At 35.7% G+C, this 144,179-nt stretch overlaps 1 pseudogene; it reads left to right on the top strand.

The window, feature by feature from the left end:
- Positions 1-76,603: 76,603 nt before the first annotated feature.
- On the top strand, positions 76,604-77,857 carry LOC136317181 (NF-kappa-B-activating protein pseudogene; annotated as a pseudogene).
- Positions 77,858-144,179: the final 66,322 nt, after the last annotated feature.

Consider the following 144,179-nt stretch of genomic DNA (forward strand, 5'->3'; position numbering starts at 1 on the left):
TTTAGAAGATTTCTTTCTGCTTCTAGTAGATCTTCTTGGAAACATACCAGGATTCTCTTTACATAGCTGTTTAACCCGTCCTTCAGCTGATATGCATTTTGGCTGCTAACATTCATAGCTGGCCCCTCTTCAGAAAATTGCCTTCATCTTGCCCTGTTTCTCAATACCGCCACCAATCCCAGGAGTGGCCGTTAGACAATCATTGACTGATATGGTTGTATAGACAGCAGTACTTACTGTGTGGGCACTCCATGCTCCAGAACTCCCTGTAGGGTCAGGCTCAATCTCTACTATAGGTTAGATGACATTCTTGCTTGACTTTTTTGCTTGATGTATCTGCTTCCTTCACTTCCTTCATCCTGAGAGCACTCCCTCAGTAAATTACTTGTTTAAGAATCCCCATCTCAGTCTCTGCCTTCAGGGAAACCAACTTGGCACTCCTGAAATTAAATATTAAATTACTTCTCACTTGAGGTTGGCTTTTTTCTTTTCCCCATGGTTTATTGCAAAGATGAAGATATGGAATTACTATGACTTTACTACCTATCTAGGGGAAGGATAATAGTAAATTAGAATTGATACATCACAGTGTCTGCTGTTGTAATTTAAATCATTTGATCTAACCATCATTAATTTACAAAAATGATTCAGGATAGTGACCTTAAATACTACCTTTTTGATCTGGACCCAAGAAGAAGAGGAAGAATGAGGGAGGAAGGGAAACCAACTACTATCATGGCGTTGAGGGGCAAGGCAGTTGTAGATAGAAAGCAATAAATGTATGACCCAGGAATCCAATAGCTAGTAGTTGGGAAACACTATTTGGGATCCTCCAGAGTGTAAAATTACAGAGATCCCTGTCTCCTGGAAGACAGAATCAAATTGATCTGAATGTCTAATTGTTGGTTTTTCATTAAAAATTAAGATAAAACAAAACAGACTCAGAAAGAGTGATCAAACTGATGGTTCCCAGAGGGGAGGGGGTGAGGGGATGGGTGAAAAAGCTGAAGGGGGCCCTGGCCGGTTGGCTCAGTGGTAGAGCATCGGCCTGGCATGCAGGAGTCCCGGGTTCGATTCCCAGCCAGGGCAAACATGGGAGGCGCCCATCTGCTTCTCCACCCCTCCCCCTCTCCTTCCTCTCTGTCTCTCTCTTCCCCTCCCACAGCTAAGGCTCCACTGGCGCAAGGATGGCCCGGGCGCTGGGGATAGCTCTATGGCCTCTGCCTCAGGTGCTGGACTGGCTCTGGTCACAACAGAGTGACGCCCCAGATGGGCAGAACATCGCCCCCTGGTGGGCATGCCAGGTGGATCCCTTTTGGGCACATGCAGGAGTCTGTCTGACTGCCTCCCCGTTTCCAGCTTCAGAAAAATACAAAAAAAAAAAAAAAAAAAAAAGCCCTGGCCGGTTGGCTCAGTGGTAGAGCGTCAGCCTGGTGTGCAGAAGTCCTGGGTTTGATTCCCGGCCCGGGCACACAGGAGAAGCACCCATCTGCTTCTCCACCCTTCCCCCTCTCCTTCCTCTCTGTCTCTCTCTTCCCCTCCCGCAGCCGAGGCTCCATTGGAGCAAAGATGGCCCGGGCGCTGGGGATGGCTCCTTGGCCTCTGCCCCAGGCGCTAGAGTGGCTCTGGTCACAACAGAGCGACGCCCTGGAGGGGCAGAGCGTCGCCCCCTGGTGGGCGTGCCGGGTGGATTCTGGTCGGGCGCATGTGGGAGTCTGTCTGACTGTCTCTCCCCGTTTCCAGCTTCAGAAAAAAAAAAAGAAAAAGAAAAAGCTGAAGGGGAATATAGTTAATAATACTGTGTGGTAAGTTTGCAAGGTGACAGATAGTTACTAAACTTAGTGTGATAACCACATTGTAAGGTGTCTAAATGTTGAATCATTATATTGCCCACCTAAATCTAATAGTGTATGCCAACTATACTTAAATTTTTAAAAACATTTTTAAATTAAGTCATGAAAGAGAAAGCATTTGACTGAAATGGTATGTGCTCCCTTGTTTAAACATAATCTCCGGGTTACTGTATCATTCTAGGATGAGCCCTTCTGTTACTGATTATGTGATCAATTTCTCAAATATGGGGAAGTGATTGGAAATGAATTTTTAGGTTTTCTTTTTTCTTTTTGTATTTTTCTGAAGATAGAAACGGGGAGAGACAGTCAGACAGAGTCCCGCATGCGCCCGACCGGGATCCACCCGGCACGCCCACCAGGGGCGATGCTCTGCCCACCAGGGGGCGATGCTCTGCCCCTCCGGGGCGTCGCTCTGCCGCGACCAGAGCCACTCTAGCGCCTGGGGCAGAGGCCAAGGAGCTATCCCCAGCGCCCGGGCCATCTTTGCTCCAATGGAGCCTCGGCTGCGGGAGGGGAAGAGAGAGACAGAGAGGAAGGAGAGGGGGAGGGGTGGAGAAGCAGATGGGTGCTTCTCCTGTGTGCCCGGGCCGGGAATCAAACCCAGGACTTCTGCACACCAGGCTGACACTCTACCACTGAGCCAACCGGCCAGGGCTTTTTTTTTTTTTTTGTATTTTTCTGAAGCTGGAAACGGGGAGGCAGTCAGACAGACTCCTGCATGTGCCCAACCGGGATCCACCTGGCATGCCCACCAGGGGGCGATGTTCTGCCCATCTGGGGCGTCACTCTGTTGTGACCAGAGCCAGTCCAGCGCCTGAGGCAGAGGCCATAGAGCTATCCTCAGCGCCCGGGCCATCTTTGCTCCAATGGAGCCTCCGCTGCAGGAGGGGAAGAGAGAGACAGAGAGGAAGAGGGGGGGGGAATTTTTAGTTTTTAATGCTGCTAATCTCCCCTCCCTGCCCTTAAATGTTTTTTTTTCTTTTTGAAATAAATTTATTTTAGTGACATTGGTTAGTAACATCATATACATTTCAGGTGTACAACTTTATAATGTGTATACTCTATTGTGTGCTCAGCGCCCAAAGTCAAGTCTGCTCTGTCACCTTTTATTTTATACACTTTACCATCTTCGTCCTGCCATCGGCCCTCTATCACCGCTGGGAACAACTATACTCTTGTCTGTGAATTTTGATTGTTTGTTCATTTGTTGCTTTTTGTTTTATACCCCACATATGACTAAAATGGTATGGTTCTTTTCCTTTACTGTCTGACTTATTTCACTTGCTATAATACTCTCAAGATGGCCTGACCTGTGGTGGCGCAGTGGGATAAAGCGTCGACCTGGAACACTGAGGTCGCCGGTTCGAAACCTTGGGCTTGCCTGGTCAAGGCACATATGGGAGTTGATGTTTCCTGCTCCTCCCCCTTCTCTCTCTCTCTCTGTCTCTCTCTCTCACTCCTTTCTCTCTAAAAAAAAAAAATCAATAAATACTCTCAAGATCACCATACCACCCTAAACGGACCCAATCACGTTTGATCTTGATTTTCTTTTCATAGAGCCACTTAAGATATCCAGTGTTGTTCTGCCAATATAAAGAAATACTCCTACCAGAAATAACAGGACCACCCTGCTCAGACTTTGAGCCTCCTCTTCCAGTATTTTATGACATAAACACCCACTGTGTTAGTAGTTCACCTTCCTCGCATATATTTACCAACGCCTTCTTTCTGCTCTCAGTACTTCGTTCTGTTCAGTTTGGGAATTACATTATCCCTCCTGGCAGGGTACTTCTGCAATTTGCTTTCCAGATGATTAATATTTCTTGGTAGAATCTTGTGATTAGTTGCATTTTTAACCCACCTTGGCCAGTAGTCCTGCCTAGACATAACCTTCCACCACAGACTCTTACTCCTACAGAAAAAAAAAAAATCTCACTAATTAAAAAAAGAGTTAACTGAAAAAAATGCCAAAATGAAATCACCAAAGTTTTGCATAATGCATCCTCAATTACCCTTTATTGAATAATCTGATATTTTTGATATTAGTAATTTGTTCTTAGAGGATTTTTTTTCCAGTTTCTTGTAAGAGGTAATAAAAATTCTGCTTCTGGGAAAACCGTTAATATTATAGACAAAGAGTCTGAGGTCCACAAATGTTAGTAGTTTGTATTCACTCTTATTATTTATAAATATGATTCTTCAATTTGAAAGTATTTGCATAGTATTATATTGTGTAGTGTTCCTATGATACTGTGATTCATATATTATTTCAATTGTTTTATTTTTGGTATGCATTTAAGTTTTTTCCAGGTTTTCATCTAAAAAAATGCTGTTAAGATTATTTATATGAATATTTCTGATTGAGTAAGCAAGAGTTTCTCTTGGTTTTCTGAGACTGGAATTGATGCAAGATAGAATACGTGCACTTTCAGTTACACTTTATAAAGTCAATTCATTTCCAAAGTGATTGCACTATGTTATGCCCTCACCTCAGTAAATAATGATTCTAGTTACTTCAAATTTCCATATAATATGCTTTATATCTTAATTTTTCCCCAGGATTTTGGCTATGAAATGGCATTTCATTGTGGCTTTAATTTATATTTTCTTGATTAGGAATGAAACTGATTATTTATATGTTCAATCATTACTTGAGTTTATTTTTCTGCAAAGTCACTATTCAAGTATATTGTCCATTTTTTCTATTGAATTATTTGTATTTTTCTATTGCTACCTCAGCAAAAGACATAAAACATGAAAGAATATGTTGTGTATGATTATATTTACATAAAAAGAAAACCAAGCAAATCTAATTTATATTGTCTATGCATGCCTGAATAAGTTAATACTAGAAGTAAAAGTAAGAGAAGTATTAGCCCCAAAACCAGGTTAGTGTTGACATTTAAGGGGAAGAAATTGGTTAGGATTCAGGAGTATGTAGGCAGTTGCTGACAATGTACTAGTTTGTGACTAGGCATTGGTTACATTGTTCTGCACTTCATTAATAGTTGTTTAACTGTGAATATAGTGGATGTATGCCCTATTCTGAATGTAAATGTGAAAGTTGAAAATGTTACATTTTCCATCTGCTTGCTACTATTTATGAGAAGTGTAACTGATTTTTATAAGTTGATTTTTAATCAAGCAACCTTAAAAAAACTTTCTTATATGTAATTAAATAATTTGTAGATGGCAAAGTTTTAAAAGACAATGCTATGATCTGAAAAAGGCAGTCTTGTTTCTCCTTTTCCAATTATTTGATTTACTTTTCTTGGCTTATTATTATGGCTTTTAACTTCAGTATAATGTTACATAGAAGTCATATCATGTTCCTGAACTAAAAGGAAACATTCTTTATATTTTTCCAATAATTGTGGTACTGCTTTTCATCAAACTAAAGAAATTTCTTTCTATTACTTTTTTAAAAAATTATTCTTAAGTTAAAAATTGATATTAAATTTTATTAAAGATGTTTTCCTCACCTATTTACCTCTTAGTCTAATATTATATCATTCTCTTTGAGTTCAAATGAATATTTTAAGTCTTTTTATATCTCCTTATCTTCCTCATATTTAATAATTTATTTTATTTTTAAATCTATCATACTTATTTTTATGTTTTTTCCTAGTAATTTAAATATATGGAATATCTGCAAGCCTGATTGAATTGTCTGATGCTTTTGCTGGCTTTAAAAAAATTATTCTTCTTCTTATTGTTATTATAGTAGTAAGTAAGAGGTGAGGAGGCAAAGAGACAGACTCCCACACGTGCCCCAACAGGGATTCACCCACAAGCCCCCTGCCTGGCAATGCTCTGCCCATCTGGAGCTGCTGCTCTGTGGCTCGGCAACTGAGCTATTTTAGTGCCTGAGGTAAGGCCATGGAGCTATGCTCAGTGCCCGGGGCCAACACGCTCAAATCAATTGAGCCAAGCCTTGGCTGAGGAAGAGAAGAGAGAGAAAAAGAGAGAAGGGAGAGGGGTAGAGGGAGGGGTGGATAAGCAGATGGTGGATTCTCTTGTGTGCCCTGACTGGGAATCAAACCTGGAACACCCACATGCTGGGCCAATGCTCTACTACTGAGTCAACCACTCAGAGCCTGCTGGCTTTCATATATAATACTTTATTTCATTTCTTTTTTTGTAATTTTTTTCTTTTATTTATTTATTTTTTGTATTTTTCTGAAGCTAGAAACTGGGAGAGACAGACAGACTCCCACATGCGCCCGACCGGGATCCACCTGGCACGCCCACCAGGGGCGATGCTCTGCCCACCAGGGGGCGATGCTCTGCCCCTCCGGGGTGTCGCTCTGCCGCGACCAGAGCCACTCTAGCGCCTGGGGCAGAGGCCAAGGAGCCATCCCCAGCGCCCGGGCCATCTTTGCTCCAATGGAGCCTTGGCTGCGGGAGGGGAAGAGAGAGACAGAGAGGAAGGAGGGGGGGGAGGGGTGGAGAAGCAGATGAGCACTTCTCCTGTGTGCTCTGGCCAGGAATCGAACCCAGGACTTCTGCACGCCAGGCTGACGCTCTATCACTGAGCCAACCAGCCAGGACCTTTTTGTAATTTTTAAATTTGAGTTCATAATTTTGGAAACTTTACATCTTGGAATCCTTTGAATCCTAGGTTTCATATGAACCATCTCCAGGAAGTATTTTCATTTTCTTCTGCAGGCTATCAAGAGGTTTTATCAACTCTGGACACATTCAACTAAATTTTTGGCTAAAAACTTTTCAGACTAGTTAGTCATATAATAGGAATTTAGATTGTAAATACATATAAGGGAGATAAATTTCCAAAAAGGACTTAATTTTTATACCTGCATTCAATGCCAAAATTCAATTGGACATTTTTCCTTGCATTATTTTGGAGGCAAGGAGGGAGGCGGACCTGCTTCTAGTGTATTTTTAATTTGAAGATATAGTTCTTGGGACTCCAGCTTTGTATTTGGGGGGTATTTCCTATGAGACCCCAACTTGGGTGATTCCTGAGCTTTGCCTATTCTCCTTGGGATCTTGATAGGGCCTGAAAACCAAAGGTTAAGTTCAACTTTTTATCATGTTATTAAATTGAATGTTATTCCTCCAATTATTTTTCTTCTGGATTTCATTTATTTTATTGGCCTCTGAGTGTTTCTTTACCAATTTTTCAACTCTTGGATGCCATGAAAATATTTTTAAATATATTGTCCAGCATTTTCTTTCTTCTTCTTTTTTTCTCATTGACAGGGTTGTTCAGATTACTTCATCTGCTAGAATGCCAGAGGCAGTACCTTAAATTTTATTATTTCTGACCTGTCTTTCAACTTTGTGGTTGATGCTGTTCACTATATTAAAGACTTGTGATTGGTAAGGGCTATATTTCTAAAAAGAAACAATTTGTGAGAGCAAGCAATATAATTGTCCACTCATGAGAGGTATTTGGGCCACATGTTCCCATCACTTATGCATCTTTGCCTTAGGCTGTTCCATTTAACACACAGGGGATTTTTAGTTAAATGGTAACTTCAGTGTAAGGACAGCCTCATTCTCTAACCAGGTCCTAGAATGCAATAACAATGCTTTGATAATTGTTAAAACTTATTTATTTTAAAAGAAGATAACTTTCTAAAATAATGTCATAATTAATATGGTATAAGAGTAATTAAACCTCTAAAATATAAACCTCTTAAAAATTAAATATCTCTTTATCTGTTAAATATACAGGAATTTTTGGGCTGAACTATGATCTTTTTAATAACATTTGTGTGTATTCTTTTTATTTTCTTATTTTATTTTATTTTTAAATATATATTTTATTATTTTTAATTAATTTTAATGGGGTGACATTGATAAATCAGGGTACATATGTTCAGAGAAAACATCTCCAGGTTATTTTGACATTTGATTATGTTGTATATCCATCACCCAAAGTCAAATTGTCTTCCGTCACCTTCTGTCTGGTTTTCTTTGTGCCCCTCCCCTCCTCCCTCCTTCTCCTTCCTCCCCACCCCCCCATAACCACCACACTCTTGTCCGTGTCTCTGAGTCTCTTTTTTTATGTCCCACCTATGTGTGGAATCATATAGTTCTTAATTTTTTCTGATTTACTTATTTCACTCAGTATAATGTTATCAAGGTCCATGGGTGTATTCCTAAATCATGTTCTTGGTTATCTGTAATTATTATTCTTGCAATGATAAAGTTACCAAACTCACAGAATGGTAAGAATTTCATGAGTAGATGTATGTGAAAGTCTTTTTGCACATCATAAAGCAATATAAGGCTACCAAATCTATTTTATGAAATTAAATTTACTTCATCTGAATTATTGTAGAATTTAAAAAAAATAATGTGTGGATATAAGTTTATTTTTCTATCTAAATTACAACCTTAATAATGGAAGAACCTCGGATTGGATCAAATGAAGTCTTTAGAACTTAGCACCATTCCTGGCACACAGTAAACATTTGATCACAAAGAATGTTTACTTGATAATAAATGTTTAATAGATGATAAATGATAAATATTTTAATGAGGTATTTTTTGATACCTCTTCTGTTATAAAAACTTTCAGTCTTAAGGGATGTTTATTTTGACTAGTGAATTTTCATCCTTCTTCTTCCATATGAAAATAATGGGCCTTTGTGGAGATAAGGGCAATGTTAAGATAATTTTCCCATGTGAAATGGGAGAGTTTGAGTATTAATGGGAAATCCTATGAGGTCTGATATTAAATTAAGGACAGACTTTTGATTTCTACACTGGAATGCTAACTTGGTTACCTTATAGCATAGCAAATGCATTCTAAGACACGGAGGCAAACGTAGGCAAATTGCAAAATTTGAAAACATGCAAAATTTCTTTTGCAATATTTATTTAAATTACTTTTTAAAACAAACTATAAAAGACCCTACATCTGCAAATAATCCTATTTGAATTGTTTTTCAGAGGTATAACCCATTCTCCCCTTCTCTTACTGTGAAAAGTTACTTCCTTTGGGTATGATCAATTTGGGGCATTTTTTTCTGAGTTCCAAGGTCACAACTGGAGGGCCCAATAAAATAATACATGAAATTGTGTTAACGTATCTATGGAGGAGTAATTATAGCCAGGTATATTTATTATGTTATTCTGAATTATATATAAATATAACAAAATGCAGCAGAAAAATGAATTTATTATTAGACATTTCAAGCTTGATTTCAAAGAGGGTAGTGCCTAAAACCTCAGAGCAAGCAGAGATCTTGAGTTCAGAAGGTTGTAAACATCTTCAGTTTTTAACTTTCCAATGGGCTTTTGGATATGTGTAGGATAATTAAGCGAGCACCAATTATAAATACAGCAACATTGTTTCTTTATCTTTAACGTCTTTAAACATTAACTAAGTAGAATAATACTATGAACAACATTAGTGTTTAATAAATAGTTAATAAATACTAAATGATTGAGAATTGTATGTATTTCAAACTTAATATTTTACTTGTGGATATAAAAAGGGAGACATTTAATCTTTCTGTTACAAATATTTCTTCACTTACAAGTTATATCCTTTTAATATTTAGTCCAAATTTATTGGTGTTGTCAAACACACTTCCAGTCACATTTTGTTAACTAGAAACATTGCTTTTTAAGATTGTCTCCATTTTCTATACTTTCACATTAAAAGCAAGAAGTAGAAAAGCAAACGTTAAATTTAAGGACACATTCTAAATGTCCCTGCAGAGGTAACATTTTGTTGTCAACTTAGATCATGAAGTAAGTGGATGAAAATCAAAATGCACTCATAAGAGATAGTCTTTTGAGACTCCAATTGATGTCAATATCACCCAAAAGGAGTGCACAGGCAGGTTATCTGTGTGAACTATTGTGGGGATGTAGATCCAGGGATTTTATTCTTTTGCTGCCAAATTCCCTTTAGGCAGTGAATCAAGAGAGTATAAAGTGAAAAATCTGCAGATAAGGGATTTTGAGTACTTATAAATAATTCATCCATCCCTTCTGGCATTTAAATGACTATAAAAAGTTACTGACCTATGGGCATGTCATGCTTTTTCTTTTCATGTCAGCTTCTTGGTTTCTACTTAGTTTCCTTTTACTACTACTACTTTTACTTTTGAAATGTAAGAACATAAGAAATTATTATTTTAATACACTTTCTGTAGTCACAAACCATGCTTGGTAACAAATCATTTAAACCTTTATGTTCTAAATAGAACAATCACATAAGAACAGAAATCACTACATCATGATTTGATTGGAAATTGTGTATTCTGTGCATGTTTCACAACATTTCCAGAATTCATACATTAGCAAAATTCAATTTAAACATGGTTTGGTCAGAAATTCATAGATACACTTCTTTCTTTTTTGTTGTCCGTTACATTTGGCTTCCCCCAAAATGCAGACATTCCTTGGAAGAAATTGATATCACAAATTTAGAAAAGCAAATAAGACTAGGGATGGCAAATGGATAGTGTAAATCCAACTGTCTACTTCCTCATACCAGTAACACTTATCATTGACTAAACCATCTACTTTTTACCTTTTCCTTATCAAGATGTGGCACCTCTAAGCAGCATTCTGGAGAGGCAGTAGCTGTCCAATAGAAATAGAAAACATTCTAATATCATTGACCATCGCTGATTGGAAAAAAGATTTTTGGAGAAAAAGACTCAGTTCAATTTATTCCACATTTTACAGATATGGTTGTATTAAGAGATGGATATTCAATATGAGGATTGAGGGAATGCATGGATTATTAATTAATTAATTAATTCATTATTTATTGAGTGCTGAATATACAGCAAGCATTGAACTCGAGCCTGAATATACAAAGATAAATTAAGGCAAGACCCTAACCCTCAGTCTGTTAGAGAGTCATACAAATAAATCCTTTTAGTACCAAGCACTAAACCATTAAAATAATGTAGAAAATGCTACAGGCACAGAGAGAATAAGATAAGAACTGTCTGTTATTGCCTAAATAAGACTTTTACTGAGGAAGAAATAACACTTGTATAGGTTTTAAAAGATGAATAAGACGTTAAAAAAATGGGTTGGAGAGATGGGCAAGAACAACACCACTCCAGGGAGAAATAATGACAGGAAAAAAGGAAGATTATGATGAGGCACATCTTTATTAGAAAAAGGTGAATCATTTGGTAAGGATGAACATCAGAAAAGGAGAAAAAATAATGACTACAAGCTATAAAAGAGTTTGAGTTCTGGCGTGAATGTGAAGAAAAAGGTATACTTATGTACTGTTGGAATTGGAAATTGCCACAACCACTATGAAAAACAGTATGGAAGTTCCTAAAAAATTAAAAATAGAAATACAATATGATCTAGCAATTCCATCTCTGGGATTATGCCCAAAGGAAACAAAAACACTAACTTGAAAAGATAAAAGCACCCCATGTTCATAGCAACATTATTTAAAATAGCCAAGACATGGAAACAACCTAAGTATTCATAGACAGATGAATAGATAAAGGAATGGTGGTATGTATATACAATGGAATATTATTCAGTCATAAGAAATAAGAAAATCCTACGTTTGTGACAATGCAGATAGACCTTAAAGGCATTATACTAAGTGAAAAATAATAAGTCAGACAGACAAGGACAGATACAGAATGATCTCGCTTATATGTGGAATCTAAAAACAAACACAAAATTTAAAAAGAGATCAGATTTATGGTTAACAGAGGCAGATGTTGCTGGGAGGGAGAATTTGGAGGAGGATGATCAAATGGTACAAATATTTCAAGTTATAAGATAGATAAGTACTAGGGGTGTAGCGTACAACAACGTGAAACTCGATGACTATATTTAACACTGCTGTAAGTGGGAAGAAACTTTTGACCTGCTATTGAGACTTCTTGTATAACTCTAAAAATCAACACAGTATGACATTGGCAGAGATAGACACATCAATAAGAACCCAGAAAATATCCTCTCATAGGTATGACCAACTGACTTTTGACAAAAGTGCAATAGGAATTTAATGGATGAAGGATAGCCTTTTCAACAAATTCTGGTACATTTGGACATCCATAGGCCAAACAAAGAATAACCCTGACCCAAACCTTAATTAAAAATTAGTTCAGCCTGACCTGTGGTGGCACAGTGGGATAAAGCGTCGACCTGGAACTCTGAGGTTGCCGGTTCGAAACCTTGGGCTTGCCCGGTCAAGGCACATATGGGAGTTGATGCTTCCTGCTCCTCCCCTTTCTGTCTCTCTCTCTCTCTCTCTCTCTCTCTCTCTCTCCCACCCCCTCTAAAAATCAATCAATAAATAAATAAAAAATAAAAATTAGAAAAATACCCCCCCAAAAAAAAATTAAAAAAAAAATTAGTTCAAATTGATTTTAAAAATCAGAAATGTAAAATATAAAACTTTAACTTTTAGAATAAAATAGAGGCAAAACTCTTTTTGATCTTGGCTAGATAACAAATTCTCAGACTTGACACCAAATACACTATCAATAAAAGTAAAATTGATAAATTGAGCCTCACCAAAATTAAAAACATTTGTTCTGTGAAAGACCCTGTTAAGAACATGAAAACAAGCTATACAGGGGAAGAAAATATTTCCAAGCCAGATATCTGACAAAGAACAAGAATTTGGAATATGTGAAAAATTCTCAAAATTATTGGTTTAAAATATGTAAATTAGGGACTAAAAAAAAAGACATAAAGAGACATTTCACCAAAGAGAAAATGGATATAGAGGTGTCAAAAACACCTGTTCAACATCATGGTCATTAGGAAATGCAGACTAAAGTCATAATGATATTTCACTACAAACTATCAGAATGGTTAAATTTTTTTAAAAAGTGACAACACCAAATTTTGACAAATATACTGAGAAACTGAATTACTTATGCATTACTAGTTGAAATGTAAAATGGTACAGCCCCTCTGAAGACAGTTTGGTAATATCTTTTAAAATTAAACACACAACAAACAGTCATGTGACACAGCAGTTCAGGGGCATTTAGCCCAGAGAAGTAAATACTTATATCCACACAAAAATTTGTATACAAGTGTTTATAGAAGCTGTTTTAATAATAGCCAGAAATTTGAAATAAGCCAAAAACTTTCAGGGAGTGAATTGTTAAACAAATTATGATAACTCTATACGATGAACTTACCACTCAGTGATTAGAAGAAACAAGCAATAGTTTGAAAACTTTTATCCTTAAGATTACATAATATAATTGTTCATTTACATCTCATTCTTGAATTGACAGAATTAATAAATAGAGAACTCATTACTTGTTGCCAGGGACTAGAGAAACGTGGATTGGGGGGCAGGGAAGGATGCATGGGAACAAAAAGACAACACGAGGGATACTTGAGATAATGAAAATAGTCTGTATTTTGACTGTATCAGTGACAATGTCCTGATTGTGATTTTTGTACTACAGATTTGCAAGATGTCACCATTGAGTGAAACTGGGTCAAGAATACAAGGAATCTCTTTATATTATTTATTACAATTGCCTATGAATCTATAATTGTATCAAAATAAAAAGGTTAACTTAAAGAAAGCCAAAAAATTATATTGATTAATTTTTTGTCCTGAAAAGATAATAAGAAAATCCAAAACAGTCTTTTAGGGAGGGCAAAAGACTTTTTACATAACAATGTAAAAAAAACAACCTACAACAGATTTTTCATCTGCAAAATAATGTGTAAGAAACAATGAATCTAGTAATAAATACATTAAGCAAATATAAAACCGTCATGACTAAAGTAAACACAGCTCTCTGAGGATTGTATAGATCTTGTTTTTTGTTTGTTTGTTTGTAAAAGAGACAGAGAGAGTTACAGAGAGGGACAGATAGGGACAGACAGAGAGGAAGGGAGAGAGATGAGAAGCATCAATTCTTCGTTGTGGCACCTTAGTTGTTCATTGATTGCTCTCTCATATGTGCCTTGACTGGGGGGCTACAGCAGAGTGATTGACCCCTTGCTCAAGCCAGCGACCTTGGGCTCAAGCTGGTGAGCTTGCTTAAACCAGATGAGCCTGTGCTCAAGCTGGCGACTTCAGGGTCTCGAACCTGGGTCCTCCATGTCCCAGCCCGACACTCTATCCACTCTGCCATCCCCTGGTCAGGCTAGGTCTTGTTGAAAATATAAGTTGTGCTATTAAATAATAAATATTTTAATCAAACTCTTGGTTTTGGAAAATAAAAACCGGCTTACACACACAGCCTTACATACATCATTTAAGGTATATGCAGTTTCTTAAAAATAATGATTTTGCCCAGAATCACTTAAAATTTTATCCTGTCCTTTGCCTCAAAGAATACCTTACCTAATCTTAAGAAATCAATAAAAGTAGCTACAATAACATTTTACTAAAATTCTTAACACCTTTGAATCAAATACATATACCACTAGATAACTATTTCATCAAAAAGTAAATCAAAAGGGAAATTACTTATTCCCTATAAAACAGTGTAAAAGAGAATAGTTCATACCAAAATATAGGGGTAGAAAAAAGTAGGTTTACAGTTGTGAGTACAAGAAGCAGAGTTTATTCTTGTATTATTGTTATAGCATTATTGTCCATATGAACAGCTGTAAACTTACTTTATATGGATAAGAGCATAAGCTGCATTTATACATTGTCTTTACTGTTAAAGAAGAATGTTCAAAAATAAAAGAATGAATAAAATAACCATGTTAATAAAAATCATAAGAAATTAGAAAAACAAACACAATATTTATGAGGAATTTACTAGTAACAAGGAAGAATTAAAATGCAGGTTTTTAAACAATTAAAAAGACAGAGTGAAAGATAACTGGAAAGACTGCTAATTTTCTTTCAATGCCCATTGACCTCTTTTATTATTATTATTATTACTATTATTATTATTATTCATTTTTTAAGTAATAGAATCCTTAATGGCTGCCTGGTTTAAAGGTTAAAATTTCAGTAAAGTCCTCTATTCTGGCTGGCATGCAGATGTGATGGTTAGAGCTCAGCAGCTACATTAGACTATGACTTGGATAGCAAACATTGAGTTTGATGTAGTTACAAGATAGAGCTGGAATATCTGAAGGTTTTGAAGCCCTATTTATTTCCAGAATCTGTTTTTGTATGTGAAAAATAACCTTCTATATAAGTGGTATTTCTAAGGGGTAGATTTAGCAGAATATTTTACCAGAAAAGGGGGGTGTGAAGAACCTTTATCAAGGAGGAGATTAAGGACATTTCCTTCCTTCCTATCAGAGTCTGGGGTTCCCAATTGCCACAAGGAGCTGCTATTAAGCTAAGAGACAAGAATTTCTTATTACTTAGAGCCCAGTAAATGAAAGACTAGAGTATTAAGGCTTAAATATTTGTCTAGATACAGAAGTGGCTGATAGTACATAGGGAAGAAATCAATTATGTGTTAAAGTAAAGATTTTTACCATTAAAAAAAATCCCAAAGAAAACACAAGCACAAAATGCAAGCTAGGACTCCAAAATCCCGGAACTTGAACACATAAAGCAATTGCCAGGCCTCTGAAGCTGAACCAGCACGAAACTAGTTGCAAAAACCTCTGCCACTATACTTCAAGTGTGGCCATGGAAGATAATAGAAAAGAAAACAAAAAGCTTCCTAAAGGGTGAAAATAGGCACCACAGAGGAAAATAAAGAAAAAAAATCCTCCCCAAAGACACAACCAGAAAGACTTCTAATGACTGCATTGCTTTATTTAATATGGAATTTTCACAGTTCCTGCCCTGGTGGGTTTAATAATGGCTATGAATCAGTGACTGCTGTGTGTTTTTCCTATATTCCATTCTTTGAATGGAAACTTCATTTAAATTGTTGTATTAGTATGCCATCAAATAATATTAAATAATCAGAGGTCATAAAACATGTGTGGAAAATTAGTAGTATATATGAATCTGAAGGAGAAGATGGATATCGCCCACAGAGCTCAGATCCTGAGATAGATACAGTAACTCTGTGGTACATTGGCATGCTTTCTCTTGGTAATAAATTGATATAATTTTATATAAGAGAAAGTTGTTCATGGATAGTTGGGTACCAAGTCTACTAGCTGTTCCCCCAATAAACTCCTTCTCAATATTCAATGTTATAATATAACTCCTAATGTTTAGTGGGGTTCATAGCTCCTCAGAATAAAGACTACATTTCCCAGATTGCTTAGCAGCCAAGTGTGTCTATGTAACTAAGTTCTGATCAATGAGATATAAATAGAAATGGTTTGTTCCATTTCGGACAGGATCATGCACTGTTCCAATTAGAAACAGAGAGACCCTGACCAGGCAGCGGCACAGTGGATAGAGCATCGGACTTTGACACAGAGGACCCAGGGTTCGAAACCCTGAGGTCACCAGTTTGAGCATAGGCTCACCTGTTTTGAGCAAGGCTCAGCAGCTTGAGCCCAAGGTTGCTGGCTTGAAACCCAAGGTTGCTGGCTCGAGCAAGGGGTCCCTCGGTCTGCTGTATCTCCCCAGTCAAGGCACATATGAGAAAGCAATCAATGAACAACTAAGGTGCTGCAACTATGAATTGATGTTTCTCATCTCTCTCCCTACCTGTCTGTCCTTATCTGTCCCTCTCTCTGTCTCTGTCACAAAAAGCAAACAAACAAAAAGAAAAACAGGGAGAAGAATGTTCACCCCTTCTTACTCTTGGATGGAATGTGGATGTGATGATTGAGCCAACATATCCATCTTAAAATTTGTGAAGTGTTAGTGGTTATGGGGCAGGAAGATAGAGGGTGCTGGATCCATGGAGCTGCCAACCAGCCTTGGAGTTCTTCCTTCATCTATGCTTTTGTAATACAACAAAGAAATAGAGTTCTATCTTTTGAAATGATAACATTCATTCAAATATCCCTTGATTTTTTTCCTTCTTTGAAGCATTTCATTCCTTTCTGGGTTACTGTACTTCCACATGGAATCATTTTTCTTTTTCTGAAGAATATAATTTAACATATATTTTAATGACTCCATACTCTGCTCCCAAAGTTTTATATTGCTTATGAAAGCAAATTTATATTACTTTGCCTTTTTGGAGGAAATATTTACAGGGCATATAATTTTTTAGTTCTTCTCTTTCAAGTCTTAATGAAGCTTACTCACGTCTGTCTCCACTACCGTATTTCTGCTTTGGTTGACAAGTAAGCTGTTAGTGTTGTAGATACACCTCTGAAAGTTTTTCCCTCCAGTTTTCCCTTTAAGATTTACTATAATGCACAGAGATAGTAATGTTTGTATTTTTTCCTACTTTGGATTTATGAATATTTTGTATTGTAAGATTTGTTGTCTTTAGTAAGTTTGGAAACATTTTTTGCCAGTAGCTTTTCAAATATTGCTTCTACCTTATTTTATTACAATTCTTTTTTGGAACTCCAAATATATATGTATTCAGATGTGTGACTCTATATCTATATATTGTAATCCAATTTATTTTATATGCTTTCCTCTCTCTACTTGAGTCAAAATATTTTTCTATTAGTTTGCCTTCATTTCACTATATTCTTTCTTCTGTATCTAATCTACACTTTTTTTTTTCTTGGACACAGTTTACTTTTTTAATTGAATTTATTGGGGTGACACTCACTATACAGGTTTCAGATGTCCAATCTACAACACATCTCTAAACACAATATTGTATGTTTACCCGACCATGTCAAGCCTTGTCTATCACCATCTATTTCCTCTATACCCTCCTACACCTTCCTCATCCTGAGAAATCACTGCATAGTTGTCCATGTCCATGAGGGGTTTTTTTTTTGTCCTTTTTTGATCAATCCCTCCAACCCTCTCACCCAAATCTCCCCACCATGGTGGCTGTCAGCCTGCTCTCTATATATGAATCTGCCTGTATTTTGCTTGTTAGTTCATTAAATTTTACATATGAGTGAAATCGTATAGTACTTGCATTTTTCTGGCTATTTCACTTAGCATAGTGCTCTCCAGGCCTATATACTGACACAAAGGGTAAGATTTCCTTCTTTTTAATGGCCATGTAGTATTCCACTGTGTAAATGTACCATAGCTTTTTAAATCCACTTATCTACTGATGGGTACTTGGGCTATTCGCAAACCTTGGCTATTGTAATTAACACTGCAATGAACATAGGTGCCCATATAATCTTTATAAATAGCATTTCAGGATTCTTAGGATGTATTCCAAGAAGTGAAATCATGGTGTCAAAAGTCAGTTTCATTTTTTTTTTTTGTATTTTTCTGAAGTTGGAAACGGGGAGGCAGTCAGACAGACTCCCACATACGCCCAACTGGGATCCACCCGGCATGCCCACCAGGGGGCGATGCTCAGCCCATCTAGGGTGTTGCTCCGCTGCAAACAGAGACATTCTAGCGCCTGAAGCAGAGGCCACAGAGCCATCCTCAGCACCCTGGCCAACTTTGCTCCAATGGAGCCTTGGCTGCAGAAGGGGAAGAGAGAGACAGAGAGGAAGGAGAGGGGGAGGGATGGAGAAGCAGATGGGTGCTTCTCCTGTGTGCCCTGGCCAGGAATCAAACCCGGGACTCCTGCATGCCAGGCTGATGCTTTACCACTGAGCCAACTGGCCAGGGCATCTGTTTCATTTTTAAGGTAACTCCATACTGTTTTCCACAGTGGCTGTATCAACCTGCATTCCCACCAACAGTGTGTGAAGGCCCCTTTTCTCCACATCCTCACCAGCACTTGCTGCTTGTTGATTTATTGATGATAGCCATTCTGACAGCTGTGAGGTGATGTATCTCACTGTGGTTTTAATGTGCATCTCTTTGATGATTGTGCATTTTTTCATATGTCTATTGACCATCTGTATGTCCTCTTTAAAAAAAGGTCTATTCAGATGCTTTGCTGATTTTTAAATTTGATTGTTTTTGGGGTGTTGAGTTTTATAAGTTCTTTATACATTTTGAATATTAATCCCTTATCACATGTACCAGAGAATATGTTCTCCCTCTCAGAGGGTTGTCTTTTTAATTTGTTGAACATTTTCTTTGCAGTGCAAAATCATTTTTTAGTTTGACTAGTCCCATTTGTTTGAATTCCCTGTGAGGTGAGGCTATCAGTTTTGTCCTGCAGTTGGAGAAAGCAATGGCCTATTTTCTCTGTTGAGATACCACTGTAAGCAAGGCTGTTGGAGGGGCTATGCAGCTTCTCACATGCTCTTGTTAGATTTCTTGGTCAGGTAAACTAAACGCTGTGTTCAGCAATGAATGCAGTAGTTTTCCTGCCTGAGAGAAGCTGAAAAAATAGCTCTAAAAGCGTTAAAGTTCTTTTTTTTTTGTCTTAACACAAGCTGACCTGCACCCCATGTCTCCTTACCAAATAGCTCTGTTGGGTTTGCTCTGCCCTTCTCTTGGCTCAAGTAATGCTGGGCTGCACAGTTTCCAAGTGTTCTCACCAGCCCTTCTGGTCAGATGGGGCTGCTAGCCACAGCATGTTGGGCTATGTCTCCATTTCTTTGCCTGGATGGGAAAGGAAGTGGCCATGGTAATCAACTCTTAGTTTCCCAAACAGGCTTTCTGATTGAAGGAGGCCAGGTGCTCCACTCAGACTTGGCAATGAATTAATCTCCTACTGTGCATAGCAGGGGAGCTCCCCATGCCTGCTACTGGCTCTGCTCAGGATGTGATCAGCTCTGCCCAACCCACTCTCAACTGGACTGTTGTTAGGTGACACAGCTTCCAAGTGTTCCTTCCAGCTCCTCTGGTCAAATGTGGAGAACTCTCCATAGTAGGTGGGGCTGTAACTCAGCCCCTTGCCTGGGTGTGGGCAAACCAGGCACTAAGGCTGGCAGAAATCCTCATTTGAGGATGCGAGTCAAGCAGATCTGTACCCCAGAAAGTTTTCTATTCAGAATGCAACACTCACTTGGTTCTGTAGATGAGTAAATCTGCTGGTTGAGATTTCTTCTTGGGCGCTTCAGGTTTGAACTTGGTCTGTCAAGATCCAAGCTCTGATGTTGCAAGTCTCTCCCCATTTCTCTATCTCAGTCCGATTCCCAGTGGTTGAGCTGTGGAGATACCCTTGCAGTTTCCATGGGGTGAGACCACAGTAGGGGCTTCCAACAATGAGGTAACCTACAGTTCGGGGGTGTGCTGGTTCTCCCCATCCCCCCCCCCTTCTCTTTTTCCTATTGGAAGAACTAGAGCCTCAGGGAACACCTCTCTGCAAAGTGCTGCAATGGCCAGGGGGAGGGGCAATGTGGTCAATGTGTAGCTATTCTTTTACCCTTTTACTGCAGTCTGTCTTGGATTTGTGGTGCAGGTGGTGCTTTGGCCTCACTCCCTTGTTCTAGGATCCTTTCAGTGGTATTTTATTCCTGAATAGTTTTTTTGTGTGTATGTGAAGGGGAGCTAATTATGTAATAACCTATGTTGCCATCTTGGTAATGTCATTCTCTCCATGTCTTTAAATTACTTGATAGCTCATTTCTTCTTATTGATGAATAGTAACTATTCAGTTGCATGACATACATGTCTGATAATTTTGACCAAAAGCTATACATAATATATAACAAATCCTAGAAGCCCTAGATGTTGTTATTTTTCTACTGGGATTATTTAATTTTCTGTCAAAAAGGTAGATTTGGGTGTATTACTATGATATAGTAGATCTGAGATTACTTGAGTCTTGATTTCATATTCTGGAAGACTTAGTCTTCTGTAATAAGATAAATTCCAATTTGTGTCTTTACTATATATAGTAGGTAAACATCTCATAAGCCTAATTAATACACATATTATATATAGAAAAGGAAACTTATCAGTTGTCCTGGCGAGCTCTAAATAATTATAGGGAAACATTATCTAAAACTAATCATTTGACTACCAAAATAAGGTGGATTGTTTTTTAACAGATTATAAATTATCAAAATTGTTTAAGCCTATTGTCATAGAAGACCTTGAAGGTTTATTAGAAATATATTATTTTAAAGAATGCTATGCATCATTTCACTTAACAAAAATAGATATGAAAAATAGATTATTCAGATATCATTAAAAATTGTATAGCAAAGAACGGTTGGAAATCTTCCTGTTTTATGAAGCAAGGGTAATTTTTTCACAAAAAATTAATCAAATATTATCAGTAAAAATTATAATAGTTTTTTACTAGTTTCATTTATACATCTGGATACAAACATTATATTTAAAAATTTAGAAGACACTGGGAAACTTTTAATAATTTTGCTAAAAAATATCTTAAAATTAAAACTTAATACCTAAGAAAAATATATTTTAAACATACAAAATTAGAAACATTTTTCAACATAGGCAGGGACATCAAGTTTACCATTGATAATTCTCATAAAATGTCAGTACTATATTGCTGCAATGACTAAGAATAAATTTAATGGACTTTATCATTTAAAAAAAGTGTGTGGCGAATCATTATATGACTCACTAAAAGGTGAATGTAAACAACCACCTTTTAATATATAGAAAATTACATCTAATAATTAATTTGTCCCTTTGGATTTTCTAACAATGAAGAAGCTACATATTTGCTTCTGAATTCTGATAAAAGTTGATGATCTTAATTTAACAATTCAGAAGCTTATGGCCTTGCGTGCACTTCAGTTAATCTGTTTTATGCACACTGATTCAGCAGTTGAAATAACTGGTATTTAACTTGGTAATGATTTGACCTTCACTATCAGGTATTTCCCATGAAGCATTTCCATTTATGAAAATCATTTTTTCTCCTCAGTTGATGAAAGCCAGTTAGAAGCTTGTAGCCTCCAACGCTATCCTATAAATCAAATGTAAGGGTGCAAATAATGAGATTCTTAAGGAATACTACTTTATAATTTAAAGTTGGCTGCTGTGGTAAATGGAAAAATGACTCCTAAAGACATCAAGTCTTAATTTCTGGGACCAATAAATATAGAAAATGAGTCTTTGTCTATGTGATTAAGTTAAGGTTATTGACATGGGGATATGATCCTTGTTTACCAAATAGAACCTAAATGCAATCAAAAGTTAGAGGAGGGGGAAGGAAGTGAGAGGAGGAGAGTAAAGGGGGACAAACATATGGTGATGAAAAATGATTTGACTTTGAGTGATGGGCATATGACACAATCAACCATTCAAATGCTGTAGAGGTGTTCACCTGAAACCTATGTACTCTTATTGATCAATGTCATTCCATTAAATTTAATTCTAAATTAAAAAGTATCCTTATAAGGAAAGACAAAGGAGGATTTGACACAGAAGAGAAGATAGCATTGTGACTCAGGAAGCAGAGGTTTGAGTGTGATGTAGCTGCAAGCCCAGAAACACCCAATGAATTCCAACAGCCATGAGAAGCAGAATAGGCAAGGGATAGATTCTTCTCCAGAGCCTTCAGAGTGAGTGTGACCCTATCAACATCTTGAATACTTCCTGAAAATGGTGATTTCAGACTTGTAGCCTCCAGAACTTTGGAAGGATAAATTTCTGTTGTTTTAAGCCACTAAATTCGTGGTAATTTATTATGGCAGTCGTAGAAAATTAATACCATTAATGTAAATTTTCATGCATCCACAAAAAAACTTAGCAGGTACACTTATTCTACAAAATCAATGACAAATTCTGAAAATAAAATAAAATATAAAGATGTTTAAGATGTGTTGCTTTCTTAGAAATGGCAATACACTTTTAAGATTTATTTTTTTAAATTGTTTATTTTTAAGTTATACAACATGATGATGTCATATACATAGTGGCATGATTATTTTAGTCAAGCTAATTAACAAACTATCTCAAGTATTTACCTCTTTTTAAATTATGAGACCACCTGCCTGATCAGGCGGTGGAGCAGTGGATAGTGTCGAACTAGGATGCAGAGGACCCAGGTTCGAGACCCCGAGGTCGCCAGCTTGAGCGCAGGCTCATCGGGTTTGAGCAAAGCTCACCAGCTTAGACCCAAGGTCTCTGGCTTGAGCAAGGGGTTACTCCATCTGCTGAAGGCCCATGGTCAAGGCACATATGAGAAAGCAATCAATAAACAACTAAGTGTCACAACGAAAAACTGATGATTAATACTTCTCATCTCTCTCTGTTCCTGTCTGTGTCCCTATCTATCCCTCTCTCTGACTCTCTCTCTGTCTCTGTATAAATAAATAAATAAATAAATAAATAAATAAATAAATAAATAATGAGACCACCTGAAATCTTCTCTCAGCAAAATTCCAGTATTCAGTACAGTATTAACTGCAATCACCATGCTATACATTAGTTCTCTGGAATTATTTATCTTATATAACAACAGCTTTGTACCCTATGACCAACATCTCCTCATTCACCCCACTCTCTACCTCCCACCCCTGGTTACCATCACTCTACTCTCTGTTTCTATGTATTCAACTTTTGTTAGTTTCCACACGTAAGTGAGAGCAGTTGTTTTTTTTGTTTAACATTGTTTTGGACTTATTTCACATAGCATAAGATCCTCCCGTTCCATTTATGTTGTTGAAAATGGTAGGATAGCTTTCTTTTTAAAGTCTGAATAACATTGCATTATATATATCACTATATAAATTATAATCTCCTTGCCAATTCATCTAGTTATATACACAGGTTGTGTACATATCCTTGTTTAGGTTTGTGAATAATGCCACACTGGTGTGTGGAAACTGATGTCCATTACTCATGATTGTTCCACCCTGGGGTCCAAGGAAGAAAGGATGATAATGAGGTAGTACTCCCATAAAAGTAGCAGTAGGGGCCCTGGCTGCTTGGCTTAGTGGTAGAGCGTAGGCCTGGCGTGCAGGAGTCCCGGGTTCGATTCCTGGCCAGGGCACACAGGAGAGGCGCCCATCTGCTTCTCCACCCATCCACCTCTCCTTCCTCTCTGTCTCTCTCTTCCCCTCCTGCAGCCGAGGCTCCATTGGAGCAAAAGATGGCCCGGGCGCTGGGGATGGCTCCTTGGCCTCTGCCCCAGGCGCTAGAGTGGCTCTGGTCACAACAGAGCGACGCCCCGGATGGGCAGAGCATCACCCCCTGGTGGGCGTGCCGGGTGGATCCTGGTCGGGCGCATGCGGGAGTCTGTCTGACTGCCTCTTATTTCCAGCTTCAGAAAAATACAAAAAAAAAAAAAGGTAGCAGTAGGGTCTTATATTGTTTGGGAAATATCACAATTATGAAGGAGAAGACATAAACGAATACAGAGTATAGATGGATCACAGGATGAATGGCAAATCCCACATTTATATTATATGAAAAATTTTATATATTTTGTGGAAAGGCCCAATCCATGTCCCTGGTAACAAGAATAGGTATCAAGGCAGATAAGAATATTAGAAATAAGAATTCAAAGAAAGAAGCAATATTACCTTTCAAAAATATAAAATAATAGGCACTCTGTACATATTAAAGTAATCAACACTACTATAACTTGTTGTCAGTTTTGTGGTCTGTGTAAGAAAAAATCTGTCCAATTCCTCCATCTTCATAGCAACAGTATATATACAACACTCAGTCATTACTATTTCTCTGTTTATCATCACCACAATATTTTTTTTAGTATCTGTCTACTTCGAAATAACTGAATTTTCATGGAGATTTTATAAAAGATATTTAAACATATAAATTATTATGGTACTATTATTTTTTTACTTTACAGAGTGAAAGACTTCTACCAATGCATCTCTATTCCTATGCCAATCTCCCCTTCTTTTCTAAATTTCTACTATGGATTTGATAAAAATCAATGACAGAAACTTTACCATGTAAACTTCATCATTGTTAATATTCCAGTCCTGATTGAATCATTTAGAGGGAGCCGCAGGCTCGAATTTACCAACTGCTTCACATGTTATATAATCTTAACCAGGTTTAAGAGCTTTTGAGCCAATGAGTTTTTGAATCTTTGTACTAGCCAGCACAAATGTCATATTAAAGTTTCAAGTGTAAGAAATTAGATGCTTCCTTATAGATCTAAGAGCACACTAATATCTTAGTTTTTGTTGCTGACGAATAAATGATGCCCAAAATATAGTCACTTAAAAACGACATTTATTATCCCTTATTTCTGTGCATTAGGAATCCAGATCCTCTTGCTCAGCTGTAGTTAAGGTTTCTGCTAGTACCTTAACCATCTCAGGATACAAAGAAGGAATTAATTACCCTCTTCTAAGCTTCCTCAGTATTGTTGGCAAGATTCATTGCCTTGCAGGGTGTTGAGCTGAGATTCTCAATTCCTTGCTGTAATTTGGGCAGAGGTTACCCTCAGTTTATTGTCATTGTCACAAAGACCTTTCCATAAGACAGCTCATAACATGCAGATTGCTGTATCAAAATGAGCAAGTGAGAGTAAGAGAATGCCAGCAAGACAGAAGTCACAGTCTCATAACCTAATCGCAGAAGTGACATACCATCACTTTTGTTGTACTCTTGTTAGAAGTGAATCACTAGGCTCAGCTCACACCCAAGGGGTATGAATTAGACAAGGGCATAGACAGTAGGAAGTGGGAGTGTCCATCAAGCACCATTTTATCTGGCAGTCTACCACAGATACCACTTCCTATTATTTAGTGGAATAACAATGTAGGTAGGCCCATTTATTGGAATATGATTAAACTCAAAGTACTTTTTTTTAATGATTCAGTTGCAATGTAGTTGTTTGTGTGGCTATATGTATTGACATTACTCTGATTTAAAAGAAATGCTTTTTGGTATTTCAGTACATATCATCACAAGAAAAGTAGTGGACTTACCTAATCTAGCAAACAATACTTCTCTACCTCACTTTCAACAAATGTTTCATTAACTTTATTCTCATATTACAGATTCTACTGGTGAACCATGTCATACCAAACTTGATATAACCCATGATACAAACATACTATATATTATAATTTTAAGTTTGTTTTAAATTGAGACTATACATACAATTTCTAATAACCTTCCAAAGCAAATATATATATATATTTATTTATATTTATATATTTATATTTATCAGCATAACCAAGACTACAAGGACACTATCTAAATTTGCAAAACACTTCACCATGTCCCTAAACAACTCTCTTGCTTTACTTTTCTAGATAACATTTTGTGCCATTTGATATATAAAATGTTTTACGTTTGAAGTTATTCATTGTTTTCCCCCATAGAATGTAAATTGCATGAAGGGGAAATTATACTACTGGTATCTTTAACGCTAAAGAAAGGTTGGGCACACAATAGGGACTGAAGAAATAACTGTTGACTAAATGAACTGATGTATGTCCACATATGCCTTGACTCCTTTATAGTTTGAGTCCCCAAGATACTGTAATTCTTCTCGGCTTCCTCCAGTTCTATACCAGCCTCTGAGAATATGTTGGGAAATTATTTATTTCTATAGTTTATAACCAACAGTGTAATGTTCTTTCCAGGAATTTTAATATTTCCCATTAAAGGATCATCTGTCTCCATTTCCCACTTTCAAAATAAAAATATAATTATTCCTTTTGCAAATGTTTTAGCCACATCCTAAACTTTCTGTACTAAAGCCAGATAGAAATATAAATAAACTACAAACAAAAAACCAAGTAAATAGTTTTATTAAATTTAAGGAATAGGTATTTTTAATATTCACAGTATTCTATATTTTAAGACTATGTTTGTGCAAGTTTTATCTTCCTAAATGTATATATCTATTTTTAAAACATATGTGATAGTTCATGAATAGAAAGCAAAGAGATTGTCAACAGGGTTAAAATTATAAAATTAAGAGACCTAATTCTTTTAATTCACATAATTTTTTCAGTCTCTTTATAAAGTTATTTTCATTTAGCACAACATTTTACCTCTTGAAATTGTTTCTCACTTTTGTCTCCTTTACCTTTTTATTGAGCTAGAACTGACATATAACTTTATATTGGTTTCAGGTGAACAACATAATGATTTGATGTTTCTATACATTGAGAAATGATCAGCACCATAAGTCTAGTTAATATCCATCACCATACATACAATTTCTTTCTTCTGCTGAGGACATTTAGATTCTATTTTCTCAGGAACATTCAAATATGCAATATAGTACTATGAATTATAGTCACTGTGCTCTATATATTACATCCTCATGACTTATAACTTGATGTTTGTAATTTTTGACATCCTTCATCCATTTTACCCAGCCTCACCTCTGGCAGCCACCAATTTCTTCTGAGTATTGGTGAGCTTGGTATTTGTTTTAGATTCTCAGATTAATGGAATTATATTGCATTTGTCCTTCTCTAAACATTTCACTTAGCATAATGCCCTCAAGGTCCACTGTATTGTCACAAATGGTAAGATTTTATTCTTTTTTATGGCTGAATAAAATTCCATTGTGTATATGTACCACATTTTCTTTATTCATCCACTTATGGATACATAGGTTGCTTCCATATCTTGGCTATTGTAAATAACGTTGCAGTGAACATGGAGGTACAGATATCTTTGTAAGTTAGTGTTTTCATTTTCTTAGAATAAATACCCACTAGTAGAATTGCTGGGTCATAAGGCAGTTCCATTTTAAATCATTTTGGTGGAATTTCTATACTGTTTTCCACAGTGGCTCCACCAATCTGCATTCTAACTAGCAGTGCACAAGGGCTCCCTTTTCTCCACATCCTCACCAACACTTGTTATCTCTTGGCATGTTAACAATAGCCATTCTAACAGGTGTGAAATGATATCTCACTGTGGTTTTGCTTTGTATTTCCCAAGTTAGTGATGCTAAACATCTTCTCATGTACCTGGTGGCCACCTGTATGTGTTCTTGGGAAAAATTCATGGTGTTAACTCTCTTGCCTACAGACCGTCTCTCTCAATCACTTCCCATTGCTCTGACTGACTAGAGGAATAATATATTGATATTTCCCTATACAATTATTTTCCTTTATACCAAATTAAATGTTTTATTAAATGAGTGAAGCCAACAAATTAGAAAACATAATTCGTAACAATCGCAATAATCATGAATTGCTGACTACTGTTTCTACCTCACACTTATTTATATATTTCATTAGAATATGCCTTTATACCTCAATCCATAACTTGGAATAAAAGGATATTTTGAGGAAATACTTATAACTTCACAATTACTTAGCATCAAACAATGTTTTAGTAACTTACAGCTCACCTGAGCTTTGGTGTAGAGGGTTTATTATCAGTGGTCAATCGTGTAGGCATCAGTGCTGGCACAGCTGACCGTAGCTATTCAAACTCTATATTCCTAGAGAAAAAATAGATGTTTATCATAAATCACACTGTAGCCATAAATTACTAGGTCAAATTAGTACAGATAGAACATTCTGAGAGCTCAGAGCTCAGCTCCCAGGAGCTGACCAAGGACCAGTCCTGGAAACAGGCCTCTCTCAGGAATGTACAGATCTTGATGGATATGACCTACTGAGTTAGCCCATTCCTATACAAGAACACATTGAGTGACCACTGGTTTCAAAAACAGCTTTGTGTGGCCCTGGCCGGTTGGCTCAGTGGTAGAGTGTCAGCCTGGTGTGCAGAAGTCCCGGGTTCGATTCCCGGCCAGGGCACACAGGAGAAGCATCCATCTGCTTCTCCACCCCTCCCCCTCTCCTTCCTTTCTGTCTCTCTCTTCCCCTCCTGCAGCCGAGGCTCCATTGGAGCAAAAGATGGCCCGGGCGCTAGGGATGGCTCCATGGCCTCTGCCTCAGGCCCTAGAATGGCTCTGGTTGCAACAGAGCGACACCCCGGATGGGCAGAGCATCGCCCCCTGGTGGGTGTGCTGGGTGGATCCCGGTCAGGCACATGCGGGAGTCTGTCTGACTGCCTCCCCATTTTCAGCTTCAGAAAAATACAAAAAAAAAAAAAAAAAACCCAACCAAACAAAAAAAAAAAAACAGCTTTGTGAAGAAGAATGCCATAAATATTTAGCTCATTTATTCTTCTGATTATTATTTTCATTTTTCTCTAACATCAAAAAGCAAGAAGAGCCTAACCTGTCGTGGTGCAGTGGATAAAGTGTCAACCTGAAAATGCTGAGGTCGCTGGTTCGAAACCCTGGGCTTGCCTGGTCAAGGCACATATGGGAGTTGATGCTTCCTGCTCCTTCCGCCTCTCTCTCTCTCTCTCTCTCTCTCTCTATCACTCTCTCTCTCCTCTCTAAAATGAATAAATAAAAAAGTAGGGGAATGAGAAAATAAATACATTGAATTTAAAAAGAAATAAAGATAAGAAAAAAGCAAAAAGAGAAAAGGGGAAAGGGTATCATCATTCAACCCTACGAAGCCCTATCACTGTCATTTTTCTATAGAGGAATAGTTAACTAATCTTCTTTAAAACTGAGAAGAGAAATTACTTCCTCTCCCTGAGAAGAGTAACCATTTGTCAATTAAGTTGTATTATCACTAATGTAATTATATTTGTACTTTTAATAACCACTCTGTTATGAGATGACACATTAAATTGTTTCTGTTGTTAGTAATAGTATAAATACTAGAAATAATTTTGTGAAAAAAATAGTTCACTTAGAAGCCAGGGCTTGAAACAACTATTCATAAAACTCATTGCTTTATTTTTATTATAATTTTATTTTTTTAATGGGGCGACATCAATAAATCAGGATACATATATTCAAAGATCAACAAATCCAGGTTATCTTGTCTTTCAATTATGTTGCATACCCATCACCCAAAGTCAGATTGTCCTCTGTCACCTTCTATCTAGTTTTCTTTGTGCCCCTCCCCCTCCCCCTTTCCGTCTCCCTTTCCCTTCTCCCCCCGTAACCACCACACTCTTATCAATTTCTCTTAGTTTCACTTTTATGTCCCACCTACGTATGGAATAATGCAGTTCCTGTTTTTTTCTGATTTACTTATTTCACTTCGTATAATGTTATCAAAATCCCACCATTTTGCTGTAAATGATCTGATGTCATCATTTCTTATGGCTGAGTAGTATTCCATAGTGTATATGTGCCACATCTTCTTTATCCAGTTGTCTATTGACGGGCTTTTTGGTTGTTTCCATGTCTTGGCCACTGTGAACAATGCTGCAATGAACATGGGGCTGCATGTGTCTTTACGTATCAATGTTTCTGAGTTTTTGGGGTATATACCCAGTAGAGGGATTGCTGGGTCATAAGGTAGTTCTATTTTCAGTTTTTTGAGGAACCACCATACTTCCTTCCATAATGGTTGTACTACTTTACATTCCCACCAACAGTGTATGAGGGTTCCTTTTTCTCCACAGCCTCTCCAACATTTGCTATTACCTGTCTTGTTAATAATAGCTAATCTAACAGGTGTGAGGTGATATCTCATTGCAGTTTTGATTTGCATTTCTCTAATAACTAAAGAAGATGAGCATCTTTTCATATATCTGTTGGCCATTTGTACTTCCTCCTGGGAGAAGTGTCTGTTCATGTCCTCTTCCCATTTTTTTATTGGATTGTTTGTTTGTTTGTTGTTGAGTTTTATGAGTTCTTTGTATATTTTGGACATTAGGCCCTTATCTGAGCTGTTGTTTGAAAATATCATTTCCCATTTAGTTGGCTTTCTGTTTATTTTGTTATCAGTTTCTCTTGCTGAGCAAAAACTTCTTAGTCTGATGTAGTCCCATTCATTAATTTTTGCCTTCACTTCTCTTGCCATTGGAGTCAAATTCATAAAATGCTCTTTAAAATCCAGGTCCATGAGTTTAGTACCTATGTCTTCTTCTATGTACTTTATCGTTTCAGGTCTTATAAAACTCATTGCTTTTAATTGCATTTTAAGATAATTTTCCTTTATGTTTGTGTGTCATTTCTTTGACAACAGAATTCAAACATCACAAAGAGTCAAAATTTTAAGAAGTAAAAATACTGCCTTTGCCTCTCATCTCACTTTCTAGTATTGACACTTGTATCAGTTAGAGATGGTTTACCTAATAATAACAATAACAACCAAAAACCCCTCTACAATAGCTTAGATATCCAGAGATTTAATTATTTTTCATAGCAAACAACACAGAGGTGGGTATCCCAGTTTTGTTGCTCTAGGATACCATGAGACACTCAAGCATATTCTTTTCTCACTCCGTTGAGTTGGTTCTAATCCTCATACTTACTATCTCCTAGTCACCAAATGACTGATGCACCTCCTGACTTCACAGTGGCATTCCAGGCAGGGTATAAGAAGAAGAGGGGGCAGTAATGGTAGACTTCTGATTATAGATCATTAGTTATTATGGTTTTACATGCTCAACCTTAGCTGTAAGGGAGTCTGGGAAATCACGTTTTTATCTTTTACAGCCTTTATAGAAGAGTCAGGTAGGAGAGAGCAGAGTAGAAAATGAGGTGAGATAAGCCAATATGCAATCACAACTCTGCACTATATACTCATATGTACAGTATACCTTATTCAGATGATAGCATATAATGTATATATAAATATATATTATATAATTATATATTATATATTATATATAATATATAATTTATATTTATATATATAAAACTTTATAACTTGGTTTGTACCCTTAAATATTTATTAAACATCTTTTCTTATTGACCACAAGCAGATTTTTTTCATACTTTGTAAAGGTGTACATTATATGGTTATGTCATTATTTTAACCATGTTCTGATTGACGGGCACTTATATAGGTAGATGTCAGTACTGTTATCAGTGCGCTTCAGTGAACATCCTAGAATATCTATCCTTTTGCACTTGTGTGAGCATATCTTCAGGATAAATTCCTTGAAGTGTAATTGCTGGATTATACAGTTATGCACATTTAAATCTTCATAATAGGGATTTAAAAAGAGATAAAAAGTGGTTTTGCAATTGTAATGGGAGGTAATAAGTCCAATTTTATATTAAACACAAACGACAGTTTCTCACAAAAAATTCCATATCTTCTAATATAACCTTGCAGGGTGAAAAATGAAATGCAAGTTTCAAAAGGGTAGTCTATAAAATTCAGGAAGATACAAGGATGATCTAAAGGGGTGGAAGGAATACAGGTTGCAAGAGAAGCTTACATATTTATGACAGCTATAAGAATGCCAATATATCTGTCTTAGGTTTTGAGACTTTAGCCCAGATTTTAAGATGCACACAAATCTGTTAAAATTTGGGTTCTGAGCCTGTAGGTCCCGGATATGGCCTGAGATTCCGCATTTTTCACAAGGTCATGATGATGCTTATGGGGTCAAGGCTGTAGCCGATCTTCATGGATCACAGGTTAAGTCCTAAGGCAAGAAGAATGCTGAGTACCAACTGTGGTTTGCACAATGCAGTGCTCCTTGACTAGTACTGGTCAGGCAATGCCCCAAATGCACACATCTCATTGTGTCATTGACACAATACCAACTGTAGATTACATTGGTTGTTATTGGCACCAGCATTAGGAGATGACACTGGTAACTGTGGGTTATATGTGTTCAAATAATACACAATAGGCTTATTGGGTCTAGAGTGAGATGCCATTATAGAAAGAGAAGGAAGGACTTGGCCGACACTCTGTGGTTGCTAAAAGAGTATTAGCATGATGTCACATAAAACAGGCGTGTGGAACTCCCATATATAACTTAGTACAGGGGTAGATCATGGAATCTGTAGTAGGCTGGATGTCTGTAATAGCAGCTGTGGCAAGGGTCTTAGGAATATGAGTAGTTACTGTTATTCTGATACCATTTAAGCCCTGAGCAAATATAATTTCAAGGAACACAGGTTATCCTCTCTTTGTAAAATGCTGTCTGAAATCCATTTATTTGGAGTTCCATTGAGTGTCAAAATTTATTGGAAAAGGAAAGTCAGGTGTAGACCATAACTTTCTGGAACTGAATTAGGGATACTTAAGGATGTGCTTTGGCCTTCTTCTTATTTCTCTTGCTAATTCCCTCTTACTCCCTCTCATGTACTGTTACCAAAATAAGATTTTAAAAAATATTTTATTTATTCATTTTAGAGAAAATAGAGATAGAGAGAGAGAGAATGGGGGAGGAACAGGGAATCATTACCTTCCATATGTGCTTTGACCAGGCAAGCCTGGGGTTTTGAACAAGCAACCTCACATTCCAGGTCGATGCTTTATCCACTGTGCCACAGGTCAGGCCTGTTACTAAAATATTAAAAATTGAGAATGGACAAAGTTTTAACAGATACAGACAGACACCCATTACTCGAGCATTACACTGGAAAACAACACACATGGGAATAACAAAAGGCCAGAGATATTGAAATCGCTCTTTGGGATATGAGGAAAAGCCCATGTAGACTTTCTCTAGCACAATGACATATTCATTACAGCTGATGTAAGAAAATTAGATGTGTATGCTCCATCATATTTGCCTGTAAGTCATTAATTTTCATTCAAGTCACAAACTAGCAGCCAGAAATGGCCTACAGTCCTGCCTATTTGGCCAGTAGTTTTCAAATTTTATGCTTTCGAAATTTACATTTATAAGCAACTTTTAAAAATATGGAAGTACCACATAAGCTCCCACATTTTTGCCTTCTTTTTGACAAACAGTGTAACTGGAAACACTTGTTTATATACCCACATGATAATTATCTTCTAAGGGCAGAATAACTGCTGCCCCTTTGGGTGCAACATTTTTGCCACACTCTATCACTCCTTTTTCCTGTGTGTGTGTGTGTGTGTGTGTGTGTGTGTGTGTGTATGTGTGTATGTGTGTGTGTGTGTGTGTGTGTGACAGAGACAGAGAGAGGGAAAAACAAGGACAGACAGACAGGAAGGGAGAAAGATGAGAAACATCAATTCTTTGTTGTGCCTCCTTAGTTGTTCATTGATTGCTTTCTCATACGTGCCTTGACTGGGGGGCTACAGCAGAGTGAGTGACCCCTTGCTCAAACCAGTGACCTTGGACTTCAAGCCAGTGACCCTGGGCTTCAAGCCAGTGACCACTGTGCTCAAACCAGTGACCTTGAGGTTTTAAACCTGGGTCCTCTGCATCCCACTCCAATGCTCTATCCACTGTGCCATCACCTAGTCAGGCTCCATCACTCCTTATTCTTTACTGTGTAGTCAGATTTTCTCACTTATAATGAAATGCCTTGCCTGCTTAGGCAATTATATTTGTGACACAATTTGTGTATTCTAAATTCAGATCTTTCATTAATTATGTTATATCCTCTTACCAAGTACCTTTGTATAAGACACCTTATACATACATATATATATATATATATATATATATATATATATATATATATATCTGTGTTCCAAAGAGCCTCTTTTTTTTTCACTCCATCAGTGTATATCCCATAAGTAATTAATCCAAATTCAGAATATCCTTCTGCTTTCATGGCACTTATATTGGTCGAAAAAGTTACTTAATAATAATAATATATATATATATATACATTCATTTATACCATCTGCATGTGAATATTAAATATTTTGGTTAACAATTTAATCAGTGATGATAAGTTTAACCTCCTTGAACCTGGAAAAGGATAAATAATTGACCAAAAGTTTCCCTGTAACACAGAATGACTGTTGTGTAGCACATATGTGTTAGTTATCTATTGCTGAATGCATTACTAAGAAATTAGCAACTTAAACCAATACTCATTTGTTATCTCAAAATTTTAGTGACGCAGGGGTTGGGGCATGGTTTAGCTGTGTCTTGTGTTCAGGGTCTCACAAGGCTGAAGCCAGGGCTTTGGCTTCAAGCACAAGGTTGATGAAAGATCTGCTTCCAAGATTTTTTTAGGCATTTGAAAAAAAATCATTTTCTCACAGATGTCAGCTACCCTCAGGTCCTAGACGCTGTCCTCAGTTCTTTACTACATGTTCCTCACCATATGTCCTCTTAAAATGTGACAGCATGCTTCTTCAAAGCCATCATTGGAAGGAGAGTCTCTATTTACAGGGAGGGTCTGGTTCTTCTTAAAGGGGATTTTGCCTGACTAAAAGAGGCCCATCGAAAATAATCTCCCTTTGTTAGCTCAAAATGAACTAACTTACCATTCTTACTTACACCTACCAAATCCCTTCACAGTGCCACTGATATGGACTAATCAAGGGAGTGGCATTCTATTACCTTTGCCATCTTCTATTGTTTAGGAGCAAGTCACAGGATCTGCTCACACTCAAGAGGAAGGAAATTCACAAAGGCCTGGACATCACGGGCCAGGGAACATGAGGTCTATCTCAGAATCTGTCCACCACAGTGTGCATTTAAGTTCACATATTTTATTCATGAAAAACTCTCACTCAGAGTCACAGACACCTTTGTAATGAGTATGGCTATCTCACTTCTAAAGTCATACAAGACTAGAAGCACAGAGTTTCACCATGATGGCGAACTTTTTATAAAAACCACCCACTTTTGCAGTGCTGGTCAACCTGGTCCCTCCCGCCCACTAATGGTCGGTCCAGCTTTCATGGTGGGCCAATCACGGCACCATTTTGTTGCTCCACTACACCCCACCATGAAAGCTGGAACGCCCACTAGTGGGCGGGAGGGACCAGGTTGACCAGCACTGCAAAAGTGGGTGGTTTTTATAAAAAGGTTCGCCATCACGGAGCTAGAGTTAGGCACAGTGGCAGGATCAACATCATACAATCTGATACTAAGAAACAAAAGGGTAAAACCTACAGAAAAAAGTACACATCACCCTTAATGTAAACATCCTGAGAACCTGTAGTATAGAACAAATTTTTCTACCAATTCCCATAAACCCTCCAGTCATCAACATGAGAATACAATACAACAATTTCTTTTAATAATGGTGCTAACCTAAAACTTCTGAGCACAATATAAATTATGTTCAAATTACTCTGTTTAAGATACTGAATTTCTATTTGATATAAAAATATTTCCTTAGAAATTAATATACATAATTTTGATTCCAAATTAGTCCATGACACTAAACATTTGAGATGTTAATGTACATGCCCTTTTTTGTTGTTGTTGTTGTTTTATAAATATATGCACTTGAGGATATAATACAGAGTAAGGAAATGATCCTTTGATGCACTAGACGATACGAAAGGGTAGAAGTTACAGGAAGGCTAATATCTACTCAGTATAAGCTAGCATCTTCTAGTAACTAAAGATACGCAACAATAAAATGAGGAATTGAACTTGTTCTCTCTGGAAAAGTACAATCACTGGTAGGTTTGCAGTCTTCCTTGGATCTGTTAATAGTGATACTAGTTTTGTTGGTTGATTAGACTAGATGTGCTTTTATGACACTTTTGACTTTTAATCCCTTTGTCTAAAAGGTTTGCCTTGGTTATCATTAGATCGCTAAATTTGTAGGGACAGAGGCCTGATTCTCTAGTACACTTTAGGCTACCTTCCTGGGCACAGGTGGTAAAAATCTGAAGCTGCACTTGACAATGTCCTTTAAACTATACAGTAATTTTAAATGGCTCAGGAGTGATAAATAATTAGGAAAGAATTCCATTAGCAGAAAAGGCATATCAGTCTTTCAACTGATTTCAGAACACTAGAAGACTAGTAAATGGGCAGACAGCAGAAACTAGTTGAATAGCTACTGTTAACCCAGTTTTTATGCCTCCTCCTTTTTCTGCTGAGCTGCTAAGAGGGCAGCCTCAGCATATGGAAAGGCAATATAGTATCTCTAACAAATCTTGCTAATTTGGAGCAATCTGGATACATTTTACAATTTTTTTGGCAAGAGTTTGGAATCCAATTTCCAACCTCTCCATGTAATTTATCTATGCTGTAATAAATGAATCTGACCTTTCAATTTATTTATTGTCAACATGCAAAATAACACAATAAGCTTCCTCCACACTGTTCTCAGTCTTCCTTCTCTCTGCCATGGATGGCACCTGTGGTATTTTAACTGTCTTTATAGTTTTGCCTTTTCTAGAATGTCTATAGTTAGAATCACACAGCAGGTAGCCTTTTAGACTGATTTAAACCACTTAACTACATGTATTTAAAATTCTCCCATTTTTTCAATTTTATTAAGAATAATTGACAAACTTCACTGTATAAATTTGATGGCACACAAATAATTGTCACACATGGAAATTTTTGGGAACATTTAAAAAAATGCTACATGCTTACAAGCAATATAATAATACTCCCTTTGCAGTGTTTCAGTCTGTATCTTTATCTCAGGGTTGAGGATAATAACTGTGAATTTTAATTTTTCTGTTTTTATTTCTTTTTTCTTTGTATTTTTCTGAAGTTGGAAATGGGGAGGCAGTCAGACAGACTCCTGCATGCGCCTGACAGGGATCCACCCGGCATGCCCACCAGGGGGCAATGCTCTGCCCTTCTAGGGTGTTGCTCTGTTGCAACCAGAGCCATTCTAGTGCCTGAGGCAGAGGCCACGGAGCCATCCCCAGTGCCCGGGGCCAACTTTGCTCCAGTGGAGCCTCGGCTGTGGGAGGGGAACAGAGAGACAGAGAGGAAGGAGAGGGGGAGGGGTGGAGAAGCAGATGGGTGCTTCTCCTGTGTGCCCTGGTCTGGAATCGAACCCTGGACTCCCGCACGCCAGGCCAATGCTCTACCACTGAGCCAACCGGCCAGGGCCATTTCTTTCTTTCTTTTTTTTTTTTTTTTTGAGGGGACAACATGGAGCAAATGTCTTACTAGAGTGCTCAATCTCACTGTACAGTGTTGTTATGAAGCCATAAGTTTCATGCATATATGGTTTACATTATTATGTACTGCAAGCTCACTGCTGTTACTGCTTAACTAGGGTTGCCACTGTGAAATAAATGTTAAACTCTGTGCTTTTTTTTTAGCTTACAGGCTAAGGGGACAATCAAGTACTATCCTTCGTTCTTTTTTTTAATTTTTATTTATTTATTCTTTATTTTTAGAGAGGAGAGAGAGTTAGAATGAGAGAGAGAAAGAGAAAGAAAGATAGAGAAAGGGGGGAGGAGCAGGAAGCATCAACTCCCATATGTGCCTTGACCAGGCAAGCCCAGGGTTTTGAACCGGTGACCTCAGCATTCCAGGTCAACGCTTTATCCACTGCGCCACCACAGGTCAGGCCTATCCTTCATTCTTGCTTTAATATTATTAAGATGTATAAAACCGATACTGGGACAATTATACTATTGCCAGTATTTGGAAAATATTCACTCTATTTGGTTTTTGGTCCTAAAGAATCCAAGTTAAAAACAAAATCAGGAAAAAAGAAACAAAAACAAACAAATAAAAAAACAACAACTATCTTTCATAGACAGAAAGCTCTAGGTCCCCAAAAGTAGGATTTGTTTCTATTGTATGTATCTTTATCATTTCTCATTGCCTAGCATTGTGCTAATATATAGAGTGCATTTTTATAAATTCCTTTTGGGCAGTTGTTAAATATTTATAATTGAATTGTATGGGCCATGATTGCCTGTGAATTAAAGAAAAGTGAGCAGGCCCATGCACTTTAAGTGTGTTGTGGGGGTAAGAATGTTACAAAGATTGTGGCTGGTTAGTACAAATTTATTAAGAATCCACCATAGAGGAAGGAGCTTCAGCAAAGGATTGATTATTGAGGAGCACTAGGGGAAAAAGACCAATAGGAAGACTATTGCAAAATAGCATGGGGGTAACAGTATTTAATGAATTGCAGATTACAGATTATAAACCTGTCTCTATCCTATATATTTCATACATATTATACCTTTATAAAATATTACAGGTAGTCATTATCATCTCAGTTTAGTAGGAAAAGAAATGAATGAAGAAACAACTGCACCCTGAGGCTTAGCCAAGTGATATATACTGATCACAAAAATTAGGATATATTTTAGAGCTTAATTTTAGTGAGCAGTATAACTTGCTCAAGATCACACAGCTCCTAAATGAGATTTTTAAAACTTGGTCCTTTGATTCCTCAGCCTGGATTCTCCCACCTTATTGTGTGAGTTTGCAGATGCAAGGGAGAAACTTCATGAGCTGATAATTACAATAGTTTGGAAGAACTATTTTGATTTTCATTTTCTGGATTATATTCATTATTTTAGATGTGCATGTGTGTCTTCTTTTTATATAGAAAGCTGACATTTTACCTTTTCATGAGTCAAGAGTAATTCTGAAAGCCTACAAGTATAATGCTAAATCCACAAGAGAACTTTATTTTATTAAATTTGAGAGCTATAATAAAATGATGTTTGTACATTTCACTATCAAAAAGTATGATTTTAATATCGCAATAAATTAAGAATAAGGCAGAAATATGGGCAGTTTATTACTACACACTGTTTAAGGAATATGAAGTATGTGTTCATAATACCAAATTTATCTACATGTTCTGTAATCACAGAGAGTACTTGGTAACATTTAAATGATTCAGATAGATAGGATGTTAAGAGTTATCAGTTCTGATATACAAATACAAGAAATTTTCAAATCAACTAGAAAGAATTTTTGTGACCAATAAACAGACTCAATTTTATTCCATCATTTCTGCTTAAAATCATGTATAAGATTGGGAATTAGAGACAAATTAAATAATTGACAGATATAAAGTAGAACCATATGGTTTTCAAATAATAAAAACACGTGTCTTTTGTCACTAGACTACATTTTATTTTTCTTAATTCTATTCTGATTTTTTTTTAATTCTAAAAAGATGTTCAACCACCTGACCTATGGTTGCACAGGTGGATAAAGCATCAATCTGGAATGCCAAGGTCACTAGTTTGAAATCTCAGGCTTTCCCAGTTGAGGCACATATAAGAAGCGATGTGTTGATGCTTCCCATTCTCCCCCCTTCTCTCTCTCTTTTTAAAATCAATATATAAAACCTAAAAACAGAAAAAATTTTAAAAAAATGTTCAACCTGTTTTTCTAAATACATGATAATACCATGTAACAAAAATAAATCTATTAGTATAATTTCTCATTCAATAAAGGAATCTTCTTTAATTGGACAAAATAATAGAATTAACTGTAATAAGTGATTCATTTACACACACATATAAATATATATATATATACAAACATGTAGTATATATAACATGCAATATATGATATATTATAAATATGTAACATGTGACATAATATATTAATGTATAAATAATAAAAATAATATAAATTATTATATATAGTATATGATAATAAAATCATGTGCCATACAGTGGAGAATAGCATATAATATGATATATTTATATTATATAATGTATATTTTATATATAATATAAAATTGTAGCATAATATAGAATACATTATATAAAATTTTTATATAATGCACATATTCTAGAATGTGATATAGAAAATATACTGTACTTCTACTTTTGCATTCATAAGTTTTTCATAGAGCAGATATATTTTTTGCCATCTAAACATCATTTAAATAGGATGCTCTTTCACTTTATCTGACATATAAAGGAATCCTAATCATATTTTACTTCAAAGTCTTTAGACTGCTTCTGCATTTCAGAAACAGTCTAAAGTTTTAAATAATTTTGACTTTTAAATAGTCATGTACACATTTACCCTTATGAACAATTCACAGAGCATTACTGATGATATTGAAAGAGAACAAGATATTTGAGCACCAATTACCTGTTTGGTAATCTCACTGAATGAGTCCTCACATCAATCCTATGGGAAATGTATCATTATAACCCTTTACAAATAGGTTATAATTACTTGGACAATTACATTTTCTCAAGTTTGCCAGGATTTGAACTCAAATATGTTTACCTCAAGTGTGATTTAGTTTTACTACTGTAGCACATTTACTAGAATATTTCCATATATGAGGAATAACTGGTAGTGTATTTTTCCTAAAATAGGCATTAAATAAATAATTATCAAGATTGGATAAAGTAAACCATTTTTATAATGCTGTCAAATAAAATTTTAAAGCAATACATTAGCTGAGGCAAGCTTACTTATATGCCCAGCACAATAATTAAGCTGAGTTCTATCCTATTTGTTCGTGAAGAGTTTGCCTAATTTGTGAGGTTTATATTTTATCTGTAGTTTGAAGAAGTCAATAGGAAGCTATAGATTCTCCATTACCTTGAGTCATTATCACCCCATGTTATTATGAAGAAGAATTTCAGAGATTCATATTAGAGCTATACTTTCTACCCTTCTGTTTTCATCATTATGTAAGATTGATAGTGAAGGCGTTTTTTAGAACTATCCAACCTTGTAATAGAAGGTTATTTTAAGAAAGTATGCGGTATTAATCCCAGAATGGGTTATTGATGTTAACATCAGAGAATGAGGAAATTTAGGTAGCCATGGCCTGAAGATAAAATGACTCTTTTGCTACAAAGGAGATGCCCTAGCAGAGCTCTTGTTTTAGGAATAATTACTGTGTGAGATGAATCATCTTGGTTTGTCCATATCTTATCTTCAGCTTCCATGCACTGTGTTGTCCTTCATATAGAAAATCAGAATAATAGTAAATATCACAATTTATGACCTGGCAATTATGTGAACATTTCAATAAACTTTTTAGAAATGACAGACATTCATTGCTTCTTCATATTTATCTTGATAAAAACAAAGGACTTTTTAGAAACTTTGTTCAATTTCATTATGCCTTTTTTATTTTTTAATTTTTATTTTTGTGAAAGAGAGAGATGGAGGGACAGATAGTCAGGAAGGGAGACATATGAAGCATCAGCTTAGTTGCAGAACTGTAGTTGCTCACTGATTGCTTTCTCATATGTGCCTTCACTGGAGGCTTTAGCTGAGCCAGTGACCCCTTGCTCAAGCCAGTGACCTTGGGTTCAAGCCAGCGACCATGAGGTCATGTCTGTGATCCCACACTGAAGCCAATGAACCCATACGCAAGCTGATGAGCCCATGCTCAAGTCTGCAACCTCAGGGTTTCAAACCTGGGTCCTCAGCATCCCAGGCCATTGCTGTATCCACTGCACCACCGCTTGGTCAGGCACATTATTCCCTTTGTGATGTCTTGGTATTAGTCTGACCATTAACTCTACATTATGTTCTGAAAATTTAGTACAGATAATAAACTGAATTATCCCATAATTATCTTGTTGCAACCCAAGATTTTCTATGTACTTACACTCCTTACTTGATAATGAAATAAATGTTCATTTAATATTTGTGTTTCTTTTAGATATTAAAGGACAGAAACTTTCAGTTTATACTTCATTTATATAATTAGTTTTCAAGAGTATTTATCTTTATTGAGCTCCTTTCCTTCTGACATTTTAAGCTCATGCTCTCTCATTAATTTCTATCTGCTTTCATGAGTTCTTGTGAACAGCAATGAAGGTGCCATGAATGGAAGCAGATGGTAGATAAGTTTGTAGAATCATCATCACACACACTGGCATTTTAAGATGAAGTTTAATTCTAATAAATTGCCTTAAACATCAATTTATTTATTTCAGGTATAATTAATTTGCATTATATTAGTTTTAGGCATACAACATAATGATTTCATATTTATTTATAATGAAAAATTGTCACAATAAGTCTAACATCTCTCACAATGCAGAGTTATAATTTTTTTTATTCTAATGAGAAATTTTAGGTTTTATTCTCTCAGCAATTTTCCTATATGCAATTCAGTATATTGATAGGCACCATGCTGTACCTTACATTCCCATGACTTATTTATTTTATAAATAAAAGTTTATATCTTTTAAATCTCTTTTTGTCTACCCTTCACACATTGCATATGGCAACTGTGAATCTGTTCTCTGTACCCATAAGCTTTTTTTTTTTTAGATTCCACATAGTAAGATTATATGGTATTTATCTTCCTCTGTCTGATTTATGTCACTTAGCATAATATCCTTAAGATTCATCCATGGCAACATTTTGTTCTTTTTAATGGCTAAATAATATTCCAGTATGTGTGTGCGCATGTGTGTGTGTGTTTGTGTGTGTGTGTGTGAGAGAGAGAGAGAGAGAGAGAGAGAGAGAGAGAGAGAGAACTTCTATATCCATTTATCTGTAGATTAACATTTAACTTGTTTCCAACTTTGGGATTATCAATAATATTGCAAATGAACACAGAGGTGCATATATCCTTTCATGTTAGTTTTTTTTTTTTGGTTTGTTTTCTGAGGATAAATACCAAGAATTGGAATTGCTGGATTGTACAGTAGTTCTATTTTTAATTTTTGAAGACCCTCTGTATTATTTTCTATAGTGGCTGTACAAATTTATATACTTCCCAAGAGTCCACAAAGGTTCTATTTTCTCTTCATCCTTGATAGCATTTATTATCCTTTGTCTTTTTAATTATAGCCATTCTAACAGGTGTGATGTAACATCTCTTTTTGATTTTAATTTGCATTTTTCTGATGATTCGTGATGTAAAACATTTTTTATATAACTATTAGCCATCTGCATGTCTTCTTTGGAGAAATGTCTATTCTGTTCCTCTGCCCATTTTAAAGTTAGATTGTTTGGGTTTTTTGTTTTGTTTTGTTTTGTTTTTGCTATTGAGTTGCTTGAATTCCTTATATATTTTGGATATCAGCTCTCTATCAGATATATGGTTTGCAAATATTTTCTCCCATTCCATAGGTTGCCTTTTCATTTCGATTTTTCTTTTGCCAGGTAGCAACTTTCAGTTTGAGATCATCTCACTTGTTGATTTTTACTTTTGATGCCATATCCAAAATGTCATCCCCAAGAAAATGTCACGAACCTTTTCCTATGTTTTCCTCCAGGAGTTTTATGGTTTTAGGTGTTTAATCCATTTTGAGTTAATTTTTGTGAGTGGTATACAATAGAGTTCCATGTCAATATTTAGTTTTCCCAACAGCATTTACTGAAGTATTCTTGTTTCTTTTGTCAAATATTAGTTGACAATATATATGCATTGGTTTATTTCTGAGTTCTAGACTTTGTTGCATGGTTTATGTGTCTGTTTTTATTCAAGTGCCAGACTATTTTGATTACTATACCTTTATAATATAGTATTAAATCAGGTAGCATGATGTCTCCCCACTTCGTTCTTTTACTCAATTTTATTTGGTTATGTAGGTCCTTTGTGGTTCCACATAAATTTTAAGTTTTGTGTTTTTTTGTTTCTTTTTTTTACTTTTTTGAAAAATTCTATTGGAATCTTGGTAACAATTAGATTACATCTGTAGAGTGCTTTAAGAAGTGTGCACATTTTTTAAGTTGAATTTCTTGCTGTGACATTGACTAATAAAATTATACAGATATTAAGTATGCAATTCTATAATACATCATCTGTATATTGCATTTGATGTTCAACACTCAAAATCAAGTCTCTTTCCATCACCATTTACCCCCTATAACACTCTTCTACATCCTCCTACCTACCTTTCCCTCTAGTAATCACTATACTGTTATATGTGTCTATGAGGGTTTTTTTTTGTTTTATTGCTTAATTACTTCAACTTTTTCACTGAGCCCTCAACTCCTCTCCCCTCTAACAGCTGTCAATCTGTTTTCTGTACCTATGAGACAGACATTTTAAATATTAATCCTTTCAGTCCATAAACATGGAATATCTTTATTTGTATCTACTTCAATGCACTTTCTCAAAATTTTATAGTTTTCATCGTAAAAATCTTTTACCTTCTTGATTAAACTTATTCTTAAGTCTTTTATTCTTTTGGATGTTACTGTAAACAGAATTTTAGATTTTAATATGATGCCTTCTGAAATGGCAAATGCAAAAAAAAGTGAACATATGTAATATCTGGAAAAGTGCTAAGAACAAGCTTGACCTATTGAACAAATACAGAATTATCCATCTAACAAGAGTAAGCACATCTCTTTTTAGAACTCATGGAAGATATTCTAAATTGGTAATTTATTATGTGAAAAGAAAGTCTCAGAATATTTCAAAGATTCAAATTTTCTGGCATCCTGATCTTATTATAATGTAGATGTTAATAAAAAAATGACATAAAATATACCAGAATTGGACATTTAGAGATGCAATGCTAAATAATCATATAATCATAATAAAAATTTTATATAAAAGTGGTAAGTGGCAATAAAAATACTACATAGCAAAACTACATATATAAAGCACTAAAAAGTGATGGATTGAGGTAAATTTAAATACTTCAATACTCATAAGAGAATACAGGGTCAAAATTAATGAGCTAAAATGTCCAAGATAGAAAAATTAACAATAAAATATCTTCAAAACAAAAAGAAGCAGTTATTTATAATAAGATATAATTAAGTGAAATAGTAAGAGAAACTAATTATTTTTTGCACATAAAGAAACAATATTATGATTAAAAAGATATAATTATGAGTAGTGTAGAAATTGAAATAATAATAAGAAAATTCTTGGCCATGGCCAGTTGGCCCAGTGAATAGAGTCTTGGCCTGGGGTATGGATGTCCCAGCTTTGATCCCTGGTTAGGGTATACATGAGAAGTGACATCTGCTTCTGTTTCACTCCTTCTCTCCCTTCTCTCCCTCTTTCCCTTTTGAAGCTAGTGGCTCTATTGGTTTGAACGTCTGCCCTGGGCACTGAGGATAGCTCAGTAGGTCTGAGTGCATCAGCCTCAGGTATGAAAAAAGCCCAGTTAATTTGAGCATCAGCCAAAGACAGAGGTTGCCAGGTGGATCCCTGTCAGGGCACATGTGGGAGTCTGTCTCTCTATCTCCTCACCTCTCACTTAAAAAAAAAAGAAAAGAAACAAGAAAGAAAGAAAATTCTTCCCACTGCCAAATGTGTATGATTAAAGTGTAGACAATCTGGGAAAATAAAAAATTTTAGTTCTACAATAAAGAAATTTTAAAAAATTACAGGAAAATTTTATCAAACATTCAAATTCAAGTCAATTTTAAGCAACATATTTTGAGAGTAGAAGAGTAATACTCACTACCTAATTTTATAAAATGAGGATAATCTTGATGTCAAAACAAAACAAAGCTATTATAGTTAAGAAATATTGTTAGGCTCTTTTTCTTATGAAAAATCCTAAGAGATATAGTAAAAAAAATCAATTCCAACAGTTTATAAAAATATATGCATACTGTGTGTTTAAATTGGCTTCATCTTAGGTATATACTTGTAGTTTAATTATGGATAATAAATTTATTAATGAATTGAAAATAAAAAAAATCTTATGATAATTTAAATAGATGCAGAAAAATATGCTTGATAAATATCAACATAAAATTTTAATAAAACCAGTAATTTATAAATAGAAGGGAATTTCTATAACCCGATAAAAGATAGCCATTAGCCATTAAAATAAAAAAAAACTGGACATCTACTGCTCTGTGAAAGCCAATATTAGAAACAGTCTTTTTAAAACAGAAGCAAGACAAACGTGCTCACTCTTACCCTATTGCCACTTCATTTTAATCTTGTGCCATAGGTTGTAGTCAGCAAGATATAACAGGCAAGATATATTAGTGACAAAAGGCTGAAAGAGACAGAAATAAAACTGTCATTATTTAGAGGTGATGTATCATTTATAGGAAAAAATCTTCAGACAATTTAGAAATTGGTGAGTTTAGGAGATAGTTTACTGTAAGGTTACTTTATAGAAGTCAAATACATTGCTATATATCAAGATCAAGGAACTAAAACTGTACTTTAAAAAATATATACCCAAAAATGTGTATTAGTACCATAAAATATCACATACTGAGAATAAAAAGAGATGTGCAAAACATTTACAGGAAATAATTATAAAATTATTATTTCATTCCATTAAATGAGACCTAGATAAATGGAGAAGTATGCTGTTTTCATGGACAGAAAGACAATATTATAAAAAAAAATAGTTGTATTTAATTTGATCTCTAGTTTCAATGGAATTCCCACCATATTCCAATAGCAATTCAAAATTAATTCTTTCAAGGATTTTTCACAGAACTTAATCACCTGATTAAAATATTTATAGAAAAAGACATTTATGAAAAAAAAGAAGGAAGAAGGGTCTTCCTTTAATGTATAATTAGCTATTACTTAAAATAGTATATTAAGTATATCACTAGCATGGGGATAGATACATTCAACAGTGAAGTCAGAGCAGAAACCGCACACATTTGGTACGGAACCTTGGTGTGTAACAGAGGTCCTGTGTTAGTCCACATTGGAAAGAAGTGACTATTTAATAGGTGGACCTAAAGGAATTATCCACAAATAATAAAAAAATAAAATTGCATTGCTAGTATACACTATTAAGAAAAAGCAATTCCACAGAAATGAAAGACTTAAATGTCCAAAATAAAACTTTAAATCCCTTAGCAAAACATAGAGATATTGATCTATTAGACCTTGGGAAAGAATAGGATTTGTTTGCAAATGATATAACCACCCACAATAATAAAAATGACATTTTTCAGTCAAGCTATGCCAGGCTTTCAACAATAAACTGTATGTTCATTATAGCAAGAGAACAGTGCTCACTACTCAGGGACTCAGGCTGACCAAAGCTTCACCTTAAAGAATACTTTTATGATTATAAGGGCAAGAAAAAGAGAATATGTTTAATTTAATTACATGCTGCCTCTTAAATATTCTGCCTGAAGTGAGAGATGTCAATTTTGCTCTCAGTTGGCTAAAATAAATCACATGGCTATGGGTAAATTCATCAGGATAATGGTTTATAATCCTTTCACTTGAAGGACATTGAACATTTGTGAAAATAGTGTAGATTTCTATATACATGAACTGAAATATATATATATATATATATTTGTATGTGTGTGTATGTGTGACAGAGACACAGAGAGAGGGAAAGATAGGGACAGACAGATGTTGTGGCACCCTAGTTGTTCATTGATTGCTTTCTCATATGTGCCTTTACCGGGGTTGGGGGGCTACAGCAGACCGAGTGACCTCTTGCTCAAGCCAGCGACCTTGAGCTCAAGCTGGTGAGCCTTACTCAAACCAGATAAGCCTGCACTTAAGCTGGCAACCTCGGTATTTCAAACCTGGGTCCTCCATGTCAATCCAACACTCTATCCACTGTGCCACCACCTGGTAAGGCACTAACTATATATTTGACTATGTTAAAATTAAGTAGTGAATTAAACTTCTGCAAAAGTAAAGCTATTATAAGAGACTTCTATAACAGATAATATAATAGAACCCTATATAATCAAAGACGTTGGTACCAGCACATGAATAAATTAGTGGAAAATACTATCCAGAAGGGTATATGGGTGATGCACCCCATACCACACCACACAATTAACATGCAGATCGTGATTACTAAATAACATTTTCTATGAAAAGAAACCAGGAATTTGGAGGAAAATGATGCATATATGTTTTGAGCAGAGAAGTGTAAGGCAGGCCTAGAATGCCTTTTTAGCCAAAAAGCAAAGAAATGTTCAAAGTCCAAAGGGTCAGGTCAGAAGACACAGACAGTGATTTGGATGGTCTTCTACTAAGTTAATTTGGAACAATTTAAAAATTGAGAGGTACATTGACCTAATGACAGAATGTCAAACTACACAGGCAAAAACTCATAGAACTGTAAGGAGAAACAAATCAGTCCATTATCAAAGCTAGAAACTTCAGCATCCCTCTCTTAGAAATGGACAGATCCAGCAGGCAGAAAATCAGGAAGGACATAGTTGAACATAGTAATACTGTCAATCTACTGGACATGATTGACATCTATTGACATACTTCATCCAAATAACAGCAGAATTCACATTTTTTGTTATGATCACTTTGAACATTCACCAAGACAGACCACATTCTGGCTATAAAACACAACAAATTTTAAAATATTGCAATCATACAATTTCTGCTCTTGGACCACAATAGATTTAAAATAGAAATCAGTAGCAGGGAGACAGATGAAAAAATCCCCCCAATACTTAGAGACTTAAAAAGCACACTGTAAATACATTAGTGAAAGAATAAATCTCAAGAGAAATTTTAAACATATGTGAGCTAAATGAAAATGAAACAAATTATGGGATGCAGTGAAAGCAGTAGTTAGAGGAGAATTTATAGCATTAAGAAAAGATGAAAACTCTAAAATCAATCTAAGTTTCCATCTTAAGAACTAGAAAAAGGAGAGCAAATTAAATTCAATTAAGCAGAAGGAAAAAGAAAATAAGAATTAGAACAGAAATCAATGAAATTAAAAACAGGGAATCAGTAGAGAAAAATCAACAAAAACAAAAGCTGATTCTTTATAAAGATCAATATGAACAATAAGACACTAGCAAGGCTAAGGAAAATAGAGAGAGGAACAAATTACTAATATCAGCAAGAGAGCACATCACTAAATATTCTATGGAAATTAAAAGGTTAATAAAGAATAATAATAACAAATGCCCTCAAAATTAATAAACTAGATAAAATGGATCAATTCCTTTAAAGACAATCTACAGTCATACAATAAGAACTAAACAATACAAATAGGACTATAATTGTTAAAAAATATATTGAATCAAGGCCCTGGCCAGTTTGCTCAGTGGATAAAGCCTTGGTTCAGCAAATGGACATTCTAGGTTTGATCCCCAGTCAAGGTACACATGAGAAGTGACCATCTGCTTCTCTCCCATACACTCCTTCCCTTCTATTTTTCTTCCTTTACTATAGCCAGTGTCTCTATTGGTTCAAGTGTCATCCCCAGGCACTGAGGATAGCTCAGTTGGTCTGAGCATCAGCCCCAGCACTGAGGATAACTTATTGGTTCAAGTACCAGCCTCAGACCCTAAAAATAGCTCAGTTGATTCGAGCATTGGGCACAAGACAGGGGTGGCCAGGTGGATCCCAGTAAGAGCACATGTGGGAGTCTGTCTCACTATCTCCTCTCACTTAAAAAAATTGAATCAATAATTAATGTTACAGATAGGTTCACCGGTGAATTCTACCAAACATTTAAGAAAGATACACTTATTATCTAGTTTCTTTCAAAGAGTGGTGGGATGGGTGAAAAAGGTAAAAGGGATTAAGAAGTACAAATTGCCAATTATAAAAACAGTCACTGAGATATAAAATACAGGAAATATATAGTCAATAATATTGTAATAACTAGTAATAACTATGTATGGTGTCAGATGAGCAGTAAACATATTGGGATGATCACTTCACAAGTAATATGAATGTCTAATCACTATGTTTTACACCTGAAACTAACATAATATTATCTGTCAACTGTAATAAAAAAGTAATCAAAAATTAGAAAAATGTAATAAATTCTAGAGAAGGAGAACAAAGAGAGAGCATAATACCTTAAAGAAAGTAAAAACTTGTGTTACAAATTATCATATGTATGATGATAATATATTACCAGTCAATCAATATTAGGACTATTTAAAAATCTTCTAAAATTTTTTAATGGAACCAGAAAAAAGAACAATATAAGAATTAGTGGAAGCAAAGAACAGTTATTTGACAGATGATAAAATTTTTGTGCTAATAAATTTGAAAATATGTGTTCTGATAAATGAAATGCATATGAAATACCAAATGATACATATTTTTTCTATTTTAATTGGTGAAAATTCAAATGAAAATGTCAAACAATACCATATTTTAGAAAAAATATAGATCCTCAGCATTACTAATAGATTGCAGGTCAGAGTCTAAACTAGTACAACTACTTTAGAATACAACTGGCATTATCTCAAAAGATTGTGCATACACATTCCCTGTGGCTCAATAATTCCACTCCTAGGAGAAACTCTCATGTTTATATTCAGAAACACATGTATGAATGTCTATAGTAACATCATTTCTTAAGAGCAAATTCCTTGAAACAACCCAGTACCCATCAAGAGGAGAGTGAATGAATGAATCGTGCATATTCACGCAAAGGAATAATGTGAAGTAATGAAACCTAATAAACTATAGCAACATACAATTTCTTTTTAAGTTAAAAAGTTTAAATTAAAAGAAATCATAAAAGATAATATACAGCTTATATTTGTGTATTTATATATCTATAATTATGGCTATATATTTTTGTATATACTGTTTATGAATATATATTGATATTTTTTTTTATTCAGTGAGTGGAGGGGAGGCAGAGAGACAGACTCCTGTATGCGCCCCAACCAGGATCCACTCAGCAAGCCCACTAGGGGGCAGTGTTTTGCCCATCTGGGGCCATTTCTCCATTGCTCAGCAACCAAGCTCTTCTTAGTGCCTGAGGTGGAGGCCATGGAGCCATCTTCAGCACTCAGGGCCAACTTGCTCCAGTAGAGCCATGAATGCAGGAGGAGAAGACAGAGAGAGAGAGAGAGAAGCAAGTGGGGGAGGAGCGGAGTAGCAGATGGTTGTGCTTCTCCTGTGTACCCTGACAAGGAATCAAACCCAGGACATCCACATGCCGAGCTGATGCACTACCACCAAGACAACTTCCCAGGGCCTACACATAGATAATTTAAAATGCAATTTAACCTAAAGAAATGATGTAAACAGGATTCACATGGCAATTCCATTAGGTCAGCAGTTCTCAACCTGTGGGTCACGACCCCGGCGGGGGTCACAACCCATAGGTTGAGAACCGCTGTATTAGGCAAATTGTTTTAATAGGATCACATGTTAATTTATTATCAAGATTCTATTTTTCATGTTGATTGGTGATTTCTCAGGTTCTTACTCTATTATTAACATAGATAGGCAATTATAACCATATGCCTATCTAAGTGAATAATAAAGACAGTCATGCCTAGATCAACAATGAATCTATGTTATGAAACAAAGATGGAGATCAAGCCTCAATCCTGTGCCCTGTGATCAGGTAGCATAAGCATTTACTGTGTGAAGCCGATATATATTGCTTTAGACAATAGACAACAGGACTACAGAGAAAGTCTACTGGCAAACTTGAACACTGGGAGGGAATTAAGTAGTTCTGTGCATTTACTGTATAGCTCATTAATTTTTTATTGACACTCTCCTTATTAATTCCATAAGGTTCAGTGAGTATCATTTTGCTTTGAATTTCTGCAAAACTCTACTGGCTGTGTGGGTGGATCTATTCCTAAGGGAATCAACACTATAATAAACCTGTATGTTGTGAGCTATTTGTAAGAGCAGTTGGGCATTATTTGAACACCCTGGAGGAGGAAAGATCAAATTAATTTTAGAAGGTATTATTACCTTTTTTCCCCTCCAAGTACAACTCCTAGACCAAGAAGGAATGATATACTTCATCTTCCCTCCCTTTTCTCTGCGTGATGAAGCCAATTTAAAGTGTGTAGTTCAAAATAAGGCTTTGTCTTTTAAAAGGTTTAGGTAGTTCTCTGGCAGATAATATATAAAGGTATATGTATTTCTATAGAAACTCACTCTTAAAACTACTTGTGGAATAAGGATCAGTGTAGGTAGAAATTAGAAAAGTTATATTATTCTGGAAAATTTTTACATTTTAAAATTCAGAGATGAATAAAATAATAGACATATGCCAGTTCTCATTACCAATTCTCCATTCTACTTACTGGATTATTATTCATCTGTTTTAGTGTATTGTTCACAAGCTCAGGGTCCACTGGGGATTGGCCAAATGGCTCTTTTGAACTCAGCCACATTTACTCCCATGTTTGGAGTCAGCTGACTGTTAACTGGGGCAGCTGCTCTTATCCACATGTCTCATCCTTCAACAGGCTAGCCAGGGCAAGTTCCTATGGTGATAACAGAGGCCCAAGAGGAAGCAGAAGTAAGGAAGACTCAGAGCTGGCACAGTGACAGCTGGCAAGACACAAGGCCAGAAGTAGCATTAAAGGAGAACAGGGTCACGGAAATGGTGCCGTGAGCAGCGCGTCTGACAGCTCTCCCCTAAATCACAACAAATTTATCAACTAGAAACAGAAAAATTTATCCTCGGAGCATTCCGGAGTTCCACACAAACTGATAGCGAAAGGACTGTTATCACTTGAATCTGAGAGACGAGGGTGTGGAGAAATCTACCACAGGGATGTTCTTTCAAACCGCAAGGAAGTGCGCCTGTGGTGAGTCAGCCCATATACTTGGGAACCGCGAGCCGCCGCGAGCGGCCGCCGCGAGCCGCCGCCGCGAGCCCCCGCGAGCAGCCGCGCGCGCGCCCGGTCCGGTTGAGCACCGCTGACGTTCCCAGTGGCCCGCACACTGCGAGTGGGGGTCGCCGGCCACCGGTGCCCGGAGCGCCCCATTCGCGCGCGTGCCTTGGGCATTCCACGCGCCCAGGGCACCCTGCTGGCCCGCACACCCAGGGGGCTCCATTATCCTGCGCCTGGTGTGGTCCAGCCGCCAGTGGCGGGGCGAGCGGGAGAGGCTTGGGAGATTCTCTCTGTGGGCGGGGCACCTCACCCAGCCATTCAAGCTAACAGTCAAGCGTTGGGGGAGGGGCGCGCGCAGGCAGCCTAGAATACCTTCGGAAGCACAGCTGCGACCCAATCACTGAAATTAGCTTAACCCATGAAATCTGTGCACCCTCGGTTCTAATTGATAAGATCTCTCTCAGTTCAGCGATCCAAGACAAGAGGCATGATATTTTTTAGTGCCTCTCGCTAAAGGGGCGGGGGCAACTTCTGATTGATAGAGCCTCCATATTCAGGGATAAACGCTAACAAGAGGGACTTGGCAGATAATAAGGTCTATACTGCACTGGTCGCAAGCAGAGACTAGTGCCTCTTCTTCCCTGCAAAAACAGGCTACAAAGTGTGGAAGGCCTGGGTTGAGAGGTCCAACTAAATGATAGGCGCTGAACAGTCACCTTGACAACAATTGACTCCCACCCCCGCCTGATTACACTGGAGGCCCTGTCAGAGCCTTTCCCAAAGCCTTGCACTGAGTGGGGATAGAGTGGGGATTTCCCAGCTCTTTGAGCCTCTTACTCCCCAGGCAGAAGCAGTTGCAGCCTTATAGCTGGATCACCATGCTGCTAATTCAGAAAGGGGGGACGAGGAGAGAGAATCCAGGAAAGCAAACTCTCTCATCGTTGGACCCTGCAAACGCCAACAAGCCTTTACTTCCAGCAAGACTAAAGCCAATTATATGACATTGCCATAGAATCCCATCAACTGCAAATCCCTACCTAAGAGTGACACAGGGGCAGAGCCTGGGGTACAGAGTCACCGACCAGGAAGAGGGAGAGAAAAGAAAAAGGAAGAAGTTAACCTCTCAAAATCAAGAAAAACCCACAGACTTTACAACTTGATCCACTAATTTTTTGTTGTTGTTGTTGTTGTTTGTTTCTTATATCTTATTGCCTTTATTTCCTCCACCTCGGTCCTTCTATTCTCTGCCCATCTTATGCTTCCCCTTTCTTGAACTACACTACCCATGAGTGTTGCATTTTATTTTTCTTCTTCATCCTCACCCTCCTTTAAGGTTATACTCCAAAACACTTAACTCTCACTCTCTCCTCTTTTGTTGTTTTTTTTTTGTCTTGCTTTATTTTGTTTTTTTCTCTTCCTATTTTATTTCTTCCTTCGTTTTTCTCTTTTTCTTATTTTTTCCTTTCTATTCGTTTTTTCTTTTCTCATTTTACTTTCCTCCCATATAATCCTCAATCACGAACAAATTAGTTAATTTGGGACTCAAGGCTTTTTTTTGGCTTTATTTCTTTTTTGCTTTTGTTTTTATTTATTTTTTCCTGTTTGTTTATTTTTGTGGCATTTTGAGTCCTCCCAACCCAAGGTCTCCATTGTATTTAGTCTTCGCTCCACTTAATACAACAGATTTTTACTTATTATTTTTATTTTTTCTTCTTTATTATTCTTTTTTGGTCCTTTTTTCTGGTTCCCTCTTATCCCTCTCATTATATCTCTTAGTTGACCATCACTTACAAGCAAATCATCTTATGCTTGTCTAAGATTTTCTTGCTTTTTTTTTTTTTTTTTTTTTTTTTGCATTTAGTAGGTCCCTACTCCCTTTTTTTTGCCCCTTGAACTCTTCACCCCAAATCAGGCCCTCCATTATAGGCACGATATTTCCCTGAGGAGGGGAGAGGAGGGAAAGAGAAGAGAGAAAAAAAGGGGGAAATAATAAATTATTACTGTTTTTTTTTGTGGGGTGATTTACCTTTTTTTTTTTTTTTTTTTTTTTACTTTTTACTCTTTATTAATTCTAATTAGTGCTATCAATAAGACCACCCTCAGCTGCCGATAAGAAAGAGGAAATCGAATATTATGGATACAAAAGAAAGAGAGGTAACACAAATAGATGTGGAAAAATCTATGGAGAAAAGACTTAACATACTGGAAGCCTTGGAGCTAAATGACAGAGAATTTAAAATAGAAATCTTAAAAATACTCAGAGATATACAAGAAAACACAGAAAGGCAATATAGGGAGATCAGAAAACAACTCACTGAACACAAAGAATATATTACCAAGGAAATTGAAACTATAAAAACAAATCAAACAGAAATGAAAAACTCAATTCATGAGCTGAAAAACGAGGTAACAAGCTTAGCTAACAGAACAGCCCAGATTGAAGAGAGGATTAGTGAAATAGAAGACAAACAACTTGAGGCACAACAGAGAGAAGAAGAAAGAGACTCAAAAATAATAAAAAACGAGAAAGCCCTACAGGAATTGTCTGACTCCATCAGAAAGAATAACATAAGAATAATAGGTATATCAGAGGGAGAAGAGAAAGAAAATGGAATGGAGAATATACTCAAACAAATAATAGACGAGAACTTCCCAAGCCTGTGGAAGGAACTAAAGCCTCAAATTCAAGAAGCAAACAGAACACCAAGTTTTCTTAACCCCAACAAACCCACTCCAAGGCACATCATAATAAAGATGACACAAACCAATGACAAAGAAAAAATTCTCAAGGCAGCCAGGGAAAAGAAGAGTACAACATATAAAGGAAGGCCTATTAGATTATCATCAGATTTCTCAGCAGAAACTCTACAAGCTAGAAGAGAGTGGACCCCAATCTTTAAAGCCCTGAAAGAGAGGAACTTTCAGCCAAAAATACTATACCCATCAAAGCTATCCTTCAAGTATGAAGGAGATATAAAAACATTCACAAATACAGAAAAGATGAGAGAATTTATCAACAGAAAGCCCCCACTCCAGGAAATACTAAAGGGGGTTTTCCAACCAGATTCAAAGAACAAAAGAAAACAACACCACAAGTAACAGCTCCACCAAGAACACAATAAAACCAAACTTAAACTGTGACAACAAAGGAAAAAAAGGGGGGAGAGGATGGAGATTAACAGTAGCAAAGGATGATGAAGTGCAGAAATACTTATAAGATAGGGTACTACAATGAATATGGTAGGTACCCTTTTCATTACTTAATGGTAACCACCCTTAAAAAAACCACCACAAAAACACTTGACTTAAAAAAGGTAGCAACAGAGGAAAGAAGTATGGAACACAAACAAACAAAAACAAATGATAGAAAAACAAAAGAGAAGAATCAAACTAGATACAAAACTAACAGAAAGCAATTTATAAAATGGCAGTAGGGAACCCACAAGTGTCAATAATTACACTAAATGTAAATGGATTAAACTTACCAATAAAAAGACACAGAGTAGCAGAATGGATTAAAAAAGAAAATCCAACTATATGTTGCCTACAAGAAACACATCTAAGCAACAAGGATAAAAACAAATTCAAAGTGAAAGGCTGGAAAACAATACTCCAAGCAAACAACACCCCAAAGAAAGCAGGCGTAGCAATACTCATATCTAATAATGCTGACTACAAGACAGAAAAAGTACTCAGAGACAAAAATGGTCATTTCATAATGATTAAGGGGAAGTTGAATCAAGAAGACATAACAATCCTTAATATATATGCACCAAACCAAGGAGCACCAAAATATATAAGACAGCTACTTATTGACCTTAAAACAAAAACTAACAAAAATACAATCATACTTGGAGACCTCAATACACCGCTGACGGCTCTAGATCGGTCATCCAAACAGAGAATCAATAAAGATATAGTGGCCTTAAACGAAATACTAGAACACCTGGATATGATAGACATCTACAGGACACTTCATCCCAAAGCGACAGAGTATACATTTTTCTCTAGTGTACATGGAACATTCTCAAGAATTGACCATATGTTGGGCCACAAAGACAATATCAGCAAATTTAGAAAAATTGAAATTGTACCAAGCATATTTTCTGATCATAAAGCCTTGAAACTAGAATTCAACTGCAAAAAAGAGGGGGAAAAACCCACAAAAATGTGGAAACTAAACAACATACTTCTAAAAAATGAATGAGTCAAAGAAGAAATAAGCGCAGAGATCAAAAGATATATACAGACAAATGAAAATGAAAATACGACATAGCAGAATCTCTGGGATGCAGCAAAAGCAGTAATAAGAGGAAAGTTCATATCACTTCAGGCCTATATGAACAAACAAGAGAGAGCCGAAGTAAACCACTTAACTTCACACCTTAAGGAACTAGAAAAAGAAGAACAAAGACAACCCAAAACCAGCCGAAGAAAGGAGATAATAAAAATCAGGGCAGAAATAAATGAAATAGAGAACAGAAAAACTATAGAAAAAATCAATAAAACAAGGAGCTGGTTCTTTGAAAAGATCAACAAAATTGACAAACCCTTGGCAAGACTCACCAAGGAAAAAAGACACAGGACTCAAATAAATAAAATCCAAAATGAAAGAGGAGAGATCACCACAGACATCATAGATATACAAAGAATTATTGTAGAATACTATGAAAAATTATATGCCACCAAATACAACAATCTAGAAGAAATGGATAAATTCCTAGAACAATACAACCTTCCTAGACTGAGTCATGAAGAAGCAGAAAGCCTAAACAGACCAATCAGCAGGGAGGAAATAGAAAAAACTATTAAAAATCTCCCCAAAAATAAAAGTCCAGGCCCAGACAGTTATACTAGTGAATTCTATCAAACATTCAAAGAAGACTTGGTTCCTATTCTACTCAAAGTCTTCCAAAAAATTGAAGAAGAAGCAATACTTCCAAACACATTTTATGAGGCCAACATAACCCTCATACCAAAACCTGGCAAGGATGGCACAAAGAAAGAAAACTACAGACCAATATCTCTAATGAATACAGATGCTAAAATACTAAACAAAATACTGGCAAACCGAATACAACAACATATTAAAAAAATAATACATCATGATCAAGTGGGATTCATCCCAGAATCTCAAGGATGGTTCAACATACGCAAAACGGTTAACGTAATACACCATATCAACAAAACAAAGAACAAAAACCACATGATCTTATCAATAGATGCAGAAAAGGCTTTTGTTAAAATACAACACAATTTTATGTTTAAGACTCTCAACAAAATGGGTATAGAAGGAAAATATCTCAACATGATAAAGGCCATATATGATAAACCATCAGCCAACATCCTATTAAACGGCATAAAACTGAGGACTTTCTACCTTAAATCAGGAACAAGACAGGGTTGTCCACTCTCTCCACTCTTATTCAACGTGGTGCTAGAAGTTCTGGCCAGAGCAATCAGACAAAACAAAGAAATAAAAGGCATCCATATCGGAAAAGAAGAAGTAAAGCTATCACTTTTTGCTGATGATATGATCCTATACATCGAAAACCCGAAGGACTCCACAAAAAGATTATTAGAAACAATAAACCAATACAGTAAGGTCGCAGGATACAAAATTAACATACAAAAGTCCATAGCCTTTCTATATGCCAACAATGAAATACTAGAAAACGAACTCAAAAAAATAATCCCCTTCATGATTGCAACAAAAAAAATAAAATACCTAGGAATAAACATAACGAAGAACGTAAAGGACCTATATAATGAAAATTACAAAGTATTGTTAAGGGAAATCGAAAAAGATACAATGAGATGGAAAAATATTCCTTGTTCTTGGATAGGAAGAATAAATATAATCAAAATGGCCATATTACCCAAAGCAATATACAAATTTAATGCAATTCCCATCAAAATCCCTATGAGATTTTTTAAAGAAATGGAACAAAAAATCATCAGATTTATATGGAACTATAAAAAACCCCGAATAGCCAAAACAATCCTAAGGAAAAAGAATGAAGCTGGGGGCATTACAATACCTGACTTTAAACTATATTATAGGGCCACGATAATCAAAACAGCATGGTATTGGCAGAAAAATAGACACTCAGACCAATGGAACAGAATAGAAAGCCCAGAAATAAAACCACATATATATGGTCAAATAATCTTTGATAAAGGGGCCAACAACACACAATGGAGAAAAGAAAGCCTCTTCAACAAATGGTGTTGGGAAAACTGGAAAGCCACATGCAAAAGAATGAAACTCGACTACAGCCTGTCCCCGTGTACTAAAATTAATTCAAAATGGATCAAAGACCTAAATATAAGACCTGAAACAATAAAGTACATAGAAGAAGACATAGGTACTAAAATCATGGACCTGGGTTTTAAAGAACATTTTATGAACTTGACTCCAATGGCAAGAGAAGTGAAGGCAAAGATAAATGAATGGGACTACATCAGAATAAAAAGTTTTTGCTCAGCAAGAGAAACTGATATCAAAATAAACAGACAGCCAACTATATGGGAATTGATATTTTCAAACGACAGCTCAGATAAGGGCCTAATATCCAAAATTTACAAAGAACTCATAAAACTCAACAACAAACAAACAAACAATCCAATAAAAAAATGGGAAGAGGACATGAACAGATATTTCTCCCAGGAAGAGATACAAATGGCCAACAGATATATGAAAAGATGCTCAGCTTCATTAGTTATTAGAGAAATGCAAATCAAAACTACAATGAGATACCACCTCACTCCTGTTAGATTAGCTATTATCAACAAGACGGGTAATAGCAAATGTTGGAGAGGCTGTGGAGAAAAAGGAACCCTCATTCACTGTTGGTGGGACTGTAAAGTAGTACAACCATTATGGAGGAAAGTATGGTGGTTCCTCAAAAAACTGCAAATAGAACTACCTTATGACCCAGCAATCCCTCTACTGGGTATATACCCCAAAACCTCAGAAACATTGATATGTGAAGACACATGTAGCCCCATGTTCATTGCAGCACTGTTCACAGTGGCCAAGACATGGAAACAACCAAAAAGCCCTTCAATAGAAGACTGGATAAAGAAGATGTGGCACATATACACTATGGAATACTACTGAGCCATAAGAAATGATGACATCAGATCATTTACAGCAAAATGGTGGGATCTTGATAACATTATAAGGAGTGAAATAAGTAAATCAGAAAAAAACAAGAACTACATGATTCCATACATTGGTGGAACATAAAAATGAGACTAAGAGACATGGACAAGAGTGTGGTGGTTACCAAGGGTGGGGGGGGGAGGGAGGACATGGGAGGGAGGGAGGGAGAGATTTAGGGGGAGGGGGAGGGGCACAGAGAACTAGATAGAGGGTGACGCAGGACAATCTGACTTTGGGCGAGGGGTTTGCAACATAATTTGATGACAAAATAACCTAGACATGTTTTCTTTGAATATATGTACCCTGATTTATTAATGTCATCCCATTACCATTAATAAAAATTTATTAAAAAAAAAAAAGGAGAACAGCATTACAACATGTGGATATAGGAAGAAGAAATAATTGGAACTAGTTTCACAATCTACCAATGGCAGTTATGACTGTACCTGTTATTTCATCGCTGGTAGTTGAATATAAGGCCAACTTTTGTCACCTCACACCCTTTCTCACTTCATCTATAGTATTTTAGATTGAGGGTTCTCTTGCCTTATCCCTTCAAGGGACCTCTGCCCCATGGCAATAATTTCACCAGTTTGTTGGCTAGGTATGTTGGTAAATACTGGTCTGTTTTTTAGTTTGACAAGCATTACTTAACCCTTCTCCTATGAGTTATTTCTGAAAAATAAGCCTTTTTCACAACTAAAATGTCTTGAGGTTAATAGCATATGTTAACCATCTTAATTTTTCATATAGACTCTAAGCTCCTCATAGTAGGTGCTCAAGAAATAATCAGCAGTTTTTTGTGTATATCATTTCGGAGGCCAACAAAGAATATGTTATATCAAGGATAAAAAGTAGTCCACGCTAAGAAGACAGTATTCAAATATGTATTTTCTAGTGGTAGTATAGAAACATATTCATTTTAAAAAAGACTAAAGCGCTCATTTAAATATTAATTTCTTTTTTCTTGATGGAACACTTTCATAATTGACCTAGCAGAAGCTTATTCTGAAGAATATAAACGTTTAAGACACTGCTGTTACTGGAAACCATTGGTTTTTCCCCTGCTTCAAACCAGAATCACCTGGGGAGCTTTTAAAACCACACCAATGGGCAGGGTTCACCCAGATCAATTAAATCAGTATGTCTGGAGCTGGAGCCTACACATCAGTATATTTAAAAGCTCCCTAGATGATCCTAATGGGAAGCCAAGGTTGAGGACAGATGCTTCAAACTATTCTAAAAATACCAACAAGAAAGTTTGGAACTTGAGTGATACACCTGGAAGCAACACATGGCTGTTAACTTACATATTGCTAAACAGTCCTGACAGATGAAACAGTATCCTAATTAATTGGGCTTCTTAGTCCATTATGGGCCTTCACCTGGCAGCATTTTCAAAACACAGGTTTTGCAAATGCTGAATTTCAGTTATTATAAAATAGTTCATAGATGCTGGCCAAGCAAACTTACAATTTGACTTATATTGTGATATAAAATCGATTTGATATCCCTAGGATGCAGATCTCCTGATGAGAGCTGACAAAGACCAGCTGAGGCTTTAGCTAAATGATGTGTGAGAGCACTGAGGAGCAGACAATTGGAAACTAATGAGATGATAAAGGCTTTCAGGTATGTGAGTTGATCAGCTACCTGCTGAGACCCTCTTACTGTAGAAGAGATATCCCTGGCTCAGGGCCTTCTTTCCCATCTTAGGTGCAATCAAGGTTAGTCCAGGCTCTGTATGTGATATTTATTTAAATATCATCTCTGCTGATTTGGAGGTAAAGTTGGAGAGGAGTCACAGCCAGTAGGTATGGCTTCTATCCTCATCTACATACACTGCATTCTAAGAAGCATTCTGATTAGCACTTGACTATAGTGGCACAGGGATGATTGCTGACAGTATTTACAAAGGGGGTTTGGGTCTCAGATCAAAATCCTATGGCCACTTGGGATTGTGCTTATTGTGTGCCATAAAACTGCTGACCTTGATTAAAACTCCCCTGGCCAAACTTTGCCACTTTCTACCTCTTACCCAGAGGAGACTGTGTTAAGAAAACTGAGGTACGAGGCTATATGTTAAGGTCAAAGTAAAATTAGATTTTGCATTCAAAGAAAATTCAATTGTATTTAGCAGCTCCAACTTTAAGCAATTCAAATACCTCATAATAAGAATATATAAGATTGGAATGATAAATATTAACAAAGTATAAAGAAAAAGTGTAAATAAAATACGGGGTACTAAGTTATTACAAAGTGTGAATAAACTAAAAATCTTGTTAAGAAGTGATTCTCCAACTAGATAGAGGGTGACAGGACAATCTGACTTTGGGTGATTGGTATGCAACATAATTGAACTTTAAGATAACCTGGACATATTATCTTTGAATATATGTATCTTGATTTACTGATGTCACCCCATTAAAAATAAATACAATAAAAAAGAAGTGATTCTCCAGTTCAGACTTAAGAAATTGTCCATAGAATAAGTGTTCCATGGTCATAATCATGTATGAAATGCTGCAAACCACATCCCCTTCTTAGAGTGTCACTATATAGATTATCAGAGTAAATAGCCATATAAATAATATAGTAAATAGTGTCAGCCTATAGTTGAGTTTTAAAATGTTTTTATACTCATAGCACTTTCTGCTGTATGATACATATTCACATCTTGAAGAATACTGAACTGCTCTGTTTAATATAATTATCACAGAAAGACTGATCAAGTTAATGAAATATGTATAAAGCCATAGACTATCAGTAAAACTGGATGATTTATGCTTCCTTGAAATTCACCAACAGTTTTTAGGTGTGGAGATTATTTTATTTAGATTTTACCATCCACAGGACCATGGCTATTGAACTACACTGCTAAATTTAAATTATGTATAGTTCTAAGGCAATCAAGGACAGAAATTTAAGAGTATGACATCCTGGTCACTAGCCTCTGAATGTATTTAAGGTTTTCAAAATCGCTTGGCATATATGGCAGTTGGTGTTTTATAATACTATTTGTTGCAGTCAAGAAAGAACATTCTATAAAATAGTTTCCTCTTCCTTCCTCCTATTTTTCGATTCTTTCATTCTTCTATTTTTTACTTTGTGTTCTTTTTCTTTCTTTCTTTCTTTCTTTCTTTCTTTCTTTCTTTCTTTCTTTCTTTCTTTCTTTCTTTCTTTCTTTCTTTTCTTTTCTTTTCTTTTCTCCTTCCTTCCTTCCTTCCTTCCTTCCTTCCTTCCTTCCTTCCTTCCTTCCTTCCTTTCTCCTCTCTCTCTCTTTCTTTCTTTCTATCTTTCTTTGTAAAAAGAAACCATTTTAATGAAATGAAATCCTAATTCCAATGTCATCTACAACATGGCAGTACAAGAGGACCTCCAGCTCTTTCTCATTGAAGTTACAACATATTGGACAGCTATAATTCAACAAAGGATTCCCTGAACAACACACAAATGCACCTGAGCAATCCATGTAATAAGACATCTGAATGTGGGCCTATCTGAGTGAATAGTGAAGAAGGGAGGCTGTGGGGATGGAGAAGAAAAAGACAGAAGCAGCATGTAGTGTGGTGTGTGGTACTCTTCATGGCCTTAATTATGCAATAACAGTGAAGAGTCAGGCTGCAACCCCCATTGGGAAAATCAGAGGGGCAAAGGAAACAATCAGGCCTAGGTATCTGGCCAATATTGAGGCTGGGTCAGGGGCAGATCAACAGTGTGAAGGGTCACAACATTCAACAGCCCACCAGTAACTTGACAAAATATTCTTCAGGAACCTGCCCACACCATCACCCTATGTCCAGAGTGGTACTAATATTCTCACTGATCAGCCTGGCCAATGTTATAGTCAGGGCAAATATAAGAATCAACCAACGAATGCATAAGTGGAACAACTAATCAATCTCTCTTTCTCACCCTTCCTCACTCTCTGGCTCTCTCAAATCAATAATAATTTTAAAAATCCCCACTTAGCATGTGGAAAAAGGGCTGAAAAATACTTTATATCTTAAGTGGTTTGTACTCATAGTGACTAAACCCACTAAAGAGAACAGAACTGTGGATGCACAAACCCATTTCCTCCTGTCCACCCCTCCCCCACCCATTGCAGCCTGGTTGAGGCAGGTTGATCAACTCAGACAGCAGTTTCTCAGACAGCAGCTTCTGGCTACAGGAAGGAAGCATCAGGAACACAGAGAAGATCCATAGCCCGTCATTTCAGATCCAGGGAGTGGTGCTCTAATACCAAGGCAACCAGGTCATAAAAGGGATGCACCACCTCCTCCGGGAATAAGGGGCATTTTCCACCACTGAGGAGACACCACCCAAAAGAGATTCTAGAAGCTCTAGAAGTGCTGGTAAGAGACAATAAAAATTTATGCTTCAGCACCACCTACTGGAAAACAAAAGGAAGATGTCTACATATCAGCCTGCTACACTCTGAAGTATCAAATACTTTCATTTCCACAAATTCCCAGGCAGAAAAATAATCCATCAGGCACAATCAATCATCAAGGTAACCAGGGAATTCAGAAACAAAATGAAAAATATCAAGAAGATAAATTTAAAGACATGCAAGACTGATTTAAATGACAGTGAATTCAAGATTGCAGTTCTGAAAAAACTTAACAAGATACAAGAAAATTCAGAAAAGCAATTCAATGAGCTCAAAAATAAAAATCTATGAACAAAAGAGATTGAAACTATAAAAAGGAATCAAATAGAAACTATGGAGCTGAAGAACTCAATAAATGAGATGAAGAGTGAGCTAGTGAGTTTAGGCAACAGAGCAGATCAGATGGAGGAAAAAATATAGTGACATAGAAGATAGAAATAAATAAAAGACAATGCTGGAATAGAGAGAGAATTGAGAGTAAAAAAAATGATAAAACTCTATGAGAATATCTGAATCAATTAGAAAAATCAATATAAGTATAATATAGCAGAAGGAGAAGAGCAGGAGAAGAGAACAGAGAATTTACTCAATTAAATAATCAACAAGAACTTCCCAAACCTGTGGAAAGAACTAGATCCACGAATCTGAGAAACTAATAGAGCACTTAATTATCTCAACCCAAAACGGCTTTCTCCAAGGCATGTTATACATTAAAACTGTCAAAAAGTAATGACAAACACTTATCAAGGCAGCCATGGAAAAGAGGACAGTAACCTATAAAGGAAACACCATTAAATTATCAGATTTTTCATCAGAATTCCTATAAGGTAGTGGAGAATAGATTCAACTATTTGAATTATTAAAAGAGAGAAATCACCAGCCAAGAATAATATATCCAGCAAAGTAATCCTTTATATGTGAAGGCAAAATAAAGGCTTTTTAAGACCTACAGAAGCTTAAAGAATTTACTACCACAAGATTTGCATTATGAGAAATGCTAAAAGGTGCTCTTCTACCTAAAAAAAAAAAAAAAAAAAAAGCAAAAAGGATCTAAAGCTATGAGTAAGATGACTAACAGACAAGAGCAGGATATTGATACCCTTTTTCAAAATAGGGTATTAAACACTTAAATATATTTAATATAAAAGTTTATGGAGATAAAAACATTAAAAAATAAGACAGCATGGATGGTCATGAAGACTATTATGCTAAGTGAAATAAACCAGGTGGTGAAAGACAAATACCATATGATCTCACTTTTATGTGGAATCTAATGAACAAAGTGAACTGAGGAATGGAATAGAGGTAGAGGCAGAGTCACAGGGACCAGAGGAACAGCTGTCAGAGGGAAGGAGGATGAGGGGATGTGATCAGAGAACGTGAAGGGATTTGTGAAATTATATATACATAACACAGAGATACAGATAACAGGACAGCAAATCCCAGAGGGAAGAGGGGAAGGAGTTAAGGGGAGGTGAGCAAAAGGGGTGTAAATAGGGACATGGGGTGGTGGCTGAGGGTGTTATATTCAGTGGGACACTTGAATCCATGTTAACCAAATAAATTAAAATTAATAAAAAATAAGAAAATAAGACAGTAGCTGCTGCAATTTGGAAATGAACACACAACATAAAAGGGGTTAATTAATAACAACAAAAGCATAAAAGGGGAGTGGGGAAAGAACTAAACTTGCATAGGTGAATGGAGATAAAATGCAATTAGAAGGAAAGGGCTACTGTATAAATAAACTTTATTTTGTATAAACCTAACAGTAACCTCATAAACAAACAAACAAACAAGAAAACAATATAGAACTGAACCACTTAATGTAAAAGAGAGAGAGAGAGAGAGAGAGAGAGAGAGAGAGAGAAAGCAAAGGAAACAATCATAGAATACCACCAAACTAAAATAACAAAAACACAAGGGAAAAGAAACAATGATGACACAGAGGTACCTGAAAAAGAAGATAAAATGGCTACAGAAAATCTCCATATAGTAATAATCATACTAAATGTAACTGAACTAAACTCACCAAGTAAAAGGCACGGGGTACCAAGATGGTTCAAAAACAAAACCCTACTATATGTCACTTCCTGGAAACACAGCTTCAAAGACAAGCACAGACTCAATGTGAAGGGGTAGAGAATGGTACTGCAAGCAAGCAGCATCCAGAAAAATGCAGTTGTAGCTGTACTTATATCAGACAAAATAGATTTCAAGATAAAAAAGGTAACAAGAGACAAACGTGGACATTTTATAGATAAAGAGGACAATTCATCAGGAAAACGTACCACATTAATATATATGCACCCAATCTGGAGCACCAAAATATATAAAGCAACTACTAACAGCTAAAGTGAGAAACTAACAAAACACAATTATAGTATAGCTGGAGATCTAAATACCCAATTGACAGCAATGGATAGATCATCTCAGTAGATACATAGAAAGCATTTGATAAAATTCAACATCCATTTTTGATAAAAATATTCAAAAATGAGGGTATAGAAGGAACATATCATAACATAATAAGGACAGTATGTGACAAACTCACAGCTCACATCATACTCAATGGTGAAAATCTGAAAACTTTTCCTCTAAGATCAGGAAAAGAAACAGATGCCCACTCTTGCCACTTTTATTCAACATAGTATTAGAAGTCATGACTAGACCATTTAATTAAGAAAAAGAAATGGAAGGCATCCAAATTGGAAAGGAAGAAAAAAAGTTCATTATTTGCAGATGACATGACAGTTTATGTAGAAAACCCTAAAGACTCCATCAAAAAACTATTAGTTCTGATAAATAAATTCAATATAGCTGCAGCATATAAAATCAATACAGAAAAATCAGTTGCATTTCTGCATATTAAGAACAAACTATCAAAAGGAGAAATTTAAAAAATAATCCCATTTTTGCCTGACCTGTGGTGGCTCAGTGGGTAAAGCATTGATCTGGATCGCTGAGATCTCTGGTTCAAAACCCTGGGCTTGCCTGGTCACGGCACATATGGGAGTTGATGCTTCCTGCTCCTTCCCTGCCCTTTTCTCTCTCTCACTCTCTCTCTCTTTCTCACTCTTTCTCCTCTCTAAAATGAATAAATAAAAAATATAAAAAAATAAAATAAAAAACAATACAATTTTTAATTGCATCAAAAAGAGTAAAATATGTAGGAATAAATTTAACCTAGGAAGCAAAGACTTGTATATTGAAAATTACAAGGCACTAATAAAAGAAACTGAAAAAAGACACAAATAGAAAGATACTCCATATTCATATATTAGAAGACTCTATAGTGTTAAAATTTCCATACTACCAAGGCCAATGTACAGATTCAGTGAAATTGCTGTCAAAATTCCAATGGCATTTTTCAAATAAATAGAACAAATAATCCTGAAGTTTGTATGGAACCACAAAAGACCCCAAATAACCAAAGCAATCTTGAGAAAGAAGAAGAAAACTGGAAGCATCATGCTCCCTGATTTCAAACTATATTACAAAGATAGTCATTAAAACGGTTTAATACTGACAGAGAAGCAGACACATACATCAATGGAAGAGAAAAGGAATTCCAGAAATAAACCCATGCATATATGGTCAATTAATTTAAGACAAAGAACACAGAATATACAGTGAAAAAAGGACAGCCTCTTCTATAAATGGGATTGGGAAACCTGAACATCCATATGCAAAAGAATGAAAATCAACTATTATCTTAAAGGATACATAAAAATTAACTCAAAATAAAATAAAAATTTTAACACAAGACCTAAAAACCATAAAATTCCAAGAAAAAAAAACATAAGCAATAAACTCCTTGATACATCTTGGAGATGATTTTTTAAAAATCCGACACCAAATGAAAAAGCAAGAAAGCGAACAAACAAACAACAAACAAAAAAACAAGTAGGACCCCAGCAAACTAAAAAGTTTATTATGCATAGCAAAGAAAACCATCAACAAAATAAAAAGGCAACCTACTGAATGGGAGAAAATATTTGAAAATCATTTATCAGATAAGAGGCTAATTACCAAAATATATAAAGAACCTATACAACTCAATATCAGAAAAATATGCCATTTTAAAAAATACATAGATGATCTGAATTGATATTTATCCAAAGAAGACATACAGATGGCCAACAGGTACATGGAAACATGCTCAATATCATTAAACACCAGGGAAACGCAAATCAGAAGCACAATGAGCGATCACCTCACAAATGACTATTATCAAAAAGTCAAAAGATAAGTACGTGTGAGAATGTGAAAAAAAGGAACGCTCATGTACTGTTTGTGGGAATGTAATATGGAAAACAGTGTAGTGGTTCCTCAGAAACTTAAAAATGAAATGACCTGAGAAACTACCTATTGCACTTTTAGGTATCTATCCAAAGAAAACGAAAACAATAATTTGATAAGAGATATGCACCCCCATGTTCATGCAGCATTATCTACAATAGCCAAGACACGGAAACAACCTGTGCCCATTCATGGATGAACTGACATCAAGAATTAACACACTTATTCAGACAAAAATGTTTAATGTTTCACGTGCTTTACATGTATTAGTTTAATATTCACAATTCTTTTATGAGCTGTATCTATTAAGAACATTCTTATAGAAGAGGAAGCTGAGGTTGTATCAATCACGTGGCATCACACTACTAGTGGTATATACTCGTGGTGTGACCCCTCCCAAGTGGGAGATGAATGAATGACCATGTACTCATCTACTGCACTATGCTAGCATTTCTTTAAAGGCAGCATGCAGAGTCTAGAGACCTACCATCAAGCACCCCAGCCATTTCTTCCATAAGCATACTGGTACTGGTCCTTGTTAGATCACGTCTCAAATTCTGTTTGCAAAATTTGACATTGTATCAAGAGATGTTTTTTTTTTTTCCTGAAAATAAATGAACAAGCAAAATAGAAAAAGGACTCAGATACAGATAACAGACTGATGGTTGCTAGAGCGGAGGTCAGTTGTAGGACTGGGTAACAAAGGTGAAGGGATTAAGAATTACAAACTGGTAGTTGCAAAATAGTCATGAGGATGTAAAGAACAGCAAAAGGAATATAGTCAATAATATTTTAATAACTACGGTGCCAGGTGGGTACTGAAAATATCAGGGGAACACTTTGTAAAGTATATGATTTTCTAACTACTATGCTGTACACTTGAAACTAATACAAAATAACATTGAACGTAAGCTGTAATTGAAAAATAAAATTTAAATTGAAAATAAAAAAGATGTTCCGTATGCACCTTTCACTGAATGGTATATGTATACTGATGCTTAATCATGGTGGCACAGCAACTAACAGTTTTATATGAGTACAAAGCACATGTTGGTTGAAATCTCAGGTAATATGGGAATAATATTAGTTGAATGAAAAGCATACTATTACATTTTTTGCCCAACACAGTAATGCTACACTCACAAATTACATTTGTTTTTAGGTAAGGGGAATGTTTTATTTCTATAAACATTTAGAAACATATAAAACTCTAGTTGTAAAGTTGCTACTTTAGGAAACAAATGTAATTTCATTCACAGAGACAAAGCAATGTGAGAAAGTTCATTTTAGTTGCTTGTAAATGTGGTAATAAATTCAGAGAAAATTTGGCGTGAATAATCAAATCCCTTGGTGGCATGATATTTAAGTCATTGGTATTTGAATTAATGAGACTGTTCTTCGGGAAATAAAAGGATTCTCTTTGGACTTTAAGGTTCTTTAATTAGAAAGCAGGTGTTATAATATAGTTAATAACAAATAATTCAGTAGGAAAATGTATTTAAATCAAAATGAAAGAAATTGACTGAAAATTTCACATAAGAAAGTAGAATTAACTACTTGCTTTAAAAATTTGTACATTTAAGAATATGTTGTTTATTCTATGAGTCTGAGAATGCACATATTTTTTAAATCTATGGTAATCATTTGTAAAATTCAAAAAAATGCTTTCCCACTAATAATAATATTGAGTCATTTAAAGATGACTTTTCATGAAAGTAAATTTATCCTGGTACATAAAATGAAAATCAGAACAATAAATGCCTGCATATTTTAAAAATCATAATTTTCTCATTCAACATAGTACTAGAAGTCCTAGCCACAGCAATCAGACAAGAAGATGAAGTCAATGGCATCCAAATTGGAAAGAAAAAAGTAAAACTATCATTATTTATAGGTGACATAATACTGTATATAGAAAACCCTAAAGATTCAAGGATACAAAATAAATAATCAGAAATCAGTTTAACTTTCATACAGCAATAATGAACTACCAGAAAAGGAAACTAAGAAAGCAAACTCATTAACAAATGCATTTAAAAATACTTAGAAATAAATTAACTGAGGTGATTAAAAGATCTATACACAAAAAATTATAAAATACTGAAAAAATATATTGCAGAAGATACAAAGAAATGGATGCATATACCTTGCTCATGAATGGGAAAAATTAACATTGTCCATACTACCTAAAGCAATCTGTAGATTCAACACAATTCCTATCAAAATAACTATGATGTATTTCACATAACTAGAACAAGTAACCCAAAGTTTATATGAAACTATAAGAGCCTATGAATAGCCACAGCAATCTCAGGAAAAAAAAGAACAAAGTTGAATGCATCATGCTACCTGATATCAAACTATACTATAAGGCCATAGTAATCAAAACAGTTTTGTACTCTCATAAAAGAAAAGACATAAAGATCAATGAAACAGAATAGAGACCACAGAAATAAACGCATGCTTATATGGTTAATTACTATTTTACAGGGAGGCATGAATATAGAATGTAGTAATAACAGTTTATTCAATAAATGTTGTGGGACAAACTGGACCGATACATGCCAAAAAAAAAAAAAAAAAAAAAAGAAACTAGCCCACTCTCTTGCATCATATATAAGAATAAAGTGAAAATGGATTGAAGAATTTAATGTAAGACTTGAAAGTATAAAACATACAGAAGAAAGCAGGCAGGCAATAAAATGTCTGCTACTTCTCTTAGCAATATATATATATATATTTTGATATATCTCCTTGGGCAAAGAAAACAAAAGAAAAGATAAACAAATGGAACTACACCAAAGTAAATAGGTTTTTCACAGCAAAGGAAACTAAACAAAACGAAGAGACAACCTACTGAATGGAAGAAGATGTTAGTCATGATACATCTGATAAGGGATTAATATCCAAAACTTTTAAAGAGCTCATACAACTCCACACAAAAACCCAAGAAATCCAATTAAAAAGTGGGCAGAGGACCCTGGCCAGATAGCTTGATTGGTTAGAGCATCATCCCAAAGCACAGAAGTTGATGGTTTGATCCCCATCAAGGCACATAACAGGAACAGATTAATGTTCCTGTCTCTTTCTCTCCCTTCCTCTCTAAAATTAAAAAAAAAAAAAGTGGGCTGAGGACTGAATAGACACTTTTCAAAGAGAACACACAGACAGCCAACAGACATATGAAAAGATGCTATACATCATTAACCACCAGAGAAATGCAAATTAAAACCACAGTGAGATACCACCTCACACCTGTCAGATGGCTATAAATAAGTCAGCAAATGCCAAGTATTGACAAGGATCTGGAGAAAAGGGAACCCTTGTGCATTGTTGGTGGAAATCCAGATTAGTGAAGCAGATATGAAATACTGTATGGAATATCCTCAAAAATTCAAAATGGAGCTGCCTGATATTCCCAGTGATTCCAGTGTTGGGGATATAGCCAAATAAATCTAAAACACTAATTCAAAAGAATATATGCACCCCTATGTTCATTGCAGTTTATTTACAGTAGACAAACTATGGAAGCAACCCATGTGTACATCAATAGATGAGTGGATAAAAAAGCAGTGGTATATATAGACAATGGAATATAACTTGGCCATATAAAAGAATGAAATATTATTTGCAAAAGCATGGATGGACATAGAGGTTATTGTGGTAACTAAAATAAATTATTTAGAGAAAAACAAATATCGCATGATTTCTCTTACATGTGGAATATCAATAACAAAATAAATGATTAAACAAAATTGAAACACACTTATAGACATAAAGAATAGACTTATAGTTGTCAGAGAGTAGGGTGTTTGGGGAACTGGGTGAAAAAATAGAAGGGATTAAGAAGTGCAAATTGGTAGTTACAAAATAGTCATGAGTATGTAAAGTACAGAATAGAGAATTATAGTCAATGATATTGTAATAACCATGAATGGTGCCATGTGGGTACTGAAAATATTGGGAGGGACACTTTATAAAGTATATGACTATCTAACCATAGTGCAGTACACTTGAAACTAATATAAAATAATATTGAATGTAAACTGCAATTGAAAAAAAATTAAATAAAGACTAGAAAATAAAAAGGAAGCAGATATTAAAGTATCCTTTTGAAAAATAAGATTTTAATCAAATAAAGAAGTTTCAAGTGGTAAAATTATGCTTTATTTCATCCTAGTAAGGGGTGGGATATGAATACAATATAGGTATTGGTAGAAAAGTAGACATTCTAGTACTAGCAAAATAAAACAATTTCTACAATTACATAGCAAGTATATAAAATATATGTGTTTTAAAGTTGAGAGGAAAAATGAAACAAATACGTAGCAAAGCAGCTCACAGTCATGAAGCATGCAATAAGCTGGCAAATATAGAATTCTAATTAACTTTGCTGGTCTCACTGTATGTGCATATGTCTTTTTCCTAGAAAAGTGGTGCCATGCTCACAGTGAATTAATTTTACTTAAAAGGTATTGTTAACAAACAAGATCTCACACAACATGACTGTCTAGGACAGAAGTCATTTTGAAAATGTTGGAAGGAGGAGGTGCACTTGGCTTAAGCAGACAAAAGAAATGACAATGGCAATGACTTCATGAGGGAAAAAGAGGCCATATTTTCATATGGAATCCCAAGTGATTCATCAATTATAAATACCACATACTTTTACAGATGAGGCTGTGGAACAGGACTGGCATTATGAGGATATTTTGAAATTGTGCATCCAGAGTAGTTGAATTTCATTCCTGTGACCCATCTCCATATTGCAAAGTCAGTAGATCATTATTACTCCCCTTTGACAACCAAGGGGCAGTGAGGATTAATCTCTGGAGAAACTGAACCAGAGAGAGTCTGTCTGGGGACATTATTCTCAGCAAAGAACACAGTTAATGGTTGAGATGTAGGGCTGAAAATTGTAGAATTAAGTGTTAAGTATATACATGGTACTGTAGGTGTCCTCAGCCCCCTTCTTCCTTAATGCTCCTAGATCATGAGCAGCTAGGCATATACAGTGTGTCTATAAAGTCATGGTGCACTTTTGACCGGTCACAGGAAAGCAACAAAAGACAATAGAAATGTGAAATCTGCACCAAATCAAAGGAAAACGCTCCCAGTTTCTGTAAGATGATGTGGCAGCATGTGCGCATGTGCATATGATGATGTAACACCGTGTATACAGTGGAGCAGCCCACGGCCATGCCAGTAGAGATGTGGACGATACAGAGGAGAGTTCAGTGTGTTCTGTGGCTTGCTAAATTCGAATCCGTGACCAAAGTGCAACATGAATATCGGCGCGTTTATAACGAAGCGCCACCACATAGCAATAACACTACTGGGTGGGATAAGCAGTTGAAGGAAACCGGCAGTTTGGTGAAGAAACCCCGTTCTGGTAGCCATCAGTCAGTGACGAGTCTGTAGAGGCTAAATGGGATAGCTACCTAAGGAGCCCTAAAAAATCTGTGCGTGAGCCCACATTGAACTGTACGGAATAGGTATGAAACTGGGAGAGTTTTCCTTTTATTTGGTGCAGATTTCACATTTCTATCATCTTTTGTTGCTTTCCTGTGACTGATCAAAAGTGCACCGTGACTTTACAGACAGTGTATATTCACCAGGCAGGAGACAGGAAGATTATTTTCTTAACTTCTTCAGAGAAAAAGTGTCCTAAAACTGACATTTGGGAGTCATTAACAGAAGCTGGATTTGACATGATAACCTTAGAGTTAAAACAATCAGAAAAGAAGCTTTTGTAGTGTCTCACTCTTAATTTAAAAGCACAGTCCCAAATTAGTAAATAGTTGATGAGCCTCAAACTTGAAAAAAAGGTAAAATTGGAGGAAACACAGACAAGATATATAGTAAAAGAAAACTGAAAACATTAGTACCTGCAAAAGACAGATATTTCATCCAAGAAATGAAACAGAATTCTATAGTAGTCCCCTTATCCATTGGAGATATATTCTGAGACCCCAAGGGGATACCTGAAACCATGGATACAACCAAACTGTTATACAATGTGTTTTTTCCCCTAAAGATCCCTTTCTCGTAAAGTTCTTTTTGGCCTATCTGAACTGCCAGTATCTTGAACTTTGGGACCATTATTAAGTAAAATAAGGGTGACTTGAACACAAGCACTGTGATACTGTGACACACTCAGTTTGATGACCAAGAAGGCTACCAGGTAACTGACGGGGGAAGCATATACAGTATAAACACCCTAGACCAGGGGTCCCCAAACTATGGCCCGGGGGCCACATGCGGCCCCCTGAGGCCATTTATCCGCCCCTGCCGCACTTCCGGAAAGGGCACCTCTTTCATTGGTGGTCAGTGAGAGGAGCATAGTTCCCATTGAAATACTGGTCAGTTTGTTGATTTAAATTTACTTGTTCTTTATTTTAAATATTGTATTTGTTCCGGTTTTTTTGTTTTGTTTGTTTTTTGGGTTTTTTTTGTTTTTTGTTTTTTGTTTTTTACTTTATTTTTTATTTTATTTTTTTTAAATATCTTTCTTTTTTTTTAATTTTTTTTTTATTTATTCATTTTAGAGAGGAGAGGGGGAGACAGAGAGAGAGAGAGAGAGAGAGAGAGAGGAGAGACAGAGAGAGAGAAGGAGGGGAGGAGCTGGAAGCATCAACTCCCATATGTGCCTTGACCAGGCAAGCCCAGGGTTTCAAACCGGCGACCTCAGCATCTCCAGGTCGACGCTTTATCCACTACGCCACCACAGGTCAGGCCTGTTTTTTACTTTAAAATAAGATCTGTGCAGTGTGCATAGGGATTTGTTCATAGTTTTTTTTTTATAATCTGGCCATCCAATGGTCTGAGGGACAGTGAACTGGCCCCCTGTGTAAAAAGTTTGGGGACCCCTGCCCTAGACAAAGGGATGATTTACATCTTGTGTGGGATGGAGCAGGACAGTGCAAGTTTTCATCACACGACTAAGAATGGCACAAAATTTAAAGCTTATAGTAATTTTATTTCTGGAATTTTCTATTTAATATTTTTGGACTATAGTTGACCTCAGGTAACTGAAACCATAAAAAAGTGAAACTATGGATAAGGAAGAAATCCTGTATTAATATAGGGGGGAAAGTTAGAAAACATCAAAGAGTTCTTGGAAATAATAATATATTCAAAATTCAAGAGACTGGCTAAAATATAAAGTTAAGAAAAATCTCACAAGAAGTAGAATATTAAGACAGAAAATAAGAAACTAAAAATAAGAAAATAAGTAAACAGTGGATTTTGTCCAACACCTGACTAATTGTAGTACCAGAAAGAGAGAGTAGAGAGAACAGAAGAAAGTAAATTAGCAAAGGATGAAATTTCTCAAACTGAATGATACATCACCAAGGGCCTAGAACAGGAATAAAAGGGATGCACACCATGTCAAATCATTGGGAATGTTCAGAATTCCAAGAGAAAGAGAAAACCCTAAAATCTTTCAAAAAAAGTCACATATAAATTAACTTCAAATTAGTAAAGATATTAACAATATGAAACAGGAACAACAATTATGATTTAGTAAAATTATTAGGGCTTAAAATCTTTGATCATTTAAATAAAGAATAGGTATGTTGCTGAGGTAGGATAGCACATAGAATTACTAACTTCCTGAAAGCAGAAAGAAATAGGGAGATATGTAAAAGTTTAAAAATAAAAAATAGAAGCAACACATACTAATTGAAGCAGAGGAAAGTTGAGAGAGAAAGAGCGACCAGAAGAGAGAAAAAGGAGGAGGAAGGAAGAGAGGAAAGGAGACAGAGGAAGAGAGATGTGAAGAAATAATATAGATAAAATAGTCAAATTAAAGGGGAAATAAATACTTTAGATTGAGAAAACACATTTTGAAAGGTCAAAGAGAGAGAGAGAAATAAATAAATCCCAAAAAATAGAGTGTAAGTTTCAAAGAAACAAGACCAGATTGACATCATCATAGTCTCTCTGGAATGCAAGACAAGGGAATGATGTTTTTAAAACACTGAAGGAGGGAACTGTTTCCAAGGTTTCCTCGGGTTCGGCTTGTGGCATGGTGACAGGTTCTGGGAGCCAAGGCAACCGATACCTTTGAGGCTAGCGAGAACACCCCATTGTCCCCTCGCTTTGGGGATCCCGCAGCAGTGATGGCTCAGGTGTCTGGTTCGCGCAGCCCGGAGAGGGAGGCCTCGGGCCCCAGAGTGAAGCATCGCAGTTCTTCGAGGAGCCCTAAATCCAGCAAATCTGCTCACTCCCAGCGGAGCTGCTGCTCCCGTTCACACTCTTGCTCTCGGTCTGGGGATCGGAATGGCCTCAACCACCAACCGAGTGGCTTTAGCCAAGGCTCCAGAAACCAGCCCTACGGTTCCCGCTCGCGGTCACGGTCTTGGGAGCGGCTGTCTGCCACGCGGGGCACCATCTTAGCTTCTGCCTCCTCTGCTTATTATGGCGACTACTCACAGCCCTATGGGAGCAACAAGACTTGGCCTAACCTCCTGGACAAGGAAAGAGAGGAAAGCCTGCGGCAGAAGACGTTAAGTGAGAGAGAGAGAGGATTGGAGAATTGGGAACTCCTAAAGTGTGGGGACTTTCTCCAAAGAATCCAGAACCAGACTCTGATGAACAGACACCGGTAGAGGATGAAGAGCCAAAGAAAAGCACTACTTCAGCTTCTACTTTAAAAGAGGAAAAGAAGAGGAAGAAGAAGTCCAGTCATTCAAAAGAAAGGTGCAAGAAAAGGAGAAAGAAAAGATCATCTAAAAGAAAACACAAGAAGTATTATGAGGATAGTGACAGTGACTCTGATTCTGAAACAGAATCCAGTGATGAAGATACAAAAAGGAGATCAAAGAAAGTCAAGAAAAAGGAAAAGAAGAAAAAAAAGCAGATCGAAGAAATACAAGAAAAAGAAGTCTAAGAAGAACAGAAAAGATTCCAGTGGTTCAAGCTCTAAAGAGTCCCAACAAGAGTTTCTGCAGAATCCCTGGAAGGATTGATCAAAGCCTGAAGAACCCTCAGATTTAATTGGCCCAGAGCCTCCAAAAACACTTGCCTCTCAAGATGATAAACCCCTGAGCTATGGCCATGCTCTGTTACCTGGTGAAGGTGCAGCTATATCTGAATACGTAAAATCTGGAAAACGTATCCCACGAAGGGGTGAAATTGGTTTGACAAGTGAAGAAATCGCATCGTTTCAACGCTTGGGTTATGTGATGAGTGGTAGCAGGCATAGCCAAATCGAGGCTGTGCGACTTCGAAAAGAGAACCAGATCTATAGTGCTGATGAGAAGAGAGCTCTTGCATTCTTTAACCAAGAAGAGAGACGAAAGAGAGAAAACAAGATTCTGGCCAGTTTTCGAGAGATGATATACAGGAGAACTAAAGGGAAAGATGACAAATAAGGATTTTCAGATTGTCTAAGAGACAAAGTCTCGGTTTCTATATGCATACAGAAAGATTGTTATGATCTAAAAAGTTTTAGTGTTACTGTGCCTTCTGTTTCATTCTTTCAGTCCTTCAATTAAAAGCTGTGTATTGATAAATAAATAAATAATTTTAAAAAATCAAAAAAGCACTGAAGGAAAAGACTTTTTCATATACCTGTATATAAAAAAATAGTCACTTAAATATGTGTGTGTGTGTGTGTGTGTGTGTAGCAATAAATATTTTAAGCATTTAAAAAGCTATAGAAGGTATGTCACAAGAAGACCCACATTACAGAGGGGAAACTTTGGGAGATGTTAAACTCAATTTAAGACTTACCATAGTCCCTAACATGTAATAGATTTCCTGTAAATAGTGTTTGCTAAAGTAATGTAAACTGAGGTGCTAATTGTCAATAGAGGAAGAGTACTAAGGAACTGGAAGGGTTTGGGATTGAAAGCATAGGGACAAAGAAAAGTACAGTCTAAAGAAGACATTATTTACAAGTTCTTCAGTGACTTCCTATCCCCTGATCCAATATGACTTTAATGTTGCACATGATGATGTAGATTTAGATTTCAACAAGGGAAAATATCTGTAAGATTTAAAGAGAGTAATTAGGGACTATCGAATGCCCAAAACATCAAAATCTCTTTTATATCAAGCACACAAAAACTACTAATACAGTGTTTGGCAAAAGTAGACTTACAGTTGTGAGTACATGAAACAGAGCCTATTCTTGTATTATTTATTAATTACTGTATTGTTTTCCATATCAATAACTGTAAACCTACCATTGCCTAATTCTATATATTAAAGCTATATGTTTTTATTAGTTCATAGGCTGAGAACCATTCATAGAAAGGAAATTTGCTTTTTTAAATGGATTAATAAAGTTCTACATACATTCATTTGGGCAACAGCTACTACTCAAATGAATACAAAGATAAATCCTCAAGCAGAAGAGAAAAGGCCTAATTAGCTCATCTGCCTACAGCTTATATTCATGCCTTCATACTACAACAATGTGTTTTCAGCTTTCTGAAGTATTAAATCAATTAAGATAATTCTAGAATATTTTTATAATGGTTTCTAGAGAACAATAGCTTATTTCCATTCCTCCGCGTGGTGATTATCTGAAGAAAACTAAAATTTTTCAACCACCTCAATAAATGAGTGATTTTTTATTATCATTTTACTTTTATAAACCTTGAAGATACAGTGTTCATTGATCAGAGTCCTTTGATTTTATATGCAGAAAATCAGCATGATTTAACTTAAGAAAAAGGCTAATGCATGGGCTCAATTATCCACTGATAAAAAGGACAGAGTGCAGAATTCTTCCCCTGCTTTTCATTTCAATTTACACTCAGACTACATGGCAGAGGGCACAATATGTAGCAGATCAAGTGTTATAACCTTAAAGGTTATGCAAGGGATAAGGAAGTCTTTTCTCCTGCCAAAATTTGAAAAATCTTTCTAAGAGAAAGATTTCAGGGTGGCCTAGCTTGAGTCATATGCTGGTCTTTGAAGCAGTCACTATGTACAGGTGAAAGAGGTTGTGACTGGAATCTGTCTGGGTCTTCTTCTTGTTCTTGTACAGGTGTTGTTTTATGTTCGGCCCCTGGAAAGCTGGCTCTGAGATAGAGATGTGCATGCAAAAAGTTCATGAAAAAGTGCTCTTAAAATCAGCATCTGTGAGAGAGTTTAGAAAGAACTAGACAACAAGGGATATTGAATCGAGGCATTTTGGGGGCTGAGTTCACAACAAAAACTTCATAGAGAATTGGAGGCCCTGGCCAGATAGTTCAGTTGGCTAGAGCATTATCCAGACACACCAAGGTTGCAGTTCCAATCCCTGGTCAGGGCACATAAAAAAACAACCAATGAATGCACAAATAAGTGGAACTACAAATCGATGTTTCTCTCTGCCTCTCTTTCTCTCTCCTTCCCTCCCTCCCTCCCTCCCTCCCTCCCTCCCTCTCTCCCTCCCTCCTTCCCTCTCTCTCTTCCTCCTTCCCTCCTCTTCTCTCTTTCAAATCAATAAATAATTTTTTAAAAGAAAGAGAAATGGAGGAGAGGTGTCTCTCTATAACTGTCCTGAATTGGAGGACAAAAAAAGATCCAAGGCTTTTTTACCCCTGAATCCACTAATCATTAGTTAGGGTTACTCCTGGAAATAGGCATGGCCCTAGGCTTATGGTGCTCTTCTGGAGGGGGAGTCAGCTTTAAGTGGTCAGCTCCCAACACTCCTATAAACTGGGGGAATAGGTTCTCTAATCCTGGAGCGTGAAGTGGCAGGGATCTTGGTAGAATACTACAGCAACCACTATGGAAGGCAGTGCCTCTACAAAGAAGGGTGAGGAGTACAAAAGGAAATGAGTAGGAGTAAAATGAGGTCACTAAAAGTCACAGTGTAATTGCTACTGGACTGGTTGATAAAACTCATTTTATAGGTTTTAATGTTTGGTGTACTTGGCTGTGAGTTAGAAGGCACAAGTTCCTTGAGAAAATATGTTAACCTTTTTTGAACTTTGTTTTATTCTGTAAAGGGAATGAAAACATATTTTGCTTTCCTGGGTTATACATAGAATAAGATATTACTGAATGCTAACATTCCATTTTAAGATATCATTTATTACTGGATTGGAATTATGAGCTTCTTGTTTTGATGATTATGTACCTGGGCCCTTTAGGATGAAAAAGGACTGTCTGCTTAAAATTAAATAATGTGTTGATAACTGGGCTGAAATATAGTTAGCTGAGCATACCTTTATACTGCAGGAGCACAAATTAAGAGTTTAACAATTCTCAAACATGCTTATAGCCCTTTCAGCATGTGTTCTCTGGTTGGTGCTAGTCAAAATTAGCAGAATCCAATGATTTTCCTTTTTGATGTAATCTTTATGGTTTAAAAATAGGCACTTAGGTGGTTATACAATATAATCAACAGTTCAAATGCTACAGAAACGTTTTCCTGAAACCTACATACTCTTATTGATCAATGGCACCCTGTTACATTTAAATTTCAAAATAAAATTTAAAAAGATAGTCACCTAAAAATTTTGGCAGCTTTTTAGTGTTCTTAGTAGTTTATTACCACTAACCTAGTATCGGTTGGAATCTTTTTCATCTTTCAGTTTTTCCATCCACTTTAAGATTGGTGAACTCCATAAATTACTGTCTACTGTTTGAATTAGGATTTCTCTCCCATTGTAAGAGCCATACTTCTGTCATGCTTCAAATAATGTTGCCTTACTCTATCACTCAAGAATGTGATGACCAGCCTGACCTGTGGTGGCGCAGTGGGTAAAGCATCGACCTGAAAATGCTGAGGTTGTTGGTTCGAAACCCTGGGCTTGCCTGGTCAAGGCACATATGGGAGTTGATGCTTCCAGCTCCTCCCCCCCGTCTCTCTCTCTCTCTCCTCTCTAAAAAATAAATAAATAAAATAAAATAATTAAAAAAAGAATTAAGGTGACTAACTTTATGAGAATGAAAAGGACAAAAAAAATTGAAGAAAAGAATGTGATGACCAGATCACATTATTTTTGTCATTTTTATGATGTTACAGATTTCGACGCACATGCTTTTAGTCTATGTTTTCAAAATGAGGTGTTTTATTTTAAAAATATTTCCCACTTAATTAAAACACTGCCCTTTAACCAATTTAATGTTCATGAATTTAATTTTATCTTTCAAGTGTGGCACCAAGAATCAAAGTAATGATAACAAACAACTACCTTATATGATAGCATTATTTATAATTTAAAAAGCACATTTATAATATATTTCATCACGTTTCCAAAATGGAGTGAGTTCTGATGTGTAGATCAAATCTTGCCTTTAAACTGATGCATGAAAATTTTAAGTGGTTTGTACAAGTTTGTATAGTTATTATGTAGTATTGAGTTCAGGATCCTACTACAAATGACTCTTTACTGTCTTTGGGTCTTGGTATAAAAAGTCAGTTAGGCAAAAGAGAATGAGATTCTTTATTTTCTTAAATCAATTATTTAAGATTCTGGCCTCATCCTTCTGAGATGTGGGAAATTCAATAATGTCTCAAACCTAATTTCTCCACCCTGGTCAGGCTTCCATAAAAATTTCCAGAGCCTTCCACTGTCCCAAAACGTCCTTGCCTGGCCACACTAAACACTAGTGAGATGTCTGCTGTCCCAGCCAATGCAATCCTCTTAGTCATGAGCTCTGATGTTTCTGTGTTATGTATCAGAAAGAGAAATATCTTGCAAGAAATCTCCTTTGGCCCCTCAAAGTAACTTGCACAATTTGCAGAGCCTTGCACAAAATGAAAATGTAGAGACCCTTGTTAGAAAATTAAGAATTTCAAGACAGTGACAATATAGAATTAAACCAAGTATGAGGTCCTTTTAAGAGCAGTACCATGTGCACAGGTGGTACACCCCTGTAGCCAATCCTGCTTCTCCTTGAGGCAAAGGGCGCTTCAAGCAGATATAGTGTCACTGAAATCTATTCTCCATGCTTAATTTCTCTGGATCCAAGGAGAACAATTACCTTAACGTTCTCCCCTTCCTGTGAGAGAGCATCATTATTTGGAAATAATTTGCAAGTAGTCAAGTTCAATTCTGTGCTTGCCTACAAATATTCTAAAGGGGCCAGATCTAAGATTTCTGAATCTTAAGTTCTCAAATGCTAGTGTCTTCTGAGCCAAAAACTTCTTTTTGTCTGATTATATATTCTTGCCTCCTGGAAAACCTTAACCACATCTTCTAAGTTTGTTCTCTAATTTGAACGTCTGTTAGACTGTTTTAACACTTTTGTTCAATAATTCATAGTTCCTGTAGCATTGTTTGTGTTGAGATTTCTAATGTCCATTATCTGCAGATATTTGGATATCATGGGTATCTGCTATTTACATTATCAATCACATTGTTTTGAACAAAATTCAAATCTATCTTCTTCTGAATAAAGAGACTTATCATCAGTAGAAAAATCTTTAAATTTTGAAGTCATCATTACTATAACTGGAAAAATATTCTCTTTTATAATTTTAATCCATGTCTTGGATTACTAAAGTTGTTTTGATGTCCTAGTCCTACTATGGTGGTATTATCCACCCTATGACTCTCAGCTTGAGAAAGAGGTCTTATCATTTTTTTGTTTTGTTTTGTTTTTTATTAACTTGAACTAGGCATCTTAAGCTTTATCATCTAGGTGCCTCATCCATCTCCTAAGTATCATCTGGGAATCATGGAGAAGTGAACCTCTTCCAAAGATTCAAACAAAGCTTCATTTCCACTCTCTCCCTTCTGACAACTATACATTACATGTTATCAGAGGTTCTAAAGCAATATATAGTATTCTTTCAAACTAATTTTCATTAGAGTTCACTTTATCCTAAAAATTTGAAATGATTTCTGAGAGTGTATATAGTCAGCCTATTGTATCTGTGGGTTTTGCATGCATGGATTCAATCAGCCATGAATCCAAAACTGTATATTCTATCTGTGATTGGGAATCTAATGATGTGGAAGACTAACTGTATGCATTTTTCTTTGCCTTTTTATATAAGGGACTTAAACATCCACAAATTTTGGTATCCATGGGGATCCTGGAACCAATTTCATGCAGATACTGAGTGATGACTGTAGTTATTTCTATGTACCATTTTAAAAACATGACCACAATTGCTGTCTCAAAATGAGTATATTCCAATACTAAGGGCTTGAATTTGGCACATATTGCATATAGGAGCATAACAGTAGTCCCCACTTATCTGCAGGAAATATGTTCCAAGATTCCCTGTTGACACATTAAACAGGAGATAGTATTGACCCCCATATATATATATATAATTTTTTATATAAGAGATACATACACACATACATACCTTTTCTATTCACTTAATATCTAATAAGTAACTAATGAGTGGGTAGCTCATACTTTGTGGATATACTGGACAGAGAGATGATTCATGGTCTGGGCAGGACGGAGCATAATGTTGTAAGATTTTAGGGTCCTACTCAGAATGGCACACATTTGAAAACTTATTAATTATTTCTGAAATTTCCTATTTAATATTTTTGAACCACAGTTGACTTTAGATAACTGAAACCACAGAAAGTGAAATGGATATGGAGGGACTACTATATAAGAACTCTTAGTAAGTCCGAATAAGGTCCCCATATATCATATACAAGAGTGTCAAACCACAAATTTAGGAGCATGAAAAATAGAATATTCCTTTAATCATTTGCATTAACAAAATTGTACCTCCTAGTGAAATCTCCATCTCATCACTGTTGGTATATTCAGTCTCAAGCATTATAACTCTTCCTTCCTCCAACAGAAATATAAGACCCAAACCCCCACCAGGTGTCTTACCCAACAAGGCATAATCAGCTTCCTCTCTCCACATAGCTTACCTTTGAGATGCTCATGTTCTGATTCTATAAACTGCCTCAGGTCCAAAAATTCTTCAGCCTTGCCATATTTGGTGCATGTCTTTCCTCAATACTATATAGAGTATGGCAAAAGTAGGTTTACAGTTGTGAGTACAAAAACACAGTTTACTTGTGCGTTATTTCTTATCAATTATTGTATTATTTTCCATTTGAAAAACTGTAAACCTACTTCCTCCCCCCCCACACACGTATTTCAAATTTCAAGACTGTGGTTCAAATTTCTCAACAAAGATCAGAAAATCATATCAATATGATTGAGACTAACTACATTAGTATTAGTTTGCCTTCATCAGCATCACTATTTTCCCTTGACTCTTCACAGCAAAATCTTACTAAAATGAGTCACTGCACAGTGACTTTCACAGTACCCTTTCACCACAACTCTGACCCATTCTTGCTATTTCACCATTGTCCTGATATTCTAGATATACTGCTTTTATTTGCTAAAAGAGAATACCTGGATACTTTCAGGAGCTTTACAAACCCACACAAGGAACATTGTTTGGTACCTGACTCCAGAGTAGGACATCTTACTAGGAATGTATTCCATGCACACCCACTTCCATCCATATGTGAAGTTGGGGGTAGACCCGTGGGGCCCTCCAAGGTGAGACAGATCTTTGACATTATAGCTTATAACTCCTGCTGTCCATTTTCTATTGCCCATACTTTCCGTGGGCCAAGTTTGGTTCTTGGTTCACATGGAGCAATCATGAGAACTACCTAAAAGGCACTAATAAGTGGCAGGGTCTTCTACCAGGAAAATCTGAGAAAACACTTAATATAGCTCAAAAGAGATAATAGGCCCTTCTAGTATATTGCTTCTTTGATTGTGAGACCCCTTATTGGGTCTATGGTAGAAGAGACTTTAAATGGATTAATTTTTTTCTCCTCCTTTCTTCTTCCTCCTCCTTCTTTTATCGTTAAACTTTTTTGAACACTTACTCTTTGCCATGTAACACTGGACATGACTTTAGCTGGATTATCTTATCTCACATTGACAACAACTCTATGAAGAAGTCCCTACAACTCCCTCCATTTTTCAGATGAAAAATTAAAGTAGAGATAGGTCACATAATATATCTTGAAAGAGATGGGTCTGAGATTCACTTAAACCCCAAGTCAAGAACAACTTTATACTGTTTGTCTGCACAGCTTTTAAATTATAAATATAATTACACATATAATACTTGATTATTATAAAAAACGTAGTGTTTAAAAGAGTAAATTGGTAGGTGAAAATTCCTCCAATTCTGACAGTCCAGTAGAAAACTGTTAGCACTAGGATGAACACAAGTCTTGATGTTTTTATGCACATATATATATAGATATAGTTTCTAAAATATATCTATATAATTCATATGCATGTAGATATTAGATATATTTATTTCCACACCATATATCAACCTTATATACTGTTTTGTTACTCCCTTTTTATTTACTAATATGAATAGATACATAGTAATTTAGTGTATGGGTGTACTATCATTCAAGCAACCCCTAGTAGTAGTTATTTATCATATTGCATTATAATTATGACTTATGTGCCCTCCTCATAGGACTATTTATTAAAAATAGACAAATCTATAGGGATTTGTTTGTTTTTAATACATTTCTTTTTAAATAGATATGCAATATTGAACACAGCACCTAGTGGATGGATAAATATTTGGATGGATTGATGGATGGATGCATGGATGGATGGATGGATGGAAAGAAGGAGTAAATCAACATTTTGGTGAATGGCCCACAGGGAGAAAAACATGTTTGTATATTATTGCCATAGTTCATATAAGAAATTAATCAGATCTTGAACTAGGGTATAAAATATAATAACAGAAGGAGGTGAAGGATCAAGAAAGCTATCTTGAATGCCTGGTTGTTTTCCTTTTAAAAACATTTATCTCAAAATTATAATTAGGTTTTTTTAAATAGACAACTGGTTTCCTATGGGTTATTGACTTTTACATTTTATCTTCAAATTTTGACTTACTATTGCATTTGTATACTAAATAATTATATTATGTATTCCTTGACTTCCTTTCCCACCATGATTCTTAATTTAATTGTGTGGTGACTCATCAAAATTAATTCCTACTGGAGTTTCTGTTCTTCAGCCAGCACAAAGTCCCTTGTAGTTTCCAGAAATAACTGCTAGAGAAAAATGAGTTGAGTAAGACCTTTACATTATTTCTTATTCCAATGAGATATTATATGATTGAGGAATTATAACAGCGAGCATCTACAACAGCGGTTCTCAACCTGTGGGTCGCGACCCCGGCGGGGGTCGAACGACCAAAACACAGGGGTCGCCTAAAGCCATCCGAAAATACATATTTATTATACAATACATTTTTAAATAAAATATGTATTTCCGATGGCTTTAGGGGACCCCTGTGTTTTGGTCGTTCGACCCCCGCCGGGGTCGCGACCCACAGGTTGAGAACCGCTGATCTACAATGTCAGATACAGTAATAAGTAATATATACAAGTATTATTTTAAAAATTACTTCAACCTCACCGCTATGAGGAAGTTAATAAAGTGACAAAGTGGCTAGGCCATGGTACAAAATCAGTTCAGTCTGACTTGAAAGCTTATTCCTTCCTTCACTAGAATTCATTCCTTTATGAACATGTTCCTCAAATCTCGTCTTCATTTAAAATTTTAGCTCAGTTCTATTTTCCTGATCAGAGAACTTGCAGTGTCAATGATGAAAAAAACAGTCTTTCCTGTATTTGAGTCTTCCTTATTGTATGCATTCAGTGACCTCCTGCTTTCCCAAAAGGAAGCCTAATGCTGTAGCATTTCTTGGACAAATAAGTGCTTACTGGCAAAAATACTGAATTTCTTACACATCTTTTGCTCTTTCCCTCAGGCTCTCCTTAGGCTGATTTAAGGTTGAGTCCATTGTGCTAATAACTGGGCCTGCAAAGGTGTCCCTAATTCCCTTACCTAGAAAGCAAATGATTTTATTTTTCACCATATATATCAATATTGTGTCTACTTTTCACGGGGCTATCTGAAGAGTCCCCTATAATGTAATCACTACTAACCTCTTGCCATGTTCTCCCACTGCTATAGTCCTCCTTTATGTAGCTGAACTCCTCATTAAACAACACTATTTCTGTGCTCTGATTTGCATACGTAGTCCCCACCTTGGTTTTATTTTATCCATAATGTGTTTCCTTGTTGAATGCCTACTCATTTCAAAATATTTCATCCTTTAGGAATGTTCTCTAAAATGCTTAGGTAGAGTTGAATACCTGAAGGAGCACCCTTCTACTTAACGTTAGACGTCAGTTTACATAAATCACATTTAAAGATGGCTACGTTACTCCTTGGACTGAATCTCCCAGTGGTCAATGATTTTATACCAGCTCTGTCTCTAAAAGAGTTATTGTCAAACCTTGCCAAAAATCTTGGAGACCATAAAGGCCAGAAGGCAGTGGGACTGCATATTCAAAGTGCTGAATGAAAAAAAACTGAAACTCTTCTTCAGAAATGAAGAGAAATTACATTCCCAGATAACAAAAACTGTGAGTGGTCCTCACTGCAAGAAATACTACAGAGAGCCCTTCAGGTTGAAATGAAAGAACACTAGTCACTTACTCAAATCCACATGATGTGTTGGTCAGAGAGTACATAGTTCACTTATGTTTATCAAAAAATACAAAGAAAGAAAAAAAGAGGAAACTTTCAGATGTAATGGTTCAGTTTATGGTATTATATGAAGTGACAGTTTCAAGGGTGTATCCTTATCTTCAAACTCATCAAGATGTATTCATTAAACATGGTCAGCTTTTTTGTACAATAATCATACCTTAATAAAAAATGAAATAAAGAGCACAAGTAAAGGTAAGTAAATAAATATACAAGAAAGCATAAATATATTTTTAGTATCTCTTTTCTTCTATATGATTTGAAAGACAATAGTACAAATCAATCATAAAATTGTGTTGTTGGTTTATAAGATATAGTAAATATAATACATAATATTTGAATAATATAATGTATAATAAAGATATAATTTATATGATAATAATAGCATAAAGGAGGGGGAGAGAATGGAGCTATACTAGAGAAAATTTTCTGAATACTGTAGAAATTAAGTTATTAATTTGAAATAGGTTGTTTTAAATTGTAATACTAATATGATGCAAATTTTACTCCTGAGGAAAACCACCTCACTCGAAACAATGTTGTATTGCTAGAGGCTAGACTATACTATCTGGTGAATAAAAAAGATTATCGACTGTAATTGAAAGCTGGAAGAGTGAGAATTATTATCTCTTTTTATGTAATTTCTCATTTTTAAAAATATTATAGCTTTAACTCTGTAAATGAATTATGTGGCATGCCCATAGTAGTAAGACATACAGTTGAAAAATTGGCGTAACCAAATGACATTTAAAAAGCAGAGTATAGGGACCAAGAGTAATGGAGTTATTTTATCTCATGGACCTTTTCTATTGTTTAATCATATACACACTCCCCAATTTACAATAGTTTAACTTAGGACTTTTTTTACTTTAAGATGGTGTGAAAGCTGTACACATTCAGGAGAAACTGTACTTTAAATTTTGAATTTTGATCTTTTTCCAAGCTAGTGATATTCAGTGCAATACACTCTTGTGATGCTGGGTGAGGCAACAAGATGATTGTGCCCAACTGTAGGCTAATGTAAATGTTCTGAGCACATTTAAGGTAGGCTAGGCTAAGCTATGATGTTCAGTAGGTCAGATGCATTAAATTAATTGCATTTTCACCTCATAATATTTTCAAATCATGGTGGATTTACTAGGACATAATCCCATTGTAAATTGAGTTACATCTGTAGTTTCATTCCTGATCAACTCATTCCCTGATGATTTATCTTAATTAGCATTTCCAGAGGCTGCAAATTACCTTTTAGTCTTGAATATATATTGCATTATACAAGGATATTACTTGACTCTGGTGACTATCTCTTTCTGAAGTGTTTTAGAAGATTAATCTGATAGAATACTGAGCTGTATGTGGGCTACATTGGTAATGCTCATCTGAATATAAAAGATTAAGGCAAAAATTAAAGAGCTGGAGACAAAATGTGCACATTAATTATAGCCATTAAAAGTACTATACACTTTAGAAAAAATAAATTCATAGGGTAAAAATATATACTAAGGAATCTCTAGATTTAGACAATTATCTAAAAACTTTAAATGAGATTTTGACTTTTCTAGAGGAAGGAAAGATTCATTTGGGACAGAAGGAAAAAGATGAACAAAATACTGACTCTATTTCACGGCAATAAGAAGTCCCTATATTTAAGGGATAGTCATATTTGTACTTTCATAAAATATCTCTAGAAGGAAGGCAGAAATGAAAACAGATAGTCTTTGTAGGGTAGTGGATAATCCACATGACAGATGATTAAGACCTGATTACAAAAGGTAGAAAATACTGTGAAGAGGGGATAAATTGATAAATTAAGGAAGTAGAGTTGACCTAACTGATTATTTAATATGGAGAGCCTCTTTAGAAGAAAAGTTGAGATCCATTCAACAAATATTTATTGAGCACCAACTAAATGGCAAGCAGTGTTCCAAGCTTTGTGGGTACAGTAGTATGTAAAACAGAAAATTTCCTGACCTACTTAGAGCTTATTTTTCAGTGAGGAGAATGAGGGCTGTAGAAGGATTAGGCAAAGGCTTCCGATTGAGGAGTCTAAATTGAGATAAAATCTCTAAATAAGATTGTGAAAAAAGAAGAGTAGATTGGGAATAATGAGCCTAGTCACATATATTTTGAGGTTTTGGTCCTGGAAGATATACAGGGGCATTTGGTAGTGCAGGACTAATTAGAGAAGTGAGATTTTATTGATTGATTGATTGATTGATTGATTGTATTTTTCTGAAGTGAGAAGCAGAGAGTCAGAGAGCCAGACTCCTTCATGCACCTGACTGATGCTCTGCCCATCTGGGGTCTTGCTCCATTTCAACCAGAGCTATTCTAACACCTGAGGTGGAGGCCATGGAGCCATCCTCAGTGCCCAGGCCAACTTTCTCCCATGGAGTATTGGCTGCAGGAGAGGAAGAGAGAGACAGAGAGGAAGGAGAGGGGGAGGGGTGGAGAAGCAGATGGGTGCTTCTCTTGTGTGCCCTGACCAGGAATTGAACCCAGGACATCCACAGGTTGGGCTGATGCTCTACCACTGAGCCAACTGGCCAGGGTCAATGAGAAGCAAGGTGTTTGATATGCTAAAGAGAAAAGAGAAAAACCCATGGAGCCACGAGGCAGAAATGAATGGGAATGCAGGTAGAGAACTGTACACCTGAAACCGATATAACTTTATTAACCAATGACACCCCAATAAATTCAGTGCAAATTTCAAAAAAAGGAAAGTTTGGCTTTGGTGAATAGAACAGATACATTTTTCAGAATAGATGAAAACGGGTGAGAGTGAGTATTCTTCTAGATCCTTTTGGTAGTAGGCCATATAAATGTGAAATATTTAGTAAACTGAATATTCCTTCTAATAAGGCAAATCATTAACAAAAGGAAGTCTGAGAAAGGTAGCAAAGGCGTGGCACAGCCAACACAAAGAAAGTGGAATGCAATTATTTAGGGTCAAATAAAATTACACTGGGGAACAAAATTTTTGTTGCATCCACAAAAACACTTGTTCTTACCTAATTCAAGTGTGCTGATCTCAAACCTGACATTAGTTTTTCTCTGTAAGCTACAGTTTGTTAGCAGTTCAAGATTTTAGGTTTTCGCCTGACCAGGCGGTGGTGCAGTGGATAGAGCATTGGACTGGAATGCGGAAGACCCATGTTTGAGACCCCGAGTTCACCAGTTTAAGCACGGGCTCATCTGGTTTGAGCAAAGCTCACCAGCTTGGACCCAACCAAGGTCACTGGCTTGAGCAAGGGGTTACTCGGACTGCTGAAGGCCCATGATCAAGGCACATATGAGAAAGCAATCAATGAACAAGTAAGGTGTCACAACGCGCAATGAAAAACTAATGATTGATGCTTTTCATCTCTCCATTTCTGTTTGTTTTTTTTCCATTAAATATTCTGTTTCTTTTTTTTAATCTTATTTTTATTAATTTTAATGCAGTGACATTGATAAATCAGGGTACATATGTTCCGAAAAAACATCTCCAGATTATTTTGACCTTTGATTATGCTGCATACCCCTCACTCAAAGTCAATTCGTCCTCCGTCACCTTCTATCTGGTTTTCTTTGTGCCCCTCCCCTCCCTCCACTCCCTACATCTCCTTCCTCGCCCCCTCCGCACCCCTCCACCCCACTCCCTGTTACCATCACATTCTTGTCCATGTCTCTGAGTCTCAATTTTATGTCCCATCTATGCATGGGCTCATATAGTTCTTAGTTTTTTCTGATTTACTTATTTCACTGTCTGTCTTTCCCTGTCTACCCTGTCTATCCCTCTCTCTGTCTCTCTATCTCTGTAAAGAAAAAAAAAGATTTTAGGTTTACATTTTATTGTAAAATTTTCAACATTTAGTTTAACATAATGAAGTAGAATGTATTCTTGGGCATCATCTTTGTGAAAATATAATAATTTATATAATGCAGTAAATACACTAATACACTAAAAGATATGATTGCATCAGAATTTGTCTACAATTTCAAAATAAAACATATTAAAACACTATTTTAATCATAAAATTTGTGCAAAACTTATTTAAATTCTATTCAGGCAAAAATTTGCGTTTGTAGCCCTTGCATTTGTGTACTTGTTGAGCACAATCTCGTTTGATGCTCCAGCAGTAGTCTGCTCATCACTAACAGCTCCAAGATTTTTGGGAAACTTATCAAGGTGACTGTTCAGGAAGTGAATCTTTTTTTTTTAATTTTATTTTTTTAATGGGGTGACATCAATAAATCAGAGTACATATATTCAAAGAAAACATGTTCAGGTTATCTTGTCATTCAATTATGTTGCATAGCCATCACCCAAAGTCAGGTTGTCCTCTGTCACCTTCTATCTAGTTTTCTTTGTGCCCCTCCCCCTCCCCCTTTCCCTCTCCTTCTCCCCCTACCCCCCTTAACCACCACACTCTTATCAAAGTCTCTTAGTTTCGCTTTTATATCCCACCTACGTATGGAATAATGCAGTTCCTGGTTTTCTCTGATTTACTTATTTCACCTCGTATAATGTTATCAAAATCCCACCATTTTGCTGTAAATGATCCGATGTCATCATTTCTTATGGCTGAGTAGTACTCCATAGTGTATATGTGCCACATCTTCTTTATCCAGTCATCTATTGATGGGCTTTTTGGTTGTTTCCATGTCCTGGCCACTGTGAACAATGCTGCAATGAACATGGGGCTGCATGTGTCTTTACGTATCAATGTCAGGAAGTGAATCTTAATGCTCTTGTTACATCCAATGTCACGGAAAGTCAACAGCATCCTTTGAACCAGAAGTTCATAGTTTTCTGCTTTTTTGTTGCCAAGGAAGTTCTTTGTACCTGCCACAAAAGACTGCCATGCTGCTTTCTCCTCCTTATTCTTCTTCCTGGCAAATTCTTCATCACATATGAGGGTTCAAATTTGAGGTCCATTGAATACACCTGCTTTTGTCTTTTCAAAAGACAAGGCAGGAAAAGCAGAAATACTATGTTGCAAGCATTCAATTTCTCTATTCAAAGCCTGAACAAACTGCTTCATTAAGCCAAGTCTGAGTGAAGCGGGAAAAGTGATCCTGTCTCGATTAACTACAGGTTCATTCACAATATTTTGCATCCCTACTTCCAGAGCTTCACGTTTCATCCACTCTTTCTGCGTCCAGTGTTTCTCCCGAGCTCGGCTGTCCCACAAACACAGAAAGCAAGGATACTTCGTGAAACATCTCTGTTGTCCTAGCAGGAAATTTACTATTTTAAGATCCAAACAAATGATCCAGTTATGCTCCTCATACTTCAGAAAGTCGAGGATAATTCTTATGTCATTATAATCTTCTCACAGATGAGTTGAATAACCTATTGGTACCACTTCATAAACATTATTGTTGTGTAGGAGAACACATTTCATACTCCATTTAGAGCTGTCAAGAAATAGCCACCATTCTGTTGGACTGTAAGTGGTAACACCTAGCTGGCTGAGAACACAACGGATATCATGACAGTAAACAAAGTATTTGTCTTCAGAAAAAAGGCCACAAAAATTTGTTCACGCTTCCTGAAATGGGATACTTTAGCTGACCAATGAAGTACATTCTTTTCTTGAAACCTGGGGGCTAATAACTCAGCTGCTTTTTTTGATAGGCCCAACTCTCTTACTAAGTCATTCAATTTGGGTTGGCTAAACTGCTGAGGGGTTAATGACTGCTTGGCATCAGAAGAAGACCCTTCAGATTCTACAGTCATTTCCTCATGCATCTTATCAAAATGCACTTCATCACCATATTCACTTTCTTCATCATTAGAAAAAATAAAACCACTGAAAACTGGAACCGGGAGTGTCTCAGATTGTGAGATATGTCGTATTGCTGAAGGAATATTAGGATATGCAACCATATGCCATTTTTTCTTGCCAATGCCCTTTGTATGGATCAGACAGAAATAAGAAATTAAAATTGCCTAAAAACTAGAGCATACACCAAAAAACTGATTTCAGATTTGGAATCAGCAATGCAGTTTAGAGCTATGGTCCTTAGGTTCACGCCAAACCATGGGAATACCAAAAGGCATTCCTTTGCGTTTTCCTTTTGTCCAGTCATGAAGCATTTCCTCACAATTATGACACACAATTTGAGGAGACCAATTCTTGTCTTGATCGCCAAGGGGAACTTGAAAATAGGCAATATATGCATGTGTCACAAATGATGAAATATTGCGCCTTTGATGTTGAAGTGTGTAACAGACACATATATAACAGAAAGTGTCAGGACTATTCTTACATTTACGCCTACATGAAGAAGCCATGATTCAATCTTAAAACAAGAGGGTGTTTTGATCAGATAATATTTTGTTTTACATTTAAAAACAATTACAATTATGTAAAAGTGATGTTTGTAAAACATTAATTACCTTGCGGTTATGTTCAATCCAAGAGTTGTTGCCCTTTAACTCCAATTTAAAAACCAATGCATGCCATTAACTGTAACAAAAAGAAATTAAAATTGCCTAAAAACTAGAGCATACACCAAAAAACTGATTTCAGATTTGGAATCAGCAATGCAGAAATATATAGAAACAGTTTTACAAACCTCATGCAACAGAAAATGAAAAATAATTGTTCCCCAGTGTTATTGTTAAGTGTTGTTGGAAAGCCAGAAAAGACAGGAACTCATGAGTTTAAAGGTGCCAATTAGCAATTATATGATTTTTTTTTCTTAGTAGAGCTTGGCCACCCAGGGGTAATATTAAAGAAAGAAAATATTTCTAGAGTTATGATTGACACAATGCTGAAATTTATAAGGGCACATGCAATGAAGAAATAAAGAAGGGAATAGATTGAGAATGCTAGTCAAAGTGATTTGGAGGAAACTGATACAAAACCCAGGATGATCTTGACCTGGTAGTGGTGCAGTGGGTAGAGCATTGGACTGGGATGTGGAAGACCCAGGTTCGAGACCCCAAGGTCGCCAGCTTGAGCACGGGCTCATCTGTTTTGAGCAAGGCTCAGCAGCTTGAGCCCAAGGTCACTGGCTCAAGCAAGGGGTTACTCGGTCTGCTGTAGCACCCCCCTCCGTCAAAGTCTATATGGGAAATCAATCAATGAACAGTTACTAAGGAGCCACAATGAAGAATCGATGTTTCTCATCTCCCTCCCTTCCTGTCTGTCCCTATCTGTTCCTCTCTCTGAATCTCTCTGTCTCTGCCACACACACACACACACACACACACACACACAACAAACAAACAAAAAAACACAGGATGAATAGGAAATCACTTAAAACCAGTATAGTGGTGGCAGCCACGTTGAATTGTGAAGGGTCAAGAAGCTAAAAGTATTGAAGGTGTTGGAGAATATTAGAAATGTGTTTAACAGTGTTTTAAAAATTATAAACCGTACTATATAAAATATTGTTATAAAATGAAAATAGTTGTCAGAAAACATTTCCTCAATCATCATATCACAGTGATTAAGAGCAGGGGTTCTAGAGTTATAATTTTAAACCCTGTCTCTCCCACTCACTATGTGTGTGACCTTGTAATTCTCTGATCCATGTGCATAGTCAATGATCATTGATGGTTATTAACACAGAATGGAAACTTAGAGATCATCACATTTAATGTTGCCATTTTACAAAGCATAAAGTCAAGTTTTCAAATAATAGTTATTTCTTTTTGTTATATAATAGAATAATGTATTTCTTTATTTTTATTCAGTACTTAAAATTCTAATACTATTTTTTTCCATATTAGATAATTCACTGCTGTTCACATACTCAGAGAGCTCATTGTGGTCAGTTTTGCTTCGATGAAAATATGCTTTGAATTGAAGCATTTTTCCTGAGTAATTAATACAAAATGACAGGCAAACTCAGTCTCTTGACTTCAGACTAAGATAATTGGCAGTGACCTGATGTTTTGCCCTGGGTAAGTGTTCAGTAATATTTAGCAGAGTAACTGGACAATTTCAGCCAATTTGAAATATTTTATTTTAATTTCTTTTTATTAGTTGCTTATTTCTAATACAGTCCTTGAATTTGTTACCTTGGAGAATGAGCACTAATAAATTCTCTGATTTAATTTCAGCTAGATTTGTTGAATATCAACAATACATCTGTGATATTCACATATATTATATATTATCCTATTGAAATCTTGTGACTTAGTATCCTCATTTCCTGGAGAATAAAAAAGAAGATCAAGTCGTCTATTTTCTTTGCTTACGGTTATATAACAAGTGAATGGTTTGAATCTAATCTTATTGGTCCAACTACAGGGCTATTTCTAATACAACTTGTTAATCATCAGGAAACCACACTGCCTTGAAAACCTAACAAAATATTTGTAATATGTTTAAAAAATTGGGACCAACATAATCTATTACTCTCTTCTGGATTAAATTCTGGATCGAATGGTCACTTTCCCTTCTGTTGTAGACACAGGATGTCAGATTTCCACAGAGTTGTGTGCATTCCTCGAGTATAGTCTTTTTCTCTTTCTTTTTTTCTTTTTTCCCCCAAGAATCTAACCAAAATACGCAACCAGAGAAGTTAATCTGATGAGAAAGGCAAAAATGGGACTGTATTTTATCACATTTCTAGGTCAAAGGAAAGTGAAGAAGCGATCATTATTTGAATGCCTGGGGAAAGCAAAATCAGGTGTAAGTGCTAGTCTGTACTGAGGTGTGCTGTCAGTGTAAAATACTCGATTTTGAAGACTTAGTATGAACAATAATGTTAAATAGGTCATTAACATTTTTATATTGATTAAATGTTGAAATACAGTTCTAGATATATTGGTTTAAGTAAAATAATGGTTATAATTACATTCACCTGTTCATTTTTACTTTTTAAAATGTGGCTACGAGAATAAAATTACATACATGGCTTGCTTGTGTGGTTCACATTATATTTCTATTGGAAAATGCTGTTCTAGCAATCTGTGGTCATTATTAGTATGGAGACACATGTTCTCATGCATTCTCATTCTGTCTCTCTCATGCTAGATCTCTACCTATATAATATTAGGTATAAACGTAGCCCAATGAGAAATTTACTGTCATTTAATTTGCTGTTCTTCTATAAATAATGTGTAATTTTTGTCTTGTTTCCACAATTATTTCTTTGCTTTTAGTTTTCAGAAGATTGATTCCAATACATTTTTAAATTTCATTTATCTTATTGGAATTTTCTCAGTTTCCCGAATCTATAAATTTGACTTTTCTAAATATGGGAGATTTCAGCCATTATTTCTTGTCTAATTTCTCTGGTTAGAACTTTCATTACTATGTTGATTAGAAGTGGCACAAGTGGGCATCCTTGCTGTGTACTGGATTTTAGAAGAAAAGTTTTCTGTTTTTTCTTATTGTTTGTAATGTTAGGTGTGGGGTTTATGTATGTATGGCCTTTGTGTTGAGGTAAATTCATTCTATACCTATTTTGTTCAGAGTTTTAATTGTGAATGGATATTGAATTTTGTCAAATCCTTTTTTTTTAATCTACTGAGATGATCAAGTGTTCTCAATAAAGTAGTTTTATAATGGGTGTTTTAAAATCCTTGTCAGATAATTCCAACATCTGAATGATCTTAGTGTTGGCATTTGTTGGTGCATTTTTCTCAGTGAAGTTGTGACTGTCATGGTTCTAGGTATAATAAGTGGTATTTTTATTGTATCCCAAACATCTAAGGCCCTTTATTAAGATACAAATTCTATTTAATTTTTTAAGTAAGTAATCTGTTATTGATATGTAGTGTGAGGGCTGGGTATGTATGTACATTTTATTTCTCACTGGCCTTCACTGACAACACATTGACAAAAGTAGAGCACTGACTCACACCGCCTAATTACAGATAGGTCAACTTCCCGCCATCTTCAGTGACACCTTCTTGGATAAAGTTGGGCCTCTGAGATTTTGGAGTTGTCTTAGACTAGACTATTCTGATTCTAATTGCATTATCTTATTAGAAGTCAATTTCCCTAAGCAGAGGAAACAATAGATATAATTTCCAATTAGGAAAACAATAAACCTTTAAAAAGAATAAATGTCCTTTCAACTTTCAAGAAGCATTGTACCTAACAATCCTGACTAATTATCTACTATACACAGTGCAGTTTTCATTAACTGGGTTTACTCAATTTATGAGTTTATTTTTCATCACATACACAGTGAATGACTGAATCTAACCACTGCAGATTAAATTAATTTCCTAAATTCTCATGTGTCCACCTTATGTGCTGGAATAAAAAACTGATTAACAGAATAATACAACATGAGTATAAAAAGAGCTATTTTATCATTTCAAATATATTAAGACTTACAAACATATGATATAGATTAGCTGTTACAAGTTTCATATTTTCTTATTCATTGAATTTGCTATACAGATTTTTTTAAATGTTTTATTTATTGATTTTTTAGAGAGAGAGGAGTGAGAGAGAGAGACAGAGAGAGAGAGAGAGAGAGAAGGGGGAGGATCAGGAAGCTTCGATTCCCATATGTGCCTTGACCAGGCAAGCCCAAGGTTTCGAACCGGCGACCTCAGTGTCCTAGGTCGACGCTTTATCCCACTGCGCCACCACAGGTCAGGCGCTATACAGATTTTTTTTAATGAATAAATTATGTACTCATAAGAACTGATTTTTTTGGTTATACTTTATACCTATAAGCCTGATTCTTTTTACTTATTTTTCTGACTTAAAGGCAACATATTGACCCTCCAAGCTTAGAAAAGATGATCTTCCTTTTCTATACTTCCCAATCCTAAGCAATTTGTTTTGTGGTAGAACTGGCTAGTATAGAAGATATTTGAACAGTTGCTCCTATCTTATTCTACAGGGGTGGCAAAAAGTAGGTTTATACATGTGAGTACATGAAACACAGTTTTTTCTTCTATTATTATTCATGAAGGCTGGCAATTCAAGCACATAAGAGATTGTACCTAAGTGCGCTGTGCCATTGTGCCATTCTTTTGAGTTAACAAAGCTATTATAATAATCATAATCTGCATGTCATTTTTCATATGAAAACCTACTTTTGCCCACCCCTATATATTCATATTGCTTTTTAGATGGGAATGATGTGAGTGCAAATTTCTCCAGAAATGACATTACAAGACTCTTTTTATTGCTAAACTTGAGCAAAAAAAGTTATCACTTAGTTGTGGGTCTAACTTAAATTCAGTTCTGCTAATGACTCTGTTGTATGACTCTGGAAAAATAATTGCACAGGATCAGCATACCTCCTTTTCTATACTTATCTCCTGCTTTCTAGTCTTTTCCAGTATAACCTCAACCTCACCCCAAGGGGCCACTGTTGTCTTAATGTTTTATGATATATAATGGAACAAGCACTGGACCTTAGTCAGGAGTCTTAAGGATTAGTTCTGGATTTGTGCTTAACTAGATGTGTGAGTCTTTACTGAGCCTCAATTTTATCATCTGTAAAATGAGGTGTTTAGACTAGATGTTTTTATTTTCCTTCTAATTCTAAATTTCCTTCTAATATTACATTTCTAGAACTATAATTTATTTAAAATGGAAAATAATATAAAGCTGAATCATACTAAGTTATTAATGCCTCAATTTGCTACTTTTTCTACAATAATCTGCATTAAAATAGACTTGGTAAAGGCCATATTTATAATAAAGAAATGAATATTTCACCAAGAATTTTAGGTAATGCTACATCTAGGATGATATTTTGGGGTTATGGTAACTCTTATAGCTCATGTATACTGCCTCTGTCATCTATATATATAAAAAAACAGGATTATTCAGGCCAAAAGTTAGAGATATGTGGGTTGGAAACACATGGGAATATGCCAGCACAGAGTGGCATTGTACCTGTCTGTTTTGGATTGAGAAAATTGGGTTTCATCCTTCCTTCATCAGCCATATACCTGCTCTACTATCTCTCAACGGCCAACCTTTCAAGTATGAGTAGGGTCTACATATGAGCCTTTAAGCTGCTAAGCTGCTCTATTCCTTATGAAGAATGCCAATAAATCATTTTCTAACATTTTGCTTTAGAATCTTCCACTAAGTCTCAGTAATGCAATCAAAGACCTTCCATCCTGGACAAAAAAAATCAGTAAGGGAAAAGAAGCCAAAGACTATATTTTCTAATAGTATAAAAACTTTTTTCCCCACAATATTCAGTCTACACTGGTGATGAAATAGATTTAAGAGCAGAGAAACCCAAATAAACATGCCTTGGAAGGAATTCTATTAAAAAATTAGGACAGCTTGACCAGGCGGTGGCGCAGTGGATAGAGCGTTAGGCTGGGATGTGGAGGACCCAGGTTCGAGACCCCGAGGTCGCCAGCTTGAGCACAGGCTCATCTGGTTTGAGCAAGGCTCATTGGCTTGAGCCCAAGGTCGCTGGCTCGGGCAAGGGCTCACTTGGTCTGCTGTAGCCCCTGGTCAAGGCACATATGAGAAATCAATCAATGAACAAGTAAGATATTGCAACGAAGAATTTACGTTTCTCATCTCTCTCCCTTCCTGTCTGTCCCTGTCTGTCCTGCTCTCTCTGTCTCTGCCACAAAAAAAAAAAAGAAAAGAAAAAAAATTATGACAGTTGTGACAATTAAGACTTTGTAAAGTTTTTTTTTTTTAAATATTATACATGATTCTAAGTACTATTACTGGAGAAGAGAATATATCAGAATTCATTTCATTTACATTTTATTCTGCATCCTTTGATACAGATAAATTTTAAGTAGAGTGAAATTCAAAATCAAGTTTTCTATCATAACTTTATCTGATATCTAGGACTGACTTTATTTAATCTGGGAGATATCACAGGGACTGATCTTATTTAAACTGGGAGTCAACACTATTTAAAATCTTATCTTTTAAATGTAAATATAAAATGCTAATCGCAACATATAAGCAATTACTACTGTCTGCTGCAGTTACTTTTTTTTTTAAGTGCACTTCAGTTTGCAGATGGTGAGAACTCTACTAACACATCTATTGTTAGTGTGAAAGCCAAGCGATCATCTGTGTAGGTGGTTGTGTGGGAGTAATGCTAAGATTTACAAGGATTTTCTCCCACATTGGCAATCCACATAGAACAGGGAGCCATATGAAACACTCTTCTGTTCCCTCGCATTTTTAATTATTCACTTAATTTGTAATAACATAAAAATTCTCAATTAAAGTTTGCAAATTTTTCACTCGAATATTATCTTCAACTTTTAAAAATATTTGTTTTCTTTTTGTGATTTTTCAATCAGGTATGTATCTATTGAGGGGGTAAAAAGTTCTTATATGTTTGTCAAAGATAAAAATTCAGGGAAGAAATTAATAATTATCAATAATTATTAATAATTCAGCTTATTTATGAGATTAAAATTTCTTACGTGTTTGCATCAATAATTACATACTTGAACTTAAAAATCGAAGAAGTTTTTCTTTCTTTTTTTTAAGAGACACTGATGGTTTTTACAGTCTTTCTGTATAACTTTGTCATGGTAAAAAAAATGCAGAACATTTCTAGCATCTTATTTTTCATTATTAATATATTTTTTTCCAATTTAGATCCTATCTCAAGGGAAAACAGATATATATTAAAGCCCCATGGTGTTCTAAAATCACACATAGTTATGAAACAACAGTAGACAGAAAGAGATTATATCTCTTCCATTGGGTGAACTTGTCTTTTCTATGTAAGGCCCCTTCCACTGTACTTTTTTTAACTCACTACTTTGGTGTTGCCAATATCTGGATACAGGACCAAACCTTGGCCAACTTGATTCTCTCCTAGGTCTAAAAAGTATGTGATCCAAGGTTTTAAGAAACCTTTGAGGATTTATTGCCTCCAGTAGTGAAAGATGGTGGTAATGCCATACAAATAGTAGAGAGGGCTTCTACAGCTGCCAGATTCCTGCAAAGAATTCCCTATCCCTTAAACACTATATATTCTTCAAACTTTTCCCAAAGCATATGCTTATGTGACCTCACTTTTAAGATTGCTTCCAGCCAAAAATCCATGACTGATATATAGTATTAAATAAATGACATCTATTTGATAATATTTTGACAAGAGAAAAATTAAAAGAAGATTTTTATGGTGACTTATATGCAAACATCATTCATATTACATTTTTTTTAAAACTCAGATTTACTAGTACATTGGGAAATATGAATTTAAAATTATAATAAAAAATACTAACATCAGTTTTAAAATCCAATTATTATTACCTTTCTGTTGGGCTGATCTTCCAGGGTTTATATAGCTAATCAAACTATCAATTTGAAACTTGATGAAAGTATAGATAATTTTAGTTGATTTAGAGGGCTTTGATTTTATCACTATAAAATAATCTATAAAAGCACCACCCCTCAATTTTAAACTTAAATCCTAAATTCACTTAGCTTTATATCTTCAAAAGTTCAAATAAAATTTCCACATTAATAAACATAAAAATAATGGATCTTTAAATAACAAGAAAAATAATAGAAATATACACTAAATAAATCATATTTCTTTATTATTTTAGGCATTTCAATTGCTGAAGGGGTAGCAACTTTGTGATTCCTGGCCAAAAATATAGAAGACAAAATAGATCTTAAAATAGTCAGGTATTCTATATTAATGTAATTGAAGCAGCAGTAGCTGTGTCTCCTTTCCAGGTCAGTTCGGAAGTGATCCCTCAATTCAACAGCCTAGTTTATATCATCGCTAAAAATAACAGCATAACATTTTCTCCCTAAGGTCGATTTAGGGAACAAATGTACTGTAATAATTACAACCATTATTTGGGGCAATTTTCCGGAGTCCTGAAATGAATGCAAATATTTAGGAATAGGAATCATCCAGTCATCCTGGAGAACTGACACTTTGACTTTGGAATGCAGTATGCTTTTTATTTAGTTGGTGTTAGGTTAACTGGAGGACAGTCTAACTAAGGAATAATCTAAAATTTGCAACTGTAAGAAAAGAACAGCAAAAGCTCTCAAATACAGAAAAAAGTATCCATTATCTTAGGCCAAATCACACTGTAGCATTTGTCAATGCAAACAAAAATAGCTATTTGACTGCTAACTGTAGAGGCAGTCAAAATCCTTGGAAAACATTATTATAAAAATACCATCTGATAACCATTGAAGAAATCCTAGAATATAACAAAAACTGTGTAAATATTGAAATTATATGCACAAAAGTTAAAAATGTTATCGACTTACTAAGTTTAGATGGAAAAATAAAATTGAATCAGATATGAGTTGTTTGATATTTGCTTTATCATAAAAAGGTGCTTAATTTTTTTAAAACAAATCAAAAGCTGTATCATGAGTAAAGATTAAAGTCAATAAGAGACTTTTGGACAAGCTCTATGCCTTTGTGTGGAAGTTTTCATAAGTCTTTCGTGATAAATGCCAAAGGTTTATGGTCTTAAAACACATATAGTTCCATTTTTTCCCCTAAAGAATGTGATTCTTCTAACTAAGGAATCTACTTCTAGAGCATATGTCAGCAAGATTATTTGATACTCTTTATAGTTTCAAATATTGTGGCTTTCATTGCTTCTCTCTAGTTCCTTTCCAGAACCACTGGCCTTTCCACTATATATTGTTTTCTGATATCACAGCAAGTAGGGACTTGATTTATAACTATGGAAAATTAGCATTGATAAAATATTTTCCGAAACCTAGAAAGCAGCTAAGCAGGCAGTTACTGAAAGTAGCAATCTTTATTTAAGAAACAAAAAGCCTGACCTGTGGTAGCGCAGTGGATAAAGCGTCAACCTGGAAATGCTGAGATCGCCGGTTCGAAACCCTGGGCTTGCCTGGTCAAGGCACATATGGGAGTTGATGCTTCCTGCTCCTCCCCCCTTCTCTCTCTCCCTCTCTCTCTCCTTTCTAAAAAAAAAAAATGAAAAAAAAAAAAAAAAAGAAACAAAAAGTCAGCCCTGGCTGTTTGGCTCAGAGGTAGAGCCCCAACCCAGCATGTGGAAGTCCTGGGCCGATTCCCAGTCAGGACACACAGAAGAAGCAACCGTCTGCTTCTCCACCTCTCCCCCTTCCTTCTCTCTCTTTCTCTGTCTCTCTATACCCCTCTTTTCCCTCTGTCCCCCTCCCGCTATCATTGCTCGAATGGTTCAAGCAAAGTTGACCCCCGGCACAAAGGATGGCTCCACAGCCTGACCTCAGGCAATAAAATAGCTCGGTTGCTGAGCAATGGAACAGTGGCCCCAGATAGGCAGAGCATTTTCCCATAAGGGGACTTGCTGGGTGGATTCCAGTTGGGGTGTATGCGGGAGTCTGTCTCTCTGGCCCCCTGCCTCTCATTTAATAATAAAAAAAGAAGCAAAAAGTCCTGACTCAAAGGTAAAATCAAAATGAGAAGGCTAGTAAGAAAGAAATTGAAATTAATTAATGTATTTTTCCTGTAGCAACCATTCAAACTAATATTTTTTACTATATTTTTTCTGTAGCATAACGGGAAAACATTTGGTATTAAATAAGAGTGACACAAATTCTGACCTTGCCCTTATAGTCTCTCAACCAAGTTAAGTTTTGAGAGAAACAATGAAATGTAATAGTAGCTATTTTAGAAACAGATATGTTAATACCCCCCTGACCAAGGTGTCATACAATCAATGTCTCCAACTTGTAATCAAATGTCTGCCTGTGGACAGATTCCTGAGCCCATTTCCCCTGAGGTTTATACTTCTCTCTCTTGTTGCTCAACATAAGCAAACAATCAGATTTTCCATTCCATGTGAACAAAAACATTTAAATTGTATGAGAAATTTATTTGATCTTGAAAGCATAGCAAGATTTCTGAAGCACAGAAAAATCTATGTACTATTTCATTTAAAATATGTGTTACTTTATACATTCTCACAATGGGAGTGGGCTTTTTTCAGCATTATTACTTTTATTAGTTCAAGAAATGAGGGAATATATGTGGTCTCACTGTAGATAAAGTTTTTTGCATAACTGAAACTGTAATTAAGCTGATAAAGAAAACAAAGTGAACTAAATCAGCCTTTTTGTTCAAGTCTTTCTCTATTTCGCCTAAATTAAAACATAAAGTTTTGAGGTTGTGAGTGGAGGTAAATGGCAGAAAGAGAAGGGATTTGCAAAAACAATTTTTGAAACTTACCAAATACTAAACAATATAGGACTACTTGAAAAAGATTGAGTAGACCATATGCTTTTAAGATATATGTATCTCCAAGATAAGTGGTACTAAAATTTTTGAGTCAAGGTGGACGACTAAGCACATAGCATTTATTTTTCTCTCCAAATCCAAACACATTTAAAATGCTGTATAAACTATTCAGAGACTATTAAATATTAATATGTACATAAATGCACAAGCAAAAATGGGGATTTTCAATGTGCTGGAAATAACAAAGTAACACAGAATGGAAACTGCAAGCTGTGATGTTAATGCCTGCTTCATAGAAATGGAGACCACAAACCCCAGAGCTGCTGGAACCAGAACAGAGCTCTCTGCAGTAAGCCCGAACCCTGAACTATGCTCTTGTTCCTGAAAAACAAAAAACAAAGCAAAACAAAAAAACACCCTGCAAATCTCTGCCAGCTAGCTGGGTGTCTTGTTTTCCAATCACAAGCCCCTGCCCCATATCATGGGCTGAAAAGTTGTTTTTATTTTATTTTATTTTATTTATTTTATTTTATTTTATTAATATTTCCACTGATTTGAGAGAGAGAGACAGAGAGGAGGTGTTGGGCAGATAGAGTATATTATGCTCACTTTGTTAAATATGATGCTGCCCACGTGAGGCCGTTGCCCAGGTGATATTAATGTGTGTTGAGAATCCTTGTAGCCTGGGGCTTGGTTTTGGGATTAAGCCTTTCCCACCCTTTTTGCTGTGGGCGGTACAATCCAATCATGCCTTAGAGAAGTGACTTTGTATTAGAGACTTCCCTACTTTGTATATTGGATTAGAGGTTGTGAAGCTACAGTATAAAGTGGGGGCAGGACGGGAGCTTGCTCTCTTGGTTCCTGAGATTAGAGGAGAGAGCAGAGGAGAGCAGAGAAAGGCCACGTGGAGGAGGCCAGGAGAAGCAGCCAAGATGGTGGAGTGCTGAGTGAGATGCCAGTTTGTATAGAGTTTGTATTTGGGATAAGGAAGGAGATGGGGAACAGAGGTGAATAAGTCTGGTGAGCTAGAAACCTTTGATTCTAGGAAACTCGGATAAGCCAGTGGCTTTGTGAACACTGAATGTGATTGGGTTTTGGAGCCCAGTGTGTGTTTTTACTTGCCCGCCGGGTGCAAGCTAGGATTAAAGACTATGGCCCACCAGTTTGTGGCTCCGTTGTTTCTTTACCGACTGTCCGAATCCAATGCGAACCTGCATAGGCCAGAAAGCTGCTGTGATGGTGGCCCTGGCCGTGCCTGCTGGCTCTACAGGAGGCAAGGAAGAAAGAGAGAGAGAGAGAGAAACAACTTGTCGTTTCACTTGTTTCATTTAATTGTGCACTCATTAATTGCCTCTCATATGTGCCCTGACAGGGGGTCAAATTACTGACCTCTAGCACATGGGGGTTGTCACTTTAACCACTGAGCCACCCACCCAGCCAGGGCAGATAAAATTATCTTTAGAATATATGAATTCCAAGTTTGTGAAAATGCCCTGCATGTGCCCCAAAAAGTGTCATCACTTGGGTGGAAACCCTAGGCCTGAATATTAAAAATTGAATTTCTAGGTCCTTTAAACCTCAGGTCACACAAGGGAGAAAATGTCTATGGAAGAAAAACTTCAGTAGAAGTTGAGCTCACAGACAAGAATAATAACTTATCTAGAGCCCAAAACCACAAAAGAAATTCTGCAAACCTATAAGTTGTATTAATGTTTTTATCAATAAACTGTATGCCTAAAACTGCCTGATGTTTTCCAAATAAATTTCACTAAAAACACCTGCTCATTCTACTTTATTCAAAGAATATTTTATATCATGCATATTAAAGCATGTTTATTATACACTGACTAGCTTTGTGACTTTGAGATAGTTACTTATTTTCTGTGGCTCATTTTCCTTATCTGCCAAATGACTTTTGTGAGGATTAAATAAATTTCTACTTTTGAAGCATTTTAACAGTTTCTGGCACATAGCAAACATTCAATAAATGTAAATAATTGAATGGAAGATAGACAAACATACACTATTAATAGTTATCTCCAGAGCGTGATCTATGATAGGAAAAAAGAAAGGAGACTTAGTTTTCAACATTTATCCTTTAAAATGTACTGTTTTAATTCTTTTCTTTGTGTAAGTTTATATTACTTTATAATTATAACCAGTCTAGCTAAAAATAATCACAGAACAAAGAAAAACTCCTCCCACAAAATACTTCTATTGTACAGTTAATAAAAGGAGAAGTCAAAGGAAGAAGATGAAGGTACACTGGGGAGAGCCCGAGAGGGTGATTGATGGTCCTGGATAGAGTGAAGAAGAAAGACAAATCGGACTTAGTGCGGTGGAGGAAAAAAAGAAGTCAGTAGGTTCTGCAATGTTGGTAACACTGGTCAGGAGGAATTTTCACTGGAGTTGTTTGTTTCCCTGTCTCACTCATCAACAGAGTACTCTGAATCACTAATTAGTTATTGTACATATCTGCCCTAACTCTCCTTTATCTTTGAAACTTTAAAGTCTCAGCTTTTTTGATAGAAACAGAAATTTTTTTTTTAACTCCGAAAATATCAAAGGCAGCAGAGAAAGCACATCTCTGCACCAATGGAGGTGAGTTTCTAGATGTCTCCAACAGTGGCCACAAGGGCCTGGATATTTGAATAGTTCAAGAAAAGGATAGAAGTGTTGACAAGGCTCAGCGGGTAAGTGAAAGGAAAAAAAGGACACCCATCATTTTGACGGGGAAGTTTGATAATCTTTGTAGGTTTGAAATTTATTTCTTGAAATTTATTTCTTTCTTGCTTTCCTTGACACTGTTATTTCCCCCTTCATCTCAATCTTTCACAATTTATACCTGTACTGCTAGACTTCGATAGAGTGAGTTGCCCTCAGATTTAGCCCTTGATACTCTCTCAACTCTCTCTGCCTAGTTTCCCAAGATTTAATTTTTTAGTTCCACAGATTTGAATGCTACTACGATAGTGATGACTTCCAAACATATCAAAATCCCTGACCTCTCTCTTGAGTGCCACGCTTGTAGATGCAACACAACAGCCTGTTTGACATCTCTGCTTGGGTATGTAACAATCATAGGCTTGCCAAAAGTAGTAATACTTGAAGCACACATTCTAAAAATCATCCATCATTTATTTGAAATTCCAATTTAACTGGAAATCCCGTATTTTAATCTTGCAAACCTAAATAGGCAGTTAAATCTTAATATACCTAAAAGATTTTTCCCCTGTATTAATAAGAACTCTTGGTTAAATAGGAAAGAAACCCAACTCAAATCATCTCAAGTATGTGAAAGCTAATTTTTGGAATGATTAACTGAGAGGTGCAGGAGTCAATCTGGCTTCAGGCATGGAGCTTTAAGGGATTGAAAATATCATCAGGACCTGATTTGTCATTCTCCCAATTGGCCTGGTTTACCTCTGCATTGGCCTCATTCTCTGGCATGCTCTCTCAGTGTGGTAACTGAAATCCTAATAATTTACCATTCATTTTAGAAAAAAAAAGCACTTTTCTCCACTAGGTCAATCTAACGTGTCAGAGTCACATCTGACTGGGCCAAATGAGTCACTAACTCAGTCACTTTGATTAAAGATTTGAAAATATGATCAGCCGAAGTGTGCAGTTCATACCCATATCTAAGCTAGGAATTGGAGGAAGTCCCACACAAACAATATGACTGAGTAGGAGGAGGAAAAATCCTTAGTAAAATAAGCACGATGCTGTATTTAGAATTGGGAATAGAAGCTGAACAGGAAAATAATAAATGATGCTCTATACTCCCCCAAAGTATGTACAAGTAAACGGCATGGTTCTTTAATTAATTACTCAAGTAAATAATGTAGCAGTCTTTTTTATATTATTATTATTATTATTATTATGCTTATGTTTTATTCACCCAGTAAGTGAATCCATCTGTAAATGCTGTCTTTTCAACTTCTCTCATATCAGGCTCATTCTCTACTAGTCTAGCTGACAATTCTCTTATTCCTGACTTTTTGGCATAATCTGCTGTCCAGAATTCCTGTGTCCATCCTCTGAAATCTATTCTCCTCACATCAGTTGAGCAATAAAAAGTAAATAAACAAATAAATCCAATGGTGTCATCTCCTTGCTTAACATAAATCTATGGCTTCCCTTTATACTCTAAATCAGTGGTCCTCAACCTTTTTTGGGCCACGGACCGGTTTAATGTCAGAAAATATTTTCATGGACTGGCCTTTAGCACCAGGACAGATAAATGTATCACGTGACCGAGACAAGCATCAAGAGTGAGTCTTAGACAGATGTAACAGAGGAAATCTGGTCATTTTTTTAAAAATAAAACATCGTTCAGACATAAATATAAATAAAACGGAAATAATATAAGTTATTTATTCTTTCTCTGCAAACCAGTACCGGTCCACGGCCCGGGGTTTGGGGACCACTGCTCTAAATCCCTTTGTGATCTGGTTCTGGCTTAATCCTGGACAGCAATTCATACACTCTTTTCACTGCAAACCCTGCTTTCCACTTCTAAGCCACAATAGATTTTTTCAAATTCCTTGAATATGCTTAGGGCACCCCTTCTTAGGACCTTTGCATTTTCTGGTTTCCTCTACCTGAAAGATTTTTCCTTTGCTCTAGTTGCCTTTTCTCATCCCTCAACACCCAGATCAAAGACCACTTCTCCTTCCTTAAACATCCTGTATAAAGAAAATGTCCAGTCACTATCACATCTTCCTGTATGTGCTACATAACACATACCGGCAAGACATTACCTTGTTTATGCAGTTTCTTACTTTTTCATCTTTAACAACTGGAATAAAAAATCCAACATGGGGAAACTTGCCTTTCTCCATACTAAACCCCCAGACTAAAACCAGAGTCTGTTCTGTAGTAAGTCTTCAAAAAGTATTTGCTGAATAGTCACCTTAATAAATGAGTGTAAGAACTAGAGTTAAATTGATATTTTACATTTTGTGTGTAGGCCATATATCAAAATAGGTTGAGTTGCTTCAACATTAACTTTAGAAGAGTGGTTTAAGGATAAATTAAACTGAGAATTTAAAATGTGTGACTTGATGACAGGCAGCCTAGCAATGTGTTATAAAATATAGGCAATTTCCCCCCTAACTTGTATAGTCAAATGCACTAAATAAATTAAAGGGACATAATTTTCATCTTCTATTTATTCAGCAGAAGATAAAATGGGAGTACTATAGGAGTTGGGACCATAAATTAGTGAAACTGATTGCCACAAAAGGTGTGCCATTGATATAAGTGATATTCAAAGAAGTTTTATCTGGTGATGTTGCAAAGAATGAGATAAAGTTAGAAAGAGATTAGATTTTGTTTCAAATTACACTTTTATCCCACTAGTAGAGAATTATGAAAGGATGCAATCCATTACTTCAGTTAAGTTGGAATATTTTTGAATATGCTCTTGTATAAGGGTCAAATGCAAAAGTTAAGTACTGGTAATTAACCTATGGGATATAACCTTGACATAGATTAGGGATGATTTGAGTGTGCCCCCAATTATAAACTTCTTCTGATAAAATTGGGGTCAGTGCTAAGGCAAGAAATCTTTGGTATTTAGAAAAGCATCTCAGACCACAGAAAACGTCAAAGCAGATAGTGCATCCTCCATAATTATTTCCAGGAGAGAGGGTTGTATATTTTAGAATATTAATGAAACATGTTTTGTGTACTTGGTTAAATTCTTCCTTGTTTCTGAAAAGTAAGCAAAACGAAATAAACAACCCAACAAACATACTGAGGTAAAGGATTCTAGTATACTTTTTATCAATTAGATTAAAAATTGTAACTATTAGACTTTAAGAGTAAAAAGCTTTATTTAAAAAAAAGTGGAGAGCCTGACCTGTGGTGGCGCAGTGGATAAAGCGTCGACCTGGAAATGCTGAGGTCGCCGGTTCGAAACCCTGGGCTTGCCTGGTCAAGGCACATATGGGAGTTGATGCTTCCAGCTCCTCCCCACCTTCTCTCTCTCTCTCTCCCTCTCTGTCTCTCTCTCCCTTTCTCTCTCTTCTCTAAAATGAATAAATAAAATTTTTTTAAAAAGTGGAGAAGCAAAATACAAAATATCTTTAACAGAGCTAAAGTCATTTATAGTTTCTCTGGTTTTACTTAGTAATTCACTTATTCATCCATAGAATAATTTTTTTTATTGATTACCTAGGAATTTTAGGTTCTATGTTTGGGCACAGAGGAAGGTAACTAGGAAAATAACATTTTCTGTACTCAAGATAATTTAATCTATTGTGGAAGACATATATAAGCAAATAATCACAATGAAATAATTCATCTAGGCTCAGAGCAGAGTTAAGAAGGCCTTTTTATAGGAATTTGGAAGAGAGTTTAGAGAAGTTATACCACATGGAGAGAGCCTGTCTTTAAGAATTTTAAAAAAGAACAACACTATATACAAAGAGAAACTCTTGTTCAAAATCACAGACAAGGAAAAACAGTATTGTAATACGTACTGAGGAACATAAATTCACTTGTACTTTCGACAGATATTTACTCAACACTTACTATGTGTCAGGCACTATTGAAGGTGCCAGGGATAAAGCAGACATTGTTACAGATTTGAGGCATCATGAGGCAGACATTTCAGTGGAACTTGATGACACACTGAAAGTGGGAGGGGAGGAGAGAGAAAAGACAAATGAAAGATGAGCTCAGTCACAGTAGCAAGAATAGTTTTCTGGAAAGAAGTAAAAATGGATCACAGTACTATTTAGCTTTGTTCCTAACCTCTCCATTTGGTATATCAAAAAAAAAATGAAATTAACTGTTTCTGCAATTAACTCATTCCTACTATCATTTTAAAATTATAAATTGCACCACTCTCTCATCTTTATTTTTTCCAAATATACAATATAAACCAAATAATATTCATTCCTTCTTGCCCATTAGCCTCTTCCAGCGCATTCATTAACAGGCTATCTTTGCTTTGGTACCTGCCAATTCCCTGACCAAGAATGCCATTCTCACTTTTTTCAATGGTCATTAAAAATCTAAGGTTCAGTTCCTTAGCTCCCTTGTAGCTCTAACAAATTATGATGCTGGAAACATGAAAAAACCAGTGCTGAAATATGATATCAGACAGTACCACTCAAAATGTGGAAAACTTTGAGTGATTTTTTTTACTGATCCACAATGAAGTAAGTACAGAAATCGAGACTAAATGTTTAGTAATTTTATAGCAATATGAAAGAGTAATTTATGCTTATTGAGTCCAACAATAATTTTTAGATTTTTTATTTATTCATTTTTAGACAGAGAGAGGAGAGAGGGAAAGAGAGAGAGAGAGAGAAAGAGAGAGAGAAGAGGGAGGAGCAGGAAGCATCAACTCCCATATGTGACTTGACCAGGCAAGCCCGGGTTTCAAATAGGCGACCTCAGCGTTTCCAGGTCAACGTTTTATCCACTATGCCACCACAGGTCAGGCTGAGTCCAAAAATAATTTAAGAATAGGTTTGTAATTTTTATGTTTCTTTTCAATTATTTTTATAAATCAAGTGTTATTCTATTAAAAATGATTCATCTCTGATAAATTGATAATTATATTTTATAAAGTGAAAGAACAAACAAAGGAAAAGTACTGCTCCTTTGCTGGGAATATTTGAAAAGCACTGAAATGGAACCTGGAAATCTTGCACTGCCGCTTTCCCAGAATGCTTGTTCAATTTTGATTTTCTTCTGGAATTACAAGTTGTAACGAATTACGGTTAAATGCACACTTTATATATCTAACCACCTTATCTTCTCTAACTAATGTTGAGTATATTATCTGTGAACATTCATCGTTTTCTAAAATTATCTATAAATATATCATAATAAACATACTTAAAGTATGATGTTGAAATTATTACTCTTTCAGAAAAATTGATTTTGAGAAAATGGAGCCCTTTTAGAATGTTAATATTAATGATTATGTTAGATTGTACTGAAGAAAATACATTTGCTTTTTGTCTTCCTGTTGTGTATGTCTGTACTGTTGCCAAAAAACAAAAGAAAATAAATAAAGGCATGAATCTCACACATGCAATTTTGAAAACACAGATTCCCTCCTGTAGGCCCTCCATTCCTAACATTGACTAGGAAAACACCTGTAGCTTAGGTTTTAAAGGGCATGCTCATCAGCGAGGTTATAAGGCTTATGTGGTTTGAAGTTAAAGCATATGAGAAACCCTGTCAACAGATAGATGATGCAGAGAGATGATGCTAAAGTGAGCATCAGTCCAAACAGGAGTGGTTGCCCTTTCTAGCTGCATCTTTCAATGCTCATTCCAGTGATATCCAGTCAACCTAAGAGCAAATTGTGAAAATGAACACTTAATTACAAATGTTAAATTCATACAACCATCATTAGTGCCTAGTTTAAAACTCTTCAAAAATATATTTCTATTTTTTTTCATTAAGACACAGCTCAGCTATTCCCTCAAAAATATCTAACAAAGGGTCATGCATAAATATAAGTTTAATCATAGTTTCTTAATTATGAATGAAAAAATCAAAATTCAGAAAATCTTTAATAAAGACAGCAATCACAAGCAAGTAAGTATTTAATTTAGATAAATATATAATTTTTGCCTTTTTAATTTTAAGCCTTTAGTGTGTAAAATAACCAGCTGGTCAAATCAATCCTCAGAGATTCTGATGCAGTTACTGAGGAGTGGATCTGGAATTCTGCCTGGTTAGCAAGTGCCATAGATGGGATAGGGACAGGAAACACTAGGAGTCTAGCATCTGGAAACTACAATGACTCAGGCCTTCATGCTATTATTACAAGCTGGCCAGAGGCTTACTGCTAGGCCATATTGTTCTTTTGTTGAACATAAACAACCTCATAGAACACCAACATCAGAAAAGGTCACTCTGAGACCATGGATAAGTGTGATAAACAAGGTCAGTCTATCAACCACAAAATACCAAACATCTCCATCTCTAAGCTAATATGAATGACTATTGCTTCTTTTGTCTGTTACAACTTTATTCCCACTGGAGTCTGCCATCCTGATATAGATAAAATATTTGAGATACCCAACTATAAAATTGTCCTGACTTACAGGTAGCAGCCAGTCTAGAGCGAGTCTCCATTTTTTTAGACTTTCCCCAAGACTTCCTAACCAAAACCCAAATCTTATATTATTTTTTCTAACACCCTCTTTCTGAGATGGCACACACTCCCCATAATATGCATTTAGTAATAAACTCAATTTTTCCACTATGGTTATGTTCCTGTGGTCATAAACACAATCATACATATAAACAAATGTGATATCATATATTATTTAACCAACAAATAAGACTTAAATATAAACAAGATCACTGTGAAACTCACAAACTATTTTTAAAAAAACCTTCAGAAATCCAAAATTCACTTTATTTTCCCAATAGGCATTTTGCTTCATGACTACAGGTACAGCACTATCACTATTTTCCTAGCGTCTTCCACTAGAAGCCAGGTACCTAGTAAGTACTCAGAAAATATGTGTGAAAGAACATATAAATAAAAGAAAAATAATTTTCCACAATTAATAAGTATATTGCTATATAATCCTTGGTACGCAAAATAATGTCCCCTCTACCCATGGAAGTCCACATCTTAATACCCAGAACTTGTGAGTGAATGTAACCTTATATTGCAAAATGGACTTAGTAAGTATGATTAAATTAACTATTTTGAGGCGGGATGATTGTTTTGGATAATCCAGATAGTCTTAATAGAACTACAAGGGTCTTTAAAAGTGGATGGCAGGAGGGTCAGTCAGAGATGTTAGGAGTGAAGTAGAGGTTGGAGAGAGAAGTAGACAGAAGGAGAGGGAAAGAAAGAGGGAAAGGGAGGGAGAATTACATAAAATTGAATTTATCTCTCATTATACACAAAATAAATTTGGAACTGAGCCATGTAATTACTCTCCTGTTCCCCTATAGATTATCATGCGAAGAGAGTATACCCTGAACTTTGCATCTCTGTGTTCCTAGTTCCTAGCATGTAATACTCTCATAAGAATGTTTATTGATCAAATGTTAAATGCATTAATTCATGTTCGAATTCCAACTCTTCAAGAAATGCCTACCTGCTTCAAAGTGCCCCCTTTATCCCCACTTCTTCTGAAAGAAAAATTTTACAGACTTTCCTGTTGCTCAGAAGAGGAAAAGATACTTCGTGGTCCTTGTTTATGTCTTTATAATGTAGTCAATATAGTAACAGAGGTTCCTTAAAATTTTGAAAAATAGATAAATATAATTTCTCACACCAGTCACCTTAAAGAGACAGGCACATCTAGCTTGCAACTTTCCTTTAACACGTTTCAATATATTAATGTATTTAAAGAGAGTCAACCCAAAGGGAATTTAGTTAGAGGTAATGGTATAATATGAGAAACTGGGTGGGAGAGAAGGAAGAGTGGGAGAAGGAGGAAAAGGGAGTGGGAGGGGGAGAAAAAGACGTTGAGGTACTTTTTTTTTTGAGGGGAATGAAAAAATATCAACTGGGATTAAGAATTCTATTCCATCATCAATATTTTTTTCAATTATATGTTGTAATTTCTTTGGTTTCAATCAGTCTAGTCAATAATTTTGCTTCTCTTGGTATGTTAGAGCACTTCAGTTTCTGTAATAATAATTTGTTTTTAAGCTTATATATTAGAATTCAGATTTTCTGTATCAGTCATGTAGCCAATGTCAATATGAATGTGTCTCCATGGATGAGGGAGCTTCTCTCGGTCTGCTCAAAAACTGAGGTTTCTAAACCTACAACCAGCCTCTTAATGGTGATAGAATTACCAAGGAGGTGAAGCCTTCATCCACTTTTTGCTGTGCAGGATGTTATTATTATTATTTTTAATAAAAATTTATTAATGGTAATGGGATGACATTAATAAATCAGGGTACATATATTCAAAGAAAACATGTCTAGGTTATTTTGTCATCAAATTATGTTGCAAACCCCTCACCCAAAGTCAGATTGTCCTCCGTCACCCTCTATCTAGTTCTCTGTGCCCCTCCCCCTCCCCCTAACTCTCTCCCTCCCTCCCTCCCATGTCCTCCCTCCCCCCCCACCCTTGGTAACCACCACACTCTTGTCCATGTCTCTTAGTCTCATTTTTATGTTCCACCAATGTATGGAATCATGTAGTTCTTGTTTTTTTCTGATTTACTTATTTCACTCCTTATAATGTTATCAAGATCCCACCATTTTGCTGTGAATGATCTGATGTCATCATTTCTTATGGCTGAGTAGTATTCCATAGTGTATATGTGCCACATCTTCTTTATCCAGTCTTCTATTGAAGGGCTTTTTGGTTGTTTCCATGTCTTGGCCACTGTGAACAGTGCTGCAATGAACATGGGGCTACATGTGTCTTCACGTATCAATGTTTCTGAGGTTTTGGGGTATATACCCAGTAGAGGGATTGCTGGGTCATAAGGTAGTTCTATTTGCAGTTTTTTGAGGAACCACCATACTTTCCTCCATAATGGTTGTACTACTTTACAGTCCCACCAACAGTGAATGAGGGTTCCTTTTTCTCCACAGCCTCTCCAACATTTGCTATTACCCGTCTTGTTGATAATAGCTAATCTAACAGGAGTGAGGTGGTATCTCATTGTAGTTTTGATTTGCATTTCTCTAATAACTAATGAAGCTGAGCATCTTTTCATATATCTGTTGGCCATTTGTATCTCTTCCTGGGAGAAGTGTCTGTTCATGTCCTCTTCCCATTTTTTTATTGGATTGTTTGTTTGTTTGTTGTTGAGTTTTATGAGTTCTTTGTAAATTTTGGATATTAGGCCCTTATCTGAGCTGTCGTTTGAAAATATCAGTTCCCATATAGTTGGCTGTCTGTTTATTTTGATATCAGTTTCTCTTGCTGAGCAAAAACTTTTAATTCTGATGTAGTCCCATTCATTTATCTTTGCCTTCACTTCTCTTGCCATTGGAGTCAAGTTCATAAAATGTTCTTTAAAACCCAGGTCCATGATTTTAGTACCTATGTCTTCTTCTATGTACTTTATTGTTTCAGGTCTTATATTTAGGTCTTTGATCCATTTTGAATTAATTTTAGTACACGGGGACAGGCTGTAGTCGAGTTTCATTCTTTTGCATGTGGCTTTCCAGTTTTCCCAACACCATTTGTTGAAGAGGCTTTCTTTTCTCCATTGTGTGTTGTTGGCCCCTTTATCAAAGATTATTTGACCATATATATGTGGTTTTATTTCTGGGCTTTCTATTCTGTTCCATTGGTCTGAGTGTCTATTTTTCTGCCAATACCATGCTGTTTTGATTATCGTGGCCCTATAATATAGTTTAAAGTCAGGTATTGTAATGCCCCCAGCTTCATTCTTTTTCCTTAGGATTGTTTTGGCTATTCGGGGTTTTTTATAGTTCCATATAAATCTGATGATTTTTTGTTCCATTTCTTTAAAAAATCTCATAGGGATTTTGATGGGAATTGCATTAAATTTGTATATTGCTTTGGGTAATATGGCCATTTTGATTATATTTATTCTTCCTATCCAAGAACAAGGAATATTTTTCCATCTCATTGTATCTTTTTCGATTTCCCTTAACAATACTTTGTAATTTTCATTATATAGGTCCTTTACATTCTTCGTTATGTTTATTCCTAGGTATTTTATTTTTTTTGTTGCAATCGTGAAGGGGATTATTTTTTTGAGTTCGTTTTCTAGTATTTCATTGTTGGCATATAGAAAGGCTATGGACTTTTGTATGTTAATTTTGTATCCTGCGACCTTACTGTATTGGTTTATTGTTTCTAATAATCTTTTTGTGGAGTCCTTCGGCTTCTCGATGTATAGGATCATATCATCAGCAAAAAGTGATAGCTTTACTTCTTCTTTTCTGATATGGATGCCTTTTATTTCTTTGTCTTGTCTGATTGCTCTGGCCAGAACTTCTAGCACCACATTGAATAAGAGTGGAGAGAGTGGACAACCCTGTCTTGTTCCTGATTTAAGGTAGAAAGTCCTCAGTTTTATGCCGTTTAATAGGATGTTGGCTGATGGTTTATCATATATGGCCTTTATCATGTTGAGATACTTTCCTTCTATACCCATTTTGTTGAGAGTCTTAAACATAAAATTGTGTTGTATTTTATCAAAAGCCTTTTCTGCATCTATTGATAAGATCATGTGGTTTTTGTTCTTTGTTTTGTTGATATGGTGTATTACGTTAACCGTTTTGCGTATGTTGAACCATCCTTGAGATTCTGGGATGAATCCCACTTGATCATGATGTATTATTTTTTTAATATGTTGTTGTATTCGGTTTGCCAGTATTTTGTTTAGTATTTTAGCATCTGTATTCATTAGAGATATTGGTCTGTAGTTTTCTTTCTTTGTGCCATCCTTGCCAGGTTTTGGTATGAGGGTTATGTTGGCCTCATAAAATGTGTTTGGAAGTATTGCTTCTTCTTCAATTTTTTGGAAGACTTTGAGTAGAATAGGAACCAAGTCTTCTTTGAATGTTTGATAGAATTCACTAGTATAACTGTCTGGGCCTGGACTTTTATTTTTGGGGAGATTTTTAATAGTTTTTTCTATTTCCTCCCTGCTGATTGGTCTGTTTAGGCTTTCTGCTTCTTCATGACTCAGTCTAGGAAGGTTGTATTGTTCTAGGAATTTATCCATTTCTTCTAGATTGTTGTATTTGGTGGCATATAATTTTTCATAGTATTCTACAATAATTCTTTGTATATCTATGATGTCTGTGGTGATCTCTCCTCTTTCATTTTGGATTTTATTTATTTGAGTCCTGTGTCTTTTTTCCTTGGTGAGTCTTGCCAAGGGTTTGTCAATTTTGTTGATCTTTTCAAAGAACCAGCTCCTTGTTTTATTGATTTTTTCTATAGTTTTTCTGTTCTCTATTTCATTTATTTCTGCTCTGATTTTTATTATCTCCTTTCTTCGGCTGGTTTTGGGTTGTCTTTGTTCTTCTTTTTCTAGTTCCTTAAGGTGTGAAGTTAAGTGGTTTACTTCGGCTCTCTCTTGTTTGTTCATATAGGCCTGAAGTGATATGAACTTTCCTCTTATTACTGCTTTTGCTGTATCCCAGAGATTCTGATATGTCGTATTTTCATTTTCATTTGTCTGTATATATCTTTTGATTTCTGCACTTATTTCTTCTTTAACCCATTCATTTTTTAAAAGTATGTTGTTTAGTTTCCACATTTTTGTGGGTTTTTCCCCCTCTTTTTTGCAGTTGAATTCTAGTTTCAAGGCTTTATGATCAGAAAATATGCTTGGTACAATTTCAATTTTTCTAAATTTGCTGATATTGTCTTTGTGGCCCAACATATGGTCAATTCTTGAGAATGTTCCATGTACACTAGAGAAAAATGTATACTCTGTCGCTTTGGGATGAAGTGTCCTGTAGATGTCTATCATATCCAGGTGTTCTAGTATTTCGTTTAAGGCCACTATATCTTTATTGATTCTCTGTTTGGATGACCGATCTAGAGCCGTCAGCGGTGTATTGAGGTCTCCAAGTATGATTGTATTTTTGTTAGTTTTTGTTTTAAGGTCAATAAGTAGCTGTCTTATATATTTTGGTGCTCCTTGGTTTGGTGAGGATGTTATTATTTAACTCTTCGATGTTCATCTGTTTGTGTATATGTGCCTCAAATTAATAAATTTTTAAGATGATTCTGTAAATTGAAGAAATCAGAATCATAGCTTTGAAGGTCTAGAAATATGATAATTGGTGAATGAATAAAATTTAGTAAGATCAGATTTATGCTAATCATTTGATAATAATAATACTAAGGCATTAAATTAAGAAAAGCCAGGCATCTGATAAGTGAATTATAATTGCCTCTTATTGGATACACTACTTTCATAATAGTACCTTCAAAGTAAATCACTTTTTCTTAAAATAGGTTGCATTTCGGCTTCATGTATTTTAATGGACATACCCATTTATCTTAGGTACACACTTTCTGCCTTAATAGACACTGGAATACACTTTTCTAAAGTGGTTGAGCCAACTTAAAATCCAACCAGCAGTGGTCAAGAACTACAGTTGCTCCACATCCTTTCTATCATTTGTATTGTCATATTTTCCCACATTATGGTCAGTGTGAAATGATATCTCATTATATTTTTAATTTTCACTTCACTCATGACTAATAATGTCCAGCACATTTCTATATATCATATGTTTATGGGCCATTTGAATACACTCTGTATTAATGTGCTTGGTTGGCCATAACAAAATAGCACATATTGGGTGGCTTAAACAAGAGAAATTTGTTTTCTCACAGTTTTGGAGGCAGAAAGTCCAAGATCAGGGTACTTACATTATCAGTTTCTGGTGAGGGCTTTATTCTTGATGTGAAAAATGTTGCATTCTTACTATGTCTTCACTTTTTGGAAAGAGAGAGCTCTCTGGTATTTCTTATAAGGATACTATTGCTATCAGATTAGGTCCCTAACCTCATACCCTCATGTAACCTTAATTACCTCATTTAACCTTAATGACTGTATATATGGTTTTCTCTCTATACATACAGTCACATTGAGGTGTCCAGGCTTCAACATATGAATTTTTTTATTGATTTTAATGCATTGTGTTTACATAGATTCTAGTGTTGCCCCGAATGCATCCCCCCTCCCCTGTGTTCCCCTCAACATCTCCCTTGCCCCCCTCTCCATAGCGCCCTCCCCCATTCCCTTCAGGTTTATCCCATCCTATCATTTCCTTTCCCTCTGTTCTCTTTTCCTCTGGTCCCTTTGATCTCTCCTCTGTCTCAACAATCATTCAGTTCATTATATTCTCATTGAAGAAGTCCCTGTTTACATATTTTATCTAAATTTCAATATGCATTGTCAATTCTTTCTGTGTTGATTTGTAAAAGTTCTTTGTATGTCTGATATAAGTCTTATATTGGATTGACATATTATATTCTCCTATTCTGTGGCTTGACTTTTCAACTTTAAAAATGTCTTTTTATATATATGTACAATGGAATACTACTCAGCCATAAGAAATGATGACATCGGATCATTTACAACAACATGGATGGATCTCGATAACATTATACTAAGTAAAATAAGTAAATCAGAAAAGCTAAGAACTGTATGATTCTATACATAGGTGGGACACAAAATTGAGACTCATGGACATAGATAAGAGTGCAGTGGTTACCAGGGGGAGGGGAAGGGAAGAGAGGAAGGGAGGTGGGGGGGAGAGGATGGGCTTAAAGAGAAACAAAATATAGGGTGACAGAAGATGATTTGACTTTCCGTGATGGGTGTAGAGCATAATCGACTGTCCAAATGATATGGAGATTTTTCTCTAAATCTATGTTCTCCGATTAATCAATATCACCCTGTTAGATTTAATTGTCTAAATAAATTAATTAATTAATTTAAAAAATGTCTTTTTATGAGTTGAGTAGATGTTCTCAATTTTCATGAAGTAATTTGTCGGTAATATTTTCTTTTGGATTATTTCTGGCGATTTTAATAAAATCATTACTTATTCCAAAATAATGATGTTATTCTCTCATATCTTCTAGAAGCTCCATTGTTTTAACATTGACTTTTATGATTTTGGTACACTTGGAATTTATTTTAGGATGATGAGAATTAGGGATCAAGTTTCATTTTTGCCCCATCTGTACACCCAATTAACCAAACACCATTTATTGAAAAGAACCTTTTTTTTTTCACTGCACTGCAATACAATATAAGCCTGCATCTGTTTTTAGATTTTCTATTCTTTTCTATTGCTTTGAGCATGCTTGAGACAATATTATATTTCTAGTTACTGAAGCTTTATAATAAATTTTCAGATATGGAAGTGTAAGATATTTAACATTGTTGTTCTTCAAGCTAGCCTTGGATCTTCTAGGCCTTTTATATGTTCATATACATTTAAAAGCCAGATTGTCTATTTCCACAAAAATCCTACCTGATATTGGGATTGCACTGAATTCATAGAGCATTTTTGGGAGAATTGATATCTTAATATTAGAGTGTAATCCAATCCAGGAATACTGTATGTAACATCCATTCCTTTTTGTCTTGCATGGGCATTTGTGCAGCTTGGAGTTTGAAAAATGTCCCTACAGTGGAAAAGACACACAGTATACAGAATTCAATTATCAGCGGTTTCCTTCTTTCCAGAATCTTATATTCTTAGTACCTGACTTTCTGGCAATCTTCAACTCTAATTATTTTTTTTTCCATGCCAATGAAACTTCCACAAATTCTAAGCTGCTACTTCTTTTTCAGTGTCAAGGTCTACACTGAGAGTCTTTAACCACCCCAGGAGGAAAGAGACAGGGAATATAGAACTTCTCTAAACACACTTTCTTTCTCTTTAAGATCACTTTCCTTCAAGTAATGGCCACCATTTTTCACTGATGTCTTATATTATTTTTTGTGTGAGTGTATTTTATCTAACTATCAGTTGTACTGTCATAGCTGGAAGCAGAAGTTCTGAAATTTTAGTTTTAAATGTTTTCCTATTATGGTCTCTACAACCTTTATTATTCCCTAGCATTATTCTTCAGTGTAGATTTGTTAGTAACAATAACTGAGTATTAGTTAGAAACTTCTTGAAAAATTCAAGGAAGAATGAACATGCTGAAGGATAAAAACAAGCTAGGAAGAGCTAGAAAGGTATAAAAAGGCATTGATTTCAAACCAAAGTCAAACGGAGCTGTTTTTGACAAGAGGTGACAGAAACCAAATAGGAAATTTAATCACTTCCTTCCAAACCAGAGTTTTTCAAAAACAAATCTATGCAGCTACACAAGATATGGACTTGAGCAACTGGAGACCTTTGGTTTTTAATCAGACCATCTGTAGAGTAAAGCCCAGTGAAACATTCTTTTTTATGTAAATAACAAATCTGGTTTTGGATTTTCCTTTGTTTCTTCTGAATTCCTGATAGGGATATATGCTCATTAAAACATACAGTTTCACTTCATCTTATTTCCTGAATGGCCAATATTTATATTAATTTTTAATTAAACTACTCTCTTTCTTCAGAAACTTTTGTCTGAACCACATTCCTGGTGCCTCTTGATATTTAGTCCTTTTAAGTCTGGGTCTCTGAAAATCAAGAATTATTTCTTATAGAATCTAAGAAATGATGACATCAGATCATTCACAGCAAAATGGTGGGATCTTGATAACATTATAAGGAGTGAAATAAGTAAATCAGAAAAAAACAAGAACTATATGATTCCATACATTGGTGGAACATAAAAATGAGACTAAGAGACATGGACAAGAGTGTGGTGGTTACCAGGGGTGGGGGGAGGGAGGACATGGGAGGGAGGGAGGGAGAGAGTTAGGGGGAGGGGGAGGGGCACAGAGAACTAGATAGAGGGTGACGGAGGACAATCTGACTTTGGGCGAGGGGTATGCAGCATAATTTAATGACAAAATAACCTAGACATGTTTTCTTTGAATATATGTACCCTGATTTATTAATGTCATCCCATTACCATTAATAAAAATGTATTAAAAAAAAAAAGAATCTAGGAACTATTTATGGAGACTTGTAGTAAAACAAACAAACATCACACCATCTTCATGTATTGGGGTATTTTTCTGTGACACATACTTTAAAATTATTATTTCATTTTAGACTCATAAAATAGACAAGCTTAATGTAGCATTATTCCCATTTCACAGGTGAAGAAACTAAGATTCCGTGAGGTAAACAGCTATCATCAAATGGTAAAGTGAACAGAGCAAGGATTTGTAAAGCTCTGTCCCATTGTAAAATTTTCCAGTACATAAAATTTAATTGATTTCTTGCCAATTATACCTGTCATTGAAATTTTTGTTAAGAACTCAGTCATTTTCAAGCTCTTACGTAATGAAAGCTAATGAAGTATGCACTCCCATTTTATACCAAATTGTTTCTTCCTGAAACATTCTTTGTATAGATTATTTTGGAGATGATTTGAATGCTTTAGAAAGTACATGTGCTCTAAAATAGATTCAGGCAATTTGACAAAATGGAACTGTCAGAAACTAATTATTATTTTTATTTGTGTTCTGTCTGAATGACAAACATCAGGTTTATTCACAAAAACAACGGAATCATCCAGTGTAATAAACTTACTTAGGAGAAAATAAAACTCGGAGAGCTTGCTATTTTATAAGAAGTGCATTATATTAATATAACAGGCTGTTATACTCTATGGAGAATTGGCAACTATAGTCCCATATAGCTTCAATATTGCCAGTAACATGTTGTGTGACAGTTTAAATCATACATCTCTGTCTCAGTCTTATTGATTAAAAAATTATAGGTTTAGTCAAGGTTATATCTCAGGTCATTTATAGTTTTTAAAAGTTACCTGTTGCTTTATATATTTATATTTGTATATTTCAGTATGATATCCAATGCCCTGTGTGTATTCAATTTTATCCACAGTAAAAAAATCCACAGGTAATAAAAAATCTCAGTACAGGATTTCATTATTCATTACCTATAGAAATGCTGCATATATAAGGAGCTACACTGTAGCATGGAAAGTCACATTACTTCTTCAAAAATTAAGTATTAGATTATATTTATGGAGTCAATGAGATATAGTTTTACGTCATAGAACACAGATAAGATTTGGTCTAGGGATCTTATGACCTAAATTCTTAGTACCAGACACTCTGAATCCAGCCAGGCAATTTCAGATGTCATATAATCAAAGCTAAGAAAACATTAGATGTTTTTAATAGCCTTACGAATCTAATAGCCTTAGGAATGTCTATAATTACCCATGTTAGCAGCAAAGATGCCTCTGAGCCAGAAGCACTCAGTCTTTAATAGCCAGCAAGCCACTCTGGATAGGGTTGAAAACACTTTTAAACCTTTTGGGGTTATTAGGGATAATTAAAAGTGGTTGAAAGTGTATAATATCATTTATCAAAGCATTAAAAGCTGAGCCATAAGAAATATAAAACAACTTTAGCAAATGCAATTCATATACAGTACTTCATGCATTGGTTAAAATATAATCAAATAAAACAACTTAAATAACCTAAATGAATAATTTTTATATTTTATTACATATAATTTTTAAGATAAAGCCTAAATAAAACATAGATATATGCATAAGCATATAGGCATAATTAAATAACATATATTTTATATAATTATATAAAATTTATATATAATTATATACAGTTAAACACATATATGTATGTGTGTATATATGTACATGAGCATGTACATATATGTTCATGTGGTGAACATGTACATATGTATGTGATGAATATATATATATATATATATATATATATGATGCTTATTGCCAAAGTTACAAAGCTAGTTGACCTCCAGGGTCACTGACTTAACTCTCTGTGTCTCTTAATATCTCAGTAGAAGTCATTGTCATGTCACAAATATGTGTAGATGGAAAGGGAGAGATATTTCACCTATGCAACTTCCAAATGGAGAGTCAAAATGTCATTGAACTAAAGTTTCTACCAATGTTGGCCTGACCTGTGGTGGCGCAGTGGATAAAGCGTTGACCTGGGAATGCTGAGGTTGCCGGTTCAAAACCCTGGGCTTGCCTGGTCAAGGCACATATGGGAGTTGAAGCTTCCTGCTCCTCCCCCCTTCTCTCTGTCTCTCTCTCTCTCTCTCTGTCTCTCTCTCTCTCCTTTAAAAAAATGAATAAATAAATAAAAATAATTATAAAAAAAACAGCATAGAAACCAATGTTACCCCAATCATGGCAGCATGTTTTTTAATGTAACAATCACGATTTCACTTTGACTTATATTCACAAGGAAAACCTGCATGCATTTAGTCACTGTAATTATTTGTGATGACTTTAGTGCTTCTCATTGTCTAATCGGGGAAATGATTATGTATGAAATTTTGAAAAAATCACCTTCCACACGACAGGGTTAAGCTGCCTGACATAAGCTGTAGTTCCACGATAAACAAGTGTGACTTCAAAATGTTAACCATTAACTTGCAGTTGTTTGCAATTTTCAAAAACTTATAAATCAGGAGGCTTCTTAGGCTGTCTGCAACCACATTTAACACATATATATTAAAGCTAAAGAGAATTATTTGTATAGTAAATAAGTTAAAACTGACATGAAAGACACCTGCATGGTGATGAACAGCTCCATAATTAATCAACCAAAGCAGAGTTAAATTAATATGGATGAAAATTTTAGTGGTTTAATATCGTTGTCCTATCAAGTTGGGAATCAAGAGACACTCAAATTTTGATAAAGAAATAAAACCAGAAATGTGTACAATTCATAAGGTGGGCATGAAAAGAGAAACTTAGTATTTAAGTGTGTTAAAAAGTTATTTTTTACATTATGGTGACAATTCAAGAACAGATGTAGAAGCATATTATCTGAATATAAAGAATTTCCAAAAAAAGAAAAAATATTAAAAATAACTTTTGGAGAGTGAGACTTAAAAGCATAAGGTTATAAACCAGGGATTATTGTTTGATTAATTTGTTACCATGTTTATATTACAAAGGTTAAAATCATACCAAATAAAACAACATTTCCTCCATCCTGATTTCCCCAAATTCATGCCTCCATCCATTCTTTGTGTACTTCAGTTCCAAATATTCTTAAAAGAAACATCTACATCTTTATTTACATTTACACACTGATGTGCTCTCTGAATTCTAAAGAAACTGCTCTCACATAGCTTACAGTCAAGCACTAATCAATGCATCCAAAAGTACCCAATCTTCTTAACTATTTCATAAGTGTCTGCACATTTTTTCATTATTCAAAGTTCATTTCTTTGATGTAGGGCACTCATTTTTCTTTTCCTTTTATATCTTTCTCATCACTTCTTCATTTTTTTTCTTTCCATGCACCCCATCTCTTGCTAAAAACAAAATAAAACAAAAACAAAAAAATTCTATTTTTCTCCATTTATTTTAGCTTTATTTAAGGCTACTCTCAATACCAAAGCTAAAACCTTTGAGTCATCTCCATCACTTTCTTTCATTGTACACATTTGATGGTCCCCGAGTCACCTCACTCATAACTCAGATGGCTACTTTGCCTAGTCCTGAAATTCTGTTGTCTGATGCTACTGAAAGGAAATCTAAGATGGGGACAGAAGCGTTTCCATTGGATTAACCCAAATGGAGATTTTCATTGACCTCAATAGAATAATTTCATTAAAGTGGTTGGGACAGGAACATTATTGAAATATGAATGTAAGTAAGGAAGTAAAGCCAGCAAGACAAGAAAAGCAAAGCAAAAACCATTATACTAGTCATTAGGCAGGTTCCAATACAAGTTGTAAGACTATAATGATAAACATAAGGGTGCTGAGAAAGGGGGAGGTCACAGCATTAAAACAGTATGATAAATTTAACATCATGTCTAAAAACATTTTGCTGACAACATTTACTATATTCCACTGCCTCTACTCTAGTTAGCTATCTCATAATGTATGGCTTTGGTTATAAGAAAAGCTAACAATAGAATACAGCTGAGCTAAGTAAATATGTTACCTCTCTTGGAAAATTTATTCAAAGCACTTTCTGTATGAGATGGTGAACTACTTACACTTGGCACATATCTGGCACTCAAATTCCTTAAAAATAAAATTAATACATGACATTTTGATGTGGAACTATAAGTGTTAGTTTGGTATGTCACAGAAACTTTGACTTAACCCGTTGAAGGTTATTTTTTCTTACGTCTGCTCGTTTCTTGCCTGCAACATTTACTTACTAAAGGTCACAGGCTATTTCTGTTTTCTTTGTGTCCTTTCTTGCATGCCAACATGATGCAAGATTTTGGCACATTACTACCTTAAATCTTCCATCCAGAATCATAAGGCAGAATCAATGAGAGAAACATGAATAAAAGAAAGAACATTAAATTTATTTGGGATTTTTCATTTAAGTAATGGAACAGATTCAACCACTGCAGTATAGCATCATGAAACTGTCACAGAGATTTACAGAGATTCTAAGGACAGCTTATCACCTCTTAAAGTTTGGCCACCAAGCCAAAAAGACTAAACCTCTGCTCTTAAGGTTGTCATTTCAGCAGTGAATCGTAGTCAAATTGCCCTTTCTTCCAGAGAGAAATCAATTAACATGCTTTGCTTCCCTTATATATTCACTCTTAACTTGCCAAATCTACAGCTTACATGCTCAAATTTAACCTGGTTAAGAGTTGGAATAAAGCATTATTTAACATCCTTCAAAGTATACTCCAATTATCACCACATGTATTAAGCAGCTCTTCATATTTGAATTAAGGCCAATGCAATAATTTTGGCTTTCATATTTTATATCTAATAGTTTTAACTGTTCAACACTTTATGTATACTTAAGAAACATAACTTGCCTTGGCCAGTTCGCTCAGTGGTAGAGCATCGGCTTGGTGTGTGGATGTCCCACATTTGATTCCTGGTTAGGGTACACAGGAGAAACAACCATCTGCTTCTCCACCCCTCCCCTCCCCCCTTTCTCTCTCTCTCTCTCTCTCTCTCTCTCTCTCTCTCTTTATCTATCTCTCTCTCTTCTCCCACAGACATGGCTTGATTGGTTTGAGCATATCAGCCCCAGGTGCTAGGATGGCTCTGTGGAGCCTCCACCTCAGGCACTAAAAATAGTTCAGTTGTGAGCATGGCCCCAGAAGGGCAGAACATTGGCCCCAGACAGAGGTTGCCATGTGGATCCTTGTCAGGGCTCATGCGGGAGACTGCCTTTCTATGTCCCCTCTTCTCACTTGGAAAAAAAAGAAGGGAAAAAAAGAAACATAACTCTATAGCTAATTGATAATGTTGAAGATCAGAAAGTAGAATGCTTGAGGGTTTTTCCTGTACCTTGTTCCATTTAGCCACAATTTCTCCTTAAAATTCAAGCACAAAGAATCTCTACCTTTTTATGTTCAAAATTCAAAACTTGCAGAAATACAGAACTTGTTCCCATCTCAGAGAAGTAAAAGTGTTAATATTTTAGAAGCTGGATACAGCCCCTGTTAGGCCTCCCCAATATCCTTTTTTCAAATATACTGCAACTGAAAGATTATGTCTATCTGAACACAAAAATAAATAATAGGCACAGAATGGTGTTTCCATTCCTGGACTGCATGTTTATTTAAAAAATATGCAAGTTACAGTCCAGCAGTTATGTTCTATATAGCTTGCTGAATGAGTTTTCTTTAGGAAGATAAAATATATCCATTGACTCCAACATTTGGCACTTGGCCATGACAACTGACAGCAGCTCTGATGACAGTAACAGAGAAACTTACATGTAGTGTTGCATGAGACTTGTTGACATGCAGAGGGCCAGCAATGCTCTCCACAATCCTTCCTGGCAGCAATCTTAGGCCTTAAAAACAATCATCGCTGTTTTCTAAAATTAAAACCACAATCAAAATAAAATTAAATTAAATTTTTAAAAAAACCACAATCAAAAGACTATTTGGTTTTTAACCACAAAAAGCACTAAAAGTTTTGTATCTATGGATGACATATTAAATATGAAAATTTTCTTCCCAGTCAAAATAGTAACAACTGAATATGAAACTGCAGAGAAATAATAATCCTCTCTGTGCATTGATCGTACGTGTTCATTTTGCTTTAATATCATATAGTAAACTTCACTACCATGTCTCTGTTACCTTAGATAAAAATGTAGTTTTTGTAGTACTTTTCTCCTGACCATATTACAAAGTCTTGTGAAAGAATAAAAAACAATTTTACATTAACAAAAATAATAATAATTAGCTAAATAGAAAGATTCAAGGTAAGGGGAAGCCAAAACTTCCAAGGTACACAATACGTTTAAATTACTATAATTTACTCCAAAATGAAAAAGATATGGCACACACACAATTCAATATACACATGATGTATTATAGGATTGTACACTTAAAAGCTAGATAATTGTAGTTACCAATGTCACCACAATAAATTTAATTAAAAAAAAGATATGACACAATTTTAGGAATTGAAAGAATGCAGTGGTTCTTTTAAAGAAATGAAGATTATACAAATAAAATGCTGAGGAAAATTCTACTTATATCTTTATTTTGTTGCTAATTAAAAGGCAGTTATTATTATTTTTTCTTCTTTTCCAAGTGAGAGGAGGGGAGATAGAGAGACAGACTTCTGCATGTGCCCCAACCGGGATCCACCTGGCAACCCCCATCTGGGGCCGATGCTCTGCCTATCTGGGGCCATGCTCCCAACCGAACTATTTCTAGCACCTGAAGCGAAGGCACCACAAAGCTATCTTCAGCACCTGGGGCCGATGTGCTCAAACATTTCGAGCCATGTCTGTGGGAGGACAAGAAAGTAAAAGGGGTGGGGTAATGGTGGGAGGTGGAAAGCAGATGGTTGCTTCTCCTGTGTGTCCTGACCAGCAATCAAACCTGAGACATCCATACACTGAATGATGCTCTTATCACTGAGCCAACTGGCCAAGGCCTAAAAATTTTTTAAGTTAAAAATCTTATGAGCAATATACTTTAGCCAATTTATATAAACTGTGCCTCTACCTAGGTAAAATTTTACTACAAAAAATGTAGAGCTTTCATAGGAAATAGTAAACAGAAGCTCTTTCTTCTAGGATATAACAATATAATAACAAGATAAATGATATATCAACTCTCTTTTTTTAGTTATATAAATCAATAAATAAATATTTATGTGTGTATATTCATATGTAACACATTTATAAATGTACATATTCATATATATAAATTAAAATTTATTGACTCAAACCCATACCCCCACATTCCAATAAAACTTAATATCAGTGAAATGTCAAGTTCAGCATACTATCCAGCAGATTTCATTTATTTGCTCTTTCATTTACTAAAATATCAACAAGTGTCTGTACCATTGCCAGGCACTATACCAGGTACTGAAAAATATTCAGATAAATAAAATACAGCTTTTACAACTATTGAGGTCAGAGTTGGACTTAGGAGTGAAATATGATGCCAATCACTTTATCAATACTTGAAAACAAATAATAAAAGAAGCATTTGTATGTTGGCAATTCAGGGCCTGACTATCACATTCCCTGATTTGAAACTGCCTGCCCCTAAAGTGACCCATTCTGTTCCTTGGATTCCAATCATTTTTAATCATAAAAAAACTAAAATGGATTCATTTTTCTACCTCATCAGAACCCTTCCCCTGACATTTTAAAGAAAAGATCCAGTCCTCCTTCCCTTCCTATTTCTATAGCAATGAAGAAAGGGCTAAACATATATAACTGTTGTATTTGGGGGAGTATTTCTGCTACATGAAACTACTGTTTCAAGCACTGCTCAGATCATAATTTATAAAATTGGAAAATAAAATGATGTATTTTACATATATATTGAAAATTATATATATTTAAAATTTTATAAAACAAATTGTCAGGGCTGGACTTTCCCTTTTATTCTTGTTTTTGCTTACTCATCATCCCAGACAGTGTGCACAGTTCTGAAATAAACTGAACAAAATTTTTTTTTTAAAGACTTTATTTTTAGAGAGAGGGAAGAGACAGAGTAAGGGGATGGGAAGGGGTAAGAAGCATCAAGTCGTCGTAGTCGCTTCCCATATGCACTCTGCCCGGGCAAGCTTGGGGTTATCGAACCCACGACCTGGGCATTCCAGGTAGAATAGCTCTACCCACTGCACCACCACGGGTCAGGCCTGAACAAAATATTTTTAAATGACAAAGACTATTGCTCTGATGCTATTTCTGTTCTCCTTCCTTTCTTATCAGAGCTCCTATTATAGATTTATTATTTACATTCTTTGTTCATTCGAATTGTGTCAAATTTCCAATAATTCCTCTTTAATCAATTACCTGGGAGATGAAATTTGGATCTATTAATAAAAGACAAAGATTTGATAACTTTAATTAAAGAAATAACGATTCACTGAGGAATGTGTCTTGCATATACTGACTGACACAATCAGACCCTGTTAAACAGAATTATGAAAGATTTCTGTTTTCCATGTCTTTGAAAATAAGTGTTTTTTAAAAAAACAACAAGAGTGGAATACTCGCCATGTTTAACATAATGAAAACTCTCCATCTGAGCTAGAAACAGCAAAATGAGGACACATACATTAGAATACCTTTGTAGTAAAATGCATGCTGTAAACTTGGATGGAAGAGCCAGAAAAAGGCAGCTATGGAAGTATATATAAGAGATTGGGCTTGGAAGACATAGAAATAAATGTGTACTAAAGATGTTTATATAAAATATAAATCATTTTATATAAACTCCAAATGCTAGGCTATGTATTTGGAATTCTGTTATATTTCCACATTCAAAAATATTATAAATTCCTTTGCATAGCTCCCAAATTAAATTTTTGTAGTATTTTAAGGGCTCTAAGAATGGACTTCAAGGGCTGTGGGAAGCTCCTGAAATTAAGTGCACCATCTGCATCTGAGTTTAGCAGAATTGTATTAGATGTTGTTAGTGGTATGAATACAGTATATGAAAATTTGAAAGTTAGATTCAAGCCTGGCTGTGAAGATTGGGAGGTAGTTCTTGAGCATTATGAAAAAGAATCACAAAACCTTTGCAAATAATATACAGTGAAATGTAGTTGCATGAATCTTATACAAAATACAGTTAATCATCTTACTGCTTTGCTACTTTTAAAGTGAAATAAAACATATGTATTGCCTGACCACGCGGTGGCACAGTCACCGGGATGCAGAGGACCCAGGTTCAAGATGCTGAGATCGCCAGCTTGAGTGTGGTCTCATCTGGTTTCAGCAAGGCTCACCAGCTTAAACCCAAGTTCGCTGGCTTGAGCAAGGGGTTACTTGGTCTGCTGAAGGCCCGCGGTCAAGGCACATATGAGAAAGCAATCGACGAATAACGAAGGTCTCGCAATGAAAAACTGATGATTGATGCTTCTCATCTCTCTCTGTCCTTATCTATCTCTCTCTCTGACTCTCTCTCTGTCCCTGTAAAAAAAGAAAAAACCAAAGTATATGTATTTTATACTTACCATTATAAAATTTAACAGAATAGATATGTCCCATTACTCTTTGCTATAAATCAATTTGAAAGTGAATTACGATTTTTTATGTACTTTATTTATAAAATTGGAGAAAACTTTCTCTTGAAAAGAGCTCAAATAATGTATATAATAAAAATAAATTTAAAACTTCACAGGATACATAGCAGAATAATAATACTCATAAAAATGAAAAGGAAACCTACTGAACGCGAGAACATACAGGGTGGGGTAAATGTAGGTTTACATTTGTGAGTATGTGAAACAGCCTATTCTTGCATTATTTATTAATTATTGTATTATTTTCCAGATGAACAATTGTAAACCTACTTTTGTACCACCCTATATTTGAAAATCATATATTTGATAAGGGGTTAACATCCCAAATTCATATAACTTAACAGCAAGAAAATAAACAATCCAATTTAAAAATGGGCAGAAGGCTCCATTGGAGCAAAGATGGCCCGGGTGCTGGGGATGGCTCTGTGGCCTCTGCCTCAGGCACTGGAGTGGCTCTGGTCGCAACATGGCGATGCCCAGAATGGGCAGAGCATCGCCCCCTGGTGGGCAGAGCTTCGCCCCTGGTGGGCGTGCCGGGTGGATCCCGGTCAGGCGCATGCGGGAGTCTGTCTGACTGTCTCTCCCTGTTTCCAGCTTCAGAAAAATGAAAAAATAAATAAATAAATAAATAAATAAAAATGGGCAGAGGATCTGAAAAGACATTTTCTAAAGAACATGTACACATGGGCAGCAAATACACAAAAAGATGCTCAACATCACTAATCATCAGGTACTCAAATCAAAGCCACAATGAGATATCACTACATATTGACTAGAATTGCTACTATCAAAAAGACAAGATATAAATGTTGGCAAGGATGTAGAGAAAAGGAACCTTCATGTTGGTGGGATTCTAAGCTGGTACATCCACTATGGGAAACAGAGTGGAGGTTCCTCAAGATTTAAGAATAGTACTATCATGTGATACCACAGTTCTTTTTCTGGGTATTCATATGAAGAAAGCATTAACTCAAGAAGATGGGCCCTGGCCGTTTGGTTCAGCGGTAGAGCGTCGGCCTGGCGTGCGGAGGACCTGGGTTCGATTCCCCGCCAGGGCACACAGGAGAAGCGCCCGTTTGCTTCTCCACCCCCCTCCTCCTTCCTCTCTGTCTTTCTCTTCCCCTCCCACAGCCAAGGCTCCATTGGAGCAAAGATGGCCCGGGCGCTGGGGATGGCTCCTTGGCCTCTGCCCCAGGCGCTAGAGTGGCTCTGGTCACGGCAGAGCGACGCCCCGGAGGGGCAGAGCATCGCCCCCTGGTGGGCAGAGCGTCGCCCCTGGTGGGCATGCCGGGTGGATCCCGGTCGGGCACATGCGGGAGTCTGACTGTCTCTCCCCGTTTCCAGCTTCAGAAAAATACAAAAAAAAATAAATAAATAAAAAATGAAGATGTCTGCACCCCCATGTTTACTGCTGCATAATTTACGATAGTCAAAATATGGACACATCCTAAGTGTCTGCTCATTAATGGATGAATGCATAAATAAATTGTGATACACACACACAAAGTGGAGTATTAGCTATAATAAAGAAGAAAATTCTGCCGTTTTTTAACACTAATTGGTCCCTTAGAGCTAAAAAAAATAAATCAGAAAGAAAAAGACAGCTTGACTGGTGGTAGCACAGTGGTTAGAGCATCGACCCAGAATGCTGAGGTCACCAGTTTGAAAACCGAGATCACTGACTTGAGCCTGAGGTCGCCAGCTTGAGCCCAAGGTGGTTGGTCCGATCCCTGATCAGGAACGTACAAGAAGCAATCAATGCACGACTAAGTGCAGCAACAAGTTGGTGCTTCTCTCTCTCTTTCTCCCACTTTCTCTCTCTCAAAAAATAAAAAAAAAAAGCTCATAGATACAGAAAACAGATTGGTGGTTGTCATAGATTAGAGAAGAGGTAGGGGAAAGGAAGAAGGGAGTCAAAAGGTACAAACTTCCAGTTATAAAACAAGTAATTCCTGGAGATATAATATACAACATGGTAGCTATGTTAATCATATTATATTGTATATTTGAAAGTTGGTAGGAAAAGCAAATCCTAAAAGTTCTTATCACAAAAAAAAATATCTATAACTATGTGTGGTGACAGACTAGACTTACTGTGGTGATTATTTTATAATATATACAATATCAAATCACTATGTTGTACACCTGAAATAATATAATGTATGTCAATTATATCTCAATTAATAAAATTCAGGAGAGTATATAAAGTCACAAATTTAGAGGAAAGATAATATCAATCAAGTAAATATTGCTATTTACTGTTTATTGGTACTATTATTGTATTAGTTTTATGAACAAGACATTACTTGTTATGTTAAACGAGGAGTAACTATTTAAAGAGAATCATGAGCCTTAGTGTGGTGGTTTCAAAATATGACGTATATTTTTTGACACTCTTCTTATCAATAGGCAGACTCTAATTCCATACTCCTTTACTGTGGGATGCTCTTAAGTGATCACATCAAAAATACAGAATGTAGTTGAGATCATGCTATGTGACTTCAAAAGCTAGGTCATGAAAGGCAAACCTTCTATGTGGCTCTCTCTTGGATTGCTCACTGTGTATCCACAGTGAGCAATCTACATTTTGAGAACACTGAAGCAGCACTGTGGAGAGGCCTTTGTAGAGAGGAAATAGCCAGCATCCAATGGACAGCCATAGAAGTGTGCCACACTGATAGCAGATCTTCTAGCCCTGTTAATTCTTCAGGTGAAAGTCATCAAAGATCTGGGTGCAAATATCTAGTGATAGGAAAAACAAACTTAAAAGCTCAAAAAGGCAACCTATCTTGGCATCCAAGGTGTGTTAAAGAAGCAAAAAGATAGTCAGCATGACTGAGCATAATGAAAAGGGGATGAATGAGAAGAAGAACTGGATTGTCAGGTAAACTGATCATTTGATATTTAGTTATTGTCACTTTGAGGTACCAGTGCCCATCTCAGTTCTAATAACTTGCCATAGAAAAAAAACCCACCAGTGTTTAAATAAGAAAAGGTAAAGAAGCAGCCATTCCTACTCATTTAGAACATTTCTGGAAGGCACATTCACATTGCACTTGCTTGACATTTAATCACATTTTTAGATTGGCAAAAATGATAGGTTGAAGTTGTTCACTATAAGTCATAACACCTCATTTGATAGCTTGATGAATAATAGATGAAAGTATTATATCCATTTCAATTCATTCTTTCGATTCATGTCCATGAGTAACAACTAAAATATGATTGCTGTTACATGCAAAAAAAATGTATAACCTCTGCAATACTATCAGAACTTTATTGCTATTATTTTTCCAAGATATGAACTGAATAACTCCTTATATATTTCTTCCTCTTTCTATCACTCATATTTGTGGAGTGGAAAAAATCACTGCTTAAACACTTAAAAGATGTATTCAGGTTCAAAATGAAAGATACATTAATGGTTTTAATAAAATGATTTCCATCTGTATTTTCATTTTAAAGTCAGGATGCTAGAATATGAAAGGTGTTGATTTTTCCCCAACTTTATACAGAGGCCCTGATACTCTTTTCCTAAAATAGGGCTGACTGAGAGAAGAAAGCCCTTCACTTCTAGCTATGTTCCAGGTATTACTTCTACAGAAGTCAAGTCATTAACATTACATGCTATCACATTCAAGTTAATTTTTTTTGTGTGTGTGGCAGAGACAGAGAGAGAGAGAGATAGGGACAGACAGATAGACAGGAAGAGAGAGAGATGAGAAACACCAACTCTTCGTTGTGGCTCCTTAGTTGTTCATTGATTGCTTTCTCATATGTGCCTTGACCCGGGGGCTACAGCAGACTGAGTGAGCCCTTGCTGGAGTCAGCGACCTTGGGCTTAGGCTGGTGAGCCTTGCTCAAACCAGATGAGCCTGCATTCAAGCTGTCGACCTCGCGGTCTCGAACCTGGGTCCTCCACATCCCATTCCGACACTCCATGCACTGCGCCACCACCTGGTTAGGCCTCAAGATGCATTTTAATTGGGTTGCTAAACAGCTTATTGGGGAAAAAATGAAACCTGGAAATAAAGGAGATAAGTGCTATCCTAAAGTTTATTGTATAAATTAAGTCCATAATGAATCTCAGTAGGGATATATAAAACTACTTTAAATATTATTATAACTCCTTGTCCTGATTAAGCATATTATATCTTCTTTGCTTAAAAAAAAGAATTAAGCCTGACCTGTGGTGGCGCAATGGATAAAGCGTCAACCTGGAATGCTGAGGTCGCCTGTTCAAAACCCTGAGCCTGCCTGGTCAAGGCACATATGGAAGTTGATGCTTCCTGCTCCTCCCCCCTTTCTCTCTCTCTCTCTCTCTCTCTCTCTCTCTCTCTCTCTCTCCTCTAAAATGAATAAATAAAAATTAAAAAAAAGAATTAATGGAAGTATCAAGTTACATGAAAAAAATAGGTAGGGTTGAAGTTGATCATCAATGAAAATAAAGTGGAAGAGTTGAAGAAGGAAATGTATGTAAACTCACTCAAGCCCTATCTAGAAGGGAGTGAGTCTTAAGAATAAATAATTTTGTGGTCCCAATATGAGGAAGTATGCTTAAGCTCTATATGGTTGAAGGACACTTCTATGATTATCTGTCTTCTCTTGTCAGATCCCACACGTCCTTAGTAGTGTTTTGGTTATAGTTTAGCTTCTCACTATAGATCTGCCTAGGGAAGAAAATGTATTAGTCACATCAACATGTGCTCTACTACATATGAACTCTAGTATACAGATATAAATAGACAGGTAGACAAACTATTATAGAGATATATTTTTATGATTTAAATTTAATTTTATAATTTTAAAATAATTAAAAAATTTCCACACAATTCTAAGCATGGTGAAATGAGTCTGTGTTTGTATGATGAATCTGTTACTATTATGCTTTTGAGATTATCTGAACCAAAAAGCCTGTGGATCCCAACCTGGATGACAATGGTCAATTAACCAAAGTAATGTCCCCAAGTGAGGCCTTTGGTAGATGGGCTTCCATTATTTTCTACACATCTACATTTCTTTGTTCTTAATTTGAATTTGTAAAGAATCATTTGGGCCCTGGTAGGTTGACTTAGTGGTAGAGTGTAGGACCAGTTTATGGATGTCCCGGGCTTGATTCCTGGTCAGGGCATGCAGGTGAAGTGCCCATCTGTTACTCCACCTTCTCCCCCTTCTCTCTCTCTATCTCTCTCTCTCTTTCTCTGTCTTCCTCTCCAGCAGCCATGGCTCGATTGATTCAAATACATTGACCCCAGGTGCTAAGAATGACTCGGTGAAGCCTCAGTCTCAGGCATTAAAAATAGCTCTGTTGTGAGCATGGCCCCAGATGGGGAGAGCATCGGCCCCAGATGGGGGTTGCCAGGTGAATCCTGGTCAGGGTACATGCTGGTGTCTGTCTCTCTATCTCCCCTCCTCTCACTTGGAAAAGAAGAAAAAAGAATAATTTCACAAACTATTCTCAGTGAATCACCTTTGAGTTTCTATCTCCATGGAAAGGCTTTCCTCCAGCTCCCAGTATACATTCCCTTTGGCAATCCAGCAATTCTGGGGACCTACTGAATGGGAGAAAATATAAACCATATATTTGATAAGGGGTTACTACACAAAATATATAAAGAACTCATACAACTCAATAGCAAAAATAAAAATCCAATTAAAAAATGGGCACAGGATCTGAATAGACAATTTTCTGAAAAAGACATACACATGACCAACAGGTACATGAAAAGGTGCTGGACATCACTAATCAGCAGGGAACTGCAAATCAAAACATCAATGAGGTATAATCCCACACCTGTTAGAACGGGTATCATCAAAAACACAAGTGATAACAAGGGTTGGCAAGGGTGTGGAGAAAAGGAAACTCTCATATACTGTTGTGACTATAAACCGGTACAGCCACTATGGAAAACAGTATGAAGGCCCCTCAGAATACAAGGATAGCACTAACACATGATCCAGCAATTCCACTTCTGGGTATTTATATGAAGAAAACTCGAACTCAAAAAGATATCTGCATCCTCATGTTTATTGCTGCATAAGTTACAATAGCTAAGATATGGAAACAACCTAAGTAGCCATCAATGGATGAATGGATCAATTGTGGGAGTTGGGGGCTGACAAAATGGGTAATGGTGGTCAAAAGGTACAAACTTCCAGTTGTAAAATAAATAAGCCCCAGAGATGTACTGTATAGCATGACATTTATAATTTATACTGTATTGCATATTTGAAAGTTGCTAAGAGAGTAAATCTTAAAAGTTCTCTTCACAAGAACATCAATTCTGTAACAGTGTGGCAACAGATGTGAACCAGACATATATAGTGACCATTTTGCAATATATACAGATATCAGTTGTTTAGGCAGTATACTTGGAACTAATATATTGTTCTATGTCATTTATACCTCAATTTTTAAAAAATTAAAAACAAAAAAGGCAATTCTGAAACTTGTAAAGGTTAGGATATTTTTACTTGCTTTGGAAACTTAAGGCTAACGTATACCTCAATATGTTTGCGTATTGTTTTTGCTAAACTGATTATACTTATATCATACTTTTATTAAAAAAATATTTCCAGGGATTTTGATTACCATCTTTAAAATATATTTTACTCTTGGATGTTTTGAAAGAAACTATGTAAATAAATATATATATTTTATTATAAATATATATGATACATTATTATTAAATAAAATATAGATTACACAGAAAAAAATAAACTATATAACAAAATTTCACACCAGAAACCACAGATTATTTAGATAATTATAACTATTTTTAAAAACTGTTTATCTCCTCAAGATTTAAAAATTAAATTTGGTAGCAAGCACAATGCAGGTTAGTGTCAGGGAGGTCAATATTAAATACCAATAACCCAATTTTATACATCCATATTCCCTCCTATAAGTAATAAGGTATTTTTCCTTTAAACATAAATACCTCTACAATCAATTCTTTTCAGTATTTATAACAAGTGGAAAAATCCCTCGCCCCTTAATACATTTTCTTTAGGCAATAAAAATCTTAAGATACTTTAGATGAAATTTTGAACGTGGTTGCTATAGCTTGCATTTTCTGACATAATATTCCCATTGATCTGAAAGTTGTTATTTTCTTTGTTGGCCAGTGTTAGTGTATGTGTGTTTATTGTAATTGTCACTAAAAATATTTTCTGGAAGTAGCAAAATATAACCATTCCCTGCCTTATGATAGAAGATTGTTCATTTCATGACCTATTTGAATTCTGTTACCTATTTAAAATGTGTTAGAATATATATTCTTTTAATAACAATTGTTTCAACATCACTTATGTTATAAGAAATCTGGGGGGGTTTGCTTTTATTTTTATTTTTTTTGCTTTTAAAGGCTGTTAAGATATAAGTTCTGTATTCCTTGAATCTTGAAGTGCTGTCATTGAAATGCAACCTATTGTTTTCTCCTCTCCAAGAGGGTTTTTGTATTTGTATTCGTTAGTTATCTCCTGTAAGATATTCTGCAAGGTCTGACACATGGATATGTTTATTAAATAATGAAAAGATCCCAGAAAGAACCTTGAAATGCCAAAAATCTGCTAACAAAAAGTCCACTAGCAAACAAGAGTCTGAGAAAAGTAAAGCTGGATATTGAAAGATACTTGGCAGCTAACAAAAGTGGAGCAGAAGAAAGGGTTTGACTACCATGATAATGAACTTGATCATGGCTTCTTAGCAGTAAAAATGCTGTTATATTTTTGAGAAACTAAATCTCCAGCCAAATCTTGGTTAGCATAAAAGAATCACACCATAGAACAAACACTATTTCTGAAGTAATCTTTAGCCTTGTGATGACACATGAACCTAATATTTATCATAGACAAGGTTAGAATGTGTGAAATAGCCAAGGATTTCCTAACCTGTGAATAAGGAGAGGGATCATTTACTTTTCCTGAAACCTTGACATAAAACAGTCTGTGTGTAGACTGGAATGCAATCCCTTGAGATTCTTTACAGAAAAGAGAGGATTTAGTGATCTTGATTTAAGCTCTTGCTCCATCAGATTTTATCAGTCAACTGAAGAAAAGACTAAATGACACCAGGAACTGATTTAGAAATCTACCAGTTAAGGCTTTAGGAATTGGCCCATTACCTAAAGTTTGTACCTTGAAGATACAGAAAGATTAATCATGATCCCAGAGACTGCATTAGTCCATGAGTCACATCAGAATGCATGTACAAGTACTCTGATTTGACATAAAAATAAATTGCCCAACTCATTGACAACTGAATCATCTCATCCAGACAACCAGCTCGCCTAGGATGGAAGAAAGGAAAGAAGCTCACATTTACTGAGTATTCACTATATCAGGGCTGATTGCTACTCATTTCCACATACTCAATTTACTTTAAAACTCATAATATCTCTATGTGGAGAGTGCTCCTGGTTACAGAAAACACTGTGCAGAAATGAAGTAAATAGCCCATACTGTGCTTTGTCCTACCTTTACCCCTCCAATCTCTATTTCATCCAGATGTTTAAAACTATCCCACAACTTTCTTGCACCTCCCTGAAGAAAGAATGAAAGAACAGATATACTACATGAGCATATGTAGGATATTAATTGAAATCAGATTATATTTATAAAATGATTTAAAATTTGGAATCTTTAAAATAGTCTTACTAGTCCCTGGGCAATTGGCTCAGTGGTAGAGTGTCAGCCCGACATGTGGCTATCCTGGGTTTAATTCTCAGTCAGGGCACACAGGAGAGGCAACCATCTGCTTTTCCACGCCTCACCCTCCCCTTCTCTCTCTCACTCTCTCTCTTCCTCTCTCTCTCTCTCTCTCTCTGTCTGTCTGTCTCTCTCTCCTTTCCCCTCCTGCAGTTATAGCTCAATTAGTTTAAGCACATTGGCCTTGGGTTCTGAGGATCTTCCTCAGGCACTAAAAGTAGCTTGGTTGTGAACATGGCCCAAGATTGGCAGAACATCAGCCCCAGTTGCCAGGTATATCATGGTTGGGGTGCATGTGGGAGTCTCTCTCTTTCTCCCCTCCTCTCACTTGGAAAAGAAGAAAAAAATAGTCTTACTATCTAATAATAAAATAATTCTAAGATTTTTTAATGTTCTCTTGAAGAGTTCAAAAACTGTCAAAAGAATATATTGATTTCAATATTTTAACTTTCATTAGTCAACTTTCTAAATGCTCTCATAATTATAAAAATTTTTGATTTTTTCTATTCTATAGAATTGTTTAGGTATACATTCAGATTCATGTCATGTATAAATTATGGTGTTTTGTCACCTTTTCAATATTTATAACTCTTATTGTTTCCTTATTTAACTGTTTTGGGTAGCATTTGTTTTTTCTTTCTGTTAGCATTTTAAAAATATTCATAAGTAATATTTTTAAGGAATTTCATTTCTGTTCTGAATTTACAAGAAAAGCTCCTGAACTTTGATCATTTATTATATTTCTACTGAGGTGAATGTGTGTGTATACACATATGTGTAAACATGAACAACACATACATTTATTACATTAAGGATTATAGAAGCATACTTGTATTTTTCTTTTAGTTTGGTACCTTATTAAGAGTACATATTAAAGTTTATTAAATGCATTATAAAGTTCTATAAAAATTGTTAAGATTATTTTTGACATATTACAATGCTTGTATCAACCATTTTTGTACTTATTGTATAAATACCTGTTTGTCTTAATTATTATTCTTTCAATGTGATTCTGGATTGTATTGTCTAATATTTTATATAGAATTTATGTATAAACATAAAGAAGCAACATTTAGTTTACTGTGGTTTTCTAACTATACGTGAGTCAATGTCAGGATTTTATATAAAACTTGAAAATCTATTAACTTAGATTTGTAGAAAACAGTCCCCTACAATCCTTTTATTTTCACATGTATTTACTAGTTTTCCCTTTCTTACATCTAATTTTGCTTAACTAGTAGATTATTTTATTTGATTTAACAGATGACCACCTCTTGGATTTACCTATCAACTACCATGCTCTTTACCTTCCTTATCTTAAAAAATTCATCAGTTTCAGTATACTTAAGATAGTTCTAGGCTTCTTTATTGTTGTCACAATATATCAGTTCAACTAGAAAAGCAGAATCTGTAAGATATAAAGATATTTATTGTAGACAAGTCCTGCTGGGGGTGAGGATGACGGAGACGCAAAGACCTGACTCCAGGGACCAGGTTCAGTGACGCAGATCCACTTTATTCAGGAAGTAAGCTAGCTTATATACACAGGTTCAGCCAATAGGATGTTACAGCATTTCCTTCATAGCCAATGGCTGAAAAGATCAGGGAGCTGCATGGTTGGCGCTAAGTCACTTCCTTATAGCGGGTGAGCTTCCTTCCTGGGTGTGCCCAGGAGGCTTCTGGGAGCTGGAGTATTCTCACAGCATTGCATCAGCCACAGCTGCTAGGAATGCACTCTGCACTCCACCCACAATTTATAAATAGATATACAAAGATATCTACCTAAGAAGTTATCAGGAATTAGCTTACATGATTTTGGTGGCTAGTTAAGTAAATCTAATATATTTTGTGCAGGGAGTCAGGAAAAGACATCATGAACAGGTTGGAACTAATGGCCATGGGCCAAAGCTGTGTCCAGAGGTAGTCAAAAAGGAAAGATTTTAGTGAGGTAAATGTTGTTCATGGGATGGATGTACACCACTGTGCCCAGTGGAAGAATATATTTTTTCTCTCAAGGAGGCCTCAGCTATGCTTTTTATGCCCTCCAACTAAATGTCAGGCCCAACCTGACTGAAAGTCAATTGATGAGAGTTTTTAATAATATCTGAAGAACTCCCTTATAGAAAAACTTAGATTAGTGTTTGAATAATGAAAGACTATAGCCTAGTCATGTTGCCATATCAAAAAGAAAAAGAAAAAAAGAAAAAAAAAGAAGCCAAGAAGCCATTCAGCATATTTTCTGTATGTCCTGTTTTCCTTTTTTCCTTCTTTCTTCTTTTCTAGTGATTTCTAAAGTTAATAATCTGTGTTTAGTT

The sequence above is a fragment of the Saccopteryx bilineata genome, chromosome X (genome assembly GCF_036850765.1).
Source record: "Saccopteryx bilineata isolate mSacBil1 chromosome X, mSacBil1_pri_phased_curated, whole genome shotgun sequence".
In the NCBI taxonomy this organism is placed as follows: Eukaryota; Metazoa; Chordata; class Mammalia; order Chiroptera; family Emballonuridae; genus Saccopteryx; species Saccopteryx bilineata.